The 131981-nt window shown below is 32.0% G+C and overlaps 14 protein-coding genes across 17 annotated transcripts; 5 read left to right on the top strand and 9 right to left on the bottom strand.

Moving 5' to 3' along the window:
* Positions 1 to 13444: 13444 nt before the first annotated feature.
* Positions 13445 to 20600, bottom strand: MED19A (mediator of RNA polymerase II transcription subunit 19a-like protein). The gene is made up of 8 exons (XM_028052143.2): positions 20313 to 20600; positions 20115 to 20232; positions 16261 to 16327; positions 14937 to 15226; positions 14549 to 14788; positions 14215 to 14274; positions 13921 to 14069; positions 13445 to 13838 (listed from the first exon to the last, which is right to left on the bottom strand). Exons 3-7 carry the CDS (start codon positions 16289 to 16291, stop codon positions 14019 to 14021), a joined length of 672 nt encoding a protein of 223 aa, XP_027907944.1. The 5' UTR covers positions 16292 to 16327; positions 20115 to 20232; positions 20313 to 20600; the 3' UTR covers positions 13445 to 13838; positions 13921 to 14018.
* Positions 20601 to 24845: 4245 nt separating this feature from the next.
* Positions 24846 to 36759, top strand: LOC114167141 (proline-, glutamic acid/leucine-rich protein). The gene is made up of 13 exons (XM_028052116.2): positions 24846 to 25231; positions 25332 to 25448; positions 26368 to 26432; positions 28292 to 28397; positions 28700 to 28771; positions 29481 to 29540; positions 30697 to 30826; positions 30901 to 31094; positions 31193 to 31377; positions 31697 to 31824; positions 32990 to 33276; positions 33899 to 34142; positions 35877 to 36759. Exons 1-13 carry the CDS (start codon positions 24962 to 24964, stop codon positions 36608 to 36610), a joined length of 2592 nt encoding a protein of 863 aa, XP_027907917.2. The 5' UTR covers positions 24846 to 24961; the 3' UTR covers positions 36611 to 36759.
* Positions 36760 to 37931: 1172 nt separating this feature from the next.
* On the bottom strand, positions 37932 to 40175 carry LOC114166025 (large ribosomal subunit protein uL3m-like). 2 transcript variants are annotated; one of them, XM_028050677.2, is made up of 6 exons: positions 40016 to 40175; positions 39609 to 39909; positions 38845 to 39054; positions 38607 to 38711; positions 38416 to 38529; positions 37932 to 38335 (listed from the first exon to the last, which is right to left on the bottom strand). In XM_028050677.2, the coding sequence occupies exons 2-6, from the start codon at positions 39900 to 39902 to the stop codon at positions 38162 to 38164; spliced, it is 897 nt and encodes a 298-aa protein (XP_027906478.2). In that variant the 5' UTR covers positions 39903 to 39909; positions 40016 to 40175; the 3' UTR covers positions 37932 to 38161. The 2 variants fall into 2 exon arrangements, with proteins under 2 accessions (XP_027906478.2, XP_085523955.1); XM_085667829.1 differs by having other exon boundaries at positions 39609 to 40170.
* Positions 40176 to 48520: 8345 nt separating this feature from the next.
* SERAT1;1 (serine acetyltransferase 1;1) lies at positions 48521 to 50319 on the top strand. Its single transcript, XM_028052727.2, has 3 exons — positions 48521 to 48656; positions 48727 to 49150; positions 49620 to 50319. The coding sequence occupies exons 2-3, from the start codon at positions 48782 to 48784 to the stop codon at positions 50109 to 50111; spliced, it is 861 nt and encodes a 286-aa protein (XP_027908528.1). The 5' UTR covers positions 48521 to 48656; positions 48727 to 48781; the 3' UTR covers positions 50112 to 50319.
* Positions 50320 to 51762: 1443 nt separating this feature from the next.
* Positions 51763 to 54916, top strand: LOC114167676 (metal transporter Nramp3.2-like). Its single transcript, XM_028052802.2, has 4 exons — positions 51763 to 52446; positions 52682 to 52818; positions 52995 to 53647; positions 54297 to 54916. The coding sequence occupies exons 1-4, from the start codon at positions 51800 to 51802 to the stop codon at positions 54522 to 54524; spliced, it is 1665 nt and encodes a 554-aa protein (XP_027908603.1). The 5' UTR covers positions 51763 to 51799; the 3' UTR covers positions 54525 to 54916.
* Positions 54917 to 63591: 8675 nt separating this feature from the next.
* On the bottom strand, positions 63592 to 65067 carry LOC146883394 (uncharacterized). The gene is made up of 2 exons (XM_085667601.1): positions 64540 to 65067; positions 63592 to 64350 (listed from the first exon to the last, which is right to left on the bottom strand). The coding sequence occupies exons 1-2, from the start codon at positions 64770 to 64772 to the stop codon at positions 63612 to 63614; spliced, it is 972 nt and encodes a 323-aa protein (XP_085523727.1). The 5' UTR covers positions 64773 to 65067; the 3' UTR covers positions 63592 to 63611.
* LOC146883393 (uncharacterized) lies at positions 64826 to 65982 on the bottom strand. The gene is made up of 3 exons (XM_085667536.1): positions 65566 to 65982; positions 65204 to 65416; positions 64826 to 65083 (listed from the first exon to the last, which is right to left on the bottom strand). Exons 1-3 carry the CDS (start codon positions 65980 to 65982, stop codon positions 64826 to 64828), a joined length of 888 nt encoding a protein of 295 aa, XP_085523662.1.
* A 13313-nt stretch (positions 65983 to 79295) lies between these two features.
* On the bottom strand, positions 79296 to 81585 carry LOC114165622 (Cytochrome b561/ferric reductase transmembrane with DOMON related domain-containing protein). The gene is made up of 4 exons (XM_028050202.2): positions 81345 to 81585; positions 80637 to 81039; positions 79779 to 80056; positions 79296 to 79666 (listed from the first exon to the last, which is right to left on the bottom strand). Exons 1-4 carry the CDS (start codon positions 81522 to 81524, stop codon positions 79391 to 79393), a joined length of 1137 nt encoding a protein of 378 aa, XP_027906003.2. The 5' UTR covers positions 81525 to 81585; the 3' UTR covers positions 79296 to 79390.
* A 468-nt stretch (positions 81586 to 82053) lies between these two features.
* On the bottom strand, positions 82054 to 88695 carry LOC114166858 (cytochrome b561 and DOMON domain-containing protein At3g07570-like). Of its 2 annotated transcripts, none has more exons than XM_085668041.1 (6): positions 88314 to 88695; positions 87816 to 88221; positions 84509 to 84681; positions 83979 to 84408; positions 82572 to 82855; positions 82054 to 82460 (listed from the first exon to the last, which is right to left on the bottom strand). In XM_085668041.1, exons 1-6 carry the CDS (start codon positions 88482 to 88484, stop codon positions 82230 to 82232), a joined length of 1695 nt encoding a protein of 564 aa, XP_085524167.1. In that variant the 5' UTR covers positions 88485 to 88695; the 3' UTR covers positions 82054 to 82229. The 2 variants fall into 2 exon arrangements, with proteins under 2 accessions (XP_085524167.1, XP_027907531.2); XM_028051730.2 differs by having other exon boundaries at positions 83979 to 84384.
* A 146-nt stretch (positions 88696 to 88841) lies between these two features.
* Positions 88842 to 94631, bottom strand: LOC114166859 (ribonuclease 2-like). Its single transcript, XM_028051731.2, has 9 exons — positions 94348 to 94631; positions 93852 to 93880; positions 93069 to 93142; positions 92651 to 92752; positions 92536 to 92539; positions 92179 to 92270; positions 91038 to 91199; positions 90477 to 90576; positions 88842 to 89185 (listed from the first exon to the last, which is right to left on the bottom strand). Exons 1-9 carry the CDS (start codon positions 94542 to 94544, stop codon positions 89139 to 89141), a joined length of 807 nt encoding a protein of 268 aa, XP_027907532.2. The 5' UTR covers positions 94545 to 94631; the 3' UTR covers positions 88842 to 89138.
* Positions 94632 to 96089: 1458 nt separating this feature from the next.
* On the top strand, positions 96090 to 97296 carry LOC114167437 (uncharacterized). Its single transcript, XM_085668042.1, has 2 exons — positions 96090 to 96340; positions 96989 to 97296. The coding sequence occupies exons 1-2, from the start codon at positions 96128 to 96130 to the stop codon at positions 96998 to 97000; spliced, it is 225 nt and encodes a 74-aa protein (XP_085524168.1). The 5' UTR covers positions 96090 to 96127; the 3' UTR covers positions 97001 to 97296.
* A 2717-nt stretch (positions 97297 to 100013) lies between these two features.
* Positions 100014 to 101253, top strand: LOC146883392 (uncharacterized). The gene is made up of 2 exons (XM_085667983.1): positions 100014 to 100303; positions 100984 to 101253. The coding sequence occupies exon 1, from the start codon at positions 100088 to 100090 to the stop codon at positions 100301 to 100303; it is 216 nt and encodes a 71-aa protein (XP_085524109.1). The 5' UTR covers positions 100014 to 100087; the 3' UTR covers positions 100984 to 101253.
* A 6068-nt stretch (positions 101254 to 107321) lies between these two features.
* Positions 107322 to 109567, bottom strand: LOC114166593 (DUF2996 family protein). The gene is made up of 5 exons (XM_028051342.2): positions 109282 to 109567; positions 108992 to 109076; positions 108493 to 108680; positions 108071 to 108140; positions 107322 to 107622 (listed from the first exon to the last, which is right to left on the bottom strand). The coding sequence occupies exons 1-5, from the start codon at positions 109426 to 109428 to the stop codon at positions 107468 to 107470; spliced, it is 645 nt and encodes a 214-aa protein (XP_027907143.2). The 5' UTR covers positions 109429 to 109567; the 3' UTR covers positions 107322 to 107467.
* Positions 109568 to 110221: 654 nt separating this feature from the next.
* Positions 110222 to 114180, bottom strand: LOC114166024 (HhH-GPD base excision DNA repair family protein). 2 transcript variants are annotated; one of them, XM_028050676.2, is made up of 7 exons: positions 114117 to 114180; positions 113587 to 113992; positions 112848 to 112907; positions 112282 to 112401; positions 112119 to 112216; positions 110609 to 111251; positions 110222 to 110504 (listed from the first exon to the last, which is right to left on the bottom strand). In XM_028050676.2, the coding sequence occupies exons 2-7, from the start codon at positions 113953 to 113955 to the stop codon at positions 110412 to 110414; spliced, it is 1383 nt and encodes a 460-aa protein (XP_027906477.2). In that variant the 5' UTR covers positions 113956 to 113992; positions 114117 to 114180; the 3' UTR covers positions 110222 to 110411. The 2 variants fall into 2 exon arrangements, with proteins under 2 accessions (XP_027906477.2, XP_027906476.2); XM_028050675.2 differs by lacking the exon at positions 114117 to 114180 and having other exon boundaries at positions 113587 to 114110.
* Positions 114181 to 131981: the final 17801 nt, after the last annotated feature.

Genomic DNA, 131981 nt, shown 5'->3' with positions numbered 1-131981 from the left:
CGAATTAGCCACCAAAAATAAATGGTGGCGAAAACCCTAGTCGCAAAATAGTTAGCCATTGATTTCAAAATCAGTGGCTAGATAGTCACCAAAATTTTGGTCGCTAATCAGTAACGATAAATTTGGTCACTTTAAAGTATTGAAAACCAATTTAACAACCGAACTTTTGGTCGCTTATTCAATCGTTGATAGGGGTGTATTTTATTTAAAAAAAATATTTGTAGTCACTAATTCAATCACAGATAAATAGGTTTTTTAACAAAATCATTTTCTAAGTAGATAGTATATAATAATATTCAACGAAAACATTTTCTATATCTTAAGATATGTTTGAGTTAGTTTCTCCACAAACATCAAACATTTTTATAAGAGAAAACTTAAAAATAAATGCAAGTAGCCTAATCTTTTATTGAATGCAATACTTTTTTCAACAAACTAATTATACCTTGGATTTGTTGTCAGATCAACAATGTACATGATGCAGAGCAAGAACCCTAATTGTTCAGTGAAGAAAAAGAAAAATAGTGAAAATTACAATTGGGAAGAAAACATGAGGTTATAAAGTGATTGCTTATATAATCAATAATACCAGAAGAATGGAAGAAAAAAAAATCAAGTCGACAATGAGTGACAAATGCAAATTTATCTGTTTGTTGAGTCGCAATTGATGTTGGTCCTTGAGTTGAGATGCAACGTCAATCTCCTTACTATTTGTAGTTGAAGTTAAGTTTTCATTTACCAATCCACCACTGTGTTTGGTTAAAAAAAACAACCCAATATTGTAAAGCCCAACATAATGTGTGTCACCATGTGAGTTGGTGGGTCAATCCAGCTCACCACGAATTCAATCCGAGTGAGTCGGGTTCTTGGTGGGTTGGGTCAAAAATTGACTTGTACTAAAATTTGTAAAAAATTTCAACCAAACCCAAACTCGTGGTGGTCCAAGTTGACCCACGGATTCTGATCCACTTTGACGATTCTATTATAAATTAAGATTAACTTGTTCATAAAAATTCTCTTATTTATACGAACTAATTATAACTCAAAAAATATTTTGTGTAATTTCTTCTGTGAGAGTCTCTATGAAATTGCTGATCCAAGTATCACCTTAGTTTCATTATAATCATACTCAAGGCACATGCATGAAATTCAAATTTTTGCTAATTAGATATTTATACAATTCTGAAAGAGGGTCCACAAATTTGACCAAAACCACACAAACCCAACTAACCCAAAAGAGAAATGGTCGTTCGGATTCTCCAAAAGTTGTCAAGTACAATTTCGTAACATCACCAACTCAGCTTTCTACAAAAACTTGAGATAAACTCTATTTAATATCACATAAAACGCACCAAACTTTTTCGTGTCGTTTAAGTCTTCTAAACTACTCTAAAATCCCAATTTTAACATTAAATTTTACACTTTTCAATTTTAATCTTCATATTTTTTTTTAAATTCTACGAATTTCAATTTGGGTATTGTTTTTAATAGTCTTTTGTTTAATTTAGTCATTTGTTTAATTTATTTTTCTATTGTATTCTTATTTTATTAATATCCATCACACAATATTTGGACTCTATACCCTGAACCCAATCATAATTAGCTGATGAGTAGTCCCAATAAAAGTACTTCATTTTGTACGATGTTTGAGTCGCATGATTCTACTTTCACTTTTTTTTTCTTATTGGCTAATAATGGTTTAATGATATTGTAAAGGCAAGAATAAAGAAGAAATTATGTATGTTTTAAAAGAATTCAAGAAAAAAAAATTATTGGCTAAAAATTAAAATATACGTTTTTCATTGACTAAAATTGATAATTTTGTAGAGGCAAAAAAAAAATATAATATAGCAGTGTTGAGGCAAAAAGTTTAATTTATCTCCAGCAAATTTGTGATGAAAGATAGAAATAATATTTCAAGTTGGGAAAAGAACTTCAGAAAATTTAGTTCTAATAACTTTTAATCATATTAGTGTTTAAATATACTTTTGCTGTTAGCTTTTATTTCTAGTATAATCAGATTGAATCAATATTAGTTCTTCAATTGGAGAATTATGTGCAAGTATTAATCAGTTTTGTTGCTACTTTAAATCAATTGATACGTATCCAAGTCAAAGCTAAAATAATTAATAATTAATTAAGTTAGGAAACAAATTAGTATCCTATAACATTAAGCAATAAATCACCGACAATTGTCAACTTCAACAACTAAAATTCTTCTTTGAAGATTCATTTAAAAAAAAATTAAGCAGTTGTTTTTAAACATTTAGATTAAAAAAATTCACTTACTAATTCATTGTAATAAAAAAAATTGATGGATACTAAAATGATTAGTTATGTTGTATTTACAATTATATGAAAACGTGTGAATACAACAACCATTGTGAAAAAATTGGATATTTCAATGTAGTTTTATTTTTGAAAGAATAAAAGATTCTACTGAATATTCATTGTTGATTTATAAAATCATAATTTTTGTTTTAAGTTAGCATGTCATTATAATCTTTTAAGTATTTTTTTAATTATAATACTATAATATAAATAGAATTAAAAATTTTGTTGTAAGTGAAATTTGTACGGGAAGGATCTCAATTTTTATTACATGTAATCTTCTTCCTTTATTTTTTTCATCTTGTTTATTTTATTGAAAGAATTATTCTACTAAAAAGAGATGTGAAAGTCAATCCAGTTTATAGGTTGACTCATCGCAAATTTGGTTATAAAATGAATGAATCCAACCTATCTCACTTTATGGTAGGTATGTTAGAAACTTTACAACCCAACTCAATACATCATGAGTTGCTGGGTTAAGTGATTTGACTCACTCATATGAAAATGAAAAATATAAAATATTCATAATTTTCTTTTGCGGAGAAGCAACAAAGGAATGCATAGGACCGAATGAATTTGATGGAGTGTAGAAGGATCGATCAAGAAAGAGGCAACAATGGTTGGGAGTCACAAAGTGAAGTGAAGGAGTCCCCATGGCAAGCTCATGGAAGCTGAGATGGGACTAGATCAATAGAAGAGTATTGTGTGAGAGATGATCAATTGTTCTTAAAGTTTATGCGGTTGACGATGGTGATTATGAACACTGTGAAACTTGCTTCTAGTCCTTCTAAGGCAAGCGGCAAATCAATGTGTATGTGCGAGTGACAAGGGAATGTATGTGGAGAGACAGAGAAACTAAGGTTTCAATTTAGAAGAGTTTTTTTTTTTTTTAATGTAAATGGATCACCATAACTCAGTCCTGTATAACCCATAGGTTAAGTGAGTCATAATCATTTTGGCTCATAATTGATAAAATATATAATATTTCAACCTAACCTGACTTAAACTCATGGTAAATTGGTTTGACTCATGGATTATGACTCATTTTAACATGTTAAATTAAGAGAATCAAATACATTAAATGATTAAAAAGTTGAAGATTTAAATGAGGAGGTTCAGAGTGGTCAATGGTTGATACGTGCAACCATGTCATATTCTACTTGAAAATCATATAAGAAAACATGTACTTAATTGAAAAAAAGTTGATGAAAGGCTAATGTTAAATATTTGTTATTGTTGAATTTGTATTGCATGCATATATAACTCTACGATATTAGATAATTTGTTAACATAAACTTTTAAAAGACGACTCCAATTTAAAGTACTCGAATTATCTAAAGTTTTGAAAAACGCTAAAATTTGTCTATTTTGCCCATTTTTTTATTTGGTCAATCAAAATTCTTAACCGTATTAAACAAAACACAAAAATAAATATTGATAATGAGAATGGAAAGAAAAAACGGACAATAAAAATAAAGAGAATAGATGATACCCAATTAAAGTAAGAATATATAACAATAACAATTTAAATCAAACTGAGATTAACAAATTAGACAAACTAATATGACTTTATATAAATTTAAAAATTAATCACAATTATGATAAGAGTACTTAAATGAGTAAATAAAAAATGAAATTTTCAGAAAAAAGAAATTGATAACTGAAACAAATACTTTCTAATTAAAATGTTCTTAATTATATAATAACATCACTTAATTTCATTATTTTAATTATTAAAAAATATTTAATAGCTCGTTTTTTTACGCTTAACAAAACCTTTTTATATGAACATAATCTTTAGTTTGGATTTCATACGTGTTTGACATGATGATACTATATGGACTATAATGGTATTATGATTAAATGAAGAAGCAAAGGAAAAATATTAATTAAGAGAATCGAGTATGCAGGAAGAAAAATGATAAGACTCATTATTGAGAAATTGTGGAAAATATAACCTAATTATTGAAAATGATTACGAGAACAATGGTCCACCCTGGTAATTAAAGATTTCATCGTGGCCATGAGGAGACAGTTGGAACATCATATCAATGTTACGTGAAATCATTCGTATTAAATTAATGTAAAAAATAACACAAACAAAGGTTTCTTTTTTCAGGCGTCATTCGAATAATACATTATTTGATTTTTTTTTTCATTTAACGGTGACTTCTTAACGTACATCCACTTTGCTTTCCTGTTGATTTTATCAACTTAACAAAATTAGGTTAGAAGAACTAAATTCATGTACTTCTATGGTTGAGAGATTAAATTGGATCAAAGTTTCGAAGAAAGATTAATTCTAATTTTTACTAAAAGTTAAGGGACTAAAAACATATTTAACCCTTTAAATTATAATTTTTTTTAATTTCTGATTTACCATTTTAGTACTTTTATTTATTTTTTTTAAAAAGACTTATTATTTTCATTGATTCTTCAATTGTTTTTGTATACATTCTATTTTTTTTTTTATTAAAACGAATACATGAAATTTATTGTTCATTGTTCTGTAAATACTAATTCAATTAATTAAAATGTAAAATCTAAGAAATTAAACATGAGTAAATTTTAAGAACTAAATAAATATTAAATCTTTAAAAATGTTAAAAATCTCGAAAATTATAAAAAAATCATAATGGAAGATAAAAATAAACTAAAAGTATAATTTTTTTAAAATATATAACTTTTATGACACGTAAATGTATTTTATGTTTTAATCATTTCAACCTGAATAAATTACTTAAAAGTAATGAGTAATCACGGTAAGATCCGTTATAACAGTTAGTTTTACCAATTATGGTGGTTCAAATTAGATTATAGATATGGTTGTTGAAAATTGTGAAATTTATCTATATATGAATGAGTATTGAAAGTTTGAATACAGGAAAATTTACACCAATTTCCATCAACTAATCTAAACCACCAAAAAACTATTGAGATTTTATGTATGTTTATCAGTTTACGTAAACTAATCCTATGTTTTTTAATTTAATTGATTTTTAAAGTTAAGAGAATTGTTATTTTTTAACGTACTTCTTAAAACATTCCGGACTCACATTCCCTATCAAAAATATCAGACATATCTTGCAATTCTTAATAAATTTTAATTAACAATAAATATATTTTAGTAGATATTAATTAGACATTGTTGAATATTTCATGTCCTTTTATTTATCTAAACAAATGTTAAAAAAAAATAACTAAACAAAAAATTCAAAAACTATTTCGGACTTGTGTCATTTTCAAATTTAACAATTCTTTTTCATATGCTGGATTTTTTTTTTTTTTTTGTAATTAGGCATTGCTGAAAGATATATAAGTTAATTTAAAGCTAAAGCAACTCCTGAATCTGGGATGTAATATTTGACACCAATATTCAACATCTGTATTTTGAACTGCCTATAAAATAATTATTTTACTATTGTACAATGCTATGAAAATGTTCTTTTCACACAGAAAAAAAAAGACCAAGTGGCTGGTACACATTGTGCATTATGCGAAAAAAAAAACAACTGATTAAATAAGTTTTGTGCATATTTTTGTCATTGTTTGAATAGTAAGAGTTTGAGTACATGGCATGCTTCCTGTAATGGAGACAAATCTTATATAAACAAATAGTATAGTAGTATGGTTATACGATCCATTAGGAACAAATAGCTATCATTTGAAACATTAGGGTTTATTTTATTGACCGCAACAAGCTTGTTTATGGATACAAATCATTGAGTATTTAGTTATACATCGGATTCTCTAGATCATAGGTAAAAGAGTCATTGATATAATTTTAGATAATTGTTGGAAGTTTCACGTCAACTAGAGATAAGATAATTCTATAGTATATAAGTAAAGTGCAAATATTATCTTACAAGATTTTCTGGGATTGAAATAGGCTTAAAAATCACTTTTAACGGTAATTAATATTTTTCACTTTTTACATGTTATAAGTTGGTGTTTAAATTTTAAACTGAATTAGTTAAAATAAATCTCCAACCATCATATGAAGTCAACATTGGTGTTTGAGTTTCTACATTTTGACTCGATCTTTCGTTAATTTTGAGTTTGGTTAATGTTTGAGTTTAAGGTGTGTGACCAAAGAGATGTCACTGTCGCAAACAACTATGTTGAGACAGAGCGTAATTAAAGGGATGTGCTAAAATTCTTGATTGAGATATCTGTATCTTTTCAGTTCATAAGTTATGTTAAAATACATGAAATTCAAACTCTTCATTCACACCAACTTTATGAAGTGCTGTGACTTAGACATTTATCATTGTCAAAGCGAATACGAAATCAACCTATGAGTCATAAGTCAATTGATTTTGTACATTAATTCTAATCTTAAGGTTTTAATTATAATTCCTAGATTCTAATGGAAATTCACAAGCTTATTTTATAGAAGATAATTTTGTAAGAAATGTTACAACATAAAGTTAGTGATTGAAGTGAGAAGACATTATCATGATAAAAATTACTAATTTAAAACTTAAGAAAATCTAATTATGATATTAATGTGTAAAATTTTTAATACCTTTTATATTTATTTTATAGAAGAAAAAAAACTTCTATATTATTAATGGAACTTTTATTTTATTTTGTTACTATTTAGATTTGATTGATGACGTAAGTAAAGGTTTATAACCATTTATATAGTTTAATTTGATCTTATTTTTAGTTTATATGACATCAATTAAGTTTAATTTTAATATATTTTATTTATTTGCTACCCTTAAAATTTTACATATTAATCTTGGTCTCCAAAATATTTTTTGAAGATTTGTAGTGACTTCCAGGATTAAACATCAATGGCGTGGTTTCATAGCAACATATATAAAAATTAGTATATAAATAAATCTTTTTAATTTTAGTATATTTGACTCTCTTAAATTTGTATATATTATAAATAAAATTTTGACACCTTTAAAATATTTTTTAAAGATCTGTCACTATTAAATATCTCTAACATAAAACTAGATATTTATGGGTGGTGCAAATAATGATATGTCTGATAAACTTTGCTAGACATGCACACTAGATTGATTGGAATGATCACTCATTTTGGATGAAAAAAATATCATCACAAAGGTTTCAAAAATATCACGAAATGCAAAGGTTTTTACAAAGGAAATTTATAAAAAGAAAATATGTTTAAAGTTGTACAAGCCTTCTCACATTGGAGAGAGGTGAATTATAATTAGACGACATGTCAAAGCGAATTAAGTTCACTAGCTTGCCAAGAAAAGGATGGACCGGATTGGAATTTCCTACCCCACCAATCCGTTGTGGTCCGGCCCGCCTAGTCCGCCAAATAGGTGGGTCACCCGTCCTGGTCCGTCAACCCATTTTTCTTTTTCTTTTTTAATTTTTTTATGTTTAAAAATTAAAAAAATTAAAAAAGAATCTATATTATATAAACAAATTTATGTATATAAAAAATTTTATAAACAAATTTTTTTAAAAAGTTAAAATAAAATTAAAAATATAAAAAAAAAGTTAAAAGAAATTTAAAAAAAAGAGTGATGGTCCAGCCCATCGATCCGCCTTGAGGCGGAACAGGTTACTGTGTCCAACCCGCTTCCTAGTGATGGACCAATCCAACTCGACTCATTGTTGGCGGGCCAAAAGGAGGACAGGACAAAACAGGCCAGACTAACCTGTTTTGCCAACCCTAATGATTAGACAAATTAATAACAAAGTTCCTGGTCAGAATTTGTCCTAAAAGTACCTTCATAAATTTTCATAATAAAAACCTGAAAAATATTTTTTGAAGTGTGTGTGCAAGGATTCTTAAGGATCAAAGGAAGGGCTCTATTGGAATGCAGGAAAACTCCCAAATTTACCACAAAAGGTAGAGAAGAAAAATAAAGGAAAGCTTTTAAGAAAAACAATAAAAGTAAAAAAAGAAGAAGAAAACAAGTAGTAAACTAGACGTGATCCTAAAGTGAAATCCAAATGAAACTTAAAGTTCTTGACACATTTTCACAAGTCTAACACACAAATTATTACAATGTTTAGTTTAAGTGACGAGATTGCACCAAAGATTTCCAAAACAACACATAATTCCGTGACAAAATTTACAAAATAGAAAAGACAATACAATTTGTGTTTGTTTGGACTTTTTGGTAAGTTTCTTTTTCTCTCAAATGTTTGAAATCTTCACAAGGAATTCTTCTTGCTATTCCAACACCCAAAATACTATCTTAAATAGATAAGTACTTTTAAGAAAAAAATAATAGTCAATTAATCCAAGCACTTCAAGAATTTGTGTTTTAGCAAAAAGTAAGAAAAAACACAACTAAGAATGGACATAACATCAAATGATGGAAATAATGTAAAAACTCAAAGATGTAAAAAAATAAACAATAAAAAAGACTTATTGAGAAAAAGACAGTAAAAAAAACTAATGAATAGTTCTAGATGAAGAGTAATAAAACAAAATCAAAGTTAAATTAATAAAAAACATGTGAATAAACAATGACAGTTACAATATAACGTTTAATTTCACTTTTAAAACATTAAATCTAACTTAACCTAATTAAGATTTAAGATTTTCACTTAGTATAATTTGATATTATTTAAAATCAGTGTAAAATCTTCAATAGATCAACTAGTTTTTTTCCCCATTAAATAAATTGTGTGAAGAGCAAATCACACACACATACATACACACACACATATATATATATATATATATATATATATATATATATATATATATATATATATATATATATATATAAAATCTTCAATAGATCAACTAGTTTTTTTGCCCCCATTAAATAAATTGTGTGAAGAGCAAATCACACACACACACACACATATATATATATATATATATATATATATATATATATATATATATATATATATATATATATATATATATTTAAACATACCCTAACAATTAAAAAGGAAATAGCAGAATCAATTAAAGATAAATAAAAAAACGAAACCATTTTCATTTATCTTATGGACGGTCGAATTTGGAGCTATTAGATGCTTTGGTGCATGGAATGGAATCTATATTATCTTTCTCTTAGCTTCTGAAAAAAAAAAACAACTTTCTAGGATGCCCCAAAATTGCAAAAATAAAATAAATCAAGATAATTTTTTTTTAAAAAGCTGAAAATAATTATTGGTCCCTGTAGCAAATCTTCTGGCGTAGAAGCTACGAAATCAAAGTTGCAATGCAAATATATATAACTTGGCCAATGTGTCTCATCTAAAGCTGAATTTAAATTCTCGTAATTTCCTTGATTCATCAATTTTATTATTCTTAGAAATCTAAGTATAACTCTAAATCTTAATTAAAAATAAAAAAATAGAGTACTATATAAAAATAAAGACCTAAAAATTTATTATTTTAAGGTTTTAGGTTAAAAGTAGTGTTAATTTCTTACGTGACTGAGTGCAATACGACGGCACAAATAGGACAGAAAATTAGTACTTATATAAGAATAAATACTCATAAACCTAGAAAGTAAATGAATATTTGTATAAAAATAAAGACCTACACTACCTTTGAAGGGAAGATTATTAAGAATAATAAATATATTATTAATACTATTTTTATTTTTTTATTATTCTTATTAATTACTAATTTGATTAGTCAATTGTCCACCAACATCAACCAACAAAAGCAGAGTTTTTTTTCTTGGTGCCATGACCTACTTTTCATTGTGCAGCATAATGGTCCCTTTCCTTCTAAAATTCCATGTTTCTTTTAAATTATTTAATTATATAAGAAAAAAAAATCTACACTTTTCTCAATAGCTGGCCCTTATATCTTTGTAATTTGTCCTTATACATTAGATCATCACTCTTGTGAGAAAAAAATCACATGGAAAGAGATGGCCAACAATGCCTTATTATTTCTGCATTATGCAGCAAAAGACAATGTTTCCAAGGATTCAATTCTATACACATGTTTTGTCATCACCTGCACCATTTATGTTCTATTAATCTAACACACCATTTAACATGTGTGAATAATTATTTGAGTGATTTATTTTTTATTATATTGTTAATAAATAAGAAAATGTCATATGACTATAGTAAGATTAAAAAACAAAAATTTACCATCTTTACTTATTTTTAGAATGAAGGGCCAAAAAAACTTATTCAATGTTATCAAAACTTTTTGTTAAAGGGTGAAGGAAAGTAAAGGTAGTAAGTATATTGTTTGCCTCAAACATCCAAAAGCACAGAATGGCTAGAATATTCTATAACCTAAAATCACCCACTTGCCACATGCAAAACCAAGTGCCAACATTTCTCAAAAGGGTAGCTTTAAGAGAAGCATGGGCAAAGATAGTGGTTCTAGTGAAATTACAAGAATGTAAATTCTTCACAAAAATTATTTGGTCGGGTTTACAACATAAATTTAATGATATCTGAATCAAATTCATCTGACAAATTGTTAAGAATCTAAATATAAATTTAAGTCAAAAAATGAGAATACATTACTTTAAAATTTTGAGTTGAAAGTCGTAACAATCTTTTATCTAAGTTCATATCAAGTCTCATCGGTGTTGAATATTTCCAGTAAACTTTCTCTCTTTAAAAGCACTTAATCAATGATATTAAAGTTGATAGTATTAGTGTCGATTGTGAATTTCTTTCGGTATAAAGATTATTTTGATAGAAAATATTAATATAAAAAAAATATAATTTTTGTATTTAAAATCAAGAATGCATGTACAATTAAAAATACATGTTCTTCTAAACAAAGAGTTACTTCTAGATTTGGATAAAATTGCACACACTTTTTCATGCTCATTATTAAGGGTTCAAACTAATCATAAGTTCTCAACTACCAATTCTTCACATATGGTGCAAAATGTTGAGCACTTTACTTGCTAAATAATTCAACTTTGGAATCATTTGGATTATAGTGAACATTGCTAACCTATGAAATTATGATGCCTAATATACCCACCACAAAAAGTATATGCCTAGGGCTATTAGCATGAGTGATGTTTTGGTAGCCTTGCAACTTTCCCAATAAAAAAAAAAAGTGTAACTGTATTTCTAAGTTTACGTTCTAGGTTTTTGGTGCATCCATTAGTCAAATGTTTATATTTTAATTTCAAGATAAGTGTAATAGGGAAGATCTTAAACAAATTAATTTTTATAAGTTTATTTTGATTCAATTATTTAAAAAAAGAATGCATAAATTGAACCAAATGAATCGAATCAAGAGAGGATTGATTTGGTTTACAAAATCGAGTCCTTGTTGTCATATAAATGTATGAAATAATATATTAAGAAATGAATTTATTATTTGTCTAAAAAATTGCATATGATTGTACAATTTATAGCTGTAAAACAATATATTATGCTACAATTTTTTATATCAGCTAAATAATGACAAAATAAAAATAAAAAAATAATCCTTTATTTTGATAACTACAAGTTAGTTTAGTAAATGATGCTATGAAAAGGTAATTTATTGATTGATCGCTATAATAAACATCAAATTGATAAAATTAGTTGTTAGAACAGTTACTGTTGTAGCAGTTTAAAACTGAATTTTCCCCTTTTGAAATATTAAAGGCTAAGCCCATGAGGGAGTTTGTGGGCCTCTTAACAAGGCTAAGCCTTTGGGATTTCTATTTTGCACACCCTCTTTCCTTAATTTTGTATTTTCACCCATCAACAATATCCTTCTGTTACGCAAACTATTTTTGCCAATGTCAAGGTTAGTAGTAATTTATTTATTTACTTAGAAATTTGCTGCCTTTATTTATATTCATTCAATGACCTTTTTCTTAAATTTGATTGAGTTTTTTTTGATTAATTTTTTATTACACTAAACTAGAATTGTTTCCTGAGATTCGTGAATTTCAAATCCAATAAGTTTGATCCAACCTATTTAATATTTTCATAAGATAATGACATTATTTTATTTTATTATATTATGAACAATAAGTTTTTTATTTCCCAAAATGATAATTATATACAGAGTAATACGTTACTGATAAAAATGCAACATACACTTTGTTTACAAAATACCATTAAATTATTATATAAATTTGGTTTTCTTATTATATGTAAATTATAATTGTTTTAATAAATATACAAAAATAAATCAGTGATTAAAAAAACATAATATTTCACTAATCCTCATACCTAAACAAAGTTAACTATCTCAATTTAAGTGAAGTTTTATTATCTCGATCATATTAATTGATATTTTCCACGCTCAGACTTAAAGTAACCATAAACAAACTGACTAAAAAATAGTAGTTAAAATTGTTAATATTTTTGCAGAAACTAAAACTAAATAGAATTATCTTTTGCAAAACTAAAAACATATTTAAACTACAAATATATAATAAAATTTGATTGTCTAACACCTTTATATTTTTTATTATGACGTAATATTGCTACCTTACGAATTAATATTAAAAGATATTTACCATGAAAATTTTTACCTCAAAATAAATATTTTTGAGAGACTTTCAATTCAATAACTCAACTCGCCCCGATAATTGGATAGAATTGCTAAATAAAAAAGACAAGTTAAACCAAACCCATTGAGCACAGAACCATTTGAATAGGTTTCTGAGTAAGCGTTATTGAAATTCTTTGTCACCCCTTGTTTATTCTGAAACCTAAAAGTACAACTACAAAAATTCAACCTTGAATAATTAAGAAACGCCACAACAAATTTAATCTCGCATATCAGTTTGATTTGCCAACTCCATTATTCAATTAATCTGCCATTTGTTCACCACATATCCCAAACCTAGTTTAGGCATATACAACAATTTATACACAATTGTTTGTGACCATCTTTTTCTATCATTCAAACAAAACAAATTGCGTAGAGAAGTGGTAAATAAACAAAATTATTGTCCGAATTGTTCCATAAAGTGTTGCAAACATAACATTTCTCAAAACTAAATGGTGAAGAGGTTGCTTTGAAGCACAGTTGTCAGATAGTGCTGTCATAGGTACAGGATATTTTGCAGTTCTGATAATGTTTCTTTGGCATAAAACACTAACTAGAGTTAGACACAGCTTAAAGAGACCAAAGGAGTGTGTTAATTCAAAGGTACTTGATGGATGAACCTTGTACTGTTGTACAATGATCAACATACACAATAGTGGATTTGCTAGAGGCTAAGGAAAAACATTCAAATGTACGTAAACATTAGATTAGATACATGATATGGGGGAACGCAATCAATGTACGTAACCCCCATAGTTAATTCGGAATCCTAAACAAAAAGACTGAAAACTCTAGTTTGTTTGAACTACAGATTGATTAAGAACACTACCAAAATACTTTAAAAGACCAAAATAATGTATACATGTTGAGATATCCAGTGCTCCAATAGACTGGGAAAAGGAAGAGGAAAGTTTTGCAGAGTACTGGCAACTATATAAGGTAACTGTTATTGTACAAAAGAAAAAAGATTGTCTTCATAAAATTTTACCTGCACCCTTTTTCTTCATCAGGTGAATTCACCATCATGAAATCTTTAGTCAGATCACTAGCTACCCTGAAAGACAATAGAAGATGTTATTACCAGATGCCACTAAGCAGAAGATAAATTGAAGACTGTGGGAGATGTAATGAAGTACCTCATGAAATTTGATAATGTCAATTGAAGGCCCCTCCAACTTTTAACAAATGACAACAACCAATTGAGGAAAAGAAATGAACTACAGTATGACAACACTTAGCCAGCGACCTTAATTGCTCCCAATTCATCAATTTTTGAGCTCTTGTGCTGCAATGATATTAAGAAAAGAAAAGAAATGAACTACAGTACGACAACAGGGAAGAGATGGACATTCCAGAAATGTATAGAAAAGAAAAAGAAAAAAATAAAGGTTGAAAGCTTAATCTCCAGACAATGTGTTTTCCTTTATTACCTTACTCCTTTTGTGTTTGTGCACATCATTAACATCATCATCTCCATCATGCTTCCTTTTCTGAAAAAATAGTGAGTTAAAAAAGATTAATAAATACAACCTAGTTTTTGCAACATGTCCAGATAAAATGTGGAGCAAATCCCCATTTAAAATGCTAACATCAGTTGAGACAGATGTCCATAATCAGATCTTAAATCACAAAAACAATTGAATAACACTTAATCATCAGTATAATGAAAATTTGTTGAGTAAATTTGCAAGGTTATGGAATGACTTTTAGAACCATTTTTATTCTCAATGTGAACACAGATGAAGCCATCTAAAAGTTCTCAACCTTTTCATGGTGTTTCTTTGAGTGATCAGCACTGGAATCACGATGTCCACTTTTATCTTTCTTTTTGTCCCTATCCTTGTCCTTGTCCTTGTCTTTGCTTCTGTCTTTATGACGATGCTTGTGCTTCTTATGTTCCTTGTCCTTATCTTTGTCCTTGTCTTTGTGCTTTTTATGCTTCTTCTCCTTGTCTTTGTTCTCACTTTTTGATTTTCCTGAAATAGTTGGAATCCCTTTCTCCGCCTATTAGGGGGAAAAACAAGGAATAAGTGCATGTATATGTCAAACAATGACAAACTCAGCTGTTTTTTAGAAGAAATGATAGCATATCAATTAATTTTATGCAAGAAAAGCAAATTAAGTAGGATAAAAATCAGAGAAAACTTCTTACAGCGGGCAAGTCAATGGGAGCTGTTTCCCTTAGTTGAAAAGCCTCCTTGAGAACATCTAGGTCAAAAGGCTGAATACGAGCATTTGTATCTCTAAAGGAAGATGTATACTGAATAAGTTGATCCAATTGCATCCCATCTCCTTTTCTTATTTCTGTGTCTCCTACAACATTGTGAAGGTAGTGTGTGTCCGCAATTGCAGCAGGGAGAGGCCTCTTGCAGAAAAACTCATAGTGGGGTAGTAATTTGAAATGACTTATAAGATCCACAGCACCTGTCAATTCTCTTGGTCCTAATGGTTCAAAAAACACAATATTATAGGACAAAAATAAACACATGAAAGCTTACGGTAAAAGTTGAAAACAGGATGCTTGCAGGGTAATTTTTGTAAGACGCAGCACATTCTGAACTGTCTAGAGCATTATATATCCACACTTTCTAATTTCTTTTCATCCAATCAATTCGGCCATAAAACAGTAAATAAACACATTTGAGCACTTACAGAAAAACATGGCAAATTATGAGTTTCTATAAACATAACATGTTTTGGGTTCACAGATCCAAAGTTGAAAATTAGAGTAGAAGAGTTTATCTTTCTTGGGCAAAAATATAAAATCAATGTCCATGTTTGTTTCAGTTTTTATGCTATAAGAGAAAAACTTATGACAAAAATATATCCATGTCCAAAAGTCCAAAACCAAAAAGAAAAGCATACACCAATCAATTTCACAAAATTGAAGATGAAAATAATTCATCCTCATGCTATCCTTCAGCTGAACAACAAATCAACCATCTCATCAGTCTGATTACTTAATGCATTCTCCTTTTTCCTTTCAATTTCAAAACTGTCAACCAACACTAACTGACTAAATAAAAACTGTCAAAAGGGCAAATGAATATACTGTTGAAAGTTAAAATACCGACTTTTTGAAATTTTACTTAAGTATCATCAAATGCACAACTCTTACACTCAATGTTACGTCAATAGGGTCTGCTTCGATTAACTTCTTCATAAGCATTTCTAGGAGAAGAAAATGAGAAGGAAAAATGAAATAGACTTCTGTATAAATTAAAACTAATTTATGCATGAGTTAAAATTCATATTTTAGAGAAGCTAATATGAGAGAACTAATGCAAATTTAGCATAGGCATAAAATAATTTCAGTTTAGGAGGAGCTCATTTAATTTTTTCTTCATATTTTTCTTTCTTAGAAGTGTTTATAGAGGAGTTTCACCCAAACAAAACCATACTAATATAATATTACACCAAACAAAGATTTGTATAAAATAATATAATGAATAACACTAATGTAACAAGCTTTTTACCTCCTCCAAACTTTTTGCCTTCGGGATCCATAATTCAATCTTGCATGAGTTGTTGAACCATTAGCAACTGCAATTTATTATATGACACAAGGCATCTCATCCACAAATGTCAAAATAGGTTTCAATTGCAAGATATCAAAATGAATACAGGTTCTGCATACAAGGGCAGAGATTTTCTGATAAAGAGGTAAAATTGTATTAAAGGAAAAGAAACAAGGGAAGTTAAATAAGAGCGTGAATAAGGTATCCGCATAACCATTTAAAAAGTAAATTGCACTAACTACTTTTAAAGTTTCATGAATTTACACAAACTCACCATGTTTTAACATTTACAACAGCCTCCCTTCATTGGGGAACAAAGTGAAATGTTCTTTAAACAATTAATAAGGGGGGGTAGTGTAATGTATAAGAAGAATCTAGAAAGTTACACAATGTTCTTGCCTTAAAGGCAAAGATTATGGGAACCATGTTGGCAATTGAGTTAGCTGTGGTGAAAGGATGGTCATCCATTTGGTTGGAAACTGATACTATGCTATTAGTTGAAGCCTTCAAGAAACCTGCTATGGTTCCCTGAACTTCGAGAGGGTGATGACATTGTTGTTCAATTATTTGTAGTATTTAAAATTTTTCAAGGTAGTGCTCACAAACTAGCAAATTTAGTGATTGATTCTAGGCAATATTTTGTTAGGTTTGAAGACTTGCCCACTAGTATTAGGCAAGATTAATTAGAAACTGGTTTAGACTTCCGGAGTTTAGATTGTCATGATTGTACCATGTGTTTTGTTTGGTCACCCATGTTTGTACTATTTCTATTCTTTTCTTTGTTTTCAATAATACAATTTTCTTTAAGAGCAAATGATTGGTGAACTTTGGGGGGAGAACCTAATTGGGAGGCCTAAGTTTCATAGTGATGCCTAGTAGAGAATAACCTTTCACAAAAAAAAAAAAAATTATAGGATTGTGGAGATTTTTAATAATTTCACAAAAACCTCAAGGCTAGTTAGTGTAATTTACTCTTCAAAAAAAGGCAGAAATGAAAAAGAAGAAAACTAAAATTGCAACAAAGTCACTGCAAACACACTGAGATTGTGGCCATTGCATGGTTATAATTTCACATGATCTATAAGATCCAGAATTGCCATTTCAGTTAGAACAGAGGGACTACTCTTTCTTGTATCATACCCAAAATCAGTGTTTTCATGACCAAATATGACATAGAAACTGTGCACCCATCACCCATGCAGTACCAAACGAATTATGTATATCTATGGAGATAATCAACCATGAATTCCGCTGGCTATTATAGCACTTTACCATCACAGAACTCTAAAACAGATAGCACAAAAACTAAAAATGTATTGCAACTTATCAATATCATAAATAAAAGCACATGTCTCTTCGTATATCCTCAGTACCCATTCACCACATTCACAACCAAGCAAATTTATATAAATCACTTTGCCTCAAATTACCTTCTGCTAAATTACTGTGAATAAGCTTCTGAGACATTTGAAAAAGCAATAGTATTCCAACAAAACATCATTTTACTTGCGCCAGAAAACTTGATACTTATAATAAGATTGACAAAAACCCTCCCCAGTAAAAGTTTATTTGGAATGAATATTCTACACCAAAATCTATTAAATATTAATGTGATTTAAATAATTTTAAGGCTTAGCTTTCCCACAAAACACCATTCAACCTGAGTCAAAATCCCCAATGTAAGAGTACAACATCAATTAAAAAAAAGTAAAGATTATTCACCTCGTTAGTTAATTTTATATTTTTCCTTATTTACAGATATTTAATTTTCAAACCCCAAAGGACAGAAAATCTTGCAAGGGAATTCCATATCGCACACAAAATCATCATCCAGTTAGCGATCTATAAAATTTTTAATGTAAAGAGAAAGCTCACATTTCAAAGCGCTGCTACACTGTTATTCTGAGGTATAACATCTGGGGGCATCTAAAATCGTACCTCCCATCCCCCAAATATCATTCTGAGGGCATAAATAAGTTTATTTGAGAGGGGCGCTACACTATTATTTGAAAGCGCACAGCTAATCCAAATTTTGTAGCAGCCCTTGACCGATCCACACAACTATTGACAACTATCTAAAAGAACAAAATTTATACGACTGGAAGTAACTTATATATTAGATACATATTCATTTGGATACTAGGCTCGTTTAAATCCAATTCTGAAATGAAGCAAAAACAATGAATTGTCAAAAACTAAACTAGGGTTTTCTAGAAAGCTGCGCTTAAGTATCCAAATGAGTCGCTCGTATTTTCAAAAAGATAATATGCAGATTTCTCATTTGCTACTTAAGATGGAAATAAATAACCTTAAAACTACTATTATCAATCTCTTATTGCATTTAACTCTGAAAATGGTATAATGATGAAGACCGTTATTTTAAATATTATAATTATAATATTATATAAAGTAAATAATTTATACTACACATCTATATACTCAAAATCAACACAAAAAACATAAAATTGAATAAATTTTGTGGTAAATAGTAAGTAACAATTTACACACACAATCACCATCAATCTAGGAGCAACAACATAGCAATGAAGATGATGATGAAAAATAATAAAAAGAGATATAACATGTTAAATAAAACAATCAGGAAAATATGAATTGGGAAGTCTATAAGAAGAAGAAGAAAAAACGTAGCACGTCATAGAAAATAGTCATGTAAAGTGTTGAGGAGTAGATGTCAAAACAGAGGTAACTTTTTGTGGAATAACAAATCTTGATGTTCCAGGTTAGAAATTGGTTATTTTGGTAGTACCACTATAGCATGCGAAAAGCCGTCATCTCTGGTCATTATAAACACATAAAAACCCAAGGCTGTTTCATTCCACTATCCCACTATAGAGAAACTATATTGTACTATTAACTACTTTGCTTAAGACTTAGATAATTAGCCATAATTACTTTAATTTTGATGATACTAATAACTCAATTTGGCTATTTTGGCAGTGCCAGCATAACGCGCCAAAAGCCGTTGTCTTGGTAGCATTATTTTAGCACAGAAAGGCGTTATTTTGGTCGTTATAGCTGTTATCTTGGTACCATTATTTTGGTCGTTATAGCTGTTACGGGAAACCACTTTGCTATTTGAATCCCATAGCAAACCAAGTCTGCTACACTTCGCATCACACTATGGTGGCCTATGAACTACTATGCTTAAAACTTAGATAATTAGCTTAATCACTTTAATTTAGGCTATACTAATAACTCAATTTTTCAATTTTCTCTTCTGTTTTATGTAGGTGACCTGAACTAGATTGGTTAGGCTTTGAAAAGATTAAGTCTCTGCTTTCAGAAAAGGGAAAGCTCAACCATGACCAGCATATGAAGTGGACAGTAACCCTACACGAATTGTACTAGAATAAGCCAAAAATTCAAACCCTAGAATCATCAATCTTAAACCCCACACCAGGTTAGTCCTCTAAGAGCACAAAAGCAAAGGGGGCAAGGGGATCCAAGAATGTAAACAGTACAGACTCATCTGAATTTTGGAATACTAACACTAATTTCTAATCGGTTTTCAATACTTCGCATCTCTTCAGTCAAAACCGTTTTCCAATTCCCCTTCTACCGGTTTTCAACTTTTGGGATTACTAAATATTCAAACGTAACGTTCAAAAAAAAAAATACAATAACAAAAAATTAAACGAACTTCTCATACAGTATCGTTGAGCAGAATACTGGTAAAAATAAACACCACCACACACACCCCAGAAGAAACAAACCACCTTCCTCCCCTAAGTTAATAACAACAATAATTAGAAGAAAAGCATGCAGGAATTGAAACAGTGAAGAAAACTCACATGAAGTGAGGCAATTTTCGCTTTGAAAGCAAACAAAAAACCCAATTCTGACGAACCAGAGCAACGCCAATCTAGAACCTTCTCGCCCTTCGACCACCCAACAAATATCTCCGGAAAGCTGCGCAAAATTGGAATTGGTAAAGCCAAAAAAGGCAAAATCCGCAAAAGGGTACTCGAGTTTGCGAGGAAAAGAGGAACCTTTTTCTTTCCCAGCAGGAAAAACCAGCGCGAGAATTAGAATTGACCCGTGAAGGAGTTGGCGTGCGATAATGGAAGAAAGGCCGAAAAGTGCAGATCCAAGCAGTGGTGGAAGAAGAAGAAGATTTGGGTCCTCAGAAGAAGACGTAAAGAGAAGATCTTTGGGTTCAGTTCTGGAACAAACTGTTTTTTCCTTCGCAACTCGCTCGTGTTTGTGTTTCTCTGTTTTTTCTTTCTTTCTTTCTCTTTCTTTCAGTGTAAAAAAAACAGCAAAACCCAAAATTCTCTTCTTTTGCCGATGCCAGTTGCCACCTCTGAATTTATATTTAGCCCTAAGTCTGGGTAAATTGTCGGTTTTACCCTTGGCTAGTGCTTGTGCTATTGGATCAGGTGTTTATTTAATTACGGCAATTGCCACCATATTTGGGACAATAGAGTGAGTGCCATTACATAGGAAATATTTTCTCATTTTGTTTTTCACACAATAGTATCATAGTAGAAATTGGGGCATTATCCACCCAATTTTCTAAATGCCCTTATTCTTAAGGTATCAATCATTTCACATTAGGGTACATATCCCCAAACTATGTAAAATCATGACAATAAAGTCCATGTGGGTTTAAGTCCTTTCTCAATAAAAATTGCATCTTTTTTTCCTTTACAAGCTTTGTTTTGTTTGAGTTGGTTTGATATGGAGTGGGAAAGAAATTCAATCAAATCACATTCAAGCCTTTGTTTTATATTTGTTTTGCTTGGATTGTTAGGTTTAAATCAAGTTTGTTAAAGAGTAATATATTGGATTAGGTTCTTTTAATTACAATAGTTAGGGAAAATCAAAATAGAAATAGTAGAAAACTCAAAACTTAGAATTAGAAACTAAACACCAATTATATCAATCATCATCATGAGAGTGATATTAGTGTAATTGTGTAAATTCACATTTATTCTCTAAGATGATAGATGATAAGTTTTACAAAAAATATCACTTGTGGGTTTTTTTTTTTCTTCCTAGAGTACAAAATAACTAAGGTGCATGATTGAATTTACATTATATTAGTTTAGTAGACCATCATGTTAATTATTTTTTGTGGTTGAAATTTGTTATTAGAAAGAATGAAAATATATTTGTCTTTTTTATTTTGAAAATTAATTTAGACTGATTTATTGAATTGGTAAACTAATATTGTAATTAACTACCAAATTATGTTTAATTAAATTTTAAGTCCCTTGTAAACATGTGTAATATCAATTGCGTTTCTATTACAATTTTTTGTTTGTCTATTTGGTATTACAAAATTTTTATTTTTAGTTGGGTTTTGTTGTTTTATTTTTTGGTTAGGTGAGGTAAGTATTATTTTATATTGTTATCTTTCTTCTTATATTTATGGATTAAGAAATATGAGATTTTGTGATTAATAAAATATTATTATAATTAATATAAAATGATAAATAATTTTTATATAAAACTTCACAAATTAAACAACGGTGACCCCTTACATTTCTGATGACAACTTGTTTGTGTGTTTTTAAATATCGACTTAACTGAAAACATATAACAATTTGGAGTAACCAATAAATAAAAGAAAATTAATAAATACTTGATTAAAAAATATAAATTTATAAAATATTTGAAACTTAATTAAGTTAAAAAAAATAGAAAGTTAACTTCAAAAATAACTTGTTAAAGAATTGGAAATCATAAGTTGGCCTAAACAGACTCGACAGTAAAATTGTAATAATGAATTATTTTAATTTTTTCTTAAAAAATTAAATTAATTTAAAATATGTATTATTAATTTTTTTACTATACATGTAGATTTAATATTAACAATAAATGTCAACTTATATTACTGAAATTCTTATTGAAATTTTGATTTAAACATGAACAAATATCTTATTCTATAATTTTTTATATACATTTTAAATGTTAAAAATGTATAAATTTGTGATTTTAGTTGTTAGAATTGTGATATAATGTTTTTTAGCGTTATTTTATTATTTATAATAACCTTTTAGCATTTATCAGTTGTATTTCAATTACAAATGAATTATAGATTCTTGAATAAGTGTTTTATCTATTTAATGATTTCTCGTCTTTAAAAACACTATTTCAGTACGTTAAAAAGAACTTCGATTAAAGATAAGTAGTAGTGATTATATATTAAAATAAACTCTCGTAAATAATATTGCCTTTAATAGTGAATTGTAATTAGATTTCTTTTATAATATTGATAAGATTCACAGTTATAATAATACATTAAGGAAAATAAACGAAAAACATAGACAGTTAAAATGTTAAGGATCATGTTATGTATCATTATGAACTATTAAATTAATTTGATTTCTGTTGTACAATTATATGATATTTATTTCTACAATTTTTTTTTCTAAATTTTCTCATGAGTCATCTATTATCTATAGTGGACAATTTTTTATTGTTATTTAAAATATTTTGTAAATATTGTTGTGTCATTCATATTATTTCTTTCATTCTTGATAATCTTAAGACCATCCACCTTTATCATTCATCATAGAAAACTTCAAAAAATTTACTGATTCTCTTCCATCATCTCAAACCGATAAACAATACTCATTAAACTCAACCACAATATCAATCAATAAAGAATAACCTAATTGAAATAACGTATGTAACAGAAAAATAAATAAATAATGGAGAGGGGAGAAACCATTAGAGTTGATTATGTGGACCTGAAATCAACTCTACATAAAAAAAATATGTAACAACCCAAGAAGATGGATTGCTACTATAATCTTGGATCCTTGCATGTTAAGTATTAAACATACTTTACTGCATCGATGAAATAAAACATGTATAAGCATATAAATATAGTATAGTAAAATAATTCCTTAAGTGTTACAATCCAGTAATGGTACATGGTTCATCTCTCTCGTGACAAGGTAAATTTACTGTGTAGTTTGAAAGAAAAGAGATCCACGACCCCGAAACTAGTTGTAAGAATATCATTCTCTCTGCACTGCCTATACTACATCCTCTATATGAGTTTGAAAGTCTAGTAGAATATAATGATAGCTTCAAAATGAGTGTTCTTGACAAATGTATAACACTAGGCTCACTTGTCATAACCTTCCTCTTTAGGAATGATATGACCATACAACCAATCACCCATCCAAACACTATATCACATTTCATTTATGTTGGACTACCTCTGTGAGACATTTATCTCAATCACTTAATTAATCTCCCCATAATTTCCTTCTCAAATAAAGCACTCCTAAAATTTATAAACTTATCGAGTGATAACACACACTCAATCAACAAGCAACTCCTTGGAGGTTGACTCACTCTACAATTGAATGTCTCGCCCAATGAATCTAGCATTTGAATTAATTTAAAGATAATTCGCCTAACAATAACATAATCGCTTAGTGAGCTTCCTTCCTTTGACTCTCTACAAAACTCGAGTTTGACGTTCACTCATCAACGAGAGTCTGCTCGTCCAATAAGCATGCCTTCCTAACTCTATGCCAAAGTAATTTTTGGTTGTATAACGTAGAAAACAAAAGCTGCAAATTGACAATGTCAATCAAGCCAACATTCCATCTCATGCTTCACAAAAGTCATAAGTACACCAATTTCATATTGAAACAACTCATCTCATAAAAAAAAAAAATACATTCACAATAAAAAAGCCTGAAAATTCATAACACACACATAGATATACAATTTGGGATCATACGTTTCATTTCAACAACTCACAACAATCAAACATACTAATTAAACATACAATCACATTCTCAAAATGCACAAATAACAATCAAAGAGAAATCATATTTGTAATAGTTAAAATTAATCTCTTATCACGCAAGACAAACTCTCATTCTCACATCATTGCTTCCTACGTTTCTATACAACTCAAAATCATTTGAATAGACTTTTATTATAAAAAGAACTTTAACAATCATAATTAATACGTTTTATTTAATTTTTGACAAATTAAAATCATTTTAATTAGGGAGTTTTATATCATTTAGATATTTGATCTTATATTCTGATAACATGATTTATATAATAGTATAGATATTATTATAATAATAGTATTTATAGAATACTATTATATGAATATTATTATATATTATGTAATAGTATAGATATTACTATTATATAAATTTATTTATTTCTTTCCTTTTTTAATTTTATCTTTCAAGTAATTACTTTAATAAATTTAACAAATTTTTAAATTATTCATTTTTAAAATTAAATAAATAAAAGTTATTAATAAAATAAATAAATAAATAATTAATATAAATAAAAAATGATCAAAACTATGTTTATTTTTATAATTATAATTTTATTATAGAATGTGTTTCTTTACTGTGTAAATTAAAAAATATATAAGTTGTAAATGATACTTTTTTTTTGTCTCAGTCAACCCTAACCCGAGATAATGTATTCGGGTAACAGGTCTCTTTGGATCCAACCCGTCAACAACAAATTAAACATAATAATAATAATATAATTTTTTTTCCCCTCTTTCCTTACAGAACGGAAGAGAGAAAGAGCCCCTGCTTTTTGGTGCCGCAACACATTTTTTTTTTTTTTTGAGGTTGTGTCTCTTCCGCCGCACCCTTGCTCACTGTCTCCGAGGTTGCAGGGTTTCACGGCTCCAATGGCGGCCTTCGTCCACTTCGGGAACATGCACGATGTGGCATTCAAACCCCGTCTGCTTCAGTCACTCATCAGAGACCATCTTCCCGACGAGAATGGTCCCTTCTCCGACCCCTCTAAACTCTCCAAGGCCGTGGCACTCGTAAAAGCGCACTCACTTCTCTCCGAGTCTTTCCTCGCAGACTCCACGCCCCCCAAAGTAATCGAAGCCTGGAAATCCGCATTCTCTTCATGGCTCAACCGCATCTTCTCCCTCCTCTCCACCTCCATGGTGTGAATCAAAAGCAGCAAGCTTTTAAAATTTTTTACTTTTTTTCTTTCTTGTTTTGAATGATTTTTGTAGTTGAGATGGGTGTGTTGTTCTTTTCTAGCCTGATAAATGCTGGGCGGGGATCTCTCTGCTCGGGGTTACATGTGAAGAGTGCAGTTCTGAGCGTTTTCTGGAATCTTACTCTGCGTGGTTCCACAAGTTGCTGGCTTTTCTACAGGTACACACAGGTTTCGCCTTTCATGCTGATGATTCTTTTGTTAGAGTTTTCGGGTTTAGGAATACAAAGTGCTGTTCACTGTAGGTATACAGTTGCCTAGGACAGTCGTTGTTTGGATGAACTTTTACATAAGTATAGGAATTAGAAAGTAAGGCTTTAGGAAATAAATTTCTCCATTAGTGAAATTAGAATGAGAGAATTTCTATAAATTAATTTATGCATAAACTAGTTTTAGTTTATAGAGAAACTCGTTTGATTTTTTCTTATTCATTTTCTTCTTCTTTGTGTTTGTGGAGAACTTTATCCACAAAGGTCCTAGATCAATTTAGACCTCAGTGAAGCTCACAAGTGGCTAGTACCTTGGTTCTTTTGAGTATATGACACGGGTTTGATCTCTTATCTGTGGTCTCGCTGTGGGAATATCTCTGGTCCAATTCCGGATCTAAAACATAATGATTCTTTTTAAATGTAATGCTTGGTATGCTATCCTGCACATATTTTAGCCTACAAGCCAAAACTGTTACTTGAAAGAGAAGTTAATGCATTTGATACCGTTTAAATCCAATGTTCTTGTACTAGTAAATTGTAAATCGGCAGTCTATCTTTTGCAGATGCCTTTTGGAATTACAAAATGTGCTTGTTCCCTCTGTATCATTAAAGAGCTCACAAAGCTTCCTTTTTTGTATTCGACAAGGACGCCGTTTTTTTCTACATGATATGTTACATGTTACTGATTAACGCTATACATCATTTATGTGATACTGTCTTTTTCCTTTGACTTTCATTTCAATCTTTTAAGTACGTGCACACTCAAACAAGATGTCCTTGTATGCATTCATCTTTGTACAAATCTCTGAAATAAATTTTGTATTTTTGTATGGTCAATTGTGACGAGCTCCTTGATCTTTGTTTGAAACAGTCACCAGCAGATTCACATCTAGTGAGGGTAGCGGCTTGTGCTTCATTGTCTGATTTATTAATAAGGTTAGATATTTCTTTCCCTACCTTGACACTATTAGTTGGTAGAAATATTGGTCTGCAATGTAGAGTACTCATGCTTGATACTGCTGATTAAATGTATCCCTCGATAGAAATTTCTCTCTCTCTCTGCATGCTACTGCGTGGTTGTCACCTACGTTACTCCTCTGTAATGCATGATACTCAATAGGATGAGGGCAAGGTTGTTGGACTTGAGTCTCCATAAACTTGTCATACAAACTTGCAAGAGTTTACTTGATTAAAAAACAATATTAAACTGTTTTTCGCAGTATCTAAATTAAATGAATACTGTTGGAAGTCCCACATCGACTAGAAATAAGGCAATTTCATAATATATAAGTGAGGTGCAAACCTCACCTTACAAGCTGGTTTGTGGGGCTTGTGTTAGGCTTAAATCCCACCCTTTAACATATTAGAGTACTTAGAGTCTCTATATTTAGAGTGTGCAAACACCTCAACTTAATTTAAAATATATATGTGTGGTTGTAAACCTCACTTTCCAAGCCGGTTTTGTGGTTTTGAGTTAGACTTAAAACCCACTTCTAACAAATATCATAAATTAATAAAAAAAAAAAAAATCCATGCCCCAAGTTTCAATTTATTACAAGTTTTATTTAGGGCATTCCTCATTGTTTTGAAATTGAGCCGAGCAACTCTATTGCTTGAGCACCTTGACCACCCTCTAATGTGAGACATCTTTTGGACTACAAACCAAGCAAATTGGGGATATCAATTACACAATCCACTCTTTCACAGTGGATTGTGTTGGAAGTCCCACATTGACTAGAAATAAGGCAATTTCATAGTATATAAGTGAGATGCAAACCTCACCTTACAAGCCGGTTTGTGGGGCTTGTGTTAGGCTTAAATCCCACCCTTTAACATATTAGAGTACTTAGAGTCTCTATATTTAGAGTGTGCAAACACCTCAACTTAATTTAAAATATATATGTGTGGTTGTAAACCTCACTTTCCAAGCCGGTTTTGTGGTTTTGAGTTAGACTTAAAACCCACTTCTAACAAATACCATAAATTAATAAAAAAAAAAAATCCATGCCCCAAGTTTCAATTTATTACAAGTTTTATTTAGGGCATTCCTCCTTGTTTTGAAATTGAGCCGAGCAACTCTATTGCTTGAGCACCTTGACCACCCTCTAATGTGAGACATCTTTTGGACTACAAACCAAACAAACTGGGGATATCAATTACACAATCCACTCTTTCACAGTGATCTCAGTTCTCAACTAATACTGTAAGATCAGAAAGAAAAAATAAATAGAGTCACCTTGTTCACAATTTAGGTTCATAATGGCAGTCAACCAACTAGATAGAGGCCAGTAGTAGTTGCTCAAGTTTGAGTGTGTTAGTGAGGTGACTTGATTTATGAGCCGGAATTTGTATCTTAAACTTACAAGTTTATTTGTGAGTTTGAGAACAATGGATGTGTTAAGAAGTGGACTTTAAATCTAACTCAACTCCACAAAACTGGCTTGTAAGGTGAGGTTTGCACCATTTATATATTTTAAACTGACCTTATCTCTAGTCAATGTGAGACTTCCAATATGATGGTCCTATTAAGTTCCTTAGATTTGACATTCTATCTACTTAACTGCTTATTAATTTTAATAGCTCCCAGGATCTCTACAGAAACAAAAATTAATATAGACATGCACTTATTCTGTATGTTTAAATATTTCCAATATTTTGTTTGTATTATATTTTCTGTCACTTATTGCGTGAGTCAAACTAGTAAATCTTGGAGCCAGTCTTTGCTATCGCTTATGAGATCTGTCTTCATTAAAATAGCTGGAAGCTTCCAGTACTAACTTTCTGTTAGAAAATAGGTTAAGTGGATATCCTAAGATCAGGAAAGAATCATCTTCCTGCGCTGGTAAAGTTGTTCAGCCTACATTGAAGATGTTGACTGATGAGAACTCAGAGGCAATATGGGTAAGTTGGTTTTGGCAGTTTCTAGATTTGCATTTGGAATCAGTATATTTGAAGTTATTTTATATGTGCAATATGTGTTAAGAGATGAAATGTCTTTTTGTGGTAAACTTATCTAATATCGAAGATAGAATGTTTTCGTTGAGTGCAGACAAATCTTTAAATATAAGTTCTGTTTGCTGTTGACATTAGATACCCTACTTTTATATGTCAATTCTCGTATGCCTATTATTCTTTTTTGTTTCCAGAAATTATATGCTTATTTGCTTACAGCGTTTTTAATATTTGAATTGTGGTGAATGCAGGATGCCGCAGTTCATTTGTTATGCACCGTAGCAACTTCATTTCCATTTTCTATTCGTAGTCATTATGATGGTGTAAGCTTCTCCTTTTTTGGAAGTCCTTTGTTTCTGTTTGCATGAGTAGAATTTTGCTTTTTGGATAAATTCCACTGCCTCCTTTAATACTTTTACCAGAGCGAGAATTTCAAACTCAAGTTGTATTTTTGATATTTTCCTTTGCCTTTAATTTGATCGGATCTTTCATTTTATGATTTCATTACTATGTTCCTATTGCTCTTATTATTAGGCTGGTAGATATTGACATGCTGTAGGTAGAGTTTAGCCTGTTGTGCTGTATGCCTCATTCTCAAGTTTATGTTATTTTCTCTTACATATTTTTTTGCTGTAGAAGGATTTATTATTGTCATCCCTTTGTATTTCTCCTCTCTTTCTCAATGAAATGCTTTTCTAATAAAATAAATACTTCGGATATACTCATGTTTTTATTCAATGGTTCTAATGGGGTTTTATTTTCCTAATATGTTCATTTATATATTTACTTTAATAATCTTAAAAGTCAGTCATAAAACAAAGGATGGGCATTTGTTCTAAGATTTACATAATTGGAATGTTAATGCTTTTGCACTATGTATCAGCATTTGCACTTGTATTGTCACTTTTCCATGTGATTGATACCAGTTTTTTTTTTTTCTTTTGCGAGGGAAAGTGTTGAGAAAAGAAAAGCTATTTAAGTTCCCTTGGTGCCCGTATTCAAATTTTTGATGAGTTATTCTGATTTATGCAGGTTGAATCTGCTATTGCTTTAAAACTTCTGTCTGGAGGATGCAGTCTTGATATGTCGCAGGTAATATGTTCATAAAATTTTGTTTGGCTCATTGGTATAAGAAGGGTGAAAGGGCATTATTTGTCTGCCTCTATATGTTAGCAGCAGCTACATTTTTCTTAACAATTAATTTCACTATTTTACTTTTATAAAACTTCCAAACATGGTAGTTGAATCGCCACATCAACTACGTTTCAGAGAGCTTATTTTTTGTATTGCGAATCATATGGTAAATCATAAGATTCATAAGCATTTAAAAAATGTAACATATAAGACATAAACATATAAGATGTAATTAATATTCACCGCATTCACAAAGAGTGGTTGTATGAGAGAACACAACCCTAATTTTGTCTCTTTCCGCTCCTCCAGTAGTTCAACTCTTTGGGCTGATAAATGTTTGGCCCGAGGAGAATAAGAAAGAAGGATACAAAATTAGGGTTGTCTTCTCTCATCTGCGCCATTGTCCCTTTATTTTCCATTCCTCCTGCAGTCCGCTCTTGCAGCTGCTCCTCTCCTCCCGTAGTTTGCTCCTCTGCAATTCGCTCTTTATGCAGTCTGCTCTTGCAGCTGTTTTGCTCTCCCCACATCTGCTCCTCCCTGCTGTTCGATCCTTTTGTTGTTGTGAGCGTTGTGCTCTTTCACTATGTTTGTGGTAATGGCAGAGAGAAGAAGCAAGTAAACCATTACAACACATTTCTATTGTGTTTGCTGTGGAAAAGAAAACAAATTTAGGGTTTTTATCAAACTGGGTTGCGTGACCTGGCCCAGTTGAAGGTAAAACCCAAATACATATTTAGTACGATTCAGGGCATGATACACACCAAAATCATGGTTCATGCGATACTAAGAACGAATCACATGATACAATAGTGATACGGGAGTAAAAACAAGTGTTTTAGCTATGAGGGAGAAGAATCGTATTGTATCATACGATTTGTATTGTGTATCGCACAATACTTACTATCATACCAGCAGCCGGATTTTGCTGGGTCAATATTCAACATGTAGGGGCATCATTTATGATTTTTTAATTCTCTTATTTTTAACAGTTTAGAAGAATGCCTAGTCTTTTATGTTTAACTCAGTTTTGTATGGATATATTTTCTGATAACTAGAAAGAATACCCTCCTAGTCTTAATCTGATGTGTTATGTTATCTTCTTGGGTACATCTAGAAACTCGCCCATTGCCTTGCACTGCTTCCAAAATCAAAAGGAGACAATGAAAGCTGGTCTGTGACGATGCAGAAAATTTTGGTGTTAATAAATGATCAATTAAATCTAGCTTTTCATGGTCTAGAAGAAGGTAAATATTGATAATATGTTTCATAAATACCTCTATTAAAAGAAGTTTGTGTAATCTTTTTCCATGTGTTGCAGAAACCATGCGTGATGGGGTTGCTAGGCTGTTGGTCTCACCAGGAAAACATCCTCCACCACCGTTAGGAGGCTACATATTGGCAGAAGAAGTTAGAAACAAGGCATCACAAATGACTGAGCAAGCACTGATGTCAAATGTCTCTACCCTTATGTCCGTCTGTTGTCTAATGCTTAAAAATTCATATCCTGTTAAGGTACTTTTTAGTTTATACAATGTGTTCCTACAATTGACTGTCAGTTCTCCGTACTCTTAGTTTGGAAGAATAATGACAAATTGCAATTACATTATTAGGTAAATGTTCCTGTTCGCCTGTTATTGGCCCTGGTTGAGAGAGTTCTGATGGTAGATGGTTCTTTGCCACAAATGTCAATGCCATTCGTGACTGCCAAGCAACAAGAGAACATTTGTTCAGAACTTCCAGCTTTGCACTTGAGTAGCCTGGAATTGCTCACAGCTATCATAAAGTCTCTGGGCAGGTATAACTACATGATAGCTTCTCTCTCCCTTCAAAAGAAAATGAAAAAAAGAAGATAAACAGAAAACAGTGGTTGGGATAAATGAAATGTAACATTCTTCAAACCTTCACATTTTATAGTAAGGCTTGTCTTTACTTTTAATGCCACTGTTAATGATCCCTGTTATCATCAAAGGGTTTACCCTTCACTGTTTTGGTGTTCTGTTCCTGTTTCTATGCATGACTTTCAAGTTCTTTCCTCTGATATGTCTTTCATGTATTTATGTATTTATTTCTTGTCAGAGGAAGAACTCTACTTATTGCCAATATTTGTATTGCAGTCAACTATTACCTCATGCTGCCTACATTGTACGTATCGTTACAAAATACTTCAAGACATGTGAGTTGCCGGAGTTAAGGATTAAGGTCTATTCAGTGACAAAGAATTTGCTCATAACCATGGGTGTTGGTATGTAAATTTCTCATTTTAATTGCTTTTCTTCTTACACCGGTATGATCTTGTATTGGAATGTCTTTCTTTATATTATTCTTTTCATACTCCTTGTTATGTTATATATATATATATATATATATATATATATATATATATATATATATATATATATTGGGAAGATATATTATACTTTTCTAGAGGAAGGGCCCTGGCTCAATGATAAGTGGTAGATATTGTTTGATATTGTTAAGATATTGGTAATCACAATATCAAATAATATCTTTTATTTACTCTATTTATTTTTAGTTACTCTTTTTAGTTGTACCTCTCTCTATTATAAATAAATTACCCTATGTGTAGTTTATACACAAGGGAAACCAAATCTTGGCTGCTTATGGTGGTAAATCTGTATGCATCTACTCTCTTCTACCAAGCGAGAGCCTCGTGTATGATTGTCTTATTTTCTCTTATAGTGTCCCAATTTCTCATTCATCAACCGTTATATGCAACTACTTTGAACATCAATAACAGCATATCTGGGAAAATGTTGTGGGGCTCAAGAGTCAAATTTGAAGTAAGAAAACATGATTCTGGGGAAAAACATGATGTTTGGTTGTTTGTTTGTCATTAAAATTGCTTTTTGCTTTAAAATCAAACGCTAAAAATTGTAGCTTTTGAATGGGGCTTAAGATTTTATACTAAGGTAGTGGTTGATCCAACTTTTTGGGCTTTTCTCTTCTTAAAAGAATAATCTCCTCTGATTAGATTTTGAAGAGGATATTTGATTTTGTGGTTTTTCCAACATTTTATTACTCAGCTTGCTTTTAAGATAAAAGTTTCAATAACTTCAAACCTTAAAATACAGGCAGAGAAGGGGAGAGGAAGAGTGAATGGGAAAGCAGGAAAGGGAAATGCTTGAGCTTAAGTGTATTAGGCTTAGTTTCATGTCCTCTCTTTCTGTTGTCATCTTGTATCTGATTTTATGCAATACTGTTTATGTATTTTTTTTCCTGTAGATTATTTCAACAAGTTTACATGTAGGCTGCATGGGAAGTTCTTTCCTTTTCAGCTTATCTTTGTTGACACATGATTTCTTCTGTTTCCCTTATCTTGCTGTATGATTACGATGCATTTAATTTGACCATTCATACTGGCCTTACTAATTAGTCATCTTGAGCAGGAATGGCTTTATACCTTGCACAGGAAGTTATCAACAATGCTTTTACTGATTTAAGTAGTATTGAGCATACGAATGGTGACATATTAAATGGTTCAAATTCAAACGACTCTGCTGGAGCAACGCAACCATCCAGTCATAGAAAAAGGAAGCACAGCAATGCAACGGGATCCCTCCAGGAGCAAGATCAAGGTGGTGGTTTGGGCTTGGAAGTTCCCAAGAATCGTCCATTGACTCCAATTTCTCTGAGAATAGCTGCACTGGAGACATTAGAGTCTCTTATTACTGTGGTATGCATGTGTCTGAGTAACTTTATTGTAAAATAATATAGGTGTTCGTTTCTTCATCATCCTTTCCCTACTTTCAATGGCTATTCTTGTCCATAATTTCTGTTGTAATTTTAGGGTTAGATGGAAAAGGATAAAAGCCATGTTTAACGTGACTTTGTAACTGTGATGCAAAAGATGGCTTGTGAGTCTTGTTATTTGCACATATTTTAGGTAAAATATACCTAGTATGTGCCCATCACAGAGGGTAGCCACAATTTTGGTGGCTTTCCAACAAAATTACACACAGATTAGAGCATGAAAAACAGCTAAATGTACAGTGAACCTGCCCAATAAACTGCATATCCGAGATACTGACCCCTTTAAACAGCTATAATCAGAATAATAAAGAGAATCTAAATGGAGTAAAATATTGTGGTGCTTACTTACAACAGTTTTTGTTTTGTACCTGTGGAATACGTTTGGTGTCTCCCTTCTGAAACATTTGGGGATGAATTTTTCACATAAAAGCCCTCCCTGAAATTGTCTTCTTAAGTTAAAGGGGACATCAAAGTGACCCTTGAGATCTCAATTTTCTTCTCAATTTTAAGAGATCTGTATGAATTTTTTTTATAATTTTCCGTAGGCTGGTGCTTTAAAATCTGAAGCATGGAGATCAAAACTTGATAGCCTTTTGATAAGCATTGCAACGGATTCTTTTAAGGACGGAACAGTTGGTGAAGAACTCAGTGTGCTTCAACTAAAGGAACCTGCTGCTACAGCCACAGATTTGCAGCTAGCTGCACTGCGGACTTTACTAGCATCTTTTCTTTCATGTGCTCGAGGACGACCTCCATATTTATCCGAGGGTCTTGAACTTTTCCGTAGAGGTACTTCAATATATATATATATATATATATATATATATATATATATATATATATATATATATAAATTTGCATTTTGTTTTATTCTTACTTATTTTGATACCAAGTATTGGTATTTTAGTAGGTTGTAAAATACTAGGTTTATGTCTCTAAATACGAGATTTTGACGACAGTCTTTTTCGGGAATATTGACGCTTTTAATTATGCAAAAAATAGTGATTATTGTTGCAAGATGCTTAGGATTTTATAATCTGCATAGTTGGTGATATTATTGGAAGTATATCCTATTACGTGGTGTATTTGCTGTTAATAATTAGAACTTGATTTGCATATTTCAATTTATGCCTGTTTTTGTGGACAAAAAAGGGAAAGAAGATTTCTGAATTGCTTGAGAAAATCCTTAACATGGTACGTTTTGTAGGGAGGTAGGTTGCAAAGCAAATCCAAATTATCAACAGCAAATATACAACCCTTAAATAGGGGATACGTTTCAACATTCCACCATAAGTCAAAGCATAATCATATGCACTAAACATTTTATATATACAGTGGTTATGGCAACCACAAGAAGATCATGTAGCACTCTAATCACTAAAGTTAGCAGACTTGAGTAATTTCCGTGGAAGGAATTATTTTCTTGAATAAAGTGATGATCAATTTCTATACACTTGGTCTTGTCGTGAAAGATTGGGTTTGAGGCGACCTATAAATTTTAAAGCTGCTTGACAACCCAGTATAGCTTCATATAATCTACATTTCCTAAGTGTTATTAGTAACTATTTATGTTTAACTTTTGCATGAGATCTAGCGGCCACATTCTTACTTTTTCAGGATACAAGGTATCTTCTACGAAAACATAGTATTATGCAATTTTGTTAAGAGTCTTTTAGGAGCTGGCCACACCATGACCTTAATGCGTGGTCCAGTTTCCAAAATATTGGGTTTGACTTTAGACATTAAAGTTTCTGCTGTCAGAACAGGTGTGAGTTCACATTTTTATTATGTGATTTGGAAAAATGCATAGGATGTAGTAGACTGAACTAGTGCTTTATAATGTGAAGTGTAGGGATGGTTACACAGCATCGAGGAATGTCTGCTTCACATTTTGATTATTATACCGTTAGCATTGGAGTATATGTGTGTGTGTATATATATATATATATATATATATATATATATATATATTAGCTTAATTAGTAATTTAATCTCTATCTTTAGGTCTATGATTTACTTTTGGTTCCTTTTTTTTGGAGTCAATTGAGTCTCAATACTTTTTAAATAGAATTAATTTAGTCCCTACTATTAAATTGATGTTAATGTTATTTGAAAATGTCACATGTCAAAATCTGAAAGGTGTCACGTGTCAAACTAGAGAGAGGGGTTCCAAGGTATAAGATGACAATACAAGGATCAAATTACCAATTAAGCATATATATATATATATATATATATATATATATATATATATATATATATATATATATATATATATATATATATATATATATATATATATATATATATGAAAGGTGAAAGGATTTAGTAATAGGAAGAGGATGTTGTACTGACGTTTATTTGTAATATCCCACGTGTTTTAGATAATATAAAATCTTATCAATATAAATGTTCACTTTCCATTTATTTGGTTAGCATTTATGTTCCTTGTACCTACAATTTCAGGAAATTTTATTTTTATCCTGCATGGCTTTTGCTTGAACATGGAATCTTTGTTTGCAGGGAAGCAACAAACTTCAGTAACAAAGGTAGCTGAGTTCTGTGCCCTTGCTCTGTTAGCCTTGGAAGTACTTATACATCCTAGGGGACTTCCATTGGTAGATTACACCTATGAAGATAACAATTCTTTGGGTGAAGCCCATAGCAATCTCCAACATGAATATTTTGGCCGAAGCAACAGTACTCCATATGGTTTACCTCAAGTTCCTCCTGACTATGATGAAAATCTTTGTGCTGAATGGCTTGAAAATGGCAATGGAGCTGATGTGTCAAGGGATAAAGATACAAAAAACAACCAAGGGCCTTCTGAAGCTTGCAGAGAAAATGATCCTGAAGTGCTTCCTGTGCATGTATCTTCTGACACAAATATTCAGGAGAGGGCCCAAATGGATTCTGAGGCTGCCACTTCTGCAGATGTTGAAATGAAAACTGTTGGAGATGAAACCAATTTCACCTTGAACATCCCTACGGAAGCTCACAATGATATAGTGTCTGAGAAGATTCTTTCAGACAGCACTGTTCCTCATAATGAAGGCAGTCATATGGAATCAGACCATGGAAACTCTGTTAATAAAGACTTGGAATTTGCTTCTCAGAGTAATAGCTTATGGCAAACAACCTCAGGCTCTAATATTTTTCAGGAATTTGCTTTTAAAGTGGATGGTGACAATTCACTGGCTGATGAAGATGATTTTCCTGATATTGTGGATGGAGACCCAGATTCTGATTCCGAATAAGGGGGAGATTTTGTAATTTTTCTTATCCATAGGAAGCATAAGAAATACTTCGTGTAGTTCAAATTCATTCTCTTTTTCCATCTTTTTCCCAAAGTAAACATTTGAAGTTTTGACCTCTACGAAAAATGAAAATGGTTTTCAAACTTGAGTTCAGTTTGTTAGAACGTAGAAAATTAGTATTTTGACTCTATTATAGTTTTATCATTTCTTTTTAATCAACAGTTTGTTAGAACATGGTAAATTTCTTTTTAATCAAACTGATGTGTCTTCTGGTATTTTCAAATTTATGTAGAAGGATGGAAAAACCATTTTCATAATCAAGACTAATGTTATTATTTGTTGATAATTTTATTAAGATTATTTTTCTAATGCTAATTAGAATTTTTTTTAACATTAACTAAGAATTATGCTTTCTAATATGTTAACTACAGAAATTTTTTAATTGAGATCGAAAATCTAAATAAACAAGCTTCAACCAACAATGTTGCAAAATTAATTTCAATTGATTGATGTAGTGTAAATAATTGTGGTTGATATTAAAAAAAAGTAATCTTAATTAGAATATATTGTACAAAAGTTTCATCAATATCAACGAAAAAAATCATAATGATCTTTGACGCAAAAAATAACAGAACAGAGTTAACTAATATTAATATTTTTTAATTATTAATAATAGTTCAATACTTAAATCATTTTCTACACGTACTTATAATTGAATAAATTTGAATTATTTCATCAAACGTTTACAATATAAATAATTTAAAATAAAGTTAATTTAAATATTTCATCCAAATAAAACATTTTAAAAATCCAACCTTACGAAAAACTAAAAAGAGTGTAAGGTTTTTTCCTTACATGTCTAATAGTATATTTGTTTAGTAAAATAAAATGAAAAGTAAACTAGAAACAAAATCTCAGAATGAATGAATGACATTAATTAGTAACACTTGCTGACAAATGTTATATAAGATTTTCAATTTAAAAATAATATCATTTATTAATTCATGAAACTAGTAAAAAGACTCGACATTTATTTTTACAACCTCGAGCATGAGATTAATTTGTTAAGATTTTTAGCATAAAGTTTTCAAATAAAAACTAAATTAAACATCACATTTCTATTTTTCAATCTGTTAAAAAAACACAGGTCCTCCACCCAGAACTACGTTTACTGATCCACATTTGTGATTAAATTTCCAACTTAATCCATACAATATGCAAAATACCATTTTTTTTTTCATGCTGGGAAAAATAAATAATCCAGAACTATCTGAGATTATTCTGTAGAGGAAGAGATAGTGAAGCACAGAATTCATAGTCGTATAAACATGAAAAATACGCAAAAGAAGATTCAAATCATGTCCCATCTTCATACTCATTTTCTATTACTTCTCCATTATTTGTAGCATTGCAAGACAACCATGCTTTGCCCAATCTAATTTAGATTTGGTCAAAAAGAGAGGTAAAAGGTTCCTAAAAAATCTCATTTTACAATCTATATAACTGAGAAAACATGAATGCAGAAGTGAACCTATCAAAACAACCAGGTCTTTAATCAGTAACGATAAATGGATCCACATCCCCTAGCTCAGCAACCAATGGTTTCAAATTATCAGTATCTTCGTCTTCTGGTGCAAAGTAAGTTGGGAAAGGAAGTAGAGATATGTCAGGTTTTTCGTATACAGCATCTTTTATAAAAACAAAGTTCCCTGTAGCTCCTGGAACCTGTTGTGCACATCATACAAACACAAATAAACTTCTACCCTCTATAATCTTAATGTCATCAAAATAGAAAAAGAACTCACCTGGCCTTTCACCCACATCAAATTCCTTGCTGGATCAATCTTGTAGACCCATACATTTTTAACTGTTCTTTGATCTCCACCCATTCGCCCAGGCATCTTTTTACCTTTAAAAACCTGAAGGAGCAAAGCTTATTGTAAGCAAATTACAACTTATTCAAGGAACTAAACAAATCTAAAAGAGTATGACTTACCCTTCCAGAACTAGTTAAATGACCAGTAGAACCAAGGCTTCGATGGGACAATGAAGCACCATGGGATGCTGGCATTCCCTTAAATCCATGCCGCTTCATCGCACCCTGGAAACAAAAATCATATTTAAAATTGGAGGACCCTTTTTTACTCACATTCAAAGGATACATGCACAAAATAATTGACTTCTAACAAGAAAAAGGTAAAAGCAATATTGAACATGAAGGAAGGGAAAAACACCTGAAAACCTTTTCCTTTGGTTATTCCCGTGATATCAACATACTGGCCGGGAACAAAATGGCGAACATTAAGTGATGTTCCAACAGGAAGTAGTGCATCCTCTGTCACTGGAAACTCCTTAAGCTTTCTCTTCAGTGGAACTCCTTGCGCCCTAAAATGACCAACTTCAGGCTTGGTCAAATGTTTTTCCTTCTTCTGTCCACAACCAATCTAACTAGAAACAAAACAGCAAAAAGTCTATAATTAGACACACCCAAACGCTTAAGAGCATAACACTGTAAAAACCAAGGCATAGCTAAATGAACCACACCACACAATATTCAAACTGCTTAAACAGTTCAATAACCCAAACCCATTTTCTTCAGCCAGTTCAGTAAATTGAGCCAACTTTCAATCCAATTTGTTTATTTGGTTCTAAGTTGCAATCAAACCCAAAACAATCTAAAGATCTTTAATGAAGAGTAGTACAACTGTCAGTAAAGACTGCACCAACTTGAATACTGACTTATTTTAATTATCATCGTTTCATTGAACTCCACCATGTATTTACACTATCTAAACTATTGATTCATTGAACTGGCTTATTTTCCTACCATTTCCTTGAGATTATGCAGCACCCACAAGTCCATCTTGCAAAATGCAAGCCTTAAATTTCAAACTTAACGTTACTGAGGCGAACCTTAAATTTCAAAAGCAGTCAACAAATAGAGTAGAATAAAATTACATGTTTTAGAAAGGGCAACAAGAAGAGAAGAGAGGTGTACCTGGAGAGAACAAAAACCTTCTTTCTCTGGGGTCTTAACCTGAGACACAATGTTATCATCCACCCAAAGCACGGTGATTGGGATTCTAGCACCCCATTTATCCCAAAGAGCGCTCATTCCACACTTTACCGCTATAAGCCCAGTTCGCTTGGAATCAGGGGTCATCAAACCGGGTTTTGGATCAATAATCCGAGTCTGAATCGCTGCATCGGAACTAAGAAGTCGGAGCGGCGATGGTGAATCGATGGCGAAACGTTGCAGACGTGAAATAAAGCTTCTAGATAACGCGAACATGGCAGAGCTACAGAAACGGAAACAGAAAAACCCAGTGAGGTGAAAATGGCGAAGATTAAGAAGAGGAACCTTTTTCCCGTGCACGAAAAACCAGCGCAAGAATTAAAATTGACCCGTGAAGGAGTTCGCGTGCGACAATGCAAGAAAGGCCCAAAAGTGCAGATTCAAGCAGTGGGTGGAGAAGAAGAAGATTTGGGTTCAGTTCTGGAACAAACTATTTCTCCTTCGCAACTGTTTGTGTTTCTCTGTTTTTTCTTTCCTTCAGCTTAAAGAACGAAACAGCAAAACCCAAAATTCTCTTCTATTGCCACCTCTGAATTTATATTTAGCCCTAAGTATGTGTAAATTGTCGGTTTTACCCTTGACTAGTGCTTGTGTTGTGCTATCGGATCATGTGTTCATTTAATTACAACAATTGTCACCTTATTTGAGAAAATAGAGTGAGTGTCATGAATATCGGAAATATTTTCTCATTTTGTTTTTGATAGGATAGTATCTTTGACGAGGTCAAAAGATAATGATATTTTGATTTTTTTTAATTATTTATTTTAAACTTTTAGGGTAGAATAAGTGCAATGTCTAATCTTTTATGTTTAATTGAATTTTGTATGGATATATTTTCTTATAAGTAGACAGAATACCCTCTAGTCTTAATTTATTTGGATATGACAATATTTGATACGTGAATACATTTATTTTTAAAATAATAAGATACGAAACGTGATATATGAATAATAAAAAATGTATAATCATTTTAACAAATATAATAAATATATGATTTTTAATATGTGAATCCAAATTTTTTAATTATAGACCAATTATTTTAGTAGTCAAAATTTTCTAGTTAAGTTTAATGACCAATTTAAAAATCAATTCATCATTAAAACTATTTTAATTATCAATTTAGAGATCAATTATAATTTTTTGGAACTATTCTAGTTGTCAATTTGGTCACTATATAGTGACTAATTATTTTTTGTCACTAAAATTAGTCAATATTCGAAGAGTGTACTACTATTTTATAAATTAGATATTTCATTGATAAGTATCGTTAAAATATCCTAAAGTATCAGACAAGATACGTGTCGAATTCAGATATATAATCAAGTTAAAGTATCAGTGCATGATAGTATGTGTTATGTTTTTAATCAAGAGTTTTTTTTTAAAATGTATTTAACTTAACAATTTAGTATTTTATAATACTTTTGTATAAAGTGAAGTAAAGTTATCAAGGGAAAAGTCTGGTGAAGAATGTTTTGAATGTAAAATATTATAATGGAATTATTACAATTCACCCAGTCATCTATGAGATTTGCTCAATCATATAAAGTAACATTTATAAAATTTTATGCATTGGTAAGCATGGTAACTTGTCATAGGATCATAAATTTCTGAGTTTTTCAACACTCTTTAACTCTTATTTCAAGATTCCATGTCATTTCCCACCATAGCCAACAGAAATTGTGAACTCTTCTTAGCACACAGTATTTGTTTCACTGGTTTCTTTCCCGGGTGGACCATAAAAAACTTAGACACTGCTTTTAAATTCAACCTCAAAATAGTGGTCAAATATGAGGGTTCTTTCTTCGTGCCCCTATAATTTTTGAGGCCAGATTTTTTATTAATTTTTCAATGTATTTTAAAATATTTAAACCAGTATTCAGTGTTTTGAAAAAAAAGATTAATATAAAATCTAAATTCATAATTTCTCCTTTATCTTTAAGTTTTAAAAAGATGATAGTGTATCTTTTCTCTTATAATTGTAACAGGGATAACGGTGTGTCGATAATAAGATGATAATTTTTAAGTAGTTTTAAAATTGAAAAATATAAAAAATCATTTAAAATATGTCATCTCATATTATAAAAGTAAATTGTCAAAATTTAATTGTTAAAAAATTTTTTTTTTTATATTTTTTTCATATTTCACAAGTTGTGTCTTTTTATCACTATTGTTTTTTTATTTTTAATTAAATGAAAGATTAATTAATATGCCATTGTTTTAATTTAATAAAAGTTTTTTGTTCCAAAAGTACAATTACTTTATATATTAAAAGAAAGAGATTTGCTATCTTGAATAATTTTACTTGATTCAAAAAAATAGTTTTTTTTAAGAGGAAGAAATGTATGAGTTATATAAAGAAGTAAACGTTAAAAGCACAGGAACCATGCTCATAATCACAACCAGGTTCATGGATACCATCACATGTTATTGCAACCACTGGTAGTAAAAGTTAATGGAACACATCACTTTCTGCACCAAAAACACACCAGAAAGAATATGAATACAAATGACCAAAAAACTATATCTAAAAAAGATCTACTTGTTTCTTTTTAATGTTTGAAGGAGGATCCTTGTGACAAATTGTGCAAATTGTCTCTGCCATTATTATCATTAAGAATATTACTTCCACTAAATGTTCTTAGTATATATTTATTTATTTATTTATGGGATAAATATAACTTTTTGTTATTTAACTTTAAATTTAAATTATAAGTAGTATTTGTGTCAAATTTTAATTCAAATTAGTTTTTCATACTTAAAAAAAATGCTTAGATTTAATTATTTTAACTAAATTTTAAGTTTTATTTAATTTTTTATAATTAACATTTGAAATATATTTCTTATCTATTAAAATGTGTCAAATTATTTAAACAACTCAAATATCATAATAAACATTTAAAATCTAAAAAATAAACTTGTTAGTATATGACCGGGTATATCACGACCCAGCAAGGGGAAAATGGCCGGCATCATCCTGGCCCAGGTATGAACACCCTCACACTCTGGTCCAACCACGGGGGCTTGGATCCAGCGCAACGCTGACAGCCCAATAAGCGTGATGGTCGGGTACTTCCCGGCCCTCTTGGCCGAGTACATCGCGGCCCAAGGGGTGGCAGGTGGAACATGTGATTATGACGCAGAGGTACAGAGGGGCAGCGCACAATCTCAAACCCCAAAAAAGGAAGGAGTTGATATTTGAGAAGTACAGACGACCAAACCCCAAAAAGGAAGGAGTGGATCTTTGACAAAGTACAGACGAACAAATCTTAGAATGGAAAGAGCTGATTTTTAACAAAGACACAGAAGAACAATCTCAGCCAATAAGGAAAGAACCGATGCGTGCAACCTCAGTCGAAAAGGGAAAGAATCGATCCTCAAATACAAACGGCCCGCAAATATTAATAACATATCCATTAAGAAATTAGTATAAATTAAGGCCTAGTGAACAGGTAAAGGTACACTTTCCCCACTAACCAATTACACCTCATATCAATCACTCTCTGACTTGAGCGTCGGAGTGCCTGCAGGTACCCCTACCCCCGGAGTGTAGACGGCAGGGAGATCTAGGAGGAGTCCAGGGAGGAACAAGAGGAGGTTCGACACAGAGGGTTCTTGAGATCGTCTGGTTCCGCACCGAAATAGTATCGATCAGGTACAATTGGCGCCCACCGTGGGGTCAGACAATTCTCAAGCAGGATGGTGTCAATAAGAGCAATAGTCGATCAAAATTCAGTAGCAGCGAAGATGCAACGAGAGATGAACCGCCAGTTGGAGGAATTGGGGCGCAAGAATGAGGAAGAATTAAACGCCCTAAGAGAGAAGAACCAATGGATGCGAGCACAAATTGAGCAGAATCCCCCACAAAGGGAGGAATCCCGTAGCAATGAAGAGGGAGGGGACGGTACCGGGCGAGACGAGTCCCGAGTACAAACCACCACCAACTAAACAGAAGCAAGGCCCAGAGCAGCCAGACGCCACCCCTTCGTGGACGGGATCATGGAAGTGGAACTTCCTGCGCGCTGGAAGGGGTTGACTATGAGCCAGTACGATGACACTACTGATCCGGAGGAGCACGTGGACGTCTTCACCACCCAGGCAGGATTGTATACTTCGGATGACGCAATCCTCTGTCGTGTTTTCCCAACATCCCTAAAAGGGTCTGCACTCAATTGGTTCACACGATTACCACCTAACTCTATCGATTGTTTCGATACGTTGGCCACCCGTTTTGGCATACAGTTCGCCATCAGTAAGCCACACCATCTTACTTCTCTGGCATTGGTAAATATACGATAGGAAAAAGGAGAGTCTCTGCGGGAATTTATGGAACGATTTGGAAAGATATCCTTGAATATCTCTAATTTGAATCTCGAGGTCGCCATGCACCACCTCATAACAGCACTGAAGCCTGACCCTTTCGTTGACAGCCTATGCAAGAAGCCCGTGAACAATCTGGATGAGCTTCGGACCAGGGCCACCAAATTCATGCAGATGGAGGAACTGAAAGAATTTCGCAATACAACTTGATCAAACGTGTAACATCCCTAGGGAATATTACTTAAAAATAAATATTAAAATAAATAATTTCATTAAATAATCATCTCGATAAAAATCCCAACGCGGGAAAATCTTATTTCATTAAGTTAGCGCGCCAAAACTCATAACTAATTCATAATTCATTACAAGTTTCCAAAATTTGCATTTAAAACATAAATTACAATCTATGTAAAACCCTAGCACTACTCCCATGCTAGCCCTCACTCCGCCATCTGAGCATCCTCAGCACCACCTGTATCAACATCTGCTCCCGTGTAACGAATTACACGATCATCGCCACACACAAACAGAAAGGGTGAGCTGAGAAAATAAAATAATAAGCATGTAATCACAGGATAGATCATTTACCCATCTTAATCATTATCTATAAATCTTGGCCAAGACCCTAACCCCAAGACTTAACAGTCTTCAATCATACAATTGGTTAGCCTTGGACTCGGGAATCTGATGCTCACACGAACCTGCCCGCTCGTGGTCCTGCCTCTACGAACCTCCCCGCTCGTAGTCCTGCTCTACGGACCTGCCCGCCCGTAGTCCAACACATGTGATCCACCAGCCCCCGTACCTCCCCGCACGTGGCATCTCTCAACGTGAGCACGGAACATACGAACCTCCCCGCTCGTATCCCCACGTGAGAGTAACTTGATATGAACCTCCCCGCTCATATCATCACATGTCACACCATCCATGAACCTACCCGCTCATGGCACAGCATCTCCCGATCCAAGCAAAGCATCAGTTTCAGTTAAAGACAGCACACCACAATACACAGAACAACAGCGCTTCCGCCTGGCCCAGCCCACACGCCGCCAGGCGAAATTGCTCCAGACCGCCTGGCGGTATTCACCTCCCGCCAGGCGCCAGCGTGCTCCCAGACCCCACTGGTTTCTCGTCACCGCCTGGCGGAGCACACCGTGCCGCCAGGCGCCTGCTCAGTGCAGACCCTCTCACGCTAAGGCTATCGCCTGGCGGCTATCAGTAGACCGCCAGGCGCCATACCAGAACAACCCCTTTCTGGTTTATGACACTCCAGTTAATCCAGTTTACCCTTTTAGCTCACTTCCATAGATTGCATAAGAACCCCCAATCTCGACCCTCACATAGGCGAGCCTACAAATATCATATGTAAACAAACACAAGTACCTATAACTCCCATTCCAAACTCTCTATCACGGTTAATCAACACTGCAGCAACAAGACACTCCATTCTCTATCAAAATCTCACAGTTCCAAAGCCTTATAAACCTCCTCTCATCATACCTATCTTACGCTGTACTGCCATGCATCTTGTTCCACACAATATGGCATAATCACAGGACTTATATTTAAGCTTACAAGTCTCCAAAACCATAAATTCCACAATTAATGATCAAGGGTATTTAACAACAATTATGCAGAATTCTAAGCTTTCAAATCTTGATCCATCAACTAATGTTATTCCACTTCTTTCTTTAGATAACGCAACTCTTCAACAACCCATCACATGACATACCATCAACCTCTTTCCATTTTCATGCTCTCTTATCTAAGTATATTATTTCCTATTGTGTTCTCCTTTAATTTCCAATATCCCTCTTAGCCTCTCCTCTCACGACCACTCGAAAACAAAACACATTACTCCACTGCCCCCGTCATCGCCTGGCGGCAAGCTAGGCGCCGCCAGGCGGCACATCAGAACCCAGAAAATAGGCTGCTGCACCCGCAATAAGCCAAGTTGACCAGAATTCAATCTATACTCTACAGACAATATCACACAATAAATCACACCTAATTTACTGACCCAATTTCCTTTAACATAATACCCTCAATTTCGTACCCACCATAAACCCTAACAACACAATTCGGATTCTACCATTTCAATAATCCAACTCCATCCATGCTAACGTATAAAGGGTATTCTCAAGCACCATTAGACCCCAATTCTAACCAGTTCATACTTATCAATGCATAAAATCACAATCAAAAGTCTCAATGACCCTGCACAAAACGTAAGCCAACAAAAAACGCAAAAACTGACGCGCCGCCTGGCGGATATTCATCCCTGCCAGGCGGTTTAAGCAACCAGAACCCAAAAGTATGCATAGACAGATGAACCGCCTGGCGGCACATGCATGCCCGCCAGGCGATTTCTGGGCAGAACCCAGAAAACGCGAAATCAACGCATAACAAGCAGAGAATTCATGCACATATGATCGTACAAGGCACAAAATGGTGTACACGATAAATAGCATACAAAAACAACTCCCCTTACCTGGATTTTTGCCCAAATTCGAATAAGTGCGCTTATCCCTTCACCAAAACCCCTCTAGCTTTGCTTCCCACTCCCTCTTTTGCGTTTTTCAGTCCCAATACCTTACTTTATCAGTCCCAATTCTCAGAAAGACCTCTGCTTATGTGTACCACGAACCCTAAGTGTTATTTCCTCTCTTTTAATCCTTGCTCTCACTATCTCTCTCCCTTAATTGCTCCTTTAGGGCTTATACGAATTTTTAAGTAAACAAAATGATATTAAGGTTAACCAATTACTCACTAGCTCTCTGATTTCCAGCCCTTAGGTTGCCCCCCCTCTTGGCTGCTAGGTTTCCAACCCTTCCACATTCATGCACCAGAAAATTTGGCAAAAAGAAAGTAATTTAGTTCTCAACAAGGTTTGAACTCACACCCATGCACATACCAAACCAAGGCCAAACCATTCAACCAATCCAGATTTCATGATAAATCCTACAATTTTAAGAATTTACCATGACAACACGCATCTAATATAAAACACACAAAAACACATAATTTAAATAACATCCAAGTGGCACACATAGGACTCGAACCCAAGTCCTCACACCCAATTAAAGTACTCTCAACCATTTGAGCTAGTACTTTTCCACGTCATAGCTCCTCGCATTTATTGCTTTAAATATTCTCATTATCCGTCCTAATTAAATAATTAATTAAATAACTATTTAATTTTCCCGGATCTTACAAAACGCACAAGAGAAGAGACACCATGATAGAGAGCGAACGTTGGCACCCCAATCCGGCCACAGGTTCAAAGACTCTAGGCAGCCGAAATACAGCAGGTACACGCCCTTTGTGTCCAACAGAGCCAGAATTCTGGAGGAAGCATTGAACACCGATCTAATAACAACCCCTCGAAGGGCTCCGACTCCCCCGAACGCCGATACCACAAAGCATTGTCGGTATCACCAAAATTATGGGCATACAACGGAAGAATGTTTTACCTTGAAAGAAAAAATCGAGGAACTGATACAGGCGGGACAAAAAAGGAAGGAGTGGATCTTTGACAAAAGTACAGACGAACAAACCTTAGAATGGAAAGAGCTGACCTTTAACAAAGACATAGAAGAACAATCTCAGCCAATAAGGAAAGAACCGATGCGTGCAACCTCAGTCGGAAAGGGAAAGAATCGATCATCGAATACAAACGGCCCACAAATATTAATAACAGGTCCATTAAGAAATTAATATAAATTAAGGCCTAGTGAACAGGTAAAGGTACGCTTTCCTCACTAACCAATTACACTTCATATCAATCACTCTCTGACTTGAGCTGCTTGCAGGTACCCCCACCCCGGAGTGCAGACGACAGGGAGATCTAGGAGGAGTCCAGGGAGGAACAGGAGGAAGTTCGACACAGAGAGTTCTTAAGATCGTCTGGTTCCGCACCGAAATAATATCGATCAGGTACAAAACTTAATAAAACTCGGTTGAAAGAACTAGATTCATGATTTTTAAGGTTAAGAGACTAAATTTAATCGAAATTTAAATGAAAAATTAATTTTAATTTTTATTAAAAGTTAAAAGTTATCCTTTTATTATTCTTATAAATATCCAAATTTATTTTAATATGAAAAATAAAATGAGATGAAAGTAAATAACTATTTTTAAAAACAACTTCCATCCACAGGAATAGATTCTCGCTCTTGAATACAAGAAAAGAAATGAATAATTTAGATTTAAGAAATAAACTATGTTTAACAATTTTTCTAAAATTCGGAAGGAATAACAGTATTCGATTTCCGCAAATATTTATTTATGTAAATCTTGAAACAACAGTCTTTCACATTATTACATGAAGATTTATTGATTTTGTTAATAATTAATTTTTATTATAAAATTTGATTGACTAAATTCAGTATCACACACATATCTTGTCAACATTATTATCTTCTTTCACTAAGTTGGAAAGTGACATCTTATTTCCCCTTTTTTTCTGTATTATTTAAACTTCGATAAATAATATTTTAAAAAAACATTTCTTATATAATACGTCAAATATGTATATAGTTTTTAATTTAATGAAGCTGTTGAAGGTGACATTGTATTAGGAACATCAAGAGAAGGAACAAAAGAATATGAACGCTTTGAAAATGTGGTGATTCGTGAATACCCAATGAACGAGTGAGTGGTTGTTCTTCTTCGTTTCTTGAACTTTAATCTTGTTTCTCACAATACCACACTTTTTTCACAGTTTCTGAACCGCACAAACCCCAACGCACACCATCATCGCAACACAGCACCAAACAATGCCGACGGGGCTACCGGCGGCGAACACCGTCGTCGCGAGCGACGACGAGGGCTGGGTGTGGGCGCAGATCAAGGCGGAGGCACGCCGCGACGCCGAGTCGGAGCCGGCGCTGGCGAGCTATCTGTACTCGACGATCCTCTCGCACTCCTCTCTCGAACGTTCTCTCTCGTTCCACCTCGGGAACAAGCTCTGTTCTTCTACGCTACTCTCCACTCTCCTCTACGACCTCTTCCTCAACGCCTTCTCCTCCGACCCCTCCCTCCGCTCCGCCGCCGTCGCGGACCTCCGCGCCGCGCGCGAACGTGACCCTGCCTGCGTCTCCTACTCTCACTGCCTTCTCAATTACAAAGGCTTCCTCGCCTGCCAGGTCCAATTCCTAATTCCCCCTCAATTCTAGGGTTCTGAATGCTTCTGTTCTAGGTTTTTTTGCTAATTCAGTTTAATTGCCATGCACATCATCATCCATTGAGAAATCATGTATGAGTAACTTGCGACGGACTTATTGTTGAAGTTGATAAACTTATCGTAAATAACGATTTCTGGTTTGATATATTATAGATTGATTTAGTTTTGATTAATTGCGGTTTATGCTTTTGATTAGTTGAGTTTTAATTTTGATTGTACTGTCACGACGATTATAAAGTTCACAAATTTATCTGACATGACGATTTCTGGGTTGACTATTCATTATCATTTCTGATTAGATTATAATTTCTGATTGTCAGACATGACAATGACAATTTCTGGGGTGCAATTGACATCAATACAAAGACTATATTTACTCTTGTTAATTATTGAATCTTAGGGTTGATTATTTGTGTGGCTGGGATTTGCAGGCGCACCGTGTGGCACACCTGTTGTGGCGGCAATCGCGGCGGCCGTTGGCATTGGCACTGCATTCTCGGATTGCTGATGTGTTTGCGGTGGATATTCACCCGGCGGCGAGGATTGGGAAGGGGATTCTGTTTGATCATGCCACCGGGGTGGTGGTGGGGGAGACGGCGGTGATTGGGAACAATGTGTCGATTCTGCACCATGTTACGCTGGGCGGGACTGGCAAGGTTGGTGGTGACAGGCATCCCAAGATTGGGGATGGGGTGCTTATTGGTGCTGGTGCTACAATTCTGGGAAATATTAAGATCGGGGAAGGTGCAAAGGTTGGTGCTGGCTCGGTGGTTTTGATCGACGTGCCGGCGAGGACCACCGCAGTTGGGAACCCGGCGAGGTTGGTCGGTGGGAAGGAGACACCCTCTAAGCATGAGGATGTGCCTGGGGAGTCCATGGACCATACTTCCTTTATCTCTGAGTGGTCAGATTATATCATTTGAATTTCTAAGGTTAATCAATTAGTTAATGAATACTCCGAATGAAATACTATGTTCTGTTGTTCTAAAGTTTTGTAATTTTGTATGTTGGATTGAGATTTTGTAGCCTACACTCTGGAAAGTGAACCTGTAATTGGGTCAAATAAGGGCATGAGCAGCTGTATGAAAAATTTGATCACTGCTTAGTATATTGTATTTATTGTGAGTTGAAGTTTTGGCTTGCTTTTTGTTTTTGTACAGAACTCAGTTTTAAGTCCTAAATTTTCTTAACTTTTTCGGTGTATGCTCAAGGATTATAATATATGATGGTATTTATGCAGTTATTGGTATTTCCTATTACTGAAATTTCGTAACAGAGGAAACTGTCATTAATTTTCTTCACGCTCTCAACTCGTGTATGTGTTCTCTGTGTTTGACAAAAAAGAGACCTTAGAATCAATCTTTTTGAAAGTAAATTTGATTTTTGTTTGACGAACCAAACAAGCACATAGGAAAAACACGAGTAGCCAGTAAGTAGTTTCTGTTCTGTTTAGTGTGTCTCTCTCTAGCTAGCTTTATTTTGTTCAATTATCTTTTATCATTTAATTACTATTTTTTTCATCTTTATGACTAAAGTTTTAATTTAAGTCTCAAAATTGTACGTTTTTATTTTTTTAATAATTAATTATTAAATAACTAATGGGGTGATATACTCTAAAAGTTATATATATTTTGTTTTTTTAATTGACTATCAAAGTGTGACCAGTGACTCATGTGAGACAATTTTTACAACTAGATGGAATATAAATAAGGCTTAAAAGTCAGAGGGTAACGATATGCCAATAAATTAAGTAAAAATACTCTATTAAATTACTTTTGTTTAATTTATCATATTGATTTTCTTACGTTTAAAAATACCTGAATAGTGGTAAAATAACTAAATGAGAAAAATAGATGAATTTGAGGTACGTATAATTTTAAAACTGAGATAGTAAAATTTGTGGAATTGAAAATTCTACAGAAATTACAAAAATACAAAATTTCATGGCAGAATATACTTTTTAAGGCTATCTAATTTTAGACAATTTACATATAAATAAAATAATATCATAAATATTATCTTTTATATTCTAATGCCATCCTACAAAATCTTTAAACCTCATAATTACATGTGTAACACCCAATTTCAACTATTATGTGTTAAGTTAAAAACAAAACTAACCAAACCAACATTGTTGCAACTTCCTAGTTGAGGTTGGATTTCATTTCCAAATGGACTATGTTCTCTGGTTACATAGTTTTTCTGAAGTATCAGATCATGTTCTCATATGCAACTCAATACAAAGACGAAGATCAGAGTTTACTCTTTTCGATGTGGGACAAACCTTCTCAATCGGAAAACTAAAACGTAAAATGATCAAATACAAATTAGCAAGAAAGTTGTATCAGTATCATTCACCAACTTTTGCAACACGCGAGGCTCTCAAAATAGCGAAGAAAATGATCTGATTAGTATCTCCAAAAATATAGCGTAGCATCAGGAAGAGAACTCCACAAAAATAGCATGCGGTCTCAATTATTGATTGCGCAGCCATAGATATTCTTGCACTAAATTTTCTCCATCTTCTTCACGTAACCAAAACAAGATAAACAGGAAAATATATGAACCCCAAAGACCATGACAATGTCGTTAACCCATAGCTGCATGCAACATGAGCTCTCAGTCACAACAACAGCAACAAGGAAAACACAAGAACCGAGAAGAGGAAGAGGAGGAAGAAGAAAACCATTTGTTACAATCAGAATGCGAGACAATACCGTTATCCTCACCAGACGTATTACTCTCAAACTGGGAACATGCAGACAAAGAAAAACAAGAAGAGGAGAAAGACGCGGTGTATGCAGCGAAGGACAAGGTGCAGATATTTGACTTGGAGGCTTCCGGCAGCGCAGGGTCCACGGCGGTGCCGCCGTTTTCGTGGAGGAAGCTGTGGCTGTTCACGGGGCCAGGGTTGTTGATGAGCGTGGCGTTTTTGGACCCGGGGAACCTTGAAGGGGACCTTCAAGCTGGTGCAATTGCAGGGTACTCCTTGCTTTGGTTGCTGATGTGGTCCACCATCATGGGGTTGGTGATACAGCTTCTGTCGGCGAGGCTCGGGGTGGCGACCGGGCGGCACCTGGCGGAGCTTTGCAGGGAGGAGTACTCCAATTGGGCTAGGTTGGTGCTGTGGATCTTGGCTGAGATGGCTCTCATTGCTGCTGATATTCAAGAGGTTATTGGCAGTGCCATTGCTTTCAAGATTCTTAGCCATGGCCTTATCCCCATTTGGGCTGGTGTGGTTATCACAGCCACGGATTGGTAAGCTTATCAGATTCAGTAATATCATGTAATTAATGTGGAAAAAGGAACAAGGAGTAATTAATAGCAGATTCTAAACATACTTTTGTATTATATATGTGTTGTCTGGGTATTATATATGTATATGACTTGTGTTAAGGTTTTTTTGTATTCTTGATTGTTAAAGTTCTCAGATCATACCATAACATCAGTTTCACTGTTTTTAATTCTGCATTTTTTGTGTCTGGTGGAACAGTTTCTTCTTTCTATTTCTGGAGAACTATGGAGTGAGGAAGTTGGAAGGGGTTTTCGCAGTTTTCATTGGAACTATGGGCCTTTCTTTTGCGTGGATGTTCTTTGATACAAAACCCAGTGAAGAAGAACTAATGATGGGTAGAAATTTATCAAACAACATAGTTTGAGCACATTCATTTGATTATATGATGTAAAAACACACTAGTATTATTAACAGTGTCTTTTGAATGATTACAATTCATTCTTATTTCCAATGTCCAAAAACATGTTACCACTGATCTTCATATGTCTCTCCATATTGGTGCTTCATGCAGGTCTCTTAATCCCAAGACTTAGTTCAAAAACTCTTCGCCAGGCGGTGGAAATTGTGGGGTGTGTGATAACCCCACATAACGTGTTCCTCCATTCTGCATTGGTACAATCAAGGGACATTGATATCCGAAACAAAGGGCAGGTTCAAGAGGCTCTCAACTACTACTCCATTGAGTCTTCAGTTGCACTTTTAGTGACACTGTTGATAAATCTATCTGTGATAACAGTTTTTGCCAGAGTTTTCTATGGCACAGAACAGGCCAATGGCATAGGGTTGGTAAATGCAGGGCAATATCTTGAGGAAAGGTATGGGGGAGGGTTGTTTCCAATTTTGTATATATGGGGTATTGGTTTATTAGCAGCAGGGCAAAGTAGTACCATAACTGGCACTTATGCTGGCCAGTTTATAACAGAGGGTTTTCTTAAGCTCAATATAAAGAAATGGTTGAGGGCATTGATCACTAGAAGTTGTGCAATTGTTCCAACTATGATTTGTGCTATTGTTTTTAATACATCAGAAAGTTCATTGGATACCTTGAACGAATGGCTTAATGTGGTGCAAGCAATTCAGATTCCCTTTGCTCTTATCCCCCTTCTTACTTTGGTGTCCAAAGAGGAGGTCATGGGAACCTTCAGAATAGGGCCTATAGTAGAGGTAACCTCTGCATAACACTTTAGTTATCTGTTTATCCAATTTTTTTTACTTGGTAATTGTTGTTATGATGCTGTAAGTTTCAAATACCAAGAATTTGATAACCATGCAAAGAAAAATGTAAGACTCTTCATACCCTTTTAGCTCTAAATTCATTCTTCAAAAGCTACTAAGTTCTCTACTGATATAAAGGACTTAATGCCAAACTTGAGTCATGCATGGCGATGCTGGCAAGTTTTGCCAAACAATTTTGTTGTGCCTGTAATCAGTTTTCAGTGGCAAAAAAGGAAATGGCAGATTAATGAAGCCTCAGTTGGCTATTTCACATGATTTGAGGATACTTCTTTTTCCCTGCCATAGAAATTCTCTGAACATGACAGAATGATTTCAGTTTAATACAATACTAATGAGATCTTAGCTTAATTTTAAAAAGAGATTACTATCATTTTCAATCCAAAATCTCAAGGCAATAGATTTATTGGTCTTCTACCTTGTATGTTGCTCAACTTTTTCACTTTTACCTAATATGAGACTTAGAGTCACACTTAGATTCTCAATGTTATGAACACAAAAACATCTCATAATGATTTTGTATTGGTTTCTGAGTTAAGTTCCATACTTAGCTCTTAACTTTGTTGATTTACTGATGCAGAAAGTGGCTTGGAGTGTGGCTGTGCTGGTAATACTGGTTTATGGATATATGTTATTAGATTTCTTCCTGGATGAAGTAGATGGAGTATTGTTTGGTTTTCTGGTGTGCCTTGGTGCTGCAGCATGGATTTCATTCATTGTATATTTGGTTCAACACAGTGGTGCCATTCCTTCACTCATGATGAGGTCCCCTAATTCAAGAGGTTTTTTCTCTCTTTCTAGGAACTAACCTTGCAAATCCAAACCATTTTTGGGGGCTAAAATGTAAAGGAAAGAGTGTTGATAATGTATTCCAAAAGGAAGCATTGTTACAACAGAACCATCTCTGAACTTGGAAAAGAATGTAACTGAAACACTATACTTTGACACTGTCTTCTTTGAAACCGAGAACTCACTCTTCATGCACATGATTAAGGTATCATTATGGTGATATAATTAAGAAACTTTTGTTAATTAAGCTCTGCAAGATTCATTTGTAGGGAAGTTAGAATAAACCATTTGTATAGGATGTAATATTTAGTCAAATAGATTTGTTTTTGCAGTATCATTGGATATGATCACTTTCAATTTGTACCTGTGATTATATCCAAAGAAATATAATTGTATTGTTATCCTCTCATTTCAGCTTTGCTGATAGTTATTATTTGTTAATTTTTCTCACTTAACGTGACATATAAATAGAACTAAGATAGTTTCCAATATCTTAGAAAGTTGGTTTAAGGTTAAACACGGTTTTTAACAAAAATTACTATTTAATTAAATGAAAATTTGTATTTATTATGAGATTCAATATTCTCTCTAGTTTTAGAATAAACATCATTTTCTCCTCTTACATTTTCAATAAAGTTATACAAGCTTTAAGATATCGTTTAACAAAAACTTAAATAAAACTTATGAAAATTAAAAAATTTAAAACATCAAAAATTAAAGAATTTTTAATAAATAAAAATATAAGGGGACTAAGCATCATGCTACAATCTGAAAAAGAAAATCGTAACTTCAAAGTATAATGATTTATACTTTCTTCTTCTTGTCCACACAACACACATTGTGCATTCTACTTGCATCCCTCTTTTCTGCAAATTGTTTTTCTTTGGAATTATCCTTTTATAAGAGGGAGGCCAATGTGTATTTAAACATATAGCTGATCAAATATATATATATATATATATATATATATATATATATATATATATATATATATATATCTATATACAAATGGGAACTAACAAATAGCAACTTCTTCAATTAAATACTATATATCACACACTTCAATTCAAAAAAATTTATCTACAAAAGGTAAAAACACTTACGTGTCATGCTCTCATGATTTTGGCACTTCGTAAAAAAATTCAAAAACAAAATCAATTATTTCTCTCCACGTATCCCACCGCTTCTTTTTCCTCTCTCTCCACTTTCAAATTTCAGATTCAATTCTCTCTCTTAAACCTCTTCTCTCTCTTTTTGACTTTTCGTTTCTCATTCTCGCTTCATCTTCTTCTCATTCTCATTCTCACTTTCTCATTATTTGTTGCAGGACTTTCTTTTGATTTTCTCCGCTCTTTCTCAGTCCATCGAAATAGCATGGACTCCACCTAATGTTCATCTTCAGATCTCTTTGTGTTTTTGCTTCTTTTGTAATATTTGTTTGTTTTAGTTCTTTTTTAGAATTTTTGTCAGATGAATGAGCTCAGTAGAAGTTGGGTAACGTCCACATTTCTTTTTTTTTTATCTAGATCTGTTTTTTTTTTTCGAGTTTCTGAAGGAAAGAGTTCATCTTCATCTTCTTCTTATATTTGTACCCACTTTCTGTTGATGCTTTTTTTTTTTTGTTTAAAGGCTTGAAATGAAGAGTTCATCTTTTTTACCCAGATTTTGATTTTTTCAGACAACACCATGGCTCCAGATAATCTTCATCTTCAGATCTCTTTGTATTTTTGCTTCTTTTGTAATATTTTTTTGTTTTAGTTCTGTTTTGGAATTTTTTTCATATGAATGAGCTCAGTAGAAGTTGGATAACGTCCACATTTCTTCTTTTTTTTTTATCTAGATCTTTTTTTTTTTTCGAGTTTTTGAAGGAAAGAGTTCATCTTCATCTTCATCATCTTATATTTATACCCACCTTCTGTTGATGCTATTTTTTTTTTGTTTACAGGCTTGGAATGAAGAGTTCATCTTTTTACCCAAATTTTGATTTTTTTCAGACAACAGCATGGTTCCAGATAATCTTCATCTTCAGATCTCTTTGTATTTTTGCTTCTTTTGTATTATTTTTTTTGTTTTAGTTATGTTTTGGAATTTTTTTCAGATGAATGATCTCAGTAGAAGTTGGGTAACGTCCACATTTTTTTTTATCTAGATCTGTTTTTTTTTTTCGAGTTTCTGAAGGAAATAGTTCATCTTCATCTTCTTCTTCTTATATTTGTATCCACTTTTTGTTGATGCTAATTTTTGTTTGCTTACAGTCTTGAAATGAAGAGTTCATCTTTTCACCCAGATTTTTATTTTCTTCAGACAACACTATGGTTTCAGATAATTTTCATCTTCAGATCTCTTTGTATTTTTGCTTCTTTTGTAATATTTTTTTGTTTTAGTTCTCTTTTGGATTTTTTTTTCAGATGAATGAGCTCAGTAGAAGTTGGGTAACGTCCACAACTCTTTTTTTTTTATCTAAATCTGTTTTTTTTTTCGAGTTTCTGAAGGAAAGAGTTCATCTTCATCATCTTCTTCTTATGTTTTTACCCACTTTCTGTTGATGCTATTTTTTTTTGTTTACAGGCTTGAAATGAAGAGTTCATATTTTTACCCAAATTTTAATTTTTTCAGACAACACCATGGCTCCAGATAATCTTCATCTTCATATCTCTTTGTATTTTTGCTTCTTTTGTAATATTTTATTGTTTTAGTTCTGTTTTGGAATTTTTTTTCAGATGAATCAGCTCAGTAGAAGTTGGGTAACGTCCACATTTCTTATTTTTTTTTATCCAGATCTGTATTTTTTTTTTCGAGTTTCTATAGGAAACAGTTCATCTTCATCATCTTCTTCTTATATTTGTACCCACTTTTTGTTGATGCTATTTTTTTTTTGTTTACAGGCTTGAAATGAAGAGTTCATCTTTTCACCCAAATTTTGATTTTTTGTAGACAACACCATGACTTCAGATAATCTTCATCTTCAAATCTCTTTGTATTTTTGCTTCTTTTGTAATATTTTTTTGTTTTAGTTCTTTTTTGGTATTTTTTTCAGATGAATGAGCTCAGTAGAAGTTGGGTAACGTCCACATCTCTCTTTTTTTATCCAAATCTTTTTTTTTTTCGAGTTTCTGAAGGAAAGAGTTCATCTTCATCTTCATCTTCTTTCTTATATGTGTACCCACTTTCTGTTGATGCTATTTTTTTTTTGTTTACAGGCTTAAATGAAGAGTTCATATTTTTACCCAGATTTTAATTTTTTTCAGACAACACCATGGCTTCAGCTAATCTTCATCTTCAGATCTTAGATCTCTTTGTACTTTTGCTTCTTTTGTAATATTTTTTTGTTTTAGTTCTGTTTTGGATTTTTTTTTTCAGATGAATGAGCTCAGTAGAAGTTGGGTAACGTCCACATTTCTTTTTTTTTATCCAGATTTTTTTTTTCCAGTTTTTTGAAGGAAACAGATCAACTGCATCTTCTTCTTCTTATATTTGTACCCACTTTTTGTTGATGCTATTTTTTTTTTGTTTACAAGCTTGAAATGAAGAATTCATCTTTTTACCCAGATTTTGATTTTTTTCAGACAACACCATGGCTCCAGATAATCTTCATCTTCAGATCTCTTTGTATTTTTGCTTCTTTTGTAATATTTTTTGTTTTAGTTCTGTTTTGGAATTTTTTTTGTGAGATGAATGAGCTTAGTAGAAGTTGGGTAACATCCACATTTTTTTTTATCCAGATCTGTTTTTTTTTTTCAGCTTTCCTAAGGAAACAGTTCATCTTCATCTTCTTCCAAGTAGTTATATTTGTACCCACTCTTGATGTTATATAGTTATCTCTCAATGTAATTATTTTACTTATGAAGTTCTTTGATAAAAAAATGAAAATCAGAATTATAGCACATTTGTAATCTAAATAAATTTTAATTATATTTGGAATTAATCAAAATTAATTATCATTCCATCTAAATTCAAAATTTAAATGTAAGCATTAAATATTACTTACTATTTAAAAAAAAAATTAACGTAAACATTAAATATTATATTTTATAACATTCGCATTCCAAAATCATTTAACGTGACGTTTAAATATTTAATATTTTAATAATTTTATATAAATATTACATAAATATGAAAAATTGTAACGCATTTCACGAATCACTTAAAACCTCTTCGTCTTACGAAACGTTGTATATTCCAATGCATTAAACGTGTCAATTTGAAACGTGTCAATCAATATTCAAACTCATTAATATTCGCACTACTCGAGATAATGATGATTAAAGCATTGTTGTAAGTATATAAACTGCTCTTTTATCTCCCACACATTTTCATTATTAAACTGATTCAGATTACAACATTAAAATAATCTACTAATGAATAATAATTCTGATTCTTGATCATGGTGCAAGTTTTTAAAGCTTTCTTTCATCATTGTGTCCACTTCTCAACAAAATCATAATTGCAATGTCAAGATTTCTCAACTGCCAGCTATATGTTGCTATTTCCAGAGTAAAAACCAAAAGAGGCTGTTCGAGGTAAAATCTAAATTTTCTAAATTTTTCAACAAACAAAATTGAAATAAAGCTCATGCTTCAATCAATATTTATTAAAGTTTAATAAGTTAAATCCATGAATGAAATATATTCATTTGCTTCCTCATTCCAGGACTTTGTCCCACGTCTTAAAAATTTTAGAGTACAAAAAAGATTTATAATTTAAAATTAAAAAAATTCATAATGATAACTAACAAATATTTCTATATAAATATTAATAGTTTCTCCTTTTTTATAGACAAAGTTAGTTATTTTTATTTTTTTAAAATAATATTACATATTACACTCTTTGTGAATCTGATTAATTAATAATTTGTTATTAATAAAAAATGCAAATAAATTTTTTTACTTTAAATACATTTATTTACCAAATTAAAAATTTAAACTTTTTTTTACTTGACTTGCTAGATATGCTTTTTATATTTTTCAAAAAATACTTTTCATCTTCCAAAAATTAAAAAATGTTGAGGAGAATAAAAACAACTTTTCAATTTCTTTCAACACTACTTTCAAGATAAAAATTTGTCTCTTCCAACACATCTTTATAATTAATTAGCATTAATTATGAAGAAACCAACAACTTTTTTAGTGTCTCAATACAATGTTATATTTGAATTTATTGTATTATAATTTTAAATGAAAAATATTTTAAAAATCTACATACCTTCTTGAAAAAGTTTTATACGGGGTCCAAAAATCTTCTCAAATTAAAGTCATTTTGAATGACCAAAATCTCTAATAGTATCTAATCTAATATATAATTATATACAATTGCAAAGCTAACAATACTCTTTTGAATTCTAATGTGCATTGTCCCAAAATATACATAATTGGTGATCTTCATAATTAATATTTTGAAGTAAGAATGACAAAATAACAACTTTAGTAACTTTTTTACAAAGTTTCTTGGAGAAGGTAGCTAATTTTTATAAAATAAATCTAATTAAAAATTATAATATAATAAATTAATTAGGATTTTGTGTGGAATTTATGAATATTACACGACTGAAATGTTTTGTAGCATCAAAGAGTGAATACTTTAAAATATAATATTAAATCTTATTTGATAAGATAATATTTACTATTTCAGAATTTTTATAGTGAAGTAAATGCAAATCATAAACTACATTTTATTTTTATAATAAATACAAATTATAAAGGCATAATCCAAGTTTTTAAATTTTTGAACAAACAAAATTAAAATAAAGTTCTGACTCCATGAATTTGTCTCATTAATAATAACATAGACTTTTAAAAAGTTCAAAGTAGAAGAAAGATTTATAACTAACAAATATTTTTTATATAAGTATTAATATTTTCTCCTCTTCTACAGAAAAATTATGTATTTTTTTAATTTATTTTAAAAATAGTCATTACATGTTACACTTTTCTTAAAATCTGATCGATTAATAGTTTCTTAATAATTAATAACAATATTAATAAATGCAAATAAAATTACTTACCTTAAATATATTTAATTACCAAATTAAAAATTAAGACTTTGTTTTTTTTATCTAGCTTACTGAAAAATATATTTATATTTTTCAAAATCTACTTTTCATCTTCAAAAAATATAAAGATGTTAAGAAGAATTAAAACAATTTTCCAGTTTTTTCTAACACCACTTCCAAGCTATATTTTTTCAACATCTCAAAGAACTTTTCAGTTTCTTCCAACCTACTTTCAAGATATATTTTGACGGCTTTTCACATATGAATGTCTTTGCCATTAAATAACATTAAATATTAGAAACCAACAACTTTTTGTGTTTCTCATTGCAATGTTACATATGAATTTATTGTATTAAAATTTTAAATGGAAAATATTTTAAAATCTACCTACCTTTTTAAGAGAGCTTTATACAGTTTTCAAAAATCTTCTTAAATTTCAACATAGCTTATTGAATAAACTTTATAAATCAACACTTACGTCTTCCAATATAAATATCAAAAATATAAAGAATAAATGAAAAACTTTTCGTCTTCCAAGAATTTTACATTTTGAAATATGACTATTTATTATGAACAACAACAATCATGATTTGTGGGACTCAATGAATCATGAGGTATCAATCAAACACATAATTAGAGTTTAAGACATTCACCAAAAATATTATTTATCAATTTAAAGTATATAAAAAATATAAAATTTTTATATCATCATGTTGTTTTTTGAGATGTTATATGCTTCTTTAAATAGTAAAAACATATTATTATATGCTTCATCTTCTTATAGGTATGTAATTTATTATTTTTGATTTCGAATTTAACTTATTAGTTTGTAAAAACATACATAAACTTATTTATCTTTTTGCTTCTTCTTCAATTGTTATCTTTCAAAGTATTGCATGTTCTGTTCCCTATTGGAGGAAAATCATTGTCTTTTAAAGAAATAATATTTTCAGCATAGCTTAACATTTCTATCAGTAATCTTTTTTGTGTTTGTTGTTGCAGATAAAAAAAAATAAACAACCAAAGACAAAATGAAATACAACAACAATGCTTCTCAAAGCAACAACAATATGTTTTTTTTATTATGTTCTTAATTCATTTATCTTATGTTTTCTATTTTTACACTTGACAATTTTTTTAAGACATCATATTTTCATATATAGATTATTGCATAACACTCATTGTTCATTACCATTACAAATATATAAAATCTAAAAAATCCCGTGCATTGCACGGGTACAAAAACTGGTATATATATATATATATATATATATATATATATATATATATATATATATATGTAGGTGTGAATGCTATTTTAGTAAAAACATGAGAGAACATAAGTCTCATTTAATGTAATATCATAGAAAATAAGTGAAGTTTCTACTTGAGTAAAAAATGTGATAATACTTATAGCACGTTTTTGTGAAAAAAAAACTTTGAATTTGGAAAAATAATAAAGAACTTTATTTTAAGTACTAATTGTTAAAAATAATTTAAGTATAAGTCTAAGTCTTATAGAATAGAAATGACAAAGTTAAATACTATATAAAAAAATTACTTATAAATATAATGTCTCAAGATCTTTTGTCAGAAATAATGTCAATTTTTTATGTAGGTTGAACTCAAGTCACATTTTTATAACCTCTCCATGGTAATCAACACTACCATTCATTTCAATAACTTGCTTAAAGGTAAAACACGTCTATAAGAAAGTTTGAAATTAACTTTTTTTATAAGTTAAAATACAGTTAATTTGTAAAATAATTATAATACAGTTCTTCTAAAATTTTATTTTACCTCGTAATATAATCTAATTTTAACTTGTGAAAGAGTTAATAAGCTAATTTTAACTTATGTAGAAGAATAAGCTAGTTTTAATTTATGAAGAAGTTAATTAATTGTATTTTTATCTTCTTATTTTTCTCCTATAAATATTTAGAGAGAACTTTTTCTAAACTTAATTATTGAAAGTTTTGGTTAGCAAACTACTTCTTAACATAAAAGTATCAAAATTAGAAAGGCTTAAATGGTCTTTTGGTCCTAGTTTAGGACGACTTTTTTCACCTTAGTCTTATTTTTGAAAATGTTTTCAGTTTGGTCCTACCTTTCGTAATTTGTTTTCAATCAACTCCTTTTCGTTAACTCCGTCTAAATCATTAACGGAACAATGCCAGTGTGGTGATTTTGTGTGACGTGGATATTATTCAGTGACATGTCCGTTTGCACTGTCATAGCCCAGATTTTAAATTGAATTTTAGGGTTTGTGTTCATTGTGATTTAGGGTTCCCTTAAACGGTTCAGCTGAAAACGAATGTCTCGTGGGACATCTTCATCTTCTTGCAATAGCTGGGTTCACCGGACTTGCAATTCCTGCCATGGTGGTTATAGGGTTTTAGGGTTTTAGGGTCACCCCCAATTTGCGATTGCGGAGACATTGCAGTGGTGCGCACAACTAGAACTACAAAGAATTTGGGTAAACAATTTTGGGGCTGTGCGAACTTTAAGGTTTGTTTCCCACTGTTCGGGTTTGGGTGTTTCTTTCACTTGCAGTCTTTCATTTTCATCTTCATGGTTTTTTTGTGTTGCAAAGATGTGGTGAAGATGTGTTGGGATGCAACTTTTTCAAGTGGTGTTACGAAGAGGGTGCTGATGAGCGAGATGCCATGATCGCTAGGCAAAGGCAGAAGATTGCTTATATTGAAAATGCATTGAGTGTTTGGAAGAAACAGATGCAACTGTCATTAGCTGTGATAGGTGTTCTTATTGTAATGATTGTAGTTGGTTTTATGGGTTGTAATTGTCGTTGGCTATCTTGAATAATTACTTGAATGAATGAATGATATTCCTTTATCTTTAATTACATATTCTCAACTGTTTAAAATTTTTTGTAATTTTTTGTTTAATTTGAATGAACTGAAGAACGAACAATTCTGAAAAGTGGAAAAGAAGAAGGCAGATAGAATTCTGAAAAGTGCAAATGATAATGCATTACTAATTAAGGCTTTTAAGCCTTCCATCAAAATAACAGTGATCAAAATCCAGAAATCAGTGATCAAAATATCATTCATAATACATAACAAAATATTCCCCTCCCCCAAAATACAATCAGTAATCTCATGATGGATGTGGTGGCCTTCTTATTTGCATTTTTGGCCTCATCTTTCTAATTCCATAAGTTGGTTGGTTGGGCTGTTGTACTGCAGTGTTGGGTGGTGGTCCTGGTGCTGGTGGGGTTGGGGCTGCTACTGTTGGGTGTGGTGCTGCAACTGGTGGGGTTGGTGCTGCAGGTGGAGTGGGTGTTGCAAGTGGAGTGGGTGTTGCAGGTGGTTGACTTGGTGGTGGTTCACTTTGTGTGGGTTGAGTTGGTTGTGGTGCTGCAACTTCAGTGGGACGTTCTTCACAGCCATGGACAAGAAGTGTTGGACAATTGTTCCTCTTATGCCCAAGTGCGCGACAAACTGAACATCTCTTTCTATGACCACCTGGTCTCATTTGGGTGTTATCTTTTCTAAGTTCCCATGTGTCCAGCCTTCTCTTCTTCTTTGGTCTCCCTAACAGCCTTCTTTTAAGTGGTGGTAGAACATCAGGAAAGACAGTTGTTTCCCAAAAAAGTTGACCATTGGCAGGAAGAACTATGGAGTTGTATATCTCTTCATATGTTGTACGTCTGAACCAATGTGGAATGTAATCTTCTGCCTTTAAGTTAAGGAAGTTCAGTGCAACAATTGCATGGCAGCATGGGATCCCACTAATGAGCCATTTCCTGCAGCATTCCTGGCTTTCTATGTTGACAGTGAACTTGTCTCCAATTAATGAGACATGTCTAACTTCAAACAACTTCTGACCTGACCAACTGCAGGAGAATCAAATTGAAAAATTATAAACATAAACTAGGACCAGATTGAAAAGTACTTAACCCTAAACTAGGACCAAAGTGAAAAATTTTAAACCTAAACTAGGACCAAATTGAAAAGTACTTAACCCTAAACTAGGACCATAGTGAAAAATTTTAAAACTAAAGTAGGACCAAATTGAAAAGTACCTTGATATCCAATACTTAGTTTGTTCAAACTCTTTTGACAATCTGGCACGTATCTTAGGGCATATATCTCCCTTGTACTTCTGCACCTTGGATCTATTCTTGGACCACCTTTTCATAATATACAAACGGATGTCTTCCAGCATTGAGATGATTGGCTTGGACCTTGCATCCACAATAACGTTGTTGAAGGCTTCACTCATGTTGTTTACCAACGTGTCACATTTGGCTTGCATGGTAAACCTAGACCTGGACCAATATCTTCCAAAACAAATTTGTTAATCTTTTGTTAATTTGGAGAATCAGTGATATTGATAACTAACCTTGGTGGTATTGCTATTAGGTATTTGAAGGCCTCTTCGTTCACTTCTTTAATATTATGCATTTCTCTTTCCCATGCTCTTGGGTGCATGCTGGTTGCAGCCTTCCACATCAAGCTTTTTAGTTGCTTGCTTCCAAATTTTTTTCTGAAATTGCTGTACAGATGGCGCATACAAAACCTTTGCTCAGCGCCAAGCAATAGGTCTTGTATGGCAGGAAGCAAACCCTGTGTATATACTAGTCAGTTAGTTTTCATATTACAAAAATAGAAGTACAATGAACATAAAAAAATATGGAAACATATTACCTTTTGTTGGTTGGACATAAATGTGCAAAACCTACATACATCAGCACCTCCCAGGTCCTCAATCAACAACTCCAGAAACCAGCTCCATGTGTCTTTGTTTTCAACTTCAACTACTGCGTAGGCTATAGGAAGCATCTGGTCATTTGCGTCACGACCTACAGCAGTTAGTAGCTCACCCCCATATTGTCCTTTCAAAAAACAACCATCAAGGCCTATGATGGGTCGACAGCTTACAAAACTGTCCTTGCATGCCTTTAGACAGTGTAAATTCGCATGAAAATCTTCTCATCATTAACATCTTCCACTTTAACTTTAACTGTGGATCCGGGATTTGATCTAATTATCTCATGAGCATAATCATAAATCCTTCTATACTGATCTTTAAAAGATCATTCAACCACCTTTGTTGCTAGTTGCTTTGCCCTATGAGCCATTGAAACTGACACCTTTGTATTCCATTTCCTTGCAACTTTATTACGTATATCAACCAGCTTCAAATTAGGATTTTCTATTAATGTGTTGTCTAAGGTTTTACTCAACCATTTTGAATTCATCAAATTTATACTAAATTCTCTGCTGCACTTATGACGGTTTTGAACTTTCCTAAGCTGCCATGTTTGACAAGAAACCAGAAATCCACAATAAAGGGACCAGTCACACTTCCCTTGAGCCCCTAAACATCTCACCCGCACTCTTTCCTTGTCATTTTTGTCAAACTTCAGGTTCCTACCAGCATGAACAACATACGTTCTTACACCATCAACAAATTGTTCCTTGTCCACAAAGGTAGTCCCCACCTCCCATCTGTAATCAGCCATAGACTTTGGTTTCTTAAATGTACCAAAATAACCACTCATCCCATCATGTTCTGTCTCACTAGCACTACCTTCAATGCTATACAACTCTTCTGTCATCAGACAGTCCTCTATCTCTCTTAATCCCATCATGTTCTGATTCACTTGCACTGTCTTCACTATCATGGTTTTGTGAACTAGGACCAACTTCACCTGACCCCAAACCTTGACCATAATCAACATTTATTTCTACATCAACTACGCCTTCAGTACCTCCATTACCACAACCCCAGTCCTCTCCATCACTATCTCCTAAACAGTCTGCATCAGAATCAATCCAACTATCAACCTCAACCCTTTCATCATCACAATCCCTTTCATTATCCATCCCTTTATCACCTTCAGGAATATTATCCAGCCCTTTATCAGCTTCTGGATTACCCACATTCTCAACTCCAACTTCTTCTTCACCTGTACCCACATTCTCAACTCGCACTTCTTCTTCACCTGTACCCACATTCTCAACTCCCACTTGTTCTTCACCTGTACCCACATTCTCAACTCTCACTTGTTCTTCCAAATGCCCAGTACCTTCACCCACAACATCGTCAGCTACAATCTCAGGAGAAGGAGAAGCACACCTCCTTAAACTGTCAACCACTTCACCTTCGTCTGATCCAATTTCAGTCTCTTCGTTCCTAGCATCTTCAAGTGGAGTAGACCTTACATCTTCAGGTGGAGCAGACCAGACTACAATCTCAGTTCCTAGTACCTCAAATTCACTAACTGCATAACTGTTTTCTCCACTCTCTATAGGTCTCCCAGCATCTCCTTCAGGTTCCACTATACTATCATCTACCTGGACTTCATCAACTCCATGCATAACAAACATATGCACTTCACCATAATGCCTTGCGATATGTAGCATATTAAGTGCACCCCTGTCATCATTCAAAGGGTGCAACAACATCTCTACACAATAACACAACCCCTTTATGCTATGATACCCCATTTCCTTAAGAGACCCCAATATTTCGAAATAACTCCAACGGTCAGGATCGCATGACCAATGAGTAGTTTCTCCACCAACATACTTACACCACTCATTTTCAGCAAATTCACCACGGTGGTGGACCACAACCTCAAACCTTTCACCAGACATTGGAAACACAAAAAAACCTGCAAATGGTAAATAATGTTTAAATGGGGGAACAAATACTACATCTATAACCAACAAACCGACAAACCGAAAACTAACCATGAAACCCACCCCACCACAGATAGCGACAACACAAGCAATTAAAAATGGTGGGTCACCAGCGAAAACAATAAACACTGCACCACCGAAAAAGCAACTACAATTTAAAGATTCCATGGAATGCATAAACAAAACCCTAATCATTAACACTAAACCCAATTAATTCTGACAAACAGTAATAAACTAAAGCAGGACATACCTTCACGATGAAATCGTTTTTCCCTCCGCAGCGATTGACCAAAGATGAGCGACGAAATCCACAATGCCAGAATCCCTAATGCGACCCCCAAATCCACAATTTCAAAGAGCGAGGACGAAATCCCTAATTCGACCCCCAAATCCACAATTCCACATAAATAACCCTAAACCTAAACCCAATTTAATGAGATATTAACCTTAAAACGAATTTGCAATTTCAATTAAATGGTCAGCACAGTGCAAACGGACACGTCACTGAATAATATCCACGTCTCACAAAATCATCACACTGGCACTGTTCCGTTAACGATTTAGATGGAGTTAATGAAAAGGAGTTGATTGAAAAAAAATTACGAAAAGTAGGACCAAATTGAAAACATTTTCAAAAGTAGGACTAAAGTGAAAAAGTCGTCCTAAACTAGGACCAAAAGACCATTTAAGCCAATTAGAAAAGTGAAACATTCGGTAATAGCTAGTTGTTCACACAGAAAAGTAATTTTTTACTCATCAATTAGAATTTAAATTTTTTTAATTAAAAAAAATGTGTCGACAAAATTTTTTTTACCCAATGATTTTTTTTTTTAAAAAAAACACTTACCAAGATTCAATGACAATTTAGAAAAGTGTCGACAAAATGACAACTTATTTTATTACTTTTCGTGAAGAAAAATCATGCATGCAATTATTCTCAAGAATTATGTTCAATGCAACCATATAATTACTGTTTCTACTTTTACATATAAGATATTTATAACTAATTTTACATTTATAAAAAAAAATGGTTAGTTTAGTTTACAACATCACATTTGTTTTTGATTATAATACATTTTAAAACTACTCTGAATTAGTGAATATAGAGACACAGAATAATAGTAGTAGGGGAGTTTTAATTTTTAGTCTGTGATAAAATCTTGAATGTTTCTTTAGTTTCTAATGATGTTTTTTAACCTTTCGTTCTTGTAAGGCCCATTTTTCTTTCATTTCTTTTCAGCCTTGTAGTTGGACCTAAGGCCGGCCCAAACATGTAAGCCCTTAAGTCTGCCCTAAAACCTAGGGTACCCTACACTTTCAGAAAAGTTGCCCTTGCCTTGAGCTGCAGCCGCCACCCATCTTCTGCTAGGGTTCCATTGCCGGGAAGCTCCGTTACTCCATGTAAGTTGTAACATACCTCCAGGAATATTACTTGGTGATTTAATAATAAAAGGAAAACATACTCATATTCATTAAACATAATTTCCCAAAAAGGTAGGAAGTTTAAAACTTCGGTTATATCTTACATCACACATGATTTAAAATTTATCACAAACCACTCATAGTTTTAAAACATAATAAAAACATTTAACATAATTCTTCTTGAACATCCCATAGACCCCTCTCCGTGCCTATGCAGCTCCTGGCTCACCTGCATCAGTATCTGCTCCCGGATAAAAATTTATCCGATCATCGCCACACACACAAACAGATAGGGTGAGCTATGCATATAAAATGAATAAATATGAGAAACCCATACCCCAAAAGAATTTCATAATTATTTATATTTAAACCTTTCAATTCCCTCTCACTCAAGATCCATTATGAGTGACATGCACATGCTCTTGGTCTCGGGATTTCTTGTGCTCCCACGAACCTCCCCGCTCGTGGTCAAACCTACGAACCTAACTCGTTCGTAGTCCTACCCTACGGACCTCCCCGTCCGTAGTCAAACCATCCGAACCTCACCCGCTCGGACCATGACACGCATGCAATCACCATACTATGGACCTCCCCGCCCATAGCAGCACCAGGACTAACTTGTCCAATATCCCATCATGCGGTCCCAACTCATCACGAACCTCCCCGCTCGTGACCTCATCCGAACACATCCCGGACCCACTAAGAACTTAGTCCTTAAAGCTCAAAGGTTAGCACAACAATCTGCCGCAACAGAAAATAAAACACCGACACTGCCTAGGCAATTGTCAAGTGGAACAACATCACTGACCGCCTGGCGCCACACTCAGCGCTGCCAGGCGCCAGGTTATAGGTACCAAATCAGAAACAACCTCACTTCGCCTGGCGGTAACAAACAACCCGTCAGGCGCCACACATCCACACAACAATACAAGCATCGAATCTCGCCTGGCGAGACCAACCACTAAGGCCAGGCGCTGGCCTAAGGAAGTCCAGAATTTAGAATACTCATTTACAAAACAATGTCAACGTTACTAACCGACACCTATTACAGTTTTATCAATAATTTTCTCTACAGATGTCTAATTGAGGTGATTCCTTTTTGGTTAGAAACTAGACTTCCATATCTTTAATTTGACTACCAAACCACTATTTTTGGAGGTCTAAGCTATTGGCAATTTAAAAACGAAAATCAGGGATCCTCCAGCGTTTTTCCAGCTTTCCTGTCCCGACGTCTGCTCACTGTTTCGGTCTTTACATTTTCCATAGACATCCAAATGAGTTGATTCTTGTTGGGTTGGAAACTAGACTTCCGTAGCTTTAATTTGACTATTAAACCACTATTTTTAGTGGTCAAGGCTATTGGCAATTTAAAAACGAAAATCAGGGATCCTCCAGCGTTTTTCCAGCTTTCCTGTCCCAACGTCTGCTCACTGTTTCGATCATTACGTTTTCCATAGACATCCAAATGAGTTGATTCTTGTTGGGTTGGAAACTAGACTTCCGTAGCTTTAATTTGACTACTAAACCACTATTTTTGGAGGTCTAGGCTATTGGCAAGTTAAAAACGAAAATCAGGGATAAAAATTGGATGAGTCGTCTGGCGGCAGTTCATCATCCGCCAGGCGGTTTCTGAATTATACACAGCAGGGCATTGTACATGCATCAATTTAATCATACAATTCATGATATTAAACAGTACGCAATTAAAGGTACAATTCCAGCTCCCCTAACCTGGATCTAAGCTTCCAAAGAGTTCCTTCAATGGTCTCCTTTCTTCTTCTTCTCCACACCTTTCCTCCAAAATTTTCAAATCTCACTCTCTTCCACACTTTTCTGCCCTCCATTTTTCAGGCTTCCCCTCCCATTTTTATGCAGTTTTTCGTCCAAGGGGCTCATCAATGCCACCCCCCTCCTATGCCTAGGTTTTGAAAAAAAAAATAATAATAAAAAAATGTGGAAGTTGAACTTCTCTGGCCAGGTTCGAAACAAGGACTATGAGTTTCCCCCTATCACGCTCCAACCACTTAGCCAATCCACTTTTATTGCTAAATATGCGTATACAATAAAATATAAATTATACTTCCGTTTTCTCTTACTTAAAAGAAAACATTAAAACTCACACAATTTACATACATAGGACTTGAACCCAAGTCCTCACACACAACCCCAAAGTACTCCTACCACTTGAGCTAGTACTTTGCTACGTCATGTTAGTCCAATTAACGTTATTTATTTCTTCCCAGATATAAATTAAATATTCATTCCTTATTTGAATTTTTTCTCGGGTCTTACATTCCCCCCAACTCAAAAGAATTTTCGTCCTCGAAAATTTCACTTACCGGGAAACAAATGTGGGTACGATCCTTTCATGACGTCCTCCATCTCCCACGTCATCTCCTCAGTAGCTTCATCCCATAATACCTTAACCGTCCGGATCTCCTTTCCTCTAAGTTGTTTGACTTGCGAATCCAATATTCTGACTGGCTTGGCTTGCATTGTCAAATCCTCCCTCACTTGTATATCATCTTCTTCTAATACATGATCTGGGCTTGCTACGTACTTTCTCAACTGTGAGACATGAAATACATTATGCAATTTTGCCAATTGAGGAGGTAGTGCGATCTCGTATGCAACCGGTCCAATTCTCCTTGTAATCTGATAAGGTCCTATAAATCTTGGAGTCAACTTCCTTGACTTAAGTACCCTTCCTACTCCTGTAGTCGGAGTTACTCGGAGAAATACATGATCTCCTTCTTCAAACTCCAATGACCTTCGCCTCGTATCCGCGTAGGATTTCTGCCTACTCTGCGTTGCTCTCATTCTATCCTGAATTAACTTCACCTTCTCAGTTGTTTGTTGCAAGAATTCAGGACCTAGAATGAACGTTTCCCCGTCTTGATTCCAACTCAATGGCGTTCTACACCTTCTGCCATACAGTGCCTCATAAGGTGCCATACCAATACTAGAGTGGTAACTGTTGTTATAAGTGAATTCCACCAAGGGTAATACCTCATTCCAACTACCCATGTGATCCAACACACACGTTCTCAACAGATCTTCTAGTGACTGAATGGTCCTTTCTGACTGACCGTCTGTCTGAGGGTGATATGCCGAGCTCATCCTCAATTGTGTGCCCAGAGCTGCTTGCAAGGACTGCCAGAATCTTGACGTGAACCTGGGGTCTCGGTCTGATACTATGCTTTCAGGTACTCCATGTAATCTCACAACTTCTTGCACATACACTCCTGCTAACTTATCCATAGACCACTTCAGGTTTATTGGAAGAAAATGTGCACACTTAGTCAGCCTATCCACAATCACCCAGACTGCATCATGTCCTTTCGTCGATCTTGGTAAATGCGTCACAAAATCCATCGAGATACTGTCCCATTTCCATTTTGGAATATCCAGTGGTTGCAAGGTACCTCCTGGTCGCTGATGTTCAATCTTGGCCTTCTGACATACCAAGCATTGGGCAACGAAGTCGGCAACATCTTTCTTCATTCCGTTCCACCAGAAAGACTCCTTCAAATCTTTATACATTTTAATCATACCAGGGTGTATGCTAAGTCGACTCTTATGCCCTTCTTCTAGTATGGTCTTCCTGAACGTCGGTCCTCCTGGAACGCACACTCTACCCTTAAAGCGTAGAATGCCGTCTCCACCCATACTATAATCCTTTCCTTTGTCAGTGCCCAATCGTCTGATGTATTCTTGAAGTTCCAGATCATCCCCTTGAGCTACCCGAATTTGTTCTAGGAATTCATTGGTAACCTTCAGCATGCTACACTGAATATGACCTGAGCCCAACTTTATCCCCAGATTCATATCTCTGAGTTTCTCAACTAATTCCAGCTCCTTTATCATTATGCATGACATGTGAATCCGTTTCCGGCTCAGTGCGTCGGCCACAATATTAGCCTTACCCGGGTGATAAAGAAGCTCAAAATCGTAGTCCTTCAAGTATTCCATCCACCTCCTTTGCCTCATATTGAGTTCCTTCTGCTCAAACAAATACTTTAGACTTTTGTGGTCGCTGTAGACTTGAAATTGAGAGCCGTACAAATAATGCCTCCACGATTTAAGAGCAAACACGACTGCTGCCAACTCCAGATCGTGAGTAGGATAATTTCTTTCGTGAACTTTCAGTTGTCGAGATGCATAAGCCACGGGTCTCTTTTCTTGCATCAGTACACAGCCCAAACCTTGGTAGGACGCATCACAATACACTTCAAACTTCTTGGTAGTATCGGCTATAGCTAGTACTGGAGCCGTCGTCAAACATCTCTTCATCTCTTCAAAACACTCTTCACATTTGTCAGTCCATGAGAATGGTTGATCTTTTCTTGTGAGCTGTGTTAATGGCCTGACTCTCTTGGAGAATCCTTCAATAAATCTCCTGTAATAGCCTGCGAGCCCCAAGAAAATTCTCACTTCAGTGACAGACTTAGGTCTTTCCCACTTCAGCACTGTGTCTATCTTCGTAGGATCTACTGCAATCCCTTGGGTTGATATGACATGACCAAGGAAATGTACTTTGCTTAGCCAGAATTCGCACTTCGACAGCTTTCCATAAAGCTGATGTTCCCTAAGTGCCTCAAGTACCGTCCGAAGGTGCTTGACATGTTCTTCCTTAGTCTTGGAATAAATAAGAATGTCGTCTATGAAGACAACGACAAACTTATCCAGCCAAGGACGAAAGATTCTATTCATGTAGTCCATGAATATGGCTGGTGCATTCGTTACTCCAAATGGCATCACTACATATTCGTAGTGTCCATACCGCGACCTGAACGCTGTTTTTGGAACATCCTCTGGTTTAACTAAGATCTGATGATAGCCAGACCTTAAGTCAATTTTCGAGAATACTCCAGCTCCTCTCAATTGATCCAGCAAATCGTCAATTCGCGGCAGTGGGTACTTGTTCTTAATTGTAAGCTTGTTCAACTGCCGGTAGTCTACACACAACCTCGAACTTCCATCTTTCTTCTTCACCAGTAGTACCGGAGCTCCCCAAGGTGACGTACTAGGTCTAATGAATTTCTTTTCCAGCAGATCCTCAATTTGTTTCTTGAGTTCTGCTAACTCTGCAGGTGCCATTCGATACGGAGCCATTGACACTGGACCAGCCCCTGGGATTAGATCAATTGAGAAATCTACATCCCTGCTAGGTGGTAACCCTGGCACTTCATCTGGAAAAACATCCGGGTACTCATTTACCACTGGGATGTCTTGGATGTGTTCTGTCGCACTCTTCTTCTCAGGTTGAGCTATCAGCATGAAATACATAGCTCCACCCTTTATCTCTTTAATAGCTTCTTGCGACGTGATCAATTTCAGTCCTTCTCTTTCTGGAAATACCACACTGCGTCGTCCGTAGTCGATCACTATGTAATTACTGGTTAACCAATCCATTCCCAATATCATGTCCAGGCCTTCCAAAGGTAAGCATATCAGATTCACCTTGAATCGACGACCTACTACTTCTATTGGAAGTCCAACACATATTGCGTTGGCTGCTATCTGTCTGGATGTCGGGGTCGAGACTATCAATTCGCACCCCAATTCGCGTTTCTCTAAGTTAAGTCTCCTTGCGCATTCATCAGAGATAAAAGAATGTGTTGCTCCAGAATCGAACAACACTAAAACTTTATGTCCCTTTAGCAAGCATTGTTGAAGTATGAGGTTACCTGATTGTGTAGCCTCAGTGCTGGTCATGGCGAAGACTCTGCCTGTTGCCTTGGGTTTCTCTATAGCTGGTGCAACTGTCTTTCTCACTATTATATCCTTCTTATTTGGACACTTGTCAGCATAGTGTCCAGGCTGATCACATATGTAGCATTTACGGATGAAACTTGTTCCTCCTGTTTTGCTTGTCAACTGAGGGCAATTCCTCTTCAAGTGTGCTCCTCCGCTCTGATACCAAGTGTAACATACCTCCAGGAATATTACTTGGTGAAATAATAATAAAAGGAAAACATACTCATATTCATTAAACATAATTTCCCAAAAAGGTAGGAAGTTTAAAACTTCGGTTATATCTTACATCACACATGATTTAAAATTTATCACAAACCACTCATAGTTTTAAAACATAATAAAAACATTTAACATAATTCTTCTTGAACATCCCATAGACCCCTCTCCGTGCCTATGCAGCTCCTGGCTCACCTGCATCAGTATCTGCTCCCGGATAAAAATTTATCCGATCATCGCCACACACACAAACAGATAGGGTGAGCTATGCATATAAAATGAATAAATATGAGAAACCCATACCCCAAAAGAATTTCATAATTATTTATATTTAAACCTTTCAATTCCCTCTCACTCAAGATCCATTATGAGTGACATGCACATGCTCTTGGTCTCGGGATTTCTTGTGCTCCCACGAACCTCCCCGCTCGTGGTCAAACCTACGAACCTAACTCGTTCGTAGTCCTACCCTACGGACCTCCCCGTCCGTAGTCAAACCATCCGAACCTCACCCGCTCGGACCATGACACGCATGCAATCACCATACTATGGACCTCCCCGCCCATAGCAGCACCAGGACTAACTTGTCCAATATCCCATCATGCGGTCCCAACTCATCACGAACCTCCCCGCTCGTGACCTCATCCGAACACATCCCGGACCCACTAAGAACTTAGTCCTTAAAGCTCAAAGGTTAGCACAACAATCTGCCGCAACAGAAAATAAAACACCGACACTGCCTAGGCAATTGTCAAGTGGAACAACATCACTGACCGCCTGGCGCCACACTCAGCGCTGCCAGGCGCCAGGTTATAGGTACCAAATCAGAAACAACCTCACTTCGCCTGGCGGTAACAAACAACCCGTCAGGCGCCACACATCCACACAACAATACAAGCATCGAATCTCGCCTGGCGAGACCAACCACTAAGGCCAGGCGCTGGCCTAAGGAAGTCCAGAATTTAGAATACTCATTTACAAAACAATGTCAACGTTACTAACCGACACCTATTACAGTTTTATCAATAATTTTCTCTACAGATGTCTAATTGAGGTGATTCCTTTTTGGTTAGAAACTAGACTTCCATATCTTTAATTTGACTACCAAACCACTATTTTTGGAGGTCTAAGCTATTGGCAATTTAAAAACGAAAATCAGGGATCCTCCAGCGTTTTTCCAGCTTTCCTGTCCCGACGTCTGCTCACTGTTTCGGTCTTTACATTTTCCATAGACATCCAAATGAGTTGATTCTTGTTGGGTTGGAAACTAGACTTCCGTAGCTTTAATTTGACTATTAAACCACTATTTTTAGTGGTCAAGGCTATTGGCAATTTAAAAACGAAAATCAGGGATCCTCCAGCGTTTTTCCAGCTTTCCTGTCCCAACGTCTGCTCACTGTTTCGATCATTACGTTTTCCATAGACATCCAAATGAGTTGATTCTTGTTGGGTTGGAAACTAGACTTCCGTAGCTTTAATTTGACTACTAAACCACTATTTTTGGAGGTCTAGGCTATTGGCAAGTTAAAAACGAAAATCAGGGATAAAAATTGGATGAGTCGTCTGGCGGCAGTTCATCATCCGCCAGGCGGTTTCTGAATTATACACAGCAGGGCATTGTACATGCATCAATTTAATCATACAATTCATGATATTAAACAGTACGCAATTAAAGGTACAATTCCAGCTCCCCTAACCTGGATCTAAGCTTCCAAAGAGTTCCTTCAATGGTCTCCTTTCTTCTTCTTCTCCACACTTTTCCTCCAAAATTTTCAAATCTCACTCTCTTCCACACTTTTCTGCCCTCCATTTTTCAGGCTTCCCCTCCCATTTTTATGCAGTTTTTCGTCCAACTGCAATGGGGGCTCATCAATGCCACCCCCCTCCTATGCCTAGGTTTTGAAAAAAAAAATAATAATAAAAAAATGTGGAAGTTGAACTTCTCTGGCCAGGTTCGAAGCAAGGACTATGAGTTTCCCCCTATCACGCTCCAACCACTTAGCCAATCCACTTTTATTGCTAAATATGCGTATACAATAAAATATAAATTATACTTCCGTTTTCTCTTACTTAAAAGAAAACATTAAAACTCACACAATTTACATACATAGGACTTGAACCCAAGTCCTCACACACAACCCCAAAGTACTCCTACCACTTGAGCTAGTACTTTGCTACGTCATGTTAGTCCAATTAACGTTATTTATTTCTTCCCAAATATAAATTAAATATTCATTCCTTATTTGAATTTTTTCTCGGGTCTTACATAAGTGACTCTCGAGTTCGTGCTAGTTCCCTTTTCGTAACTTTTTCGTGATCTGTTGTAAGAGCCCTGGCTAACCCACCTGTCTGGTCCTGTCCCACTCTCACCGCAGCCCTATAGCGCATCCTCGGAGCTGCCGTGCTCGTGGTCACGTAGTAGAGGTCTTCGCTAGGTTTTCCAGGTACGGGAAGTTAGGGTTTTAGTTTCGAGTCATTATTCTGAACCGTGTATGAGTTGGTTGCTGATTTTATGGTATGATATTTCGTTCTGATATGTAAGAGTGTATTGCATGAGTTGTTTGGATGAAGAACATGGCTGTGCAGTGAAGAACAGTGGCGAGACCTGTTAATCTCGCCCAGGCGAGTCAGTCTCGCCTAAGCGAGATGAAACAGGGAGCTCGCCTAGAGCTTCTGCGCGAAAAGTCGCCCAGGCGGCTCGCTCAACTTTTGAGCGAGCAGGCAACTCGCCCAGGCGAGAGGGATCTCGCTTAAGCGAGATCCCGCGTTGCTCATGCCCCTGGTTTTTTTCAAGCCCTCGCCTAGGCGAAGGGGGGCTCGCCTGAGCGAGCCTGTCTCGCCTGAGCGAGACCCTCCAGCCTAAGCGAGGTGCTGAGCGAGACAGTGTGATGTGGGATGTTTTTCTTGGTCTTGTGTGGATAATATTGGCTTGGTTTTGAGTATCTGTGTTAAAGGCTTGGTATGTGTGAGTATGATAGAGAAATGCAAGTTGTGAATTATGTATAAAGGGTTGACATGAGTTTTGCATGAGATTGTATTGAAAGGGTTGGTATGAAAGAGGCATGATAACGATATGAATTGGAAGTCCGTGGTACATGAATGGTTCATGATGAGATGAAATGTGTTGAGCCTGGAACATGAAAGGCGTAGACTTGAAGGTCGGTACAATTAACATATACATGCGTAGTGGATATCATTTTGGTTGTGTGGTTGTATCCTATATGTGTCAGTGCATAAGTCCTTGGGGTCTCTAGGTGAGACTTTCGGGGTTGCGCTTCAGTGGTCGGGACGTAATCCCATGGCCCCTGTTAGTGGGTGTCCATGGTGGTGCCCCATCTGTATAACTAGGTAAGGATTCAAGGTAAGGTTGCATCCTGACGCTCCGAGGAGCCAGTTAGTCTCACTTAGAGCGGACTGACTCTTGTGGTGGGAGTAGCAGGAGGCCTGAAACTCATTAAGGGCTAACCTTGTGGTGGGAGAGATTTTGATTCATCGTAACACTGATAATATATGGCTCAGGATCGAGCAGCTCAGGGTCGAGCAGAGGTATCCACCACAAGTGCAAGCATCCGCTGAATCCGACCGAGTTATACGTATCCGGATGAGTCGGGTCGAGTCGTAGTGTATTGAATGAAGAGTCATAACATGTTTGGTTGCTATGTGGATGAGATGATGAGAATATATTTGATTGCATGTTGAATATGTTGATTGGCTCTAGCTTACCCGTTTTGTTGCATGGTTGTGATGTATGTGGCTGTTCTTTCTTGCGATGATCATCAACTTGGTTGATGGGAGCAGATGGGCGAGGTCCTCGTGGTCAGCAAGGGAACGGTGATCCAGCAGCTTAGCCATCCGGGCTAGATTTCGAACGTCTTTCTTTCATGTTTCTTTAGGGCTATGGCCCTTGTATTTTGTTGTTACCGGATTTGTAAACTCTTAGTCAAACTGATTATCCTGTTTTGTTGGCATCATGGTGTGCCTGGTTTAGTAGGGATGATGTCGGGAACCCCAGAACTGCGTGATTTTACTATCTTATGTGTGACGTTTCCTTTAATTTTGATTAATAATTAAATGGGACGTTACAGTTCTCAATAAAAAGAATCTATTTTGTTTTTACACTACAAAGCTCTGTTTACATAACTTTATTTCATTATTTAAAGAGCTATAGAAAAAAGACAGAAAAATAATGAAAAATGTATTAGGAAAGCAATCATAATTTTTTTTATCAAGAATAAAAAATATAACTCCAACAATTTACCAAAGATAAAAAATACATTTTAGTCTTCTCAAAATCTTCCATCTTCCGAAAAATGACATACTATGACCCAAAATAGTTAATAATATTTTGATCAAAATATAAATAAAAAAGAAAAATTGGCCTTACAATTGATTTAAGAGTTTTGTTAATAAAAAAAAAAAAAAGAAGCTTTTCAACATCAGTTTTCAACAGAGTTAAAAACATGGTTTTTAAATCGAATTTTCAAAATCCTATTTAAAAACACACATATTAAATTGATTGTATTGAAATCTATTAAAATGACGACCTTTCAAATTGGTTTTCTCTGACGTTGATTTAAAATAGTATTTTTAAAATTTGTACATTATTATCTAACTTGATGATAATGGAAAAGACATAAAATTTGGAGATGAAGTTTCCATAGCTAACCAAAAAAATAATAATAATAAAGATAATAAAAAAATACTCTAAATTAATTATATTCCTTTTGTTTTCATTTTCATTGAAACTTGTGTTTGGTGGAAGTGGTAAACAGTTATGATACATTACAAATTATGAATGATTTTGGATTGAAAATAAACATGTTTAACCTAATAAGGCATATCCAGGGATTGAGGAGATGGCTTAGTTTCTCTTCTTGCAATCATTCTCATTCTTATCTCCAAGAACACAACCACAATCACCAAGATACCAATACTCACTCCATAAGCAAGAAACCACTTAGATCCTTCTCCTCCCAAATGGAGTCCATAAAATGTGTTAAGAATTGCAAAGATAATCAAAATCCTCCCCACATTATGATGATACCAATTCCAGTACTTTCTTATCTTTGATTCTCTTCCTGGTCTTAATATAATGGCCAACACCTATCAAATCAAATCATAAATAAACAACATGAGTGAAAATAACTTTGGTTTTGTATCAGAAAACGAGTTTGATATAAAGCTAAATGAGAGAGAAATTGGTTAGTTAATTAACCTGTAGGAAGCCAAGGATGATGATGAGGATTCCTACATTTTTGTGATGTGTGACTTTGAGATTCCTAGCTAAGAGCAATCCACATAAAACTCCAAATATGCCAGCAAGGAACCCAAATGCTTGAATTGAAGCATGCAGATAAAACCACATGGGATCCCTTTCTTTGAAGTATCGAGCAATTATGGCTCCTATTATCATTAGAATGCTCCATCCCATTATGTTCAGAACTCCATGGCTTCTTCGAAGATTTAGGTTAGAATTGTTTCTAGTTGAACCTCCTGCAAGACAACAAAAGTTATTGCAACATTCAGATTTAGCCACTCCAATGTATAATTCACAATCTTAAGAGGTAGATTTTAAGGTCAAATTTCCATTCACTTATGTATCATAAGTTTGTCTTTTCTCTTGTTCATCAGAAATCTGTAACATATTCTCGTGTCAAGACATATATATTTCGAGCCTGAAACTACATTAATACTACATTAATAGTGGTCTTATAGTGGCTTTATGTCATATGGTACGATAGGTTTAACGATCAATAAATTTCAGTATGATAGACTTTGGATAACTCTGACACCATCTTAAGAATGAACTTTAGGCCTATAAAATGAGCTTATATAAATTCACCTTATTTCTAATTGATATATGGATGTAAGATTTTCAACAGACAATTCTTATCACTTTTCAATTCATCAAATAGTATCGGTGCTACTTATTATGCTGGCATTGTGCTTCAAAAACTATACATAAACAAAGACCATGCTGAAGCTAGTCTAGTGTTAGATTTTTCTGATGACTCAATTGAAAAAGTTTCACAATTGATGTTGATGATGAATAACAAAAGGGTTCTTCACTAACCTTTTGAATAATCAATGGTTATTGATGTCTGATCAATATGTTTGGGCAAGTCATAGCGTGGATAATCAGGAAACTGGCCATTGGGTCCAATGGCAAATATGAGATCGGTAGAAGGTTGTGTGGTCTTCAATTGGAAGATTAAGTAACCAAGTGAATCAGTTGCTGGAACAAATGATGCATTCATAATATAAAGATCACTTCTGTCTTTAATCACTTCATCTTCTGATTTTCCACCCAGATAGTAATATTTCATGCCCCCAGCACCTGGTGATGGCATCCACCCCACAATTGCACTAGAACCCACCATGCTTCCATCTTTCGAGAACCCTATTGCTGCATAAGCTTTTGGGTCTAATGGGAATGAAAATATGAAACTCCACACATCTGATGAAGCCTTAGCATACTGATCACAGAATCAAACAAAAAAAAATAAGATATACACTCAAATTCAGTTTATGTATATCTCAAATAGTCTAATGAATATGTTTAAAGTTTTGCTAGAAGTTAACTTTAAGTTTATCTCAATTCTATAAAATTAGCTTGTAAAGTGAGGTTTGCATCCACTTATATATTATAAAATTGTCTTATCTCTAATCGAGCAAGTTTTGTTATTCATATGATGGAGTTGTTCATAGAAAATCAACACTTCTGAAAAGTTTATTCAGTGTCTGTTAGAAAATTTATGGACAAAAAATGTAAGACACGTACTCTAAGGATGAAACTGTGAGCAGGCCAAACAGAACTGCAGAGGAGTGAACTTGTATCGAAAGGGATAGGAAGCTGAAGTTGCAGCAATTTAGAGGAGCATGAATCTTGAGAAGTCACAAAGGTTGATGAATTATAGAGCATGACGAACAAGATTATCTGGCAGAAACTTGTTAACTTCATCTTTGTGTGGAGGAAGATAATTAAGAACCTAAGACAGCAGAAGTAGCTACTAATGATGTGTCACTAATTATGTTCAATTTTATAGTGAAAAACTATGATCATCCTTGAAATTATAAATGGTTGTTTTTGACAATTGGCATTGCCGGCTGGAAGAAGACATGCAGGCACTGCTATTGTTTCATTCAAATGTTAGATAAGACCAACAAGCCAAACTGCGTACGGTGTTAATTTTCAGCGACAAAATCAACCAAAATGGTGTCATAATAAGTTAGTTTGAGGAGACTTTGTTGTCGGAACTACCGTCTTGTAGCATGCCACTTATCATGGTAATAATGATATACCTTCATAATGTAGAATTGTGTCTTTTGTTCATAAAAAAATTGCAACCTTCTCACAGTATCTAGTATAACACCAGTTGTTAAACGTTGGGAGTGGAAATCTATTTTTTAATTAATGAATGTTTACTTTATTAACAATAGTGTTTTGTATAATCTCATTTTTATATAATGTAATGGACTACTGACAGCAATTTGTTGAAGCCAGCTTTGGCTTTAAGAGGAAGAGGCATGCATGATTAAAATATATGTTAAACATAAAATTAATCGATGAGCAATCCTCTTGGTACAAAAATAAGTTACAAATGGAACTAAACTTGCAAATAAAAAGGCAGTGGTGAAAGAAATAAAAATGTTTGAAGAAAAGAATTCAGTCTTTACTGCAGAGTTGTGTCTCAAAAGTAAGTGCCATTGTAAGTAATATGGCCAGCACAATCCCATAACCTATATTCCATCCATTTCCCTCCTTCCCTAATTGGATTCCATAGAAAATGTTAGCCACAGCTAGTATAATCAAAATTCTCCCCATGTTATGATGGTATAAATTCCAATACTTTCTCACTTTTGATTCCTTCCTTGGTCGACCAAGCAAAGCCATTACCTACAAAAAAGTTTTTGAGTATTCTAGCTCTTAGGATACATAGTTTGAAAAAGCTTTAGATAAAATGCAGAATTACGAAAAATGTAAAAATAAATAAACTGGTATATATACCTGGAAACAGGCTAGAACGAAAATGATGATTCCAAGAGCCTTGTGAAGACTAACGTCAACATGGAGTTGATTATTCAACACAAAACCACTGATTACACCAATTACTCCCAGAACAAAACCCAAGAATTGAACTGAAGCGTGAAAATAAAACCAAAATGGATCCCATTCCCTGAAGTAACGAGCAACTATTGCTCCCATTATGATTAGGATGCCCCATCCCAAGATATTCAGCACTCCATGGCTTCTTTTCAGGTTCATATATGAGTTTCCTAATGCACTCGAACCTGTTTCCAATAATCAAACCTTTTTAATGTTCGTTACCAACAAAAATAAAACAAAAACTTTTCAGTGTCATCCCTAATATTCAAATATGACTACTATATATATATATATATATATATATATCTATTTACGAACTTACCGACGGCAAGCATGAACAATAGTAGCATTTCCCATTTTACATTAAAATCCACAAGGAAGAACAAAATGTCGACCTTTTGGCCAAGCTCCATATATATATATATATATATATATATATATATATATATATATATATATATATATATATATATATATATATTATTGCTGATTAAAAAAACAGTAGAAAATTTTTTATAATTGTCACTGTAAAATTTAGGACTAATAGTTGTCTTAAACTAGTATGTTCAGTACAGAACATGCACTGTAACTAACAAGTGTTATGGGAAAGGAGTTAATGACCCAAATTTAGTTCATAAAAAAAAAAAATATATATATATATATATATATATATATATATAAGAATAAAAGAAAAAAAAGACATGTGGGTTTGGTAGAAGGTCGAGTCAGATTTACATTTCAACTAGATTATTCTTACATGAATATGAGAAAAAGAATGTCATTTCAACAACCACAAACCACTGCGAATAGTTTTTGAGAGCAAGAATGGGCCAGGTATTGGTCCAATCATTTGTCAAAATCAACTCAACCAAAAGGTCATCGCTAGAATAATCTTGATTGGTTTACATGTTTTCGATATATCATCTTTTTCAAACCTTGTCATATGCACATAATTGGTATAATTGTTTTCGAAATATCATCTTTTTCAAAACCTTCTATTTTCTTTGTATAAAATACTGTAAACAAAATTGTGTAGCCAGGAATAAAATTGCTCAAATCACAAACAAATGAGACCAGATTCTGTCATTTTTGCAAGTATCAACGCATTACATTTATAACTGTTGGATGAAGATTGGAAGTTGCGAGTTAGGATTTGAGGTTTAAGTTGATTAATCAAGATAAATACGAGTTGACTGGTTTTAAATTGTTAAATTTGTGAAAAAGGATGAATTTGTTAATTTCTTCTCAGAGTTAATCTATTGACAAGAATGTGAAAAAACACTTGCATGGCTGATTCTTTTGACTAACCTGTTGCGTAATTCAACGTAATGGAGACTTTGTCTTGGTGGTGTGTTAATGCAAAACTTGGTGGTGAAGGGAACACACCGTTAGGTCCAAAGGCATAAATCAAGCGGGACAGAGGTTGGTTTGTTTGTAACTGGAAGGCCATGTACAAACGTGAGGACTGTGATGTAATGAAGGTTGAGTTGGTGAGAACGTTTAAGTTGCCTCTATCTGGCACCACTTGGTTTGGTGCGAGTCCTGTTAGATAATATTGTTTCATGCCTCCACCTGCCCCATTGGATGAGATCCACCCCACAATGGCACTTGAACCCACCATCCCTCCATTGGGAGAGAACCCCATTGCTATATAAGAATTTGTGTTCGGTGCAGAGAGAATGAAGCTCCATATGTTTGGAGAAGTCTGAGAATACTGCACAGTTAACGTATGCATATCCTGTTAGTAGGTTTCATATTAATCTCATGATTGGTCATTCCAAACCTATTAATTCATGTTTTGAACTAACCTATTAATTCAAGAATAATGCACGACTTACTCTAAGGATGTAGCCCTGAGCATTCCAAACAGGAAGACAATTGAGATTGGTCGTGTCAAAGAGGAGAGGAACACTGAGGTTTAGCTTGGAGACACAGGAGTCTGCTGCTGCTTGTGAAGTACTTCCATCTACTTGTGAAGAATTTCCATTCCCTTGTGAACTTCCAATGTTGGCTGAAACATGCAAACAAATAGTGAACATAAGAAATGCTATAGATATCTTCATTTCTCTCTAGTGTTTATGCTTGTGTTGTGTGATTGCAAACGTATTCATGAGATTGTTAAAGCAAGAAAGACGTACTGCTATATGATTAAGTAAAGGAAAGGGAAAGATTGATATAATTAAACAATGGTATAGGTAGCAGTGTATCAATAATTATGGCCTAATTCGATTTAGTAGATTTGGTGAAAGGAAGGCTAGGTAACTTAAACCATTAAGTTTCCTTCATTCATAATAAAAGATTGATTTTGATAATGGGGAAAATTTACGCGAATATGATATAGATCAAACTTTTTAGGTTATCAGACAATAAAGTGTTGTCAAATGTAAATTATGAAAAAGCAATCTCTCCCGAGATTTTCTGAACTTATATTGACTTTGTTTTTTAATTCTTGGAAAGTGAATAAAATAACATTTAAAAAAAAAATTAAAGTATCCCTATACGTATGCGGTCAGTGATCGTAGTGTGCTAACTAAACACGGTGTTCTATAACCTCCATTCTCCAAAGAATAATTTGTCACGTTTGAAAAAAAGTCGTTATAGTCTTCTATATTTCTGGTTTAATGTGATTAAATTCATTAATAAAAAGGGTTAAATCTATATGTTTTTAAAAGTTTAAAGATGAAATTCATTAATATAAAATATTTTTATTGGAAGAATAGAAACCGAAAGCACTTTTTTATTCTATCGTGTTGTTGATAATTTTATTAACACTACCAAACTTCAAATTTAGAATGAATGAAATGGGGTGGGTGGAAGTGGAATTTGCTTTATTTTCTTATAAGTCTCGTCTAGGATGAAAACTTAAATTGAGAATTTCAATATCATTAAATAGAATTAGAACTAGTTTTTTTTTTTTTTTCTTTTCTATTTGATCTTTCCATCATTAACTCTTTGTGTCGTATATTTTGTTTCTGTATATATTTATCACTTCTATTTCAACTTAGGTCCCTCAAAGCAGGCAACTCTCAATAATTATTGTCCGGTTTGTTTGTCTTTCTTTCTCTTGGGTCAGTATACTTTCCGTCTACCCAAAAGTTTAGCGTTACTTATTACAAATAAGTGTTGTAGTTCAAGAAAAATATTTTTTACACTTGCTTCGTTTGCTCTAAAGTATATAGATAAGCAAAAATAAATAAGATCAAATCGTCTATATACTAATAAAAGTAAAAAAAAAAAGTTTTATACTGTTATTATTTCATTATTAGGTATTATAAGTTTCCTCGCTTTATAAAAACTACTTAATATACTTAATATCGAGATGATTTTCAATTTATTGATATTAAAAATATACTAACAAAGCATAAAAATTAAATTCAATAAATAAATAAATCTTATTTCATTCAACCTGCACTAAAAGTGACCAAAGATTAAGATCAACAACGTGAATTTATAATAATAATAATAATAATAAGTGCATAACCAATGATGATGATACGACTTTTTAAAATAAAATACATGTTGATAATTGCCTAAAGGATGTTTTATCATTACCATCGTCTGAAACTTCTAAATTAATTGGAAGAGAAAAAACATAAATAATGCATCTTATTGAAGTTTTATTTGGAAAACAGAACAGGATATTTAAAGTCCTGGCAAAAATTTACACCGAGATCGTGTGAAATATGTATTTTTTTTTTTTACAAATTATTCGATTTTTATTTTACTTTTGCAGTTTAAGATAATATATTAAAATTTCAGGGAATAAAACATTAGTTATTTATTTTTTCGCTAAAAAATTTTAAACAAAAATTTTCTCTTATTAATTTTGACTTTGATTTTTTCACTAAAACTAGTACAATAGAAATAGGCTAAAAGATATTATATATTTGGAGAGAGAAACTACGGTTTTATAAATAAATTCTAGAATAAAATTATGAAGTATTTAATGTAAATATATGCGTTGACAGGGGAAATGGAAATACGGTTAAGATAGATCCTAAGCTAAGACTTAAAGTTGAAGAATTAGATTGCTTCAAATGAAGTCGATCAGGTTGTTATTCCATAACTTCCAAGTCGGAGAGAACATAAAAACACGTGTGAATCTAAGACTATAGACTGTGGTTGCTACCCAGACCAGTTGTCGGCTGTTTTTTCTCTCTCTCTCTCCCTCTGTCTCGAAAAGAAGACTCAATATTCTAAGAAATGGAACTGCGTTGCTCACAACCAACAACTTAAGTTCCACTATTTACTCTTCTCTACTTCATTTGGCTTTTACTAGTATAGTTTTTGATTGAACATATCACCCACTCTATAATGCCCAACCAAAGAATTCTCTAGCTGAATCAATGAATTCTGAATAGTATGCCGTCAAATTTCAACCACAGGCATAATGACATATAATGACGCTCACTTCAATATTACCCACTAATCATATTTATGATCACCTTGCACCAATAGAGTTCGAAGTAAAGAAAAGAAAAACATATATTATTCACTACTGGTTAACTTTGTTTTTGTTATCAGAAGTTTGTAAAAAAATTAAAGGACTTAATTATTTTTTATTCTATAATTTGTTTATTTTGTTTAATTTAGTCTTATTAATAAAAAGAACATAATCAAGTCTTTTTATTTTAATTGCACCAAGTTAATATTTTTACACAATTAACAATATAACCATTAATCTGCACAAGTTAACATTAACAATTTTAATTTACAAGTAATATAATTTATATTCATTATATAGTGACAATTTATAGAACCACTAAAACTTTAAAAAAAAAAAACATCACATTGTTGCATTTTTAAAATTAAGGAATTTTACTAAATTTGAAAACAGTTACGTTATTGCATTTTTTAAATTGAGGGATTGAGACTAATAGTAGTTGAGGTGACAGGATGAACAAAGACTAAATAAAGAATAGAAAAAAAATTAAGATTTACTGTTCAGGCAATACTTTTTCAGATCAAGGCTAAAAAAAATCACAATAGCTTAGTTATTACCGACTTGTAAGAAAAATAATCATTATTTTTAGCTCATATACGGATAGTTTTTCCACATATTGTAGTTTAGAAATTAAATTTATTTAAAGAGAAGAATAAAAATCATTTACGAGAGTTTTGGGAAGGAGTTCAATTTATACTAACCTTTTGAGTAGTCTATTCTTGTGGAAATCTTGTCTAAGTGTTTGGTTAGTGCAAAGCTTGGTGGTGCAGGGAATAAACCGGTGGATCCAGTGGCAAATATCAGCGAGGACAAAGGATCAGCGGTTTGTAACTGAAACACCATGAACAGACGAGAGTTCTGTAGAGTGATGAAGGCTGAATTGGCTATCACCTGTAGGTTGCCCTTATCAGGAACCACCTGATTTGGAGTGACCCCACCAAGATAATACTGCTTGATCCCTCCACTGGCTCCTCTTGATTCCACCCACCCCACCATGGCACTTGAACCAACCATGCCGCCACTGACAGAGAATCCCATGGCTATGTAAGAATTTGTGTCTGGGGTAGAGAGAATGAAACTCCAAATGTTTGCATAAGTCTGAGCATACTGCAAAGTTTACACATAGGTTAGTATATACATGTGGTGCTATTGGAATAAGGTCATATAAATGTGATGAAATTCAAAAATGGTGCACTTACTCTGAGGATGAAACTTTGAGCATCCCATACAGAAAGGCAGCGAAGGTTGGTTGTATCAAAGGGGACGGAAACATTGAGGCTTAGATTGCTGGTACACGAGTCTGGTTCTGTACTTGCAAGGAAGAATGAACAAAGAAAAGTAATCACGAAGAAAAGTCTTAGAGCCTTCATTTGTCTCTATTATTATGCAAGTGGTGTCAGTTTGAAAGATGTGGTAAGCATAAGTCTAACAAATCTTATTGAAGCCGGGCTTACTATTCCTACTGAAGCTAAAAGGGGGGAAAATAAACGATGTAATGATTGTCATTTTGTAACTAACATGGTGCAGGGCCATTCTCAATTATGATCATAAATTGAAAACGAAGATTGAAGTACATGAAAGATTAAAAAACAAAAAATAAAAATGGCAAGTTTTTGTTGACTGAAGTCCGCCTGGTATTTCACTCACCAAATTAAAGGCAACACAAACTCCTACATGAATTCATACGTGATGCAAATGTATACAAAGAAACAGAGATGTAGGGTAAATTATAGGAAAAGTAAATATATTCATAATTCCATATGATACAACAACATATTCCATTATACGGTTGTACACTCTTCCAATAATAAAGAAAATGATAAAGCCCAGACTCCAAATACATGGCAACAGGCTCGGTCAGACTTTAGCACGTCTAGATCCCAATCCAAATGTCCAGGTCTTTCATTCTATTCACTTGTCTTCAAATTGATGAATGGTACAACATCTCTAGATAATTTTATTCGTGTGCCTTTGTTCTTTCGCAAGATACAGAACTTTACAGATAGAAGTACAGTACCATAGCCTTATAGAGCTGCATCATCAGAGGCCTGACTTTGAAGTCCATCGCGCCCTACAAACGCATAGATAATTGTGGCATTAATAAACTGCAATGGATTTCCTAATCCAACGTAATGATCAACGTTTTCACACAACTTTGGGCCGAATTCACGAGATAAAAAAAAATCATATTAAAAGGTATGTTTAAATCAAAGAAATTTCATCCACTAAGTAATAATACTTAACAATAGGGACAGCAATAAAATAGCAGCAGATAACAATTACAGACTGCCTAGTACCTCAACAGAAACCTGGACAAAAGCAGCTCCTTCTAAAGGAAAGACCCCTTTCCAATCTCTATATTTTTGAAATTTGAGGTAAATTTTTTCAACAAATAAGCAATTAAGTTGAACACCTTCTAAAAATGCTAGGTATCTATATAGGATGCATGGATATTTAGGAATATTTTGTTTTACATCAACTGTTAGTCCCCTTACTCTTCTGGGCCTGTGTTTGCCCGGCTTAGGTATGCCTCGCAATTTAAAACATTCATTTATTGGTATACTTTCAGATGTTATGAAAAGTCTCACATGATTACAAACACGTACCAAATATCGGTGATACTCTTGGAAATTTCATACCGGAGACATCTTTATTGGCACCGGGATTCTCACTCAAAGCCACTACTGGGATTGAGATAGTATTAACGTAATTGAGCAGTTTGCAAACTAACTACCATAGTTTATATTATACCAACAACAAAAAATTCCAATTCTATTAATTATCTTCAGCCAGGTATGTGAGAGGGTAAGTATCCTGTGGCAGTTGGAGAGGGACAAAACTGTTTTCAAGTGATTTCTTGGCCCAAAAAACAATTCCTTGGCTCCCCATCTGTTTTAAGCCCAGGACTACCTCAAGGGTGTAGCATTAGCAATCTTGGATTAGCAAGGATTGGGAAGCCTTTTATCATACTTAATTCAACCAACAACAACCAACATGTTACTACAATTAAATCAAAAAGGGAAAAAACAGCTAATGAACAAATTAATCTGCGGCCACCTACCATTGATGAAGTGCCAATAGTAGTCGATAGTTCAATTCACATTAAATTAGTCTAACCAAACTCGTGCCTCAGGTCAATCAATTTCATATTTTTCCACGAAGTCCAAAAAAATATTAACCATTTTCCAAAAAAATGCTTCATTACATGCTAACTAGAATAGACTATAAACCATCTCCTTCATCCTTAATCCACTGGTCTCTAATGTGAATATGTAAGTTATAGAAAATTAGTTTCATGGCTAAGAGCAAATGAAACAGAACTAAAAATAAGGATATAAAAGATGAAACGGCAATGAACTTACTTCCAGAAAGCGGCTCAGGCAAGCTAACATATTTGGGACAAGATCCTTTTGAAGTAACCATGTCAATTTTATCATCAGAACTAACAGCACAATCTCGGGGCTGCAAAACGGCAGACAATATATTCTATAGAATTAATAATGGCCAAATTACTGTTTTTGAATAGAATACCATGAAATCATAGAATTAATGGGGATTCTCTCATAATGTACATGAAAGTTTGTTTACCAGTGGCGTATTTCTTAAATTTCTAAAAATAAACCAAATTCCTGCAATTCTATACATTGAGTTAAATGTTTGTGTCATACATGTCTAAAACATCTCAATGATCTCACAACTATTACATATGTTTTATGCAGTATTACGTCAAAATTGACCAGAGTACAATACTGATATCAATAATTGAAAAGTCTAGTTACCGAAGACTAAACTATTTATCTCTCAACTCATCAAATGATATATCTAAATATGCCAATCTCCCACCATAAATAAGACAAATATTTGAACATATTTTAGTTTCTTGTGTGCTAAACATATATTACAGACTAGAGCAGATTACATACCTGGAAGTCCTTGTAAAAGCATAGACGAAGTTCCTCGATAGAATCTTTTGAGCAAATTATTAAAGGAGATGCATGAAAAGCATTCTCAATGGCAGAGATAATGCCTCCAAGGGGATACCTTTCTGTATTAGAGGGAACATATCCAGCATCATTTAGAACACTCTGGAGAAGTGTGAAAAAAACAATACTCAGAGTGTGTCCCAATGCAGGCGAGCATTAGTTCTTAACAACAAAAGAGTTTTACAAACACAACTGGTAGTCGTTCTTAAAACAGAGTAAACACCAAACCAATTAAGCAGTTTTTCAACAATTGAGAACCTGTGACTGAGATTTTAAGTCTTCAATGCCAATTGACAAGATGGCAGCCCAAGTTGCCAACAAAATTTTGGTATAATTTAGGCTTTGTGCATGTATTTGGGCCATACTACAGCAACAGACTAATTGGAGTGGTTCAGCAGATAGGAAAAAGAAAAATGAAAATGTAATAGGTGCAGAACAGAGAAAAAGAATGACTATATTCAGTTGAGCCAATTTGTAAGAACTTAGAGGCAGAATTGAAAAGAATAAAGCACTCCCAGAGTACTTGAGAAACCCTAAAGTCTCCTCCCAATACTTCCTCCTCTGAAACTATTCTCTCTCGTGGCTAGCTTCTCCTTTATAGTCATAGCCTAACTATCTCTTACATATTCTCAAATGCACCATGGCCAAAAAGACCGCTAATTAATGAATTCATTAATCAACAGACAAACTCTAGTAACCGGAGGAAGGTATTATTGGTTAAATAATCCATTAATCAGCACTGAAACGTTATAACTATTGCAGGAGGAATCATGGGATGCTTAACTTATTAATGAATATATAAGTTTATTAGTTTTTATGGGTGATTGGAAGGGGCAAGACAGAAGTAAAAATTAACAGTTGCATTGAATAATAACCTTTAATTGTCTAACTATTAGTATTCAGTAAAGAATGTTTCGAGCTTTATCTATGAGGAAAAATGACAATGATCAATGGAATGGGAAAACGTAGAAATTTATTTAAGTATATCAATGTATTTTGATCACATTTCATATGAAGTCATAACCTAAAGAAAAGACAGAAAATTCTGGTACCAAGTAAAACAAAGATTTTGCAAACTTACAGTAACATTGTATTTGAAATAGAGATTCAGAACTCCCACAAAATAATCATATTCGTTTCGAAATACAGGATAAGAGCAAGTGCCATGTTTCTCTGCAAATGAAGTTACAGTATTAGAAAATAGGAATATTAGTACAAGAAAACCACATCATTTTGCCTCAGAAAACAGCAAAAAGAGTAAAAACAAAGATGTATTGGAAACTTTGAACATTTTGTTCCGCACCAATTTAACACTGGTACAGCTAACGCTATCCACAAGTTGCAGGTTTTAGGAAAACAACGCAACTAGTACTCAAGAAAAACAATGTACAAACTCATTAAACCAAGTGAGCAAGCAAAAGCAATGAAAGATTATTACCCCACTGCCGATGCCAGCCAGGTTTGATAACCCAAGAAGCGCAATTGAAAAAAGAAAAATTAGAGTCCATAATAATTTAAGGTTGAATAGGAAACTAATTAATATCAACAACCACCTCATGAGCCCAAAATGTTCCTTTCCCACCATGGCATACTGATGGCTTGCCACAGCTCAATGATGGCCAATATTGCTCTAAAGCATTAGTCAAAGTCGATATCTACACACAAGATGAAACAATGGTGGAAATGGAGAGTTTATGCAAACAAATTAGTAGAGGACACCAAGTTGTAATAGTATATAAAAGTAACACTAATGCAACCAACCAAATACAAACAATTAACACTTGAAAAAGCATTAAAATATTGCAGTTTTGAAAGCAAAAAAAAAAAGTATCTTGGCTTTGTTCAATCAATAGTTAATACTTTATCATTGAACCAATTACCTAGTAAAACTAAAAGAAACGGCCATAAACTTTCCACTACAACTCTTTATTTGTGATAAAATGACTTGCAAAATAAGGCTGGGTAATATACCTCTTTCGGATTGAAACTGGCTCTAGAACAACAGGATGGCCAAGTTCCATCATTGTAGTCAGGCCAGAGTCCATCTATCATACACGTAGACATAACCTGTTAAGCTATTTGTTGCTGGAATCTCAATACTCAACGGACATAAGCAAAACGATCAATATGTTGTTTATCACCAAAAACAGATTTATTTTTAACAAACAAAGAAATCTAAAAGAAAATGATTGATGACGAAGAAATGACAGACAAAAGAACTCACAGGAAGAAACAAAGACCAAAAAGTCATACTTAAGCTAATTTCTCAAAGAGTTAAAATTTTAGTAGAATTTTACAATATTTTTCTAGACCGGGCCAGGGATTCACACCTGAGAAAAAGATATTGACTCAGAACATAGTCAATGCAAGTAGGAAAGTTGAAGTAAAACTAGTAATAAGTATTCCACATGGTCTTCAGCATAGTGATGTTTTTGCATACTTATTTCATAGAAAAACAAAAAGAATTCCACATGGTCTAAATTTACAACAACAACCTCAAAAGAATAAATTAACACGGAATATAATCACTGCAAGTAGTGGAATTCAAGAAAAACAAGTAACAGGTATTCCACGCAGACTAAACTTAGAACGATAACCTCAGAAGGAGAATTTAACTCAGAACACAGTCAATGCAAGTAGCCAAATTGAAGAAAAACAAGCAGTAAGTATTCCATGAGGTCTAAATTCACAACAACAACATGCAAAAAGTATTCCACCACCACGACAATGCCGCATTTGAAACCTAATACTCACGTATTGTGAATATTTTTGGAAAATTGGAGCTGCAATCAGAAACGTAAACATGTCAGCTTCTCATCAAGTGCTTCACATAAGTTGCATAACAAAAAAACAAAATACAAAGCTTACATAAAGTTTCTTAGCTACCTTTGCCATTATTTTGCCATCAGAATTAGAGTTTTATTTTGCTAACTCGCCTAGATTTGCATTAAAAATCCACACAAATTACCGAAGTAAAATTCCAATTCTGATCAGACAATAACACGAAAAGCAGCTGTAGAACTATAACTAAGTTTTGTCCTATCAAAAATCCATTCCATAGAGTAATTATAATCATCAACAAAAAAAAAAAGTCCAAATTCGACCAAAAAGACACAATAAAAAAAGATTAATCACTCCACGTTTTCAAGTCAAAGTAAAAATGCAAAATGATCAAATCTAAGAATTGAACCAATGGAACGTAACAGAATGAGAAATGGAAAGGAAAACGTGGCGTAAATTACTAGATTACCCTCTGCAGCAACCGTTGGTGGGACAGCAACTGCGCGTGCGCTGGCAGTAAGTGCCAGGCCATTGCAAGGCCAACGCGAAATAGTCAAACTCTCGCTGACCGTCGAACGATGCAACCGACGCGGCGCGTGCTGGAGGCGTCGCCGGCGCTGTCAGCGCGAGAATAGCGAGCACCAGCCACGAAATCGAAGGAGGCATCGTTCGTTTTCCGTTGTTGGCGATGGTTATGTCCAAATAGATAGGAGAAGATGAAGAGTACTAGACTATATATAGTAGTAGAGGAAAGGTGAGGTAGTTTGGCATGTGCATTTTAAATTACTTGCAATTGCAACCTTCTTGAGTTTCACACGGAACCCAAATAAATCAGAGCCTCTCTATTCAGAGTATATTCTAAAACATATCCATCTAATATCAAAGTAATGTTTTAAAGTAGAGTTTTAATTTGATAGAAATAATTTCTTATTTAATGGAATGCTCAATTCTAAATAATATTTTAATTTACGATAAATTACTTAAATTACTATTCAAGATTAATTTTACCTCTTCCTATAAAATCTTTCAAACGAAGTTATTTCAATAATCAAATTAATATTTTGGGTAAATTTACCAAAAAAACAATGGTTTTGTGAGAATTAATTTCGTTTTAAAACAAAAAATAAGTCTTTACATGAGAAAAAAAAATGAATGATATGAAGTTGGAAAAAAAATGTAAAACAATAATAGTAAGATAGAAATTTTTAATTCATCACACAACTTTTTTTCATAAAAATTTACAAAATTAAACTACTATTCTAAACACATTTTTGAAATTGTAAATATTTTGTTATGTCAAAAGTAGTTGAAATCAATAAAATATATTTTCAAAACATGAGTATAAGATTAAATAGTTTTTAATGACCAAAAGAAATATGAAAATTGGTAATATCTTTTAGTCAATTTGAATTTATGTTTATTTTCAAAATTTATTACAAGTATCATCAACAATATTTTAAGATTAACATTGGCTGAAATTGTTTCGAATTAATTATGAGTGACATTATGTAAGTTGACATTAATTGAGTTTATTTCTTTTAACATTGTTGGATAGATTTTGCTGACTTTTTTTTTATCAATGTCAACTTAAAATTTTCCATAGTATCCATTAACTACAAAAATAATTCTATAAACCACGATCATCAAGATTACTATAGAAAGTTTGTAGTGGGAAGTTTCATATCAGAAAAAAAATCCTAATTAATATTAGTTGAAATATTCACATATTTACAAAAATACAACCACGATAATAAATAATAAAAAAAATAATATTATATACATACAAAAAATCACAAGTAAAAATATAATTTTCGGTTAAAACATTATACGATCAATATTAATTTAAAATATTCTTATTAATATCGGACACCAACTATAATTATCATAGACTAAAAACTAAAAATTAATGGATGGTCCGTTAGCAGTCTGATATTGGATGAAATAAAATGTTCAAAAAAGTTCGTTAGGATATATTCTAATATGATTGTGATATTATGTTAAAAGTGAATTTAAAACCTAATTCAATCCTACAAAATTGACTTATAAAGTAAGAATTACAATTTACTTTAAATTAAACTTTTATTAATTCACGCGTCACTTCCAACATTTATGATCTATCTCTTAATAAATTTCCCCCCAAATTTATACATACTATTTTTTTTTTCTTTCATAAATCTAATTTTTATATTTAAACAAAATTACCAATCCATCTTTCTCCATCGCACGGTCTTCAAATTGAAGAAGAAAGAATGTCAAGAAGTCGATTGTTATGGTTCTCCTTCGGATTCACATCGGCATACGCCTTGTTTTCCCTATCCCTTTCCAAGGACTTAAAGGTTCAGCGTTTTGTGCTTTCCTCCTGCTTGGAACACGTTGGCGCTCTCGAAAATAGAATCTCCCAAATCGAATCCTCTTCTTCAAAATCTTCGTCTCCTCCCTCCTCTCCTTCAGCTTCCGATGAGGTCATTCATTTCTCTCTCCTTAGCTCTTTTTAATTTCTCGCCTAAATTGCCTTCTCTAGTTTTCTCATAATTTCTTTTATTTTCAATGGAGAAATTTCTTGCATGTTAGGTTTGCATCTCCTGGTTGATAAATACTTGCTCTTACAATTTCTGTATTAATAAGATTTTCTTTTATTATTATTTATGGTAAGATAATTGTTGTAACTTGTTTCTACCAATCTTGAATTTTCAGTGCTTCCTATGATACTGGTTTTGTACAGCAATTTAATTTAATGAAGTATGATATTATGATCTGGATAATGCAGCAATTCGATTAATTAAATTTAATTTGGTATAGTTTTTTGTGCATAGTGATCTTTGATTCATGGAATGAATATAGAACATGAGCTTTGCATACACTCTTTTTGCTTGAGATCTCGTATTTATCGTCAAAATGTTGAGGTAATCCTCATTTTAAGATAACACTCCGGTGTAGGAACATGTTTGATAAATTTGAATTTCATCATTACATTTGATAGGAGACAACATAATGTTTTCTGTTGCTGCTAATTTTAGAAGAGAGATTTTTCAATTGCAGTTACTTTTAATTCTTTCATGGTCACTCTCACATCTGAGTGTGCATTAAAAAACTTTTATTGTCTTTGGCAGGTTGAAGGTTAGATAATTTTCCGGTGAAATGAGTTCTTCTTCTTGGTTCTATGGGATCTATACTTTAATATTGGTAGAAGAAATTGACATAATAAAACAGACGCCGAGGCAACTTGATTTTTTTGTTCACGCTTTTTATTTTTTCTGGGAAATTAACCAATAGTGTTGAAAAAATGTGAAGACTTTTGAATTTTTAACTGTCTTGTTATTCTTGGTAAATTTTGATGAAATTTGATACGTTCAAGAAAATTATGTAAACCAATATCCTCTAGTCGGTTCTGGAAATAGCATGTGGTGAACTTGTGACTTTTTTTTTTCTATTGTTAAAACTTTTTTGCAGTTTCATTCATTTACAAGTCGTATAACCAAAATTGCAGACTGGACAATATGCACAAATACAACATATATAAATTTATAAATTTGAACAACAAATTTTGCACTTTTAAGAATTTAAATCTGTTTTCACTTTTTCGTGATAAATCTGAAAATTATAAGCATAAACACAATAAACATAAGGAAATAGATCATGGTCTATGTGAATATCAAGATGGATAGAAGGATAAGATCTCTCATATCACATGCAAATCTTACCATTAGAAACCTTTTGTAAAGCATTTTTTTTTTTAAAGAATGCATTTTCTCATTTTTTGGAGAATCTTTGAGTCAAATTAAAAACCCTAAACAATGAATTATCATTATCTTAAAACCAGCACTAAAGAGCATAGAAAAGCAAGGTACCTATAATTAGTTTATGGAATTATTTGCCGTTAGCTTCATAGCACGAACCACGATCTGATAACCCTGTATTCAGATATCCAATTTCAAGGTTTGGTTTACTGATGGTCCAATCCGGTTCACTTATAATTTGGTCCAGTTCACTAACGGTTTGGTCGGTTCACTAACGACTCACTATGGTTTACTAACGGTCCGGCCAGTTCATTGACAATCCAGTCCAATTCAGTTTGGTTTGATTCAGTTTGATTCGGTGTGGTTCAGCTCAATCCAATCTGATTTGGTCTGGTCCATTCTGTTTCACTAATGATTCGATGCGGTTGACTAACAGTCCAGTCTGGTTCATTGACAATCCAGTTTGGTTCACAGACGGTCCACTCCAGTTCACTAACGGTTTGGCCTGTTCATTAACGGTATGATTTGGTTTAGTGACAGTCTGGTCCGGTTCACTGACAGTTAGGTCTGATTCACTAACGATCTTATGCGATCCACCAAAGATTTGATCTGGTTCACTAACGACCTGGTTAGATTCACTGACATTTCATAACGATGCAATGTAGTTAAAAATTAATGCAAACTAATTTTCAGTTCAAGGTGATCTAATTTGTTGTAATAATACGGATTGTAAATTTTACTTCATCTCACCAAGAAATCATACTTAAATTAGAGTGGACGGACTAATTTATTGGAAGAGATATTTTTAAAAATGTGTGATCAACGTAAATAATACGTGAAAATATGACATAACTAAATAGTCTTATTCTTGTTATATATTTTATAATTCAATGTATTTTTGTTTTTTTCAATAGTTGAATGAATATTATTTTCATATTTAATTAAATTTTATTTCTCCTATATTAATTAAGTCTAAAATTTATAATTTCATTTTTAAATATTGTTTTTTTTTAATTTTTAAATTTTTTCTTTTTGTATTTTCTTTTTATACTTAAGTCGAGTTGAGTCAATCCCGATCAAAATTTGGTCGAGTCAACCTCGGCCTAAATTTGGTTGTACTCGATGAGTCGGCCCAAACAAAATTTGGTCGTATTCGGGTGATTCGACCGCAACCAAAAGTTGGATGTATTTAGCCGCGTCAGCACCGATCAAAAATCAATCGAGTTAGCCTCAGTCGAAATTTGGCCGAGTTGGCTCTGGCCTAATTTTAGCCATATTTAGTTGAATTAGTCTCGAACGAAATTTGGTCGTATTTAGTTGTGTCGGCTTCGATTGAAATCTTGTCAAGTCAATCCCAACCAAAATTTTGCTGAGTCAATTATAGTCCAAATTTGGTCGTATTCATCAAGGTTGTCCCGGGTCAAAATTCGATCGTATGCGGCCAATTTTTACCGAGTGGTGTTTTACCAAAATATGGACATATTCGCTAGAGTTAGCCTTAATTGAAATTCGTTCGAATTTGGCCAAGTCAATCCTAGTTAAAATTCGACCGAATTTGACCAAGTGGTCGTGACCAAAATTTGGCCGAGTCGACTACGATTGAGAGTCAACTGAGTTGGTCCTATGCATAAATTCGAGCAAGGTGACCTCGACCAAAACTCTACCAAATTCGATCATGTCGGCCTCTCTTAAGGACACAAATTTTAGAAAATTCTATTTAAAATTCTTTTATGAAAAATGAATTATGGATTTCAAATTTGATCCAAATATTTGGATGTAGATTTAAATTTTAATCCAAACTAGTTTTGCTAAAAAATTGAATCTGGATCGAAATTTTGATGTAATTCTAGAAGGGTTAAATATGTTTTTATCCCTCAAGTTTTAGTGAATTTTGGAATTAATCAATCTTCGAAACTTTATAACAATTTCGTCCTTCATCTTTATAAATACGTGTATTTAGTCATTCATACCAAATTTTGTTAACTTTATTTGACATTTTAAACGCATTTTATGATAATATTTTAAATTAATATTGAAGCGAAAATATGTCGAACGGTGTAAATAATTTAAATATTATCATAACATACGCTTCAAACGTCAGATAAACTTAACAAAAATTGATTAAAAATACTTTATTCACATATTTTTAAAAATGAATGATTAAACTAGTCAAAATAAAAAAAAAAAAGACTAATTTCATATTTCAATAAAACTGGGACAAAAAATAATTGATTAATCCATTCTAAAATGAATGTGAATTATGTTATAAAAAATTCAATCCATGATTACCGGTAGAAATCAATAATCATTAATTATAATATATATATATATATATATATATATATATATATATATATATATATATATATATATATATATAATTTTGATATGTTAACAAAATTACCTATCCATCTTTCTCATTACTCCGGCTTCAAATTTGTGCAGGCTACGAATCGAGAAAAAGAAGAAAATATGTCGCGAAGTCGATTGTTATGGTTCTCTTTTGGATTCGCATCAGTATATGCTGTATTTTCCCAAGCCGTTTTGAAGGACTTGTTGGTTCAGCGTTATGGGCTTTCTAATTACTTCGAACATGAGTTTCGCATTCTCGAAAATAGAATCTCCCAAATCGAATCCTCTTCTCAAAAACCTTCTTCTATTCCCGTCTCTCCTTCGGCTTCCGATTAGGTAATTCATTTCTCTTTCTGTTTCTTTAATTTCACACCAAATCCGCTTGCCCTGTTTTGTTATTATTTTTTTATTTTTTATTTTATTTTCAATGGAGAAAATTTTCACATTTAGGGTTTGCAATTCGTGGTCCATAAATATTATAGTCTGGAACTAACAATTTCTGTATTAATAAATTTTTTTGTTGCTGATTTATGTCATTATGATTGTTAGTAACTAAATACACTAGCAATATAAGAGGATTATTGAATGAGAAAGAAAGAGGAATTGAATTAGATTGTATTATGTTTCTATCAATCTTTGATCAATTTCTGGAATATACATTCTCTGTGTTTGTATTCTTCCAGTGTTTGTTAGATTTATGGGAAGGACAAAGAAAGAGGGAATTGAATTAGATTATGTTATTATAATTGTTGTAACTAAATACACGAGCAACATTTTGTTTCAAACCCAATTTCAGTGCATCTGGTGAAGGAAGAAGTGATGTTTGATAAATTTGAACTTCACCCATCCTAGCACTTGAACTTCTATATGTGAACCTCAACATTACATTTGATAGAAGACAACATTAGATATGTTTTCTGTGGCTAGAGATTTTCAATTGCAGTTACTTTTAATTCTTTCATGATCACTCACATTTAGCTGAGTGTGCATTGAAAAACTTTTATTGTCTTTGGCAGGTTGAAGGTTAGATAACTTTCCGGTGAAATGATTTCTTTTTGGTTCTATGGGATTTATGCTTGACTTAATGTTGGTAGAAGAAATGGCCATAATAAAAAAGGCCCGAGGCAACCTTAAATTTTCTTTTCATGCTTTTTTGTTTTCCTGGGAAATTAACCAACTGTATGAACGAAGTGATGTTTAGTCTGTTGTGTTACTAAATATCATGCTTTAGTTGTACAGTTCCAAGACTATTTTGATAAAATTTGATACGTGCAGTTTGCTTTAAACCTGGATCCATGTCTCAGTACACTAGAATCAATCAATCAACACCACCATTAAGCATATTCTTGTAAAAAAAAGAAGTAAAAATAGATATTTATCATCAGCGGCTTTTAGTTTCTACTTTGCAGTTGCTATCTAGGTTTCTGCTTAACCATTTGGGATGAAGAAAAGACATTGAAAATATAATTACATTTTTGATGTGGAACATATCTGTCATATTGTTTTTTTCTTCTTTTTATTGTCTTGCATGCTGAACAGAGCTAGTCACTGAAAATTAGCGAGTCATTAGCGACAATGTAGAGGTTTTCCAAGTGTGTGTCTCTGTATTTTGCAGTTAGGCCATGGAAAATGTTAAATGAGCTCTTAATTGTACGTTGATGAAACAAAATGTTCTATCATGTTGTACAATAACATTTAAAATCAAATAGGTGTAAGTAAGTTTACTTGCTTCCATGAGGAGATATGCGATTAAAAGTTTCAAAATCCAAAGAAAATAGAAATTTGGTTGGTGGTGTCATGTAAAAATGATAGAGAAATTCATCATTTCTTATCTGAATTTACTCTTCAATTAATTATTGTCGTCTTAGATTTTTTAATCAATTAATATAAAGTATTTATTAATTTGTTGGCATTTTCATTATTGATCAAAGTACACTCTTAACTCTTAATTATAAGTGAGAATATTTTAGATTATTCATAAAAAATTTAAATAAAGTATAGTCTCAATTTTTATTATGTCAATCATGTCTATTCTTTCATCTTTTTAATCAAAATAAAGTTTTATAAAATTTCTATTCATTTTTGTTAAAGTTTTTATTTTTAATCAAATTACATTTTTAATTGTTTGTAAAAATTTCTTCAATCATAAGAAAGCTTTTAACTATAATTAAAGTATAATTTCAATTAAAATTAAAAAATATTTTAATTCTAATGATTAATATGCATGTAAATTAAACATCGTGTTAAGTAGCTTTAACGTAAAAGTCATTATTTTTATTTGATTTGAAGATAAAAAAACTTTAGATAAAAAATCTTAGTTTCTCGAACAATAATACTCCTTCCATGAAAGTCTACGTTTAGTTAAAAATTAAGAAAGATAATTTTGTTTCTTTTATAAATAAGTAACAATATTATAACTTAAAATATTAATATTTATAAATTAAATTTTAATTATTAATCATATAATTTAATATGAAAAAATAATAGTTTTTTAATTTATTTAATTGAATATATTAAATAATAGACTAAATAATTGGAAAATGTTTACATAATTAAGTGAATTAAAAAGTTTAAACTAAAAACTAACGGCTGGAATGTAGGTAATTAGTGATTACATGGGGACTTATGTCATGAATAATTGCAATTTGTTTGGTGTTAAATTTTTTTCAAATATTGAAAATTAGGTGGAGTTATTGTTTTCAGGAATGACAGAACCTTTTCTAGATAAACGATTGTGCTCAAAATATTGAAAATTTGTAAATGATTTACTTTTATTAAAATAAGATACCTTTTACTACATTAAAGGGCTATCAAAAAAATTATTATAACTCTAACGAGTTAAATATATTAACAAAAAATTAACTTAAAATTAATTTCAAAGAACGAATATCAGTTATTAACAGATAAACGAAAGGTAAAACAAGATATTTTTCTAATTTCATATTTTTGCCTAAAAATATCTTTCATCTACCACCAACCATCTATTCCAAGCTTCATGCTCACAATGTTCTGGTCAGGTACAATAACTTAAATATTCAATTATGTGTTTCTTTTTTGTTCTTCTTATTAATACTATTTATTTTATTACATGTACATATTTTATGTAAGGATTCTTTTTGTATTTTTAGTTTAATAATTATTATAAATTTAATTTTTAAATTATAGTTTTGCATTTTATTATTATAAAGAAGTGAATAGAATTGTGTTTTTGCTAGCTACTATAAATAAAATTAGATAAAATTTTATCTTCCTTACTGAATAATAATAAAGATATTCAAAATAAAAGTGAAATAATAAAGATTTCAAATTTAGATTTATAATAAATAGTTTAATTTATAATATACGAAGAAAGATCACTTTTTAGTGCATACATTTTATATTTAAGTATATTTCAAAATTATAAAAATCATTAATCTACAACAATATATAAAAAAAAAAAACATTATTCCTCTTAATATACACATTTTATATTCCTCTTTTCTCTTTAATTATGTTTTAGAATTGAAAAACAAAATCTAAATAACACTCTTTCTAAATCTAAGGTAGAAAGGTGCAATTGGGTGCCTAGGTTTAGTTTCTCTGTAAAGAACACTCTAAATTCAAAACTTTAAAGCAAAAGAAAGAAGAAAGAATGTGGAAAACTAGAATGTTATGCGCATCCTTTACATTGATCGCGCCTGCAATTGCTGTTGAGTATTGTGTTCGGAAGGATCTCAATTTTTCTAACCCTAAATCTTCTTTACCTAACACTTCTTCTTCGTCTCCAACTCTTCGCTCTGGTAATTTTTTCTTAATTATATATTAGATCCAAGGTGTTTTCTTCTTATACTTTCACTAAATTCTCATTGTTATTACAGTTACATATATTTTGTTACTTAACTTTCATGATAATGAAAATTGGTCGATCTTTGAATTGGTGGTTTAATTTAATCTCTTAATTTTGGAAATACAAAATTGAAATTAGTCTATTTTCAAAATTTTAATTCAATTTAGTTCTTTAACTTTAGGAATTTCACTAAAGGTTAAAATAATAAAAAAAATATTTAACTCTTGTTATTTTTTTTCGTCTTGTTATTTTTTTTCGTGAATCTTCTCACTAGTGTAATCAAATATTTAAGTTGATTAGTATAGCTTTGAGCAGTGATCTCAGTTGCAGTTGCTTTTAATTGTTTGAAGATTCCTCACAAAATATTCTATTTTACAGGTCGATTTTCTGTGGCAGACTTGATGATAGATATCATCGTGACCTAAATCAACCTTCCATTTTCATTCTTTTGTTATCCGGTTTCATGCATGATTTGTCCTTTTTTTTGGTTATCGAATAATATTATATCATGTTTTAGTTTTTGTTTCGGGTGTAAGGCCTAAAGTTTATTTAAATAATTTGTCTAGTCTTAAGTTTGAATCTACTTAAATAGTTTGTCTAGTCTTAAGTATAGTTTTCAGATTCTCTTTAGCTGTATGTTTGGTGTTTGTCAATCTTGTGGCTCATGGATACTTACTAAAGAGACTTCGATCATAAATCATTAAGGGTTTGTTTGGTAAAGGTAATTAATGCTGTAATAAATGTGAGAAAAGTTCCGACAATCTTATCATTGACTCTTATTTATAGTTTTCTATATATTAAGATTGATCTAATTGAGGCCCAATTGCTTAAAAAACCTTGTTACCGACCAGTTTATCCTTAATTACCAGGTGACTTACTTATCCTAGATGACGTCCGACCATGACGAATATACGTTGCACTTGACTCGTAAAAGGATCTAACATATTTTTGACAAACTCGAATCCAATTCGTTGTTAACCATTCGGGATAATAGTTGGGTAGTCGCTTGTTGACACATAATTCCATGATCTCTAGAGTGATCGCTGCATCTAAGGAAAGTTGTTTGTTGACACAATTTCATATTAACAGCCATCAGAGTCATAGCGCTCGGTGTGTCGCTCGTACGATATCATCTACGGGCATCCATTTGTAGTCATATAATTCTATGATTTCTGCAGTGATTGTCACGTCTAGTAGAATAACTATTGACCCAAATCGATTGATGTTATGCAAAATTCTTTGGGTGCCTATCAACTCTTCATTAACAGCTATACCCATACGGTACAATTTTTTTATCTCATTATATGGAATCAAGGTTTTGAACATTCACTATTATTAACTGAAGTAATAATGTTATTCTTTTATATCCCTAATACTTAGATTGCAATCTCTTATTTATCTACACTTTCCATAATAACATGTGACAAGTGTTCCTCAACTTTAAAACCTCTCATGCGATATTAAAATATTAAGCTCTAAAAGTTCAATGGCTATGAAGTCAAGCAAATTATTATTTTAATTATCTTTTGCTGTTATTAGCATGAAATCAAATTAAAATTTTAGATTCACAGCACACAATCTATCTTACGATATAAAATTATTTTTATTTTTAATGATTGATGGTTTTGTTATAAATATTATAAAAAATTAGTTAAGATAAACCATAAAAAATTAGTTTTAATAAAAAATATCAATATAACATTTATATAAATAATATATTTGGTTTCAAATTGGAGAGATAATATCACTCTATTATTAATCAAAGGGACATAAGAACTAAATTGAATAAAAAAACATATATAGAAACTAAATTAAAATCAATAATAAAACTTAACATCGTCACATGATACTATCTTGTCATGTATCATGTGATATTGTTCTATCACGTGACACTACTTTGTCATGTGATACTGTACAACCACGTAATATTTACAATACCACATATTATCCCAAGAACCGGACATGTGATAACACAAATTTATATATAAAAAAAAAAAATCTCTCTCTATATATATAAATTAAAAAAAAATAATAGATTGGCACGTCACTTTAACGCAAAAGTTGATACCCAATTAAAACTTTTTAAAAACGAGACAAGTTAACACACCGAAGCAAAGTGGAAACCATAAAGTAATTAAGACAATTTTTTATTATATATTTCTTGTTTACTCAGAAAAAAAAAATTAATATTTTGTTCTCTTTGGCAGGTTGAAGGCTAGATAATTTCATCTCTACTTGAATGATTGTACTAGGCTCTATGGGATTTTTCCTTTTTTCCTAATTTTTTGAGATTTTTCTTTTATTAAAAAAAATTATACAGCAATTCTGGGTTTTTGTCTCTTACTATTATTTTACCCGATTTAGGAAAAATTAATACAATAAAGCAAAGTTTACTCTACCATGTTACTTAAATATTATGCTTTATGCTTTAGTTTATTCTGTATCGTGATTGCAACTGTATCAGCCACAATTTTGCTTACGATTTTTCTTAATATTAAGAAATTACAGTAATTTAAAAATTTACATGCGATGCGATATTAGGACATTCAATTTTATGTACGAGGGATTAACTTCTCAACACTTTCTAAAATCAAAAGTAAGGATTTTGAATTTTAAAGAAATAAAAAAAGTTCTGCAACAAGAAATTTTAATTACTTTACGTAGACTAAAACGTATTTAAGTGAATGTGTTATCAAATTAGTGACATTTGATTTGGTTTAATATTAAGTATTATCATCCAAACTAAATTAAATTAATTATTTTGTTTGGTTCGTTATTTTTAAATTTAAAAAAGAAAAGTAGTAATTAATATCAAATGAGAATATAGAATTTAATAATTAATTGAGTCATCATAAAATCTAGGAATTGGCATTTACACGAATAAATAACATAATCAGAAACAAAACAAAAAAGTAAGAAAAACATTATGGTCTCATATTCTGTTGGTATAATTTTGTATTGAAGAAAACTTGTTCAATTACTAAAACGACGTTAATTATAAAATTGTAAATTAAAAATTACATTGTGCTTGATAAAATTGACTTTGATTTTTCTTTTCTTCCACAAGCCACTATACCTTGAAAACAACTTTAATTTTCTTTTAATATATTAGAGTCATACATAACAAAAGGGAAAATAGTTTTTTAACAACTAAATTTTGACAACTTTCTTTTACAACTTTAGGTGACATCTTTTAAGTGGTTTTCTATTTTTCTATTTTTTTATTTTCAATATTTTAAAATCACTTAGAAAATTACACATCATGTTGTAAAAGAAAGTTATCAAAATTTAGTAGTCAAAATATCATTGTCCTAACAAAAATGATTTCTAAACTTTTTAAATAAAGTCTAAGAGTGGTTTTATTTGTATAATGAATCACGCATTAGATTCGCAAGTAAAATAATTGAAATGTGAAAACATTAAATTTGATATTATGTTTTCTTTCACATGCCTAGTTAGGCCATGGAAAATGTGAAATGAGATTAAAAATATCTTGTTTTGCTATCAAATTATCATGAACATGAGCACTTATGAACAAAATATCCTATGATTGAAGAAGTGTACAATGAACATAATGATTTTTGTATAGCAGTCATTAATGAAAGGAACAAGAGAATATTGAATTGTATGCTACACATCATTACCAACCAAACTATAATTTCATCTTTTACAAATTAATCTTTCCATATAGGAAGGATCCCCTGTGCTGCCAAACGTTTTTCCACCCAAAATATAATGTGTTTTGCTGTCACCTTCTTTTCATCAACAAGAAATGGCTCAACAGTGCTTGCTCCTCCGTTATATGATGACAGAGAAAACCCCTTTGGACCTGTTCAAGGGAGACACAATCTCATGCTATCATTTCTTTACATCACCATCTAATTCAATGCTAATGTCATACCACTTTCTCAAGCAATCAAATCAAAAAGTCAGGTATCTTTCTAGTATCTGAACTTTAATGCGAAATTGAAATTTGTTTTGTCCGAAACTTTGATATATTTTAGTTTCCAAACTAAAGTTTTTTTTTAACCTAATTACGTTAAAGTTTTTTGACGTATTAAATGCGTTTTACAATAGACACCGAAGTGAAAATGTATAAAACTGTGTAAGCAACTCAAATATTAACATGAAAACACGTTTAACATATCAAAAGGATTTAACCTAATTTAGAAATCAGAATGTATCAAAGTTTCAGACATGAACAAACATGAATGAATAATTATTTCACATTAAAGTTCAGAAACTAAAAACATGTTTAAAAAAAGATTAGGGTATACCGATGAGTCCTGTGGGAAAGAAGGCCCAAAATGAGTAGGGGTTGCCTTTCTTCAAGAGGGAACCTTCTAACTGTCAATCACAACCCAATGAATTAATTGTTCAATAATGTAAAGCTTTATGAGATGAATAATTCTACGGAGCAATCACTTTCTTACTACTCTTCTATAACATTTTCTTACTTTGTAGTACTTCATCAAATATTTGAAGTTTTAACAGAAAAACACTTTAAAGGATGTTGATGTCAGAAAGAGCAAGCTTATGAAGACACACTTCATTGAGTTTTTCTGATGTTATATTTGACATGTATTTAAGATTTTCAATTAGTGAAAAAAGAGTTAATAACACTGAATAACTTGTGTGATATAGAGATTAATGACTTGAACTGCATAATAGTTTCTCATGGTATATCTGCATTACTAACCCTATTATCCTTAAAGACTAGCTCAATGTTTGATAAATCTTCTTGGGCTTCAAATATTGCTTTCAGCGAAGGGATCACATCCTCCTCCATCATCTGAGGTAGAGGCTTAACTGGTGCTTTAGCTGGAGCTTTTTTTTCTGGTGCAGCTTTTGGAGCTTCCTTTACCTCCTCCTTTGTTTCAGCAGTAGCTAACACCAGAAATTGCAGTAACACTTTCAATTAGACTAATCACAGTTACCCCAATGAAAAAAATTTAGTAATAAACAAATCAAAGAGTTTTAAAACTTTTCGAGAGATTCTCTAATGGGTTTTCTGGTGTTGTCTATTCAGCATTAACAATACACTGACGTTGGTATTTTAAAAATCATTTTAATATATTTTAGAACATCAAACTCGGTATTCATTTGTGTATTTTGAATACACAACAGATAAACAACGCAGAAAAATCTATAAGAATATCCAAATTCAAACATTTCACTATGTTAATGCAGAAACACACCTGCTGTGCTAGGAGATGACTCTTGAACAGCAGAGCAGGTGATTCTGCTTCTGCTTCTGCTGACTGTTTTATGTTTACTTGCAATCTGCATCAAAAGAAGAACAAATATTGAAAAGAATCTTCATATAATTTTATATTTCAGTTGTGTTAGTTCATTACAATAGAATTTTCTCATCCAATACTTACAAGTGAAAGCAGTAACTAAAAGTTAGTCCTTGGATAATATTTCAAGTGAAAATTTTCTTAATGGATGAAATTTGAGGTGAATCTGAATAATCAGAAAGACATACCAAAGGTAGTATTGGTGATGATGATGATGATGATGTGGGTATGGCAACATTCTGAGAGACATGCAGAGAAGAAGTTGATGGTAATGAACACAAACGAAAGCTAGAATCTGCAAGTGCTCCACCTCTTAACAAAGTTGCCATTTGCATTCTTTCTCTCTTGATGCTTTGATTGTGTTCTTTTACTTTTCTTCTCTCTTTTTTTTCTGTTTAGTCACCAACCATTTTTTTTTTCTTTCAGTGATTTGTTAATGGTTTTAGTGAGAAATATTTGTGGGAGGAACAAAATGAAAGAACTTTCTGATCCACACGGTGCTTGGGACAATATGTACCACTGATTTTGAAGCCTTTTCTTCTATCTATCTGTTTAAGAAAAATAAATAAATAAACACGAACTGGGAACACTACAGTACAAAACTAAGATTGGCATAAATAGTGACCACAAGTGGCAATGTATCTACGAATGAGTTTCAACCTTGAATAATAAAATTGCTTTAGACAAATCAAATACAACTTTGCTTGTTTTTTCTCTTCCTACTTTTTCCAAATTTTTTTCCAGATTTCTCTAATCGTTTCTCACCATTAGAGTTTTATTTTTAGAAAAATAGAAAGAGGTAAAAAAAAGTTACCTAAGCATTTTCCATGGGTAGATATGTTTAAGGATACTTCCCTAATGTAAAATCCTTCACGTAAATTTCAACCATAGATTACAAATGTTGAATATACCTTTGATAATAAACAAAGAAAAACATTAAAAATGCTTTTTCTTTTTAAGTTTATTCTTTTTACATTACAAACAAAACTGAATTTTTGAATATTAATTTACTATGTAAGAATAAATTGAACTGGCGAGATTGGTACAGTTGCAATTTATAACCGCAAAAGATCGATATTCATAAATTAAAATTTATTGGCACCTTAAAATTATGAAGAAGCATAAGAGTGTAGCAAAGATACTCAAGAGTGAAAACCATAGATATAGATATCACATATTACAATACATATAAAGAAGGTAAAAATACCTTGAACAATTAACAATGCAGTCAAATAAGAATAAATGCAATAAAAGTATTACACAGTTAAAAATATGTAATTAATTAATGAGCAGAATGAGGGAAAACTGATCCACGAGGCTAGCTTCTTTGTGCAGTTCTAGTTCTCTTTCTGGTTGGCACATATTTAGAAGGAAGAGCTTTCTGCTTGAAGTTTTGAACCATGTTGTACACCTGCAGCACCATGTGAATTTTAATAACAAAACATGGTGTAAAAACCAGATGAATGAAAGAAACTTCAAATTTTATCGTTGACTGCATTGAAGAAAGAATGGTACCTTTCTTACACTTGTTGTCAGTCCCATACCAGAAAGTTCATTGCTGCAAACGCACTTCCAAGTTGGTTTATTATCAGAGCTTTTGAACAAATCATCTTCACCTTTAGATTGTAACACTAGCAATTCAACATACAACTTGAGGCGAATGTGGCTGAAAATGTGAACAAATTCCCCAATATCTTCCCTCAAAACTATATTGCAAGTGTTTCTGACATCAATTTTGAAATTTGCTTTCAAGAAGCGATTCATTGCTTCTCTTCTAGTCGATGGAACTGTTTCTCCATCCAATAAGACAGATGGAAATTCCCAGAGACCAGCGAGCAACCCTTCTTCAGGCCTTTTGACAAGAATAAACTTGCTAATAGACTTGTTTTTGTCTAATAATGATTCAGCTCCAAGTAATTCAACAACACATACAGCAGAGAAATCACATCTTTGTTTAATCTTTAGACCCTTAACAGGATAATCTGTAACTGCTACTGCACTATCATGTTTAGTATTTGATAGTGCTTGACAAAATTCTGATGCTGGACATGAAGAACAGCTTGGATTCAAAGGGGTGCATACAGTTGCCCCTAGTTCCATGAGAGCCTGATTGAAGTCCCCAGGACGAACAGGATCAACCAACTGAGCTGCTAATTTCCTTAATCTCCAATTCCAACCCAACAAGAAAGAGTAAATGGAAAGAAACACAAACTTGATTATAAAATAAACATATAGTGCCAATAAGAAATTAGTAAAACTAACTATGGTGTGCCAAATAGCCTATGACATGGACACCGGACACGACACGATCACTGGACACGACACGGACACCTCGACACATGTAGTCTCCAAAATGTAGGATACGAATTTATATATTAGATCATTATGTATTTACATCCTCAAAATCATTTATAAACAAGATTAGTCAAATATAATAATCGAAACACATTGTCACTTAATACAAAAATGAATCTAATCTATATACCTAATATCCAAAAAGCGAAAAGTAGTAATTATATAAGATTTGTTCCTTTTTTCTATAATCATAATATGAACTTATCTAATAAGTTTACAAGTTTATGGTTTTGTTAGAAAATTATTGGATTTGTGATTATTAACATTATGTTGAAATCATGTCAAAATCATGTCATGTCAGAGACAAAAAAATGTCTTTCAAATTGAACACTTCATGAATACTTGCGTTGTACAAGTATCGTACACGTCCGACACGGTACATGCCATTTATGAAACGTGTCCAAATCAAATTAAAAAAAGCCACTTCTTTTAGATTTTAGAAACACATCATATCTGATAAGAAACTCAGAGATTCCACTTCTATTCAATTATCTGTGCCGTGCATGTGTATCCCCATTAGTTGTGGACAAGAACACACGACAGATTTAGTAGTAATTTGATGCAAAAAGAAGCTTCTTTCTTTCCCATTGTTTTTGTAACTGGGTAAAGATTTGCTGAGAACTGAAATATCAAAAACTGTAATTTGTTCCAGAAGTTGACATAAACTCACCAAAATCTCTTAACAGTCGCCGAGTCTTTTGGATTCGCAGAAATAGCCCTTAGTCTAGCGATCACCCTGACAACATTTCCATCAACAACTGGTACCACCTGATAACTTAAATCATGAGTAATAGCAATTCTTTTATGGAAGCACAAGCACAGAAAGTGCACACCTCTTTAAATGCAATAGAAGCAATTGCTCCAGATGTGTAGTCTCCAATTCCAGGAATCTTTCGTAGCATAGAAGCCACTTTAGGAATTTTGCCATCTTCTGCAACTACTTTCTTTGCCCCCTGATAGCAGAAATGGAAGTCAAACCTTACAGAATATATTGGTAAAAGTAAATTATCCCTTGTTGATGTAGACTTTTACTTTCTTAAAGTGGGACTTTCATTCTCATTACACAATAACATCAGATTGAGGGTCTTTTCACATATATCAAAGGCAGAAACAAAGTTCTTCAACAAGACATTAAAGATCTTGACATGATAGGCTTCAGCTACTCTATGTTTGCAATATCCAGTTCATGAACTATGAGACTTTTATGCATACATTCAATGTCTTGTCTTTTACTGCTTCTACTTAGAAGGCAGAAACCATATACTGAAGAAGGTTTAACACCATAATTAACTATTTCAAAAACAATAACCAATTGGCCAGTAGGGTAACTTGCAGGGTCTAGTAAAAGATAAACACCAGAAGGAGATGAATACACAAGTCAACTGTCATGAGGGAGCACCTCTAAAAGAAAACGAGCTCTTCGGTAGTAGCCCAAACCTGCCCACATCTCATTTACCTCCTGCAAAAAAATGGCAATAATCACATGGTGAAGATACAATTAGTCTTCAAATCACAATAATGGCTATTAGGGTTTAAATAAGTTCACACAAAGAAAACAAAATGTTCACTAAAAAAACAGAGAACAAAGGAATCAGAAGAAGTAATATGGTATTACTATCTACAGTAGCCCAAAGAACATAGGGTTTCCTAAATGTGAGGTGGGTGCTTGCAGCCTATTCTGCCTTCAGAAACCTTTTGAACAGCCTTACTTGCAAAACTGTAATCCAAAATTCCCTTTTTTCTTACACGAAGCCCTAAAACTTTAGCTCCAATAATATCCAACAGAGCAACAATAATCAAAACAAAGATCAGCCATCTTGAAGCAGAGGCATCTCCATTACCATCAGCTTATTTTCTCAAATTTTGGTAAAGAAACACTAAACAAAATTCGAAAACTATCAACTAGAATGTGAAATCATGAACCAAATTATCTGCCCCAAAGAACATAACTTGTTAAAACCAAAACATCAAAGCATAAATAAAATTTTTCCATAACATTCCCCCGAACTCTAAAAGAAAGGAACTTGATAACGGATTAACATAAAAATTGCATCTACCCATCAAAATACACACTGAAAAAACAGTTTTTCGAAAAAAATAAACGAAAAGAGGGAGCGGAAAAGCAAAGGAAACTAAACCTCGAGAGAAGCTTGTGCAAGATGGTAAATGGTGGGCCACTTTTGCATCCAACGATTGTAATATGCAATAACAGTCTGAACCCTTGTTTGCTGCAGCATAACCTCCGAGACCCACACCCCATAAGCTCTTCTTTCCACTTCTTCTTCTTCTTGTTGTTTTTCTTCATCTTCACGTTGATGCGATCTCCAAGGAAGGTCCCTGCGATTGAGGTCGTACCAGTTCAAAAGGGACACTCTCAGTTTGTGAGTCTCGTCTTTGGAGAAGGACATAGCGTCCTCTATGTCTTCCATTTCCACCAAAGGTTGTAACTTTTTGCTGGCCGCAACAGTGCTCCTTCCACGCATATTCTTCTTCTTCTTCTCTGACATGTTGGAACTTAATGGTGATGATGGTGATAATGAAAAACTGAAAAACATAAAATTGTTTTGCAACTTAACTCCATTAGAATAGAAAGAGTTGGGTAAGAAAAAAGGAATACAGAAGGGAAGTTTAGCCTCCAGGTCAAAAATTTGAAAAGATGCAGAAGTACCTGTTTCAGCTCAAGAGAACATTTTCGTTCTATATTTCTACTGTTAAATTTAATCGAACACCATTTTATGTAATAAGGAAAAAACACTATGTTAAATTCATGGGTCAATTCATTTTTTTTATTACTTTCTTTTATGATTTTTGTTTTCAACTTTTTATTTTAGAATTATTTTCTATCTTTTGGGCTTATTTACACACATTTTCTAATGTGAAGTAATTTTCGGTCTGGTGTAAACGGTATGTTAATGTTATGCTTTAAATTACCTATTTTATTTTTATTTGTAATATTTTTATAAATTTCATCACCAAAGTTTAATTTTAAAAAAATTACCACTATAAATTTAATTAGGCCAATGTTAATATTAAAATTTCAATTTTATGAATGTTATTATTTGAATGTTAAAACTACATATACTTTTTTCGCCAATTTACTACTAATGATATACCAAATAAATTAAGTATAAATATTTTATTTTAAATTCATCAGAAACGATGATGACATTTTCAAACTCTTAAATACTAAATTATCTATGTTTTAATTTTATGTTTTATTTTGCAAATTCTTTTTTAAATCTTAAGGTCTTAATTTCCTAATTATACAATTATATTTAAAATTTTACCTAGCTTTTATTTTCATACGTTGTTTAGGATGGCATACAAATAGTGGTAAAATAAATAATACATTGAAAAAAATATATAATAGGCAATTTCATATTTAAAAAATTGTTATGTTTAAAAAAACAATCAAATTGAAAAAAGGAAAAAAATTTAAATAAAGAGTAAAATCAATAAAATAATTATTTTAATTGAAAAATATTTTATTTAAAAGTTAGATTCAAAAATTAAATGTGAAAAAATAGTCAAATTTCAAATAATGGATAATAATTATACGTCAGCACGCACCACTGTTTATAGTTAAATAATAATAATAATAATAATATCAAAGATGGTATTGGTAGTTAAATCCAACAAGTTTATTATTGCTTATAATACCAATCTTAAAAAAAATAATTGGAAATTTGTACGAAGAATTCAACTAAGGGACTAAATTCCTGAGTTAAGATATTTGTTTGATTGTGGGTCATTTTATTGTTTTTTTTTTCATTTAATTATTGTTTATGTTTTTATTAGGGTTAGTGTTGGGGTCAAATCCGACTCTTGGTGACTTGTGAGGGAATGGAATGAAATGCATGCAAGGAAGGGCTCCACACCACTTCCACCCATTTTGCTTATGGATTGAAGTTTTAAAAATCTAATCTAGTTTTATTTTATATTTAAATAATTAAATTAAATATTGGATTTTTTTTAGAACAATTTTGGATTTTTTTAAATTTAAATCTAAATATTTGAATAAAGATTTAAATCTATATTCAAATATTTGTATCAAGTTTAAAATTTAAAAATTATTTTTTATAAAAGAATTTTAAATTAAATTTTGTGAACGTTAGGATCGACACAATTGAATTTAGCAGAATTTCAATAGATTGCCATGTCTGAATTTCGGCTAGACCAACTCGACCGAATAATTTTGCCTAGGCCGACTTGGCCAAATTTCGACAGGCCAACTTTGTTAAATTTCGGTCATACCCAACTCGACTTAATTTTGGTAATGATCGACTTTGTCGAATTCAGTTGAATTTTGGTTGCGGCTGACTCGCAAATTCGGATGAACTCCGATCGAGCCTGACTTGGTTGAATACAACCAAATTGGGTTCGGGTCGACTCAGAAGAATAAAGCCAAATTTCGACCCCAACTGACGCGACCAAATATAGTCAAATTTGGTCAGGACCGACTTGACAAGATACAACCAAATTTAATCAACAGTCAACTCAGCCAAATTTTACCAAAACAACCAAATTTCGTTTGAGGTTGACTCAGCTGAGTATGGCCAACTTTTAGCAGGGTCTGACTCAGCTGAATACAACTAAATTTATATTGCGAATGACTCTATCAAATTTGGAAGAATACGACCAAATTTCGACCACGATCGACTTGACCAAATTTTTTTGGTGCTGACTCAGTCAAATTTGGCCAAATACAACAAAATTTCATCGGGGCCTATCAGTCGACTACGACAAAAAATTTCGCTCGGGATCGACTTGACCAAATACGACCAAATTTCAGTCGCGGTCAACTGTGTTGAATTCGACCAAATTTCGGTCATGGTTGTCTTGACCGAATTTGGCTGAATTTCAGTCGGGGCTGACTCGACCAAATTCGATAGATCTTCAATTGAGGCTGACTTAATTGAATTTTGACTAGGGTTGACTCGGCTGGATTCCAATCAGGATCGACCTATCTCGACCTTCGATCTGGACCGGTCCATCTTAACCTTCGATCTAAGCTAGTCCATCTCCATCTTCAAACCATCCCAACTAAAAATTTATATTTAAAATTTGGGTTTAAATTTTTGGATTTTCCATGTTTAAAAATCTGAATTCAAATAATGAATATCCATCTAAAAAATATGTATAAATGTAGATCAGATTAAAATCAAAAAAGGATTTTAAATGAATTAGATTTTTATAAAATGAATGTTAAATAGATTGTATCAGAAAAAAATGATAAGGAAAGTGAATTTTTTTGCCCATCCCAACCCCAAATTGCTAAGTGTTTATTTTCTAAACGAAAAAAATTGGGTCAAATTTTCTGAGATAAATTCTATTTATATTTATTACTTCGCTTAATTAAATTTGTAGTTTTAATTGTTTTAAAATATGTTAGTTTATGAATACTAAAAAATCTGAGAACAAAGAAATAGTGTATTGATACACTATTACTTGTTTCACGTTGACTTCATAGTTTTGGGTCCTAGGCATTCATATATAGATGACAATTATATACATTAAATTTTGACTTTACAGGGATTGATTTTTCAAGAGGAAGACGAGTCGCTGATTTCTTCAAACTTGTACAGTTTCGTAACTATTTTCCTGCAAAGAAGAAAGTCATAAAATGGACTTTGGCATTATTGTTCTTCTTTGATATATCAAATAATCTTCACATCTCATAAATATTTTTGCAAATTGAAACGTGGATTTTGCTTGTACCAATTGTTTGGACTATTATTATATTAAAATATTTCATTCCTGAATATTGATGTCCTTTCATACATATTTGGGTTATTTTAGCTATTGTTATTACTATTTTTTAAATCATAAATATATACAAAATAAGTTTTAATTAAATACACCAATTTATCTTTTGACTAATATTCCTCTTAATTTATCCAATTAAATATATTAATTACCTTTTAAAAGTTAGAAATTATTAAAATGATAAAGTTAATTTGAAAAAGAAATTAAAAAAAAAACGAATGACTTAGAATTCTAAATTTGTCTCGGCTACGCTGAACCACGTAAATGGAGAGTCCACCCATTCTAAATAAAGACTTTAATTTTCTTTATAAAAAAATCACAAAGATGAAAAATTGAGAAAAATATGAGGTTATGTATAAAAATGTTATGAATAAATTATAATTTTGATCGTATTATAAATAATATTGTTGAAAAAAGAAAAATTAGTCATGAGAAGGTATAATATTAAAAAACCAATTTTCATTCTTACTTTCCATCAACCATTTTTTTACTATGATTAGTGTCTTTGGATTGCATTTAAAAAAGAGTAAGTTTCTTTGAAACGAAAATATCTTGTTGAATGAAAAAACATAAAACCAATTTTACATTCTTTTTTACTTTTCTTCAACCATTTTTTACTATGATTAGTGTCTCTGAATTGCAGTGAAAAAAATAAGTTTTTTTAATTAAACGAAACTCGTTGCAATGAAAAAACATTATGATCTTGCTTTGAAATCAACTAGCATTACGTAAAAGAAAAATACCAAACGTTTGACGTAATTTTCAATAATATGTGAACAAACGTTTAGGTTCTGAAACGTGAAAACATAAGCACCAAGTAATCCAAATAACAATAAAATGTTGAATTAATTTATTTAATTAAAATATCAATTAAATTATTAAAAAAAGTGATTACGAATTTGTGATATTGGTGTATCAATTTTAAAGGGTGTCATCCTATCACATTCCTTCCTGCAAGTAATTGGGAAGGACATATCCGATTTTATTTTAATTTTAACAAGAGAAAGTTTTATGAAATTGATTACTATTTACTAGAGGTTAAACTTTCAAATAATGATGTAAATAAAATTTTGGAGGCTTTTGATACTATAGATATTGCACACCAAGACAAAAGATTTTTTTCTTGCTCAAAGAATCTCAAGTCTGCAAAGACACTCCAACTAAAGATTATTAAGACGAGTCCACCACAATAACTTTGAAAATGTCTGAACTCCTTTAACGATAGAATGACAAACTTTATTAAGATTCTTGATTAAGAATGTCTCAACTCTGGAGATTTAGTATACATGTAATGGTGAAGTATGTCCTTACAATTTAAAAGTCGAGGATGTATCGACCTAGAAAAAAAGGACTGACACATGTCATCATTGTAGTATGGATTCACCAAAACAAAAGGATGAAATCACATAATGGTTAAGGATAAATAAGCATGTTAAGCAAACTTAAGATGACATAATCAGGTATAACCTAGGCTTAATAATTAGGACTCATCCAAGTAGTATAAATACCATTGTTCACGAGGTAAGTTAGTGATCTCATTTTTTGCAATCTCCCTAATTATTGTAGTAACTAACTTCAGCATCAGAGTGTCTTTGCAGACTCTCCCGCCAATGTGGTCTTTACAACTCCCATTAGCAAAAAACATTTCAATAGAAAAATGAATAAGACTAGTATCTTGGAAGATAAATGGAAGAGTAGACCCAAATTTTGACCTGAGATATTTTGACTCTAATAAAAAGGCTTGTGTGACTCTTGATACATTTAAACTTTACATGAACAAATACATCTATGAGTATGGGTTTTGGTTGATTAAGATAATTATGATAATAATATGTTGTTAGAGCGTCGCCGCAAAATATTATTATTATTGTTTATCTTTTGTTTCCAAATGAGGAACAAGCAGCACTGTCGATTTAAAATCCAAACCCATTAAAAAGTTTTCAATTTATGTATTAATATATATATATATATATATATATATATATATATATATATTAATTGTAAAATTTTGTGTTTAAAAAAATTAATTAAAATATTTTTTATAACTGTTAATAAAAAAAGCCTCCAAAGTTTGAGTGAGTGTTAGTAAAAAGGTCTTATTTTAATATAATTTATATCATTAATAAATAAATAAAAAATATGCTTTTAAGTCTCACAAATCTTTAAACCATTTGTGGAAGGCAGGACCCACTGTCACAAATGTGACGTAAACTGTTTGTAAATTGTAACGGACAGACATGCTAATAAACACAGTTTCGAAGTACAAAATGCGCGTTTGATGTGGGTCTTTGTAGTATACAAAGGTTCGTGGAATGTTGTTAAAAGTCTAAGGCAAGGATTTATTTTGCGGTGCGTTTTGATACCGTCACATACGACCTCTATGTCACCTCGTACAAATAAGAACACCATAATTAATTCTGTGTGAAAGGGATGACATGCCTTTTTTTTTTCCTTGGCTATAAATAGAAGCAAATCGTAGCAATAGTACATGCAAGTACTCTTTGTCGCACACATGGCAGGTGGTGATAATGGACGGAGGCATGTTTCCGGCCATGAGAGGAAGAATAATGAGGTGATCACTTCTAACGTTTATTTCCTTATTTCAAGAAAAATTATGTTTTCACAAAGAGTTTTTTTCTTTTTTTTATAAATTTGACAAAATTTTCATAAATATAATTAAAATAAACAAATCTCTTATTTTTTTTAATCAAAATGAAGTAATAAAATTATACTTTTTTATTCAAATTGTAGTTTGTCAAAGTTTGTTAAAAAGAACTTTGTTAAAATATCATTTTTCTGGCTTGATGGTGGTGAGATCGTTAGAAGTGGGTTTTAAGTCCAACTTAATCCCACAAAACCGGCTTGTAAGATGAGGTGGTCTAGAAATGGATGGTTCATGTCCAATAAAGTTCTTGCTAGTATAGGCTCTAACTTGAGATTATTAGAAGTGGGCTTTAAGCCTAACTCAACCCTACCGGCTTGTAAGGTGAGATTTGCACTTTATATATTATGAAATTGTCTCATCTCTAGTCGATGTGAGACTTCCAACAGAAATGGACGGAAAAGGAGAAAAAGGTCATAGATTCAGTCTTTTACTAACAATTTGAAAAAATAAGGTTAGTTTAGTGGATTTAGAAGGAAGGATAAGATAAGTTGTGGATTTATCTCCTTTCATATTAACAACTAAAATTACTAATACAAAAAAAAAATAAAAAATTGTTGACTAAACTTATAGACTTAATATGTGAGTGATGAGTTATTTTTGCAATGAAGCTAGGAAAGAATGGAAGGTGCAGGCGAAAGAAATGGGTGGTGAAGATGGTGGGTTGGGTGTGGAGGACGATGACTTTGAACAAGATGATGAGGGATGCATCTGCTCATGCTACTAAGTAACTCAACTCAACGTTCAAGGTCATATGTAATTGATTATAAGCTATTATAAGCTAGAATTAAATAATATGCATATGTCATGTTGTGATGTAATTTGTTTCCGCTTTGAATTTCTATTGCCATGTATATTTGGATTATGAGATTGAGATAAAGAATGATTATCCGAATAAAATTTATAATATTATGTTTAAAAATATGATTTTCTTGAAACCCTAAACGAGTTAAAACTTACTTAACGAGCAGATTTGTGAGTGGCAAGATGTAAAGATGGATGCTGTTGGAAGCTGGATTGCCAAAATCCTTATGGGAGAAAAACTGGCAAACTGCAATCACTTTCAATGAAGTGATAAACATAAGTAAAAATATAAAGGTTTAATTAAGTTTTAAGTTTCTAATAAATCTATAAACTTTCAATTGAATTTCTACTAAAATTTTGATGGTTTATTAAATTTTAAAATTTAAAAATTTTCAATCGAGCATTTATTATTAGATTTTTTTTAATGGTATGAGTTGTCAATTACACGGTTAAAATATTTAGGGTTTAATATTTTGATCTATTTCTCATCATCGTTAGAGTCTCTATTTCTATTAATTTTCCATCCTTTCTACCTTTATTTGCCTCGATTCTTTTTCAATAATAGCTCTACCTACATCCTTAAAGTGTATATTAATATTTGTTTTATTAATGATGAGTTAATAATAGACAAAAGTTTTGCATGTTCATTCTCAACTATGTTGAATTTTCTTCCAGATAGTTAGACAAATAATGTATTTTTATATTGTTAATGTGGTCCATCACTGAAATGAACTCACTTATTCAAAGAGTTTTCTATGGAAGAATATTCTTGTGTAAAGTGACCTAACCTTATATAGTTTAATGAGAGTGTCCCAAATTCTTCTCCCTTGTAGTCTTTTCCACACTGGTGAATAAAACATCATCTGTGATTACTAAGTACAAATTTGCAATAGCATTACCATTAATTTCCTTACACCTTTGATATGTGATGTCCACTAATTCTCTTTTTCAATTGCATCTACACAATTTATCGTTTCTCAAAATTGTGTTCATCTTTAGTTTTCATAATGAGAAATTATTCTCATTAAACTTTTCTATCTCATATTATGTTGTCATGACCTTAGAACCAACTAATGCACCGTCACCTATGTAGAACAAATATTGATACAGACGACATGGACACAAGTACTTCAACACATGTAATCTCTAAAATGTAGGGCATAAGATAATTATGAATTATTTAAATTGACAATGGAGATTTATGTATTCAAAATCATCAATAATAAACAACATTAGTCAAATATAATAATCTAAACATATTATCACCTAATTCATTATCACATTTCATTCCCATCTTTATCATTCATTTGAAGACAAATTAACAACTTAATTTTTTTTTTTTTGCATAGTATGAATATATGATATAGGAGATTAAATAAAAACATTCTCAATAATAGATGTATAATTTAAATATTTGTGATCATATAAAATTTCTTCCTTTTTTCTCTATAATCATAATATAAACTTGTATATTAAGTTTATGGGTTTTTAGAAATTCATTTTATTTTTCCTTATTAGTATTGTGTTGGATTCCTATGAAAATTATATTAGAGACAAAAAAAAAAGTATCTTTTAAAATGGACATTTCACCAATATGTGTTGCATGTATGTCGATGTTCAATATGTGTTGGACATAGAGACACGCCATATAAGAGACTTGTTCGAGTTTCATAGCTTCTCATTATAATGGTAAAACGTGAGCATGCATGAAGTAGCTTTCACAGAAGAGATGTGAGTAACCAATGGATGCACCAAAGTGTGAAGTTTTTCCTTGTTAAAATCTTCCTAGACAAGTAATTTTGCACAACCACAATAACAAAAGTAATTACTTTATGATACTCGCAAAGCATATTTAGAATTTTTTTTCCTACAAAACTAATTCTAACGACAATAACATTGAAATATAATCACATGACACAATTATCGAGTATCATACTACAAGAACTCACAAGTAAAATAAAAAATAAAAAAAATGAACAAAAAACATAAAATAGATAATAATGTAATTTTACTAAAGAAAAGAAAACATTAACATATCCTTCTCTCTAATCAAAAAGAAAAAGAAAGACATTTCTGTTCTATTAAAACATTGTGCTCCTTCTACAATATTAAAAGTAAACTATTTATCTTCTTCAAATTGATCGTGCTCCAAACCCAAGCCAGCATCTTCTTCACCACCCATTTCTTGCGCCTACACCTTCTACGCTTTCCTCTCTACATTATTGCAATATCACTTACATAAATCAAGCCAACAAATGGTTTTTCTACAATTTTAGTACAATTTACTTTTGTAATTTCAAAAGAATTATCAGTTTTAAAAAAAAAAATTATGAAAAAAAAAGTTGTGTTAAAATAGTACGATTTTACTATGAAAAAATTCGTACCACAATAAAAAAAACTTCTGTAATCAAATTTGAAATCGTGTTAAAATGACAAGATTTTTCTAAAAATAGCACGATTTTATTTATATAGAAAAGTCTTGTGATTTTGATACAACTTCAAATTTAATTTGAAGATTTGTTCGTGCTAAAAATTCATTACTATTTTGACACAACTTTTCATCGTGAGAACCTTTTAAAAACTTGCACAACTTTAATTACAAAAGTAAATTTTACTAGAATTATAAAAATACCCCAACAAATGATGATGTTCCAAAACATGGGTATCCATTACCACGGGAGGTTCACATATTAGAAGTAATGAAATAAACGTTAGAAGTGATCACCTCATTATTCTTTGTCTCATCGCCGGAAACATGTTTCCGTCCATTATCACCACCTGCCATATATGTGCCGCTGTGGAATGTTGAAATGCTTCAATTAGCTCCTATTTATTCGCTAAGACCCTGGTTTCTGTGAAAGTGAGTATTGCTATCTTTTGCAACGTGGCAAAATCTGAATCAGTTCATATTCTTTAAAAGATTAAATAATTACTCTCTAACTCCTTTAATAATATAATAATAAATATAATAAAAACATTGGTCAATAAACAATTAATAAGGCTCATATTATAAGGAAGTGTGTCTGAGACCCTTGTGATAGTAGGGTCTGCCGTCATGTGGCCCGTTTGAAAAGTAAGGATAAACAGTAACAATCTTTTTTCGAAATTTTAAATCAAATTAATCTTTCATCTTTGATTAAATACATGGATTTAATTAAATTTATTTGATATTTCAAACGCGCTTTATAATAATATTTGACTTAAAATTAAAGTAAAAATGTGTCAAACAGTATAAACAATTCAAATACAATCCTAAAATGCGTACTAAACATCAAATAAATGTAACAAAATTTAAAAAAAATGAAGGATTAAATTGGACCAAAGTTTCAAAATAAACGAATTCCAAAATTTATTGAAAATTAAGACAAAAACATATTTAACTCTCTTATCTTAATCACTAAATCGATTCATGAATGTAACAAAAGGATACAAAATTTTGTCCACATAATTATTTAAAAGTCAAGCTTCTAGTAAAAAGTAATCAATTTCATAAAACTATCTGTAATTAATATTAAAATAAAATTTGATATGTCCCTCCTAATTACTAGCTGGTGAAGCAATGTGATACGATGACTTCAGTATCATTTTTATTAATATTTTATTCAATATTTTAATTAAATAACTTAATTTAATATTTATTATTATTATTATTATTATTATTATTTAGATTAGTAATTGATTGTAACAAAAAAGTATCAATGAAAAGTAGTGATGAATGTAAGGGTATAATTTGAGCTACTCATTGTTAACCTAAAAATTTGATTCATTTTCCAATCAATTATCAAAGCAAAAGTTTGGTATCATGTTTCCACAACTTTTGCAACTCTATGACGGGCAAAGCATAATAAATACTACTACATATGATTTGGGTCATCGAATACTATGTTTTTTTTCTACAAAATAATACATTTATCAGTTTTTAGAAAGTGAGAATTTTAAGATGTAAAAGATTCTCGAACAATGACTAAAGGTTAGTTTTGTTTTCTATTTTCTATTGAGTTTTACATTTGGTACCTGAATAGGGTTTAATAAATTTGTGTTATTTTTTATTTGGTGTGATTATTCTTTGAATTTTTTGTATTTACGTTTTCCTTTGTATTTGACGTCAGACTTGCATTACCTACGGCGGCGCTGACCCATGGTCTATTGAGAACCTATCAGAGTTGTTCCAGAGTTTGAGATACTACAAGAAAAAGTTAAATTTTTCATGAATAATTACCTAAAAAATAAAGTTTGTATGTAAGTGATTGTTATTTACGAAAATACGTACAGATATTACATATATCATTAGGCTTAAATTTATATATTTGTCCATTTTTTTATTTATTTAATTTGGTTTTTAATTTTTTTATTTAATTAGATTTTTGTTTTCGTCAAATTTTTGTTAATTTAATTTTTTAATTAATGGTATTTAAATAGTTAATATTTTTGAATCGTACATGATATATGTCAATTTCTAGTTCTTTTAATTTTTTTTAATTTTTTAATTTTTTTTAATTTAAAAAAAATTATTTGTTAATATCAGTGTCACATGTTAGTTTTGGTTGTATTATTTTTTTTTGTTTAATTTAGTCTTTATATTCGTTATTTTTGTTAATTTTTGTTCTAATTTTGGTTAAAATGAATTAATTTTGTCTCTTTCAAATTGACACCAAATTTAATATCTTTTATAAAAATTATACTAATATTTTTTTATAAAATTGACATTTTTATTAATTATTTTTGAAATTCAATTATAAATTATTAAATTTAATTATAAATTGAAGAAAATTATTATATTTAATTGTTAAATAGAATACAATTATTTAAAATATTATTAGAATATAATTATTAAATGTTTTTTTCTAATATTTATATTCTAAAATATTGATACTTTTAAAATTGATATTTACAGCATTAAATAACGTTCAACGTTTTTTCAAAATTAATTATTTATTACAGTATTTCAAAATTCCATGTGTACCACATTTAACGTGCTACTTCACTGTTCAGTTCAGTCTAACATTTCCACGTCACTGTGCTCTTAACGCCATTTCTGCCATTTTAACGGAAGGGGCTTCATTGAAACAAATTATCAAAATTAGGGACCTAGTTAACACTTTTTAAAATTGAGAGACCAAATTCAAATTTACATACGAAAATTGGGACCAAATGAATAATTTAACCATAAAAAAATATAGATATGTCAACTAGAAAATTTGAATCAGGCTATTCAAAAATTCAAAAGAAAAGAAGAATTGAGACTTTAGTTGCATAACAAAAAAGAGCTATAAACAAAAAAGGGCAAATGTCTTGTATATTACAGTGTGTAGATATTTCATTTTTGAAAGAAAAATGCTTAAATATTGAAAAATCTTTAAAACATGATAATTCGTTGGATATTGATGGATTTGATTTAATTTCAGAATTAAATATCTTAAGGAAAATTACAGGTTTGGAAAATAATAAACCAATTGACATTCTTAATTATATAAGATTCATAAAATATTCTGAGTATTTGTTTTTCTTTCTCTCTGTCCTCCCATCTCTATTTCTCAATCTATCTGTCTTTTTACTTTCACACTCTTTTTAATGGTTTGTTGTGAAAAAATCTTATGACTAGATATAAAACTTTAATCCATTTATTAATCAAGGTCCATCAAATTAATTTTTATTTTACTTTTTAAATAATAAAATTATATAAATAATATATATATATATATATATATATATAACTTAATAAAAATAATATAATAATATATAAATTTAAATTTAAAATACATATAAATATGTATAAACAATAAAATTAAAAACTTGGGAGAGCCATGGCCGGCTGCACTTAGTCATAAAGAAGTTCCGCCTCTCCACACAAGGTGTCTCAAATCGAGTCTCCCTCCATATTTGCTAAACCTTCCACAAAAATTGTGAAAGTGTATGCGATTTTGAGGGATTTAGTATTTATTTAATGTCATATTTACGTATCTTCATCTACAATATGGAATCAAAATTACACGTAATTCTTCCGTAAGAAAGTATTTGTTGGTAGCAAAATTTTAATATAATATCTTTTAATTTTTTTTAATCTAAAAAAAAAATATTTGTCCTTATTTAATATAATATCTTCATCATTTTTTTTTCAATTTAGTTCTTATATTTGTTATTTTTCTTCATTTTCGTCCCAATTTTGATTAAAATGAAATAATTTTGCCTCTTTCATTTTGACACCAAATTTAATATCTTTTATAAAAATTATAATATTTTTTATGAAATTGACATTTTTATTAATTATTTTTTAAATTCAATTATAAATTATTAAATTTAATTATAAATTGAAGAAAATTATTATATTTAATTTTTAAATATAATACAATTATTTAAAATATTATTAGAATATAATTATTAATTTTTTTTCTAATATTTATATTCTAAATATTGATACTTTTAAAATTGATACTTAAAAGTATTTCAAATGTTAGAAATATTTTAGAAAAGTAAACTAATATTTATAAAATTAACATTTAAATACAAAACATTTTAGATTTTAATATCTAAAATATAAAAATAACAAATATCAAGACTAAATTGAACAAAAACAAATAATACAACCACAAACTGACACATGACACTTGTATTGATACGTGACACAATTGTGACTTTACACGTGGGTAATTTGTTTGAAATTAAAAAATTTTAATTTTTTTTAAAAGATAAAATTAAAAAACCAGTAGCTGACATGTGGCATGTAGTGTTAAAAAACATTAATTATTTAAACATCGTTAATAAAAATGACCAAATTGACCAAAATTTGACAAAATTAAGAACCTAATTGAACACAAAACGAAAATGAAGACTAAATTGAACAAACATAGTAAAAATATGGATCAAATGCGTATTTAAATCATTATTTATTACTAATGAGAAAAAAAAAAGTAAAAATGGATCCATTAGAAAATTTACCTACTGATGAAGTGACGTAGGGAGACAAAATAGGTAGATAATATTATTTAAACAATAGGTAAAATAATAAGTAAAAGAATTAAATTACAAATTAAAATTAGTTTAGTGTAGTTCCAAAATCCACCATGGTTCCAAATCCCCTAAATCCACTCACATACAAGGTGTCTCAAATCGAGTCTCCCTCCATATTTGCTAAACCTTCCACAAAAGTTGTGAGAGTGTATGCGATTTGGATGAGTTTGATATTTATTTAAGAACATATTTACGTATTTTCATCTATAATGAAGAGTCAAAATTACAAGTAATTCTTTCGTAAGAAAGTATTTGTAGGTAGCAAAATTTTAATATAATATCTTATAACACCAAAATTATAAGTATATCTAAAATGATTTTTAATAGTTTTAAAATAATTAATTTAGAAGTAACTCAGGCATTAATAAAATATGAAGATCAAATTGATATGAACTTTTAGAGAAAGAGGACATCCAAGATCAAATTAGTACAAACTTTTAGAAAAAGACGAAATTATATATGAAAATTTAAAGTCTAAAATTATATTTATTTCTCTAATGATCTATTATATGTTAAGAAAAGAAGATACTACCAAAATTACTACATTACCCATTTTCTTTTATTGACACGTATCATAAAAATTAGTTTTTTTGTCATTTTAAAATTATGATACAAAAGGACTCGGGTTCAAATCCTACAAAAATCAATTTATTTTTATTTTTTTATTTATTTATGATTTCAACTATAATATTATTATTTGTAATATTTTTTATAAGTATTAGTATTTCTAATTATTATAAATATTATTTATAACAAATATTAGTATTATAATAATAATAATAATTGTTATTATTATTATATGTTACTATTATATATTATTACTATTAGTATTATTAACATTATTAGTAGTAAAGTTATTACTCTTATTTGTAATATATAATATTATTACTATTATATATTTTTGTTAGTAATTACATCTCAATATTTATTAGATTATGATAAATTATTTTTTTTGTCTTAAACTTAAAAAAAATAAAATAGGTATATTGATAAATATATGATTAGTTTAAAATTTCACTCCAACATCTCATTGTTGATGTTCATACCCATTCAAATTTGAAGGTTTTGTCAATCATTATTGAATTATGTCAATATTTGACAAAAACAAATAAATTAAAGATATTTTAATTGATTGATTATCTAATTTATTTTATTTAACTCTTAATGTTTCATTTCTACAACGACGATTATCGAAACAAAATTTGAAATAAGATGGAAGATGAATTTCTTGAACACAATATGGTTATTTACATTGAAAAACTAATAATAACTGGAGATTTTTATTCCGAATAAATTATTGATGAGTTCAAAAATTTTTACTATAAATGATTTTGGCTCCTCCAAAATTATTGGTCAAGATTCGTCACGGAATATTATTATCAACTATAATTAATAATCATTATTACTATCAACTATAAATATTATTATCATTATTATTAATTATAATTATTTCTATTATTGTATTACTATTATTATTATTATTATTGTTATTAATAAAAAATATAATTATTATAATAGTTATTATTATTATTATTGTTAGATACACATTTTACTTTTATTTACTATTTAAGAATCATGTTTCAATTACTTGTCATTTTTATTTGTTTTGTTATTCATTTATCTTTATATTTGAACAATTATTTCAATTTAAAAAAATAGTTACTAAAATTAATAAAATAATAAACCTGAAAAATATTTTTTTTATTATAAATAATTATTTAAATTTAAAATATAATAATTAAGATGATAAAATTGATAAAATAAAAAGGATACCAAAGATGTTTATCCCTTTATATATGTAGTTGTATTAATATTAATATTATTATTAGTAGTAGTATTAATATTATTTTTTTTATCAAAATCCGTTTGGAATATCAAACAAACTTAACAAAATTTGGTTAAAATGACTAAATTCACATATTTCTATAGTTGGAGGACTGAATAGTGTCCAAGTTTTGAAGAATGACTAATTTCAATTTTCACAAAAATTAAAGGACCAAAAACATATTTAACCCTTATTTTATCGATCATTGAATTATGGTTAACCAGTAGGGCTTCAATTTGTCAAACTCTCTCCCTAATAAATTTGTTATAATTTATCTATTTATAAAAATTAAAACTTGAATCGCTCCACTTTTAATAAATTGTCCCAACATATGAATTCTACAAAAGTAGTAATATTGTAGATCTCAATTTCATAATCCAAATTGAAAACAGAAGCAGAAACAGCTTTATAATGAGATTTGAGTATAGTTTATAATTAATTACATGTGATGTTTGAACGTTGAGTTACTTATTAGCAGAAGCAATTGCTTCGTTCTTGATGTTGAAAGTGATCGTCCTCCACACCCACACAAGCATCTTCTTCACCACCCCTTGCTTGCGCCCGCACCTTCCACTTTTTCCTATCTTCATTGCATAAACAACCCATCAAACGTTACATGACAGTATTAGAAACAGTGAAACAAACGTTAGAGAATACCTCGTCACTATTCCTCGTCTCATTGCCGGAAACATGCCTCCGTGGTCCGTTATAAGCACCAGCCATATGTGTGAATGGGGAATGTAGAAAATAGAGATGAGTAGTGGTATGTTTTTTGTGCTCAATGCTCATATATTTATCGCTACAAGGGTAATAAAAGTCCGCTACTCTGACTTGTACCAAATATCACTATCATAAGTAAAGTCGGATGTCTCCCGTCCCCGGCTTAATGAGACAAGATCCTCTGCGGCACAAGGTTCTCCACCACAATTGCAACCTTCAATCACGTACTTTTTCTTTTTTATTCATATTATTTGTTCTTATTAATCAATGGTCAAGATCTAGACGAAAAACAAAATATGCAAATGGTAAACGATAACACTTTACTATACACTACACAGACCCACATATTATCATATCTATGATATATACCACACCGAACATATATATACATCCAAAATTTTATTTACTTATTATTTTAGTCCCAAGTGCAAAATGATATCAATGTCATATACCCCACATGGGAGACGTTTGTTTATTTTAAAATTAATAAAATATAATGATATATGCATAACAAAAAATTTAATAAATATATTATTATTATGTAAATATAAATTAAAATTATATTTATTAAATATTGTTAAAACCAAAATAAAACTTATAAATTAATATAGTATTATTGTTTTATAAATTAAATATTGTATTATAAATATGTGTCAGATCCAAATTAAAATATTAATATTTATGTAATGGTTAAGATTTAGATGAAACAGAAATTATGGAAATGTTACACGGTATGACTTTGCTATATACTTCGACCGACTCACATATTATCATGCTTCTTAGCCACCCAAGGCAGGAGACACGCATAATTTTATTTACTTTAGACCATTCTACTTTGCGTTATTTTAAACCATTCTACTTTTCATTATTTTTTTCGCCTCATTATTTTTTCACATCTAAATCAAACATTACTGTTCTGGATGAACTTTAAATAAGGTGGTGATAGATAAACACCCATGTTTTATGTTTTAGTGCACACCTAATTTTTATTTTAAAATATAAAATTATTACAAAATTAAAATTATTTTTTTATTGAATATGCTACAAGGATTAAAAAAAAACTTAATAGTGTTCGTGTAAAATTTTCCTTTTAAATATCGATATTTTGGGCCATCCTTTAGTTTTCCGTAATTGAAATTCGGCTGTGGCCACCAGAAATCCAACCATTGATCACATAATTTATTATATTAATCAATGGTTAAGATTCAGATGGAACAGAGATTATGTTAATGGTAAACAGTAAGACTTTGCTATATACTAGACAGACCCACGTATTATCATATCTCTATTAGCCACCAAACGCACACATGGATCAAAATTTTTATTTGCTTCCTTGTACTTTCCCATGTCCAAACAAAAACTAAGAGCATAAACAATAAATACATAAAATAATAGCACGACACAATGAACAAATATTAACGTAATATAGGAGAGATAAAGAAAAGAAAATAATAAGAATATTATTATCTTTTTCTTTACAAAAATTAATAATCTATATTAAATCACGTCAAAAATAAAAAATAAAAATCAAAGTATATTTTTTCTTCAAATAATTAATAACACAAATATAAAAAAGTAGAAGAGATATGAGATTGGGTGAATATTTGCAATGCTACAACTAGGGCTGGACAAAATTAATTGTATTGTACTAAACTATGGATTAACTGTACCAAATTAAACTATAATAATTGAACCAACTATAATAAAATCTGAATTGAATTATTATACAGTTCAGCTTAAAAAAATTG

Source organism: Vigna unguiculata, chromosome 10 (genome assembly GCF_037176805.1).
Source record: "Vigna unguiculata cultivar grain cowpea cultivar isolate G323 ecotype 2 chromosome 10, ASM3717680v1, whole genome shotgun sequence".
In the NCBI taxonomy this organism is placed as follows: domain Eukaryota; kingdom Viridiplantae; phylum Streptophyta; class Magnoliopsida; order Fabales; family Fabaceae; genus Vigna; species Vigna unguiculata.
This window is presented reverse-complemented; position numbering and strand designations above follow the sequence as displayed.

Excerpts from the sequence above, each read along its gene's own strand:
- LOC114166858 (XM_085668041.1), bottom strand. The coding sequence starts at position 88,484 with ATGAAGGCTCTAAGACTTTTCTTCGTGATTACTTTTCTTTGTTCATTC. Across the intron at positions 84,409-84,508 it reads CTCAGGGCTACATCCTTAGA|GATATGCATACGTTAACTGT; the intron begins GTAAGTCGTGCA and ends ACCTACTAACAG. Across the intron at positions 82,856-83,978 it reads TACGTTGAATTACGCAACAG|GTTCGAGTGCATTAGGAAAC; the intron begins GTTAGTCAAAAG and ends TATTGGAAACAG.
- MED19A (XM_028052143.2), bottom strand. The coding sequence starts at position 16,291 with ATGGATCCCGAAGGCAAAAAGTTTGGAGGAG. Across the intron at positions 14,789-14,936 it reads CTCCCATTGACTTGCCCGCT|GCGGAGAAAGGGATTCCAAC; the intron begins GTAAGAAGTTTT and ends TCCCCCTAATAG. Across the intron at positions 14,275-14,548 it reads CAAAGAAACACCATGAAAAG|AAAAGGAAGCATGATGGAGA; the intron begins GTTGAGAACTTT and ends CTATTTTTTCAG.
- LOC114165622 (XM_028050202.2), bottom strand. The coding sequence starts at position 81,524 with ATGAAGTTAACAAGTTTCTGCCAGATAATCTTGTTCGTCATGCTCTAT. Across the intron at positions 81,040-81,344 it reads CTCACAGTTTCATCCTTAGA|TATGCTAAGGCTTCATCAGA; the intron begins GTACGTGTCTTA and ends TTCTGTGATCAG. Across the intron at positions 79,667-79,778 it reads TCATCCTTGGCTTCCTACAG|GTGTTGGCCATTATATTAAG; the intron begins GTTAATTAACTA and ends TTGATTTGATAG.
- LOC114167141 (XM_028052116.2), top strand. The coding sequence starts at position 24,962 with ATGGCGGCCTTCGTCCACTTCGGGAACATGCACGATGTGGCATTCAAA. Across the intron at positions 28,772-29,480 it reads TTCGTAGTCATTATGATGGT|GTTGAATCTGCTATTGCTTT; the intron begins GTAAGCTTCTCC and ends TGATTTATGCAG. Across the intron at positions 29,541-30,696 it reads GCAGTCTTGATATGTCGCAG|AAACTCGCCCATTGCCTTGC; the intron begins GTAATATGTTCA and ends GGGTACATCTAG.
- LOC146883394 (XM_085667601.1), bottom strand. The coding sequence starts at position 64,772 with ATGCAAGCCAAATGTGACACGTTGGTAAACAACATGAGTGAAGCCTTC. Across the intron at positions 64,351-64,539 it reads ACTAAGTATTGGATATCAAG|TTGGTCAGGTCAGAAGTTGT; the intron begins GTACTTTTCAAT and ends ATTCTCCTGCAG.
- LOC114167437 (XM_085668042.1), top strand. The coding sequence starts at position 96,128 with ATGTCAAGAAGTCGATTGTTATGGTTCTCCTTCGGATTCACATCGGCA.
- LOC114166859 (XM_028051731.2), bottom strand. The coding sequence starts at position 94,544 with ATGCCTCCTTCGATTTCGTGGCTGGTGCTCGCTATTCTCGCGCTGACA. Across the intron at positions 93,881-94,347 it reads ACCAACGGTTGCTGCAGAGG|CTCCAATTTTCCAAAAATAT; the intron begins GTAATCTAGTAA and ends TTCTGATTGCAG. Across the intron at positions 93,143-93,851 it reads TCCAAAAATATTCACAATAC|ATGGACTCTGGCCTGACTAC; the intron begins GTGAGTATTAGG and ends CGTGTATGATAG.
- LOC114166593 (XM_028051342.2), bottom strand. The coding sequence starts at position 109,428 with ATGCAAATGGCAACTTTGTTAAGAGGTGGAGCACTTGCAGATTCTAGC. Across the intron at positions 108,681-108,991 it reads GTCATCTCCTAGCACAGCAG|CTACTGCTGAAACAAAGGAG; the intron begins GTGTGTTTCTGC and ends TTCTGGTGTTAG. Across the intron at positions 107,623-108,070 it reads CTTTCCCACAGGACTCATCG|GTCCAAAGGGGTTTTCTCTG; the intron begins GTATACCCTAAT and ends TCCCTTGAACAG.
- LOC146883392 (XM_085667983.1), top strand. The coding sequence starts at position 100,088 with ATGTCGCGAAGTCGATTGTTATGGTTCTCTTTTGGATTCGCATCAGTA.
- LOC114166024 (XM_028050675.2), bottom strand. The coding sequence starts at position 114,003 with ATGTTTTTCAGTTTTTCATTATCACCATCATCACCATTAAGTTCCAAC. Across the intron at positions 112,217-112,281 it reads CTTCTATTGCATTTAAAGAG|GTGGTACCAGTTGTTGATGG; the intron begins GTGTGCACTTTC and ends TTAAGTTATCAG. Across the intron at positions 111,252-112,118 it reads GCGACTGTTAAGAGATTTTG|GAAATTAGCAGCTCAGTTGG; the intron begins GTGAGTTTATGT and ends TTGGAGATTAAG.
- LOC114166025 (XM_028050677.2), bottom strand. The coding sequence starts at position 39,902 with ATGTTCGCGTTATCTAGAAGCTTTATTTCACGTCTGCAACGTTTCGCC. Across the intron at positions 39,055-39,608 it reads AAGGTTTTTGTTCTCTCCAG|ATTGGTTGTGGACAGAAGAA; the intron begins GTACACCTCTCT and ends GTTTCTAGTTAG. Across the intron at positions 38,336-38,415 it reads TGATGTGGGTGAAAGGCCAG|GTTCCAGGAGCTACAGGGAA; the intron begins GTGAGTTCTTTT and ends TGTGCACAACAG.
- LOC146883393 (XM_085667536.1), bottom strand. The coding sequence starts at position 65,982 with ATGGCTGATTACAGATGGGAGGTGGGGACTACCTTTGTGGACAAGGAA. Across the intron at positions 65,417-65,565 it reads CAAAGCAACTAGCAACAAAG|GCATGCAAGGACAGTTTTGT; the intron begins GTGGTTGAATGA and ends CACTGTCTAAAG. Across the intron at positions 65,084-65,203 it reads AGGACCTGGGAGGTGCTGAT|GGTTTGCTTCCTGCCATACA; the intron begins GTATGTAGGTTT and ends GTATATACACAG.
- LOC114167676 (XM_028052802.2), top strand. The coding sequence starts at position 51,800 with ATGAGCTCTCAGTCACAACAACAGCAACAAGGAAAACACAAGAACCGA. Across the intron at positions 52,447-52,681 it reads GTTATCACAGCCACGGATTG|TTTCTTCTTTCTATTTCTGG; the intron begins GTAAGCTTATCA and ends CTGGTGGAACAG. Across the intron at positions 52,819-52,994 it reads TGAAGAAGAACTAATGATGG|GTCTCTTAATCCCAAGACTT; the intron begins GTAGAAATTTAT and ends TGCTTCATGCAG.